This window comes from Crocuta crocuta, unplaced genomic scaffold, assembly GCF_008692635.1.
Source record: "Crocuta crocuta isolate KB4526 unplaced genomic scaffold, BGI_CrCroc_1.0 scaffold168, whole genome shotgun sequence".
NCBI lineage: Eukaryota > Metazoa > Chordata > Mammalia > Carnivora > Hyaenidae > Crocuta > Crocuta crocuta.
The window spans coordinates 4,234,716-4,378,894 of record NW_027532591.1 but is presented as its reverse complement, the minus strand read 5'-3'; the positions used below and the strand labels follow the sequence as shown (position 1 = coordinate 4,378,894).

Here is a 144,179-nt window from a genome sequence, read left to right as displayed (position 1 = left end):
GAGCCCCACATCGGGCTCTGTGCTGACACTGTGGAGCCTGCTTGGTATTTCTTCCTCTCTCTTTCTGCCCCTCCTCAGCTTGCTCTCTCTCTCTCTCTCAAAAAATAAACAAACATTTAAAAAAGCAATAGTAGTTAGCATTTGATAAGTGCTTATTATGCACCAGACACTGAATTATTTGAATTAACTCATTTAATTCTCACAAGAACTCCTTTGAGGTGGGTAATGCTGTTACCTTCATTTTAGAGATGAGAAAACTAAGACACAGAGCAGTTAAGTAACTTCCTCAAGATCACATAGCTAGCAAGTGGTGGAGCCAAGATTCAGACCCAGATACTATAGCTGTAGCGTCTGCACCCCACCAGTAAACCATACTGCCTAACAGTCTCAAATTGAATAGTTTTGAGTTTCAGTTAAGTTTAGTCTATGCACTGATGCAAATAACTGATGCAAAGGAGGAAGAAAAGGCAGAGCAGAGAGGGAAGGTTAAATACTGATCTAAGTGCTTTACATGCATTAATGTATTTAATTTTCATAACCTGTGAGGTTGGTTCAGACTGAAATAAGAGCTGTTGTTGTTATTGCATGGGAGAGGAATGGAGACACAGAATATTGAAAAATTTGTCAAATGATTACACAGGTAGTAATTGATAGAGTCAATACTTGAATGTTCTCTATAATACTATACTGGAGAGATGCAAAGACCCAGTATATCTACTTTATTTAAAAAATGTTTCAATGTTTATTTATTTTGAGAGAGAGAGAGAAAGAACAAGCACAAGCAGGGGAGGGTTAGAGAGAAAGAAAGAAGGAGAGAATCCCAAACAGGTTCTGTGCTGCCAGTGCAGAGCCTGATGTGGGGCTTGAACTCATGAACTGTGAGATCATGACCAGACCTGAAATTAAGAGTTGGACACTTAACCAGTTGAGCCACCTAGGCACTCCTGTGCATCTACTTTATACACATACATACTTGCACAGAAACTCTCACACTTCTGCACCTACAAAACTATAATTGACCCTTAAACAATGCTGGGATGTAGGCTTAGGGGTGCTGACCACCTACTTAGTCAAAATCTGCATATAACTTTTGACTCCCCAAAACTACTAGTTAACTACTAGTAACCTACTGTTGACGGGAATCCTCACTGATAACATAAACAGTCCATTAACACATATTTTGTATGTTACATGTAGTATATACTGTATTCTTATAACAAAGTAAGCTGGAGAAAAGAAAATGTTAAGAAAGTTATAAGGAAGAGAAAATACACTTATAGTACTGTGCTGTGAAAAATCTGCATTATAAGTGTACCTGTGCAATCCAAACCCCTGTTTTTCAAGGGTCAACTGTATAGTGCTTGCTTTTGCTGGAACAGATCCTATAGCTTAATGACTTTGAGTCTTACACATTCTGTAGAATAGGGTTGCCAGATTTAGCAAATAAAACTAAGGATGCCTCGTTCAATTTGAATTTCAGCTAAATAATAAGTAGTTTTAAATATGACCCATTCAATATTTGAGACACATTAAAAACATTTTATGTTGCTTATCTGAAATTCAAATTGGACTAGGCATCCTGTATATTATCAAGCAACCTTACCCCAGAGAAAAATTTATGTTAGTTTCTCAATTTCTTTTTTTTTTTTAATGTTTATTTATGTTGAGAAAGAGAGTATGAACAATGGAGTGGGGGGGCGGGGGGCTGGCAGAGAGAGAGGGAGATACAGAATCCGAAGCAGGTTCCAGGCTCTGACCTGTCAGCACAGAGCCCGACGCTGGGCTGGAACTCAGACTGGGGAGATCGTGAGCTGAGCCCAAGTCCCCCACTTTATGGACTGAGCCACCCAGGCCCCCCAGTTTTTCAAATTCTAAATCAAATGACTATGTCTAGATAAAGTCTTAAATGATTTTTTTGGGCAGTTTGTTTTTCTCTTTTATACTTTTATATTTCAACCACGTATTCTATCCATACTATTCCAAAGTATATCTTACTTTGCTTGTAAGGTGCTTTATTTTTCCCATTCAGACTTCTATGGGGAAACTGTTTTATGTTCATTTATGAATTACCAATCATGGAGAAGTTGAATGATTGAAATGGTTGTTGAGTAAACAGTTACTGAGAATCACTGAGTGTAAGGAAAGACAGGAACTAGCATTTGTGAATGGTCTGTGTATGGTAAATATAGTACTGATTGTTTTGCAGTGTTTAATGCTCCTTAGAGCCCTATTATAAACAGTTGGGCAGTCTTTGGCAGATCACATTCTCTTGAGGCCTATTTATAGGCCTACATACATAAATAACTGATGTCATTCTTGTTTCCCTCTTTTTCCTGAGAGCAGATCCTGAGTTTAGTTGGAGTAGATCTCATATTTCCATAGCAACAGTAAGTCCGTTTATGACTAGAGAGGGACAGGAAGTGCAATTTTCTCTTCCGGTTTGCGTCGGAGAGTTCAGCAACCCGGAAGTGACGCTGCCCGTTTGCACATGGCCGCGTCCTGTAAGGATGCCGCTCGTAGTGTTTTGCGGGCTTCCGTACAGCGGTAAGAGCCGGCGGGCGGAGGAGCTCCGTGGAGCGCTAGCGGTCGACGGCCGCGCGGTGTACGTGGTGGATGACGCGTTGGTGCTGGGTACGGAGGACGCGACGGTGTATGGTGATTCGGCCCGTGAGAAGGCCTTGCGCGGGGCCTTGCGAGCCGCAGTGGAGCGGCTCCTGAGTCGCCACGATGTGGTCATCCTCGACTCGCTTAACTACATCAAGGGCTTCCGCTATGAGCTCTATTGCCTGGCGCGGGCGGCGCGCACTCCGCTCTGCCTGGTATATTGCGTACGGCCGGGCGGTGTGAGCGGGGGACCTCCGGAAGCTGATGCGGTGGACCACCAAGGCCGGAACCCCAGCGTGAGTTGGAGGCCGCGCACTGAGGAGAGAGGGAGACCTCTGGCGGCGGCTAGCTGTGTCCTCAGGGAACCACAAGCTGTGGACTCCGTAGTAAGTGGGAGAACCCAAGCCGATATAGCTAAGGAGCTGGAACAGGAGGAAACCAGGGCGCCAGATCTTCCAGCTCCTGTGACTCCAGAATTTGATACAGGTGCTAAGCGTATGGCTAGTGCCTTTTACTCTCCTGAACTTATGGAGGCCTTAACGCAGCGTTTTGAGGCTCCCGACTCTCGAAACCGCTGGGATCGGCCCCTGTTCACCTTGGTGGGTTTAGAGGAGCCATTACCCCTGGCAGAGATACGGGCCGCCTTGTTTGAGAACCAGGCTCCCCCACCCCGTCAGTCTACACAGTCCCAGCCCCTTGCCTCCGGCAGTTTTCTGCACCAGTTGGATCAGGTCACCAACCAGGTGTTGGCGGGACTGATGGAGGCTCAGAAGAACGCGGTTCCTGGAGACTTGCTTAAGCTTCCTGGCACCACGGAGCACCTGCAGTTTACCCGGCCTTTGACCATGGCAGAACTGAGTCGTCTCCGTCGCCAGTTTATTTCCTATACCAAAATGCATCCCAACAATGAGAACCTGCCTCAACTGGCCAACATGTTTCTGCAGTATTTGAGCCAGAGCCTGCACTAAACAGAGGGGTGTGGGGGAAAAGCCCTGGCTCCTTGTCTAACCTCCACTGCTCTCTGTGTTTCTTGAGACAGTAATCCGAAGGTCTGCATAGCATGTTGGTATCTAGTACTACAGCTGTTGTGACTGATTTTACTCACATTTTCCTCTATCTGAATGCTTTTTAGTTACAGCATAAATTGAGACTAGAGAAAACGGAGAACTGGCTTGGAGAATTTTGGCAAATTTCTCTAGGGACAGAGCTCAGGTGGGCAGAGTTTGTTTAGATTGGGTTCTACATTTGGTGTCACACACCCAGGATTTTCCCCATCTGACTTGTAGAACAGACTGAATGGATGAATTGTTTTTAAACAATTATGAGTGGAAACTGAAGATGTCACAGTTCTGCATCTGCACTGGCCCTTCTTTCATACCACAGTTTTTCAAGTACTGTGCCTACTTTTTGCTAGTCTGTCCTGGGGCCAGGGATCTCCGATAAATCCACTGGTTTCTGTCCTTGGGAAGCTTTACTTCTAGTGGAAGCAAAAGACGTAACTATTAGAATTTATATCTAATAAAGTCTTTTAGAAGAAGAAAGTCTGCCGGAATCTCTTTCGCTTCATGTAACTTAATGTTCTGCATGTAATTTACTTAATGTAACATTTATAAAAACATTTATCACTGTTATGCCTTTGACCGAAATAGTTCTTTGACAGTGCTTATTGAGAGACTGGATGTTTGGCCTAACCTAGACTGATGATGACAACTTCCATAAGTGTTGTGCTTCATTCTGTATTTCAAGGCAAATATCACTTTAAGCTCTTTTCATTCCTTCATTAATTTTATTAAATAAAAATCAGTACTTGTGATTTTCAAAGAGGAATTAGATACTGTCGTTACGCTTGAAAAATTAATAGTTTGGTGAGAAATACAGACAAGTAAACATGATTATGGTATGAAAAGTGTTGGTGTTTACATGATGATAACACAATGGTTTGGGACCCCAGAGGAGGAAAGGACTAATTAGCTGTTGAGAGAAGATAGTTTTGGGAAGACTTCGCAGAGGGGTTAACATTTGGCCTGTCACAGTAGAACATGTGTCAGCAAAGGATCTAATAGTAAACGTTTTAGGCTTTGTGGGCCATAGGGTATCTGTTGTAGCTTATTAACTGTAGTGCATTTTAGCACAAAAGCAGCCATATACAGTAAGTATACAACTGAATATGAGTGTGTATGTGTTTTAAGTTTATTTAAGTAATCTCTATACCCAAGTGGGGCTCAAACTCATGACCCTGAGATCATGAATTGCATACTCTTCCAACTAAGCCAGCCAGACACCTCAGTATAAATGTGTTTTAATAAAACTACACTGAAATGTGAATTATATTTAATTTTAACGTATCATGAGGTACTATTTTTAGATTTGTTTTTCAGCCATTTAAAAATGAAAAAAAAAGTTTATATCTTACACCTCTATAGAAGCAGGCAGTGGACTGGATCAGGTCTGCAGAGTAGTTTCCTGATCTCTGCTCTAGAAGGATAAATAAAAGTTTACTAGGGAGGGAGGAGGGAACAAGGCATTCTAAACTGCTCTGTAAGTGCATGGAGCTATTAAAAGGATGGGCTACCCTGGTTGGTGATGGGTTTCTTGCTCACCAGGCAATTTGGACCACCTGTTGTTATATTGGATATATTATAGTTACATATGCTATATTAGATGATACATGTTAGAATTCTGTGTAAAATGGAAGTTTGGACTAGGCAACTTCTAATGCTTTTTCCAATCTCTGTTCTCTGATTCAAAGTTAGTTATTGGTTGTGGATTGCCATTCTAAATTGAAGTAGACAGTAATGGTCCTTGGTTTTGGAGTCAGACTTAATGAATTAGGTAGTGGGTGCAGAACCTAGGTTTTATGTGGCTAAATACTTAATCTCTGGGGAGTCTCAATTTTCTCATTTCTGTTATGAGAACATTAATAGTATATATATTAGGATTGTTATGAGGATTTAAATGAGATAATGCCTGTAAAGCACATAGCACAATGCATATGCTTAGTTAGATCCTACTTCTCACTTAAGTTTGCCCTGCTTACTTGGTTTTTACAAGTATTAAGAGTTATAAATTCATCCCAGATTTGTAGTAGGCCTCTAATGAGGTACTGAATAATTCACTTGACACTTAACTAAATTAATTAATTTATGTATATTTAGAATAGTGCTGGGTATATAGTAAATGCTATGCAAGTGTTTGCTATCAATAACATTCTATGTGCCACATGTAGGGCATGTAGAGAAAGCTGAGTTCTTTCCTTAAGGAAACTCCCAAGTGTATTGCAGGGAGATGGATAAGTAATAGAGTTTAATATAGTACATACAATGATCTGTTATGTAGTGTGCTAATAACGGTGATTGGATGATTCAGAAAGCCAATGGCTGCTTACGTAGGACTTTCTTACAAGTTGACATTTAAGCCTTGAGAGCTTAAGGACTTCATTTGGCCAAGACTGGTTCAGGTAGATGATATTGCTCATCATTTTAAAAAAGAAAAAGTTGTTTCCTCCCTGATTATAAAAATTACACTTAATTGTAGGAAAAAAATGGAAAATATAGAAAAAGTATAGTAAAATCCACAATCCCATTATCTAGGGATAACTATTATGTTTTGGTATATTTCATTTTATTTTAAGGTCTTTCCCCTATATATAGTTATACAATTAAATCCAAACTANTTTTTTTTTTTTTTTTTTTTTAAGTAAGCTCTACACCCAACATGGGGTTTAAATTCGTGACCCTGAGATCAGGAGTCATGTGATCCACTGACTGAGCCAGCCAAGTGCCCATTCTAGTTTAATTTGACATACCAATGAAAAATTTTATAAACATTTTCAATGGTTATGTAACCATAACATTTAGAAATATCATGATTTGATGTTCTTTTCTACAGCCTTTTCTACCTAGCTTTAAAACCCAAATTTTCAGAATTTATAGGAATGTCAGAACTTATACAATAATTTTATAATAATTTTATTATACTCTATTCTTGAATATTTAGGTTGTCTAAAAGTTTTCTTAAGATCATAATACTACATGAACTATCTTTGTCTTTATATATGATCACTTTATTAGGATAGACTTAAAGAAGTGGAATTATTAGATTATAATTTCTTTGTTTTCTTTTTAAGTGGCTTGCCCCTAATGGTGATCATCCATAAATCCTGGTGTGGAGCTTGCAAAGGTAAGTGCAAATAATCAAACCTCAAATGTGTTTTTAAGTACTAACATTTAATAAAAACCATTAGCACAGGGGTGCCTGAGGGGCTCAGTCAGTTAAGCATCTGACTTCAGCCCTCTCTCTCCCTGCCCCTCCCCAGCTCACACTCTGTCTCTGTCTCTCTCAAAAAAAAACATTTTTAAAAAATAAATTAAAAAAACAAACAAACATTAAATTGGCACAGACTTTGTCCCAGGAATGCTGATTGCTCTAAGGGATACCAAAGAAATATGTATGACATAGATTCCCTGCCCTCAAGAAGTTTGCAGTTATCTTTGCAAGGGATTAGAGAGTAAAGCAATTGAGATATAGTCAGAGTATAGTATTAAGTGCTATAGTAGTTGTATGGACAGTAAATATAGGAAGCTGAAATGTACAGAAACATGAGAAGTGATTACAGAAGTCTTCCTGGAGGAGGTGGGAACCAAATTTAGAACCCAGTATTATTTGTGGCTTGTAGTCTTTCTACTTTGCCACCTTACCACTTCTTAGTCAGGTTTTTTCTTTGATATGCTACACTCTACAGAAGTTGGAAAAGGAGTAGAAAATTAGTGCAAATAGTGTAATTTTATATACATATATATAAAATTATAGTGTAATTTTATATACATATATATAATAATATGTATATAAACATATATGTTACTCTTTTTTCTGTTATTTCAATAGAAGTTACTGACCTGTGACTGTAAAAAGCAAATAGAAATAATTTTTTCATTATATGCCATTATCTATGTTTTCAGAGAAATGAAGTCAGTCACTCCAGGTCACCTACCTGTGTGAATAAGTGGCAGAAACATGACCAGAATTCAGGTGTCCTGATTTCTGGTTCTTAGGAGTTTAAAAAAAAGAAAGAAGTTCAGTTATTTGAATCAACTCAGCAAATTAGGGTTTGCATGTGACAGTGATGTTTTCTTATATTCCAAAATCTTTTTTTCCCTCCTAGCTTTAAAGCCCAAATTTGCAGAATCTACAGAAATTTCAGAACTTTCCCATAATTTTGTTATGGTGAATCTTGAGGTGAGACTGGGGGGAAGGGTTCTCCTTTCTGCTATAATTTTAAGTCTTCGCTGTTTTAGAATTAACATCATCAATGATGTAAAGTCATATGTGGCAGAGCAGGCCTCCTGTATGTATGTATTTTCCTTTTGACTTCTCTAATAGTAAGGCTTGTGTTAGGTGTAGAAGGCCATCCAGCCTCCACTTGTGGGAGGAAGGTAAGGAGAGATTAGCTAAGAAGACTACATTTTAAGGTCCTTCAGTCTTAGTCTGTGGTTATGACATGTTTTACATCTTTGTATCGCTGAACTAAAGGTATAGTAACACATGCAGGACATAGATCCCTGCAAAATGTGATTCAGTTGAGCACCTTGTGCGTGCTGCCTTCCTGTTTCTTCATTAGGTATCCTTTATACCCTCATTGAAATTATATACAGGGAATTGAATATAGTGAGACAGACAAGTAAAATAAAATATGTCAGATGGTGGTAAATGCTATGGCTAAAAATGAAGGATGGAGGGGATACTTTGCAATTTTAAATAGACGGTTAGAAAAGAAGGTGACGGGCGTCTGGGGGGGCTCAGTTGGTCGAGCATCCGACTTTGGCTCAGGTCATGATCTCACAGTTTGTGGGTTCAAGCCCCGCGTCGGACTCTGTGCTGACAGCTAGCTCAGAGCCTGGAGCCTGCTTCAGATTCTGTATCTCCCTCTCTCTCTGACCTTCCCTTGCTCACACTGTGTCTCTTTCTCTCAGAAATAAATAAAACGTTAAAAAAAAAAAAAAAGAAAAGGTGACATTTGGGCAAAGATTCGAAACAAGGAAGTGAGCTATGTGGATCATGGAAAAAGTGTTTCCTGGCAGAGGTTAAGAGCAGTCACTCTCAAAGGGCTGAGTGACGTGCATGCCTGGCTTAATGTCAGCAACAACAAGCAGGCTAGTGTGGTTGGAAAAACTAAACAAGGGCGCCTGGGTGGCTCAGTCAGTTAGGCATCCAACTTCAGCTCAGGGCATGATCTCGTGGTCCATGGGTTCGAGCCCCACATTGGGCTCTCTGCTGACAGCTCAGAGCCTGGAGCCTGTTTCAGATTCTGTGTCTTCCTTTCTCTGCCCCTCCCCAGCTCGTGCTGTCTCTCTCTGTCTCAAAAATAAATAAACGTTAAAAAAATTTTTTTAAAGAAAAAAACTTAAGGGGTAGGAGGACATAAAGTTAGAGAAGTGCCCAGGTGACAGATTATGTAGAGCCTCTTAGGCCAATGCAAGGACTTGGGGTTTGACCCTGAGTGAAAGCAGAAGCCACTGAACGGTTTTAAAGAAAGAAAGAACATGATCTGACTTAAGGTTTATACTTAATAGGATGAAGAGGAGCCCAAGGATGAAGATTTCAGCCCTGATGGGGGTTATATTCCACGAATTCTTTTCCTGGGTAAGGTGAAAGACCTTAATCTGGGGACCTGTGATGTGGAAGGAAAGGTAAAAGAGTCAAGGCACCTACTCCATCTGGTGAAACTGTAGTAGGATGGCCAAACACAAAAACAAACAAAAACCAGTTTCGAGAAAGTACGGGAGTTCCGAATGCCAGAACTTCAAGTCTGAGAGAAATTTTTTTCTATTAACTGTTTTTGTGAGCAATGACAGAGTACTGATCATCCATTCATTCATTTGGGTATTAGCCACATGTCAAACACTGTGCTAGGCACTGCAGGGACAGAGAAGCCACAGTTCCTACCCTTGACTTATAGTGCAACTGAGGCAGTAGAATACTATAACCAGACAAATGTCTTTCTGCAAACAACTTATAAAAGATAATTAAATTTAATGACCATCTAATCTTTGCTCAGCATTCTGCTGGATTCTGTCAGGGAGACAAGTAGAAATGTAGGATCCCCACCCCCATCATCAAACAGAAGGGAAACATGCCAGGAAGAGAGAACAGCCATATGCCAAGGCATGGGAGCACCTGAGTTCAGGGAGCTGCAAGGAATTTGTTGTGATTATAGCATAAAACACAAAGGGTAGACTGGTGAGATAATGGGCTGCAAAGATGGGCAGGTCTCATTTCCTAGAAGGCCTTATTTACTATATAGCATTTGAAATACCTCCGTTTTAATTACTGCAATCCCTATGGCATTATGTCTACAATAGATCCCAGTGGCAAGGTGCATCCTGAAATCATCAATGAGAATGGAAACCCCAGCTACAAGTATTTCTACGTCAGTGCTGAACAAGGTATGTTATGTTGAGAGGAAGAGGATTGTTGCTAAATTTAACTAAACCCATGGTAGGAAACTTGATTCTACATGTTAGCTGAGCATCTCCTATGTGACCATTTTTTGGCTAGAACCTGTGTAGAATACAGGAGAAAGATGAGACTGAGCCCTGTCCCTAGCTACTTACAGTCTAGTTTGGAGCTAACCAAACCACAGGGAGCAGAAGAACTGAGGCTTACAGAGATAGTCATTTGCCTGTGGTCTCACAATTAAGTCATAGAGCCAGGGTTTCAGTCCAGAACTTAAGTTTTTTCCCCACAGCAGTACTAATGCTACTGTTCCTTTAAGAATTCAAAGGAGGAATGCTGTTAGCTGATCAAGTCTAAGAAGTTTCATAGATAGTAATCTCCAGTTGGATGTAGAAGGATAAGAATTTGTCTCTATGAACAGATATGAGGACATTTCAAGCTATGGAAGCAAGGGGTGGGAGGTATAGCCCAACATGGAGAGTACGTAAGGTTTGCTGGAGTACACAGTGACTGGACTGAATCCTGAAGAACGAGACCTAGCCAGCAGAAGAATGCAAAAAGTATGTTCCAGGCAAAGAGAACAGTGTCAGCACAAACAGGTGAAGGAAGGTTTAAATCATGTCAGTCATGCGTTCTTGTTCTCTAATCCTTGAGCATAATCATTCTGGAGGCAGAGATGGAATTCATGCTATGTACTGTCCCTGTTTCCCTTCCAAAGTTCCCCTGTGTCATCTATAAGAGGGGATTGTTTGCTAAGTTGCCATTTGTTCAGAACTGCTATGCTGTCGTCATTGGTCACTTTATGTTTTGAGTCCTTGGAACTCTTATTTCTCAGAATAGGGAGAAGAAAGAGATCTTGAGAGGTTATCTCCTTCCTATGGGTAAGGAGAATGTCATCTTCCTTATCCAAATGCAGATCATTAAAGGCTGGTATTAGAGGGAAATTTCCCACATGTGAAGGGCAGCTAGATTTTAGGTCCCCAATTTTTGACCATTAAGATTCAAATTCCCTGTAGAATTTCATCCAACTTACCATTGCCATCTCCACGCTGCCATCATCTTTTAACTCATTAGTCCAAATGTGGATACAGAGCCGTTGCCTGAATCCCCCATGGCTCAGCTGACATGAAACTGGAACATTCAAACTTGGCTTTACTAAAGGCTTAGGGAAAGCAAAAGGGAAATAACCAACTATTCTACTTGGCTCTTATGAAGTTACAGGCTTGCATTCTGAGATCTACAGACTCTGGTTCAGTCTAGTTCTTGGCCTGTCACTGTATTAGCCTGTACCAAAACAGCTGCCCTCCTTGAAGCTAAATCGACAAGAGAGATGTCCTAAGATAGAAGTTTCATCTCTCATCTATCTAGGGCCCTCCTTCCAGTCTACTCTTTCTTTGACTGAGAACTTGGCTTCTATGTGTAGGTGATACTAGAAATGACTACCTCCTTGAAGACTACACCTCCTCCTAGCACCTGCACACAAATGCCTGTAACTTCCACAGCACATGAAATAAACACAACATTCATCAAAAAGATATGATGGGGATGGTAGGAAAGTGTTTTCTACTCCCTTAATGTCAAGGGAACATCTGTAGCCTGTGACAGGGATTCACTCCTGATCCTGGATGGTAAGCCATAGTAACTAGTAATATTTTTGTAGTATTTCATAAGTTATAATGCTCTTTTATTGTTCATTTAAGTTTTATAATAATCCTGTGTGAAGTAAGTAGCATTAGCTGATTTTATAGACCAGCTATAAACAGATCCAAAGAGGTAAATGACTCTCCAGGACTAAAATCCAGAACTAGATCTCAAGTGCAGATGCTGGGCTTCTGTCAGATTTCTCCTATAACAAAAAAATCTGTGTTAGTTGTCAAATGTCAGATATTAAAAACCTACTTCATACTTTTCCCCCCCCAACCTTTATTTCACAGTTGTTCAGGGGATGAAGGAAGCTCAGGAAAGGCTGACGGGTGATGCCTTCAGAGAGAAACATCTTGAAGATGAGTTGTAACCTGAATGTATCCCTTCTTTTATCAAAGTTAGTGTTTTGGAAGGAAAGCAGCAGGGGAGGTAATCTTGAGGAATCACTCAGAACAAGTAAACCAACCAGGATCCCTTGCTCCTGCCTACATGGGAAGGAGCGCTGTCACTGTGGAAGACTTCTGCTAACAGAAACTGGTCTCCATGCTTGTGGATCCAGCAGTGTGGCAGACTTCTTGTCCCACACCCTCCTAGATGTCTGTTTGTCATTGAATGTAAAGGATGACAGCTTTTGACACAAAACTTGAGCCATTTGGAGTTTTATTCCTCACACTTCAGTATTTGAATCTTTTTCCATTTCCTCCAGCTTTATTCACGTTGGTGGTGAAAAGAGACCAGTAGCATATTTTCTACGATAGTAAAATTTCAGAAGTATCATTTAAAACAACGAACCTAAATGCAAATCAGTAATTTTACCCCCACCAAGGAGACCAGCCTGTTTCATCTTATTTTCTCCTGGGAATAATCTTGGGCTTCTTCCTGAATCCCGGCAACTTCCATCCTCTTCTACTGCTTGGGCTTCCCTGTTTGCACGCATGTGTGTGCAGGAATGGCTGTGTGCTTGGACTCAGCCCCAGCTGGAAGCATGCTTTCCCTGTTACTGTTGCAGAAACAGAAACCTTCAAGCCCTAGGTGGAGCCAATTTTGTCAAGTCATCAACTGTATTTTTGTACTGAAGTTAACAAAAAAATTAAAAGACATTAATCGTTCCATTAAACTTTAATAAAACTTTGAAAGGAAATGTGTTGTGATGGCCTTTTTGTTACTAGAGAATGGAGGGAGGTATGGAAATCACTTCAAGAAGAAAACTAGCCTTGAGGGCCCAGCCTAGGACTCTTCCCACTCCTGCTTCTCCCATGTTCACACGGGGCATCAGAGCTCATGTCTTCTGCCAGTTAAATAGCTGGATTCCCTCTCTCCTCACTGTCACTGTTTTTAGGCAGGGAGGCTTTTTCTACTTCCTAGACAATTTATTGTGCTAGCCTCTTAACTTGCCTACTTACCTCCACTGTTGTCTTCTAGAGTCCATCCTCCTTGCTTCCCCCAGTGATCTTTCCAAAATGCAAATGTGACAGTGTCATGCCCCTGCTTAAAGCCTTTCTTGCCACCTCAAGACAGTAGTGTTAAGGAAGTATCTGGGCCTCAGTATGTGCCATGCACTCTCCTAAGTACTATGTGTATATGTTATCCCAGTTCATGTGTTTATAGTCCTAACAGTCCCATGAGAGGTATAGGGGCACCTGGGTGGGTCAGTTGGTTGAGCATCCAGCTCCTGGTTTCAGCTCAGGTCATGACCTAACAGTTCATGGATTCAAGCCCCGCATTAGTGTAGAATCTGCTTAGGATTCTCTCTCTCTCTCTCTCTCTCTCTCTCTCTCTCCTCTCTCCCTCTCCCTCCCTCCCACTTTCTCTCTCTTTCTCTTTCCCTTTCTCCCTCCCTCTTCCCCTCCCCTGTTTGCTCACTCTCTCAAAATAAAAGAAAGGTATTTAACAATCCCCATTTTACAGAGGAATTTGAAGTATATAGTGAAGCCAAGGCACAGAAGAAAGTTCGAATCTTTACAGTGGCCTTTAAGAAGCTGCCTGCTAGCACTTCAACCACATTTGTTCCATTCATGTCTTTGCATTTTGTGTTGTGGCAATACCAAATTTCTTCAAATTTGTCTCACAATGTGCTTTTTTATGTTTTTGTGTCTTTCTTTGGCTTGCTTCCACTGCCTTCTCTTCCTGAGAATCTTTGCTCAACCTTCTCATGAGGATAAAGTGTCCTCGTATATCCCCCCCACCCCAAGCACATCTTTCCTGGCCCCACACTAAATTATAGTTCTCTATTTGCACATCTGTGGCTGTCACCAGTCACCAGGTGGTCCTGCTTCTCTAGGGCAGATACTCCTAAGCCTGTAGCCAGGTCTCCAAACAATGTATTTTCAAGTGAATTGTCAATGTCTATGGTAGATTCTTTTTATCCATTTTCTTTATAGTTCTATGGGACAGGCATTGTTAGCCTCATTTATGGAAAAGGAAACTATGGAGAGGGAAATGGCTTGCCCACAGTTCCTAGACTTAAGTAAATGCTGAATTCTCAATACGCTTATTCTCAACTTATGCTTTTTCTCACCACATATTGATTGCATTACCTCCTTTATGTTCCAAGATATGACTCAGAACAGGAGTTTTCAATCTGGGTTACATAAAGACTTTACAAGAGAGACATGAACACACAAACTTTAGTGAATTGATACCCAGATCTTCATTTTCTTGAAAGTGATTTCCCAGGAGTCCTCAAAACATTAAACAATTGCCATAAAATGCAATTCCACTTCTAGCCATCTACTCAGAAGAATTGAATGCAGGGACTTGAATAGATAATTTGCATACCCATGTTCATAGCATTTTTCACAATAATAAAAAGAAGCAATTCAAATGTCCGTTGATAATGGATAAACAAAATGCGACATATGCACACAATGGAATGTTACTCAGTCTTAAAAAAGGAAGGACTGATGCATGCTACAACATCAAGTGAACCTTGAAGACATTATGCTAAGTAAAACAACCCCTTCACAAAAGGATAAATATTATATGATTACACTCAAATGAGATACCAGTCAAATTCATAGTCAAGGCAGAATGTGGTTGCCAGAGGGGGAGTGGGGAGCCAGCATTTACAGTTTCAGCTGAGAAAGATCATAAAGATCTGGAGATGAATGTTGGTGATGGCTGCACAACAATGTCAATGTACTTAATGCCACAGAATTGTACAGTTAGAAGTGGTTTAAGTGGTAACTTTTAGGTATATATTTCATCATAATGTTTTATTTTTTAATTTTCTTAATGTTTTATTTATTTCTAGGAGAGAGAGAGAGAGACAGCGTGAGCAGGGGAGGGTCAGAGAGAGAGGTCAGAGAGAGTCACAGACTGAAACAGGCTCCAGGCTCTGAGCTGGCAGTCAGCACAAAGCCCGACGCGGGGCTCGAACCCACGAACCGCGAGATCATGACCTAAGCGAAAGTCGGACGCTTAACCGACTAAGCCACCCAGGCGCCCCTCATCATAATTTTTTTAAAAAAATTTCCCAGGAAATACTATCATTCCTACCTCCTTTTTCACTATTCACCTTTTCCCACTTGAGAGAAAAAAGCATACCTCTCACCTTAAATATTAATATGGTGCATTGCTCTGCTATGTAAAACCTCTGGAGTACTAAACAAAAGAAAACGGAAATAAGACTAGGTTTCCATCATTGAAGGCTTTTTGTCCTGCCCATAGTTCTGTCTTAAGCATAGTTCTGTTAGCAAAACTTGACATTAGAAATGGGCAGTTTGCACCATTTGGAGGTGTTTTGGGTTTTTTTGTTTGTTTTTTTACAAATAGTTTATTGTCAAGTTGGTTTCCATATAACACCCAGTGCTCATCCCCACAAGTGCCCTCCTCCTTGCCCATCTCCCCCCTCCCCCCCCCACACCCATCAGTCCTCAGTTTGTTCTCAGCATTTAAGAGTCAATTTGGAGGTGTTTTGAATTCAAAGTTGTATAGTGGAAGTGTTGAAAATTTGCTTCTTCCTATCCCCAGTTATTAAAGAAGGCATCTCTCCCAAGGGAGAATTCTAAGGGAGCATAGAAGAAAGTTTGAAGTCATCCAGATGACAAATTCAGGTTAAGTCTTCACCTCTTAGAATTCAGAATCTTAGGAGTGCCTGGGTGGCTCACTTGGTTAAGTATCCAACTCAGTTTCAGCTCAGGTCTTGATCTCAGGGTTGTGAGTTCAAACCCTGTAAAAAAAAAAAAATAAAGAATTCAGAATTAATCTTAGAATTTGGACGTAGGGTAGTTGTCATAGAGATTTCATGTTAACACATTTACTTGAATTGGAAAATAGAGTTACAATGTTGCATCTGAGCAAAGACTTAAATGGATACTTCAAAAAGAAGATACATGATTGGCCAATAAGCATATAAAAGTGTGTGATATTATTAGGCATCAGAGAAATGCAAATTAGAACTCGGAGATACATTTCCTACCTGCTGGAATTGCTAAAACTAAAGGATTGATGATACCAAGTGTTGAAGAAGATGCAGAGCAACTCTTATATATTGCTGGTGGGAATGTGAAATGGTAAAACCACTTTGGTAAACAGTTTTGTGTGTTTGTAAAGTTAAAAATGTACTTACTCTGTAACCAGCAATTCCAAGATTATGACTATATGGATTATATGAAACAGAGGTCTGCAAACAAAAACAAAAACTTGTACAAGGACGTTCATAACAACTTTATTCATAATATCCCAAACCTGAAAGCATCCTAAATGTCTATCAACAAATAAATGGATCAATTGTGGTATATTCATACAAAGGAGTACTTCTCAGAATAAAGAGTAAATTACTGGTACATGAAACAATATGGATGAATCTTAAAAACATGCTGTGTGAGGGGTGCCTTGGTGGCTCAGTAAGGTAAGAGTCCAGTTTTTGGTTTTGGCTCAGATCATGATCTTATGGTTTGTGAATTCGAGCCCCAAATCGGGCTTTATGGTCAACGCAGAGCCTGCTGGGGATTCTCTCTGTTTCTCTCTCTCTGCCTCTCCCTCACACATATGTGTATGCTCTCCCTCTCTCAAAATAAATAAAAATAAACTTTAAAAAATAGACCCAAAAAAGAGTACATTTATATGAAGTTTTGAAACAGGCAAAACTTACCTGTAGTCTAAGAAATCAAATAGTGGTTACCTGCAGTTGGGAGTGACAGGAGAGAGAATTGCAATGGCACAGGAGAGAATTTTATGTGGTGATGGAAGTGTTGATTGTGATGGTTACATAGGTGTATACATTTGTCAAAAGTCATTGTACTGTAAATGTACATTTTGATATGTAATTTATATGTCAATACATTTGATTTTAAAATATCAATCCCAGCTCTCCAAACTGAAGTCTCTGAAAGAGGTCTGATGTAGCTGATTGATATAACAGTAAAGACTGATGTGGCCAATTAGGTAATACATAAGATTTTTCCATAAATTGAAAGAAAGCCAAGTGTTGATTAAAACATACTTAAATTACATTATAAGATAAATACATTTCAACAAGATATATTGTGTTTTTTTAAGTTTTTATTTATAGTCCAGTTAACATACAGTGTCACAGTAGTTTCAGGTATACAATATAGTGATTCAACTATTCCGTATAACACCTGGTGCTCATCACAGCAAGTGCATTCCTTAATCGCCATCACCTATTTTACCCATCCCCTCAACCCACCTTCCTTCAAAGTATATTGTATTGGCAAAGATTTTCTTAGCCCTTTCTGATGAATTGGGTTATGCAGTATATCTCAAAGGCAAGGGGAAAAGTCTGAGATTTGGTTAATAAGTATTTGATAAGTCTTTGTGGTACATGTCCCAGAAATTGAGAAAGTGAATGATTAATAAATGGGCAATAAATTCTTTCATGAAGTAGATATTTTCTACTTTGCTTACAATGTGATTAAAAGATGACCTAATTGAATTATCAACTGATCTATCATTCTAAATTTTTGATGTTAGACCACTGTGATTTTGGAGTGTATAACTCAGTTAATAGTTGAAAGAATTTAATGCCATTGCAATAACAAAACTTCTATTCCCTTGTGTTTATTTATATGAACATTTCTTGGCATTTCTATCTCTAAAAATAATAACTAATAAAAATTGTGTGAAACTTTTAATGTTTTTGTAAAGCATTGTTGTTAACAAGCTTGCATAAAGGGTTATCTGAGTTTCTAAGAGAGTATTACTTAATTTGATTTACCATTTACTATTAATCAGGGTACAGACAATTTACAACTGTGTGAATTATATGTTAACTTAAAAAAAACTAATAAGATGATAATAATTTCTTTCCCAGGGAGAAAATAACCTTAAAACTGTTGGCTCTGATGCCTTTAGGTCATTAACCAGTTTTATATCTGATTTAGCAATCTTATTTCAGGATCCCTTTTTGTTACTGATGATAACGTACATTTCTTGTATCCTCTTTTGAATTAGTTTTGTCATCTTAAAATTTTTTTAATGTTTTTTATTTATTTCTAGGAAAGAGAGAGAGAGACAGCGTGAGCAGGGGAGGGTCAGAGAGAGAGAGGGAGTCACAGACTGAAACAGGCTCCAGGCTCTGAGCTGGCAGTCAGCACAGAGCCCGACGCGGGGCTCGAACCCACGAACCGCGAGATCATGACCTAAGCGAAAGTCGGACGCTTAACCGACTAAGCCACCCAGGCGCCCCGAATTAGTTTTGTCATCTTGATGGTCCTCATTAATTACTCAAATTTTTGTCATGTGCTCAGAAACTGAGAATTAAGTTTTTAACATTTTAAGAATTACTTTTGATGTAAAAAATAGCTGAATCCTGCTAGCCATAACTAACATTCTTCCCAAAGATACATGAACCATATTTTTAAAAAATTGTGTCACTAAAAGATGCACTTTCAATACAGTTTTGTCTTTATATTTAATAATTATCAGCATTTGTAATGTTTGTTGTTCTGATTGACATATTAATGATTCTTATAGTGATAACTGAATCTGGAAGAAAATTTTTAACTCATATGTTGTAGTTCAGATTCCCCTAAAAGCAGGGCCTGACATAAGGCCTTCTGTACAGATCATATATTTTAGGAAGAGATTCTAGGGTATAAGAGTGGGGAACTGGGGAGAGTGAAGCATAGGAGGGGTAGTCAAAATAGGGTTTATTATTGAGCTGTTATTCTTAATCAGTCAAGGATTGCCTCAGAAGAGTTAATTTCTTGAGAGATCATACACAAAGAAGTGACAGAGTGCCTTGAGGCAAGAGATAAGGGAATGCAGTTATAGGGATTGTTCTTAGGCTCCTAATGTAGCTGGTCACCACAGTGACAGCTGAAGGGGAAAAAAAGAGGTCAAAGATTGTCAAACAAGGCATGAAATTTATCTAACATAGCTTCCTACAGTCAAAAGAAATTTAAGCATTTTAATTCCAATGAAGTACATATTTTTACTATGGAGAAGTATGGTGTGATGATTAACAAAAGACTTTAAAGTGTATAAAAGCATAACATTTGGTTAAAACTTTCTAAGTACAATGAGAGAAATATATATTTAAGGAGAAATCATGATACAAAATTTTCAGCTGTTAAGAAGACCTTGTGCATGTATTATTTTTAAGTGGATAANAAGACTTTAAAGTGTATAAAAGCATAACATTTGGTTAAAACTTTCTAAGTACAATGAGAGAAATATATATTTAAGGAGAAATCATGATACAAAATTTTCAGCTGTTAAGACCTTGTGCATGTATTATTTTTAAGTGGATACGGTGGGTATAAAGTTTCTATGGTACTTAGATTCTAGTGGATACATTCTTAAAAATGACATGTTTTATTTTATTTATTGATTTGTTAGAGAGAGGGCGCAAGTGAACAAGGGGCAGAGAGAATCCAGGAGGGACAGAGAAAGAGAGAGAGAAGGGGGGTTCACCCAAAGTGAGGCTTGTCTCTTACCGGAAGAAGGGCTCCTGTTCACCTGAAGGAGGGCTTGAGTTCACCAGATGTGGGACTTGAACTCACGAACTATGAGATCATGACCTGAGCCAACCAGGTGCCCGTTTTATTTTTAAATTTTAATATTTACAGTATGCCAGAAATTATGTCCTTGGCAGTTATTTAAATAATGAAACTTGTAAATATCAGGTTAAAAATGTCATCTTAAAAGTACATAGTTTTCCAAAATTCTTTCAAGGATTATTCAACCTAAATTTGTCTCAAGGCTACTGATTTCAAACATTCCTCATGTGATAATGCACATATTTATACAGCACTTTGTGCCAAGAACTGTTCTAAACCTTCCAGTTACATTTATTCATTTGATCCTAATAAAAACCTGATGGATTTGGTTCTATTATCATCATTATCATCTTTGTTTTATAGATATGGAAACTGAAGCACAGAGCGAGTAAGTAACTTACCAAACTAGTAGGCATCAAAGCTGGGATTTGAATGTGGGCAGTTTGGCTGTGAATCCATGCTTTTAACCACTATACTATTTGATACAGTTTCTAGTCAACCATCTCAGAGAAGGCATCAATACCTTGTGCTGTGTAGCTGGTCTAAATTTTCAAGATAACAAATACAGTTACAAAAAAATAGGGAACATAATTGTAAATTCCAGTAATTCTTTCTCAAGCCCCCCCTTCTCATGAAACAGAGAAATCTTTTATATAGGCAGATCCAACTTTTTTCAGGTATTTGAGGTTTCAACTCTGTCAGCTTTTTAAAAAAATTTATTTCTGAGAGACAGAGAGAGACAGCGTGAGCNAAGACCTTGTGCATGTATTATTTTTAAGTGGATAAGGTGGGTATAAAGTTTCTATGGTACTTAGATTCTAGTGGATACATTCTTAAAAATGACATGTTTTATTTTATTTATTGATTTGTTAGAGAGAGGGCGCAAGTGAACAAGGGGCAGAGAGAATCCAGGAGGGACAGAGAAAGAGAGAGAGAAGGGGGGTTCACCCAAAGTGAGGCTTGTCTCTTACCGGAAGAAGGGCTCCTGTTCACCTGAAGGAGGGCTTGAGTTCACCAGATGTGGGACTTGAACTCACGAACTATGAGATCATGACCTGAGCCAACCAGGTGCCCGTTTTATTTTTAAATTTTAATATTTACAGTATGCCAGAAATTATGTCCTTGGCAGTTATTTAAATAATGAAACTTGTAAATATCAGGTTAAAAATGTCATCTTAAAAGTACATAGTTTTCCAAAATTCTTTCAAGGATTATTCAACCTAAATTTGTCTCAAGGCTACTGATTTCAAACATTCCTCATGTGATAATGCACATATTTATACAGCACTTTGTGCCAAGAACTGTTCTAAACCTTCCAGTTACATTTATTCATTTGATCCTAATAAAAACCTGATGGATTTGGTTCTATTATCATCATTATCATCTTTGTTTTATAGATATGGAAACTGAAGCACAGAGCGAGTAAGTAACTTACCAAACTAGTAGGCATCAAAGCTGGGATTTGAATGTGGGCAGTTTGGCTGTGAATCCATGCTTTTAACCACTATACTATTTGATACAGTTTCTAGTCAACCATCTCAGAGAAGGCATCAATACCTTGTGCTGTGTAGCTGGTCTAAATTTTCAAGATAACAAATACAGTTACAAAAAAATAGGGAACATAATTGTGCATTCCAGTAATTCTTTCTCAAGCCCCCCCTTCTCATGAAAACAGAGAAATCTTTTATATAGGCAGATCCAACTTTTTTCAGGTATTTGAGGTTTCAACTCTGTCACCTTTTTAAAAAAATTTATTTCTGAGAGACAGAGAGAGACAGCGTGAGCAGGGGAGGGTCAGAGAGAGAAGGAGACACAGAATCTGAAACAGGCTCCAGGCTCTGAGCTAGCTGTCAGCACAGAGCCCGATGCGGGGCTTGAACCCACAAACTGTGAGATCATGACCTGAGCCAAATTTGGATGCTTAACCAACTGAGCCACCCAGGCGCCCCGTTAACTCTGTCAGCTTTTTAAATTTTTATTTTATTCTCCCCTGCATGTGACATCTACATCTCAGAGAGTTATGCAGTATCATGACATCAGATAGTAGACATTGCCCATGCTGATATCTTCTGATGCCTGTTCCTGGCACATCTTCCTATGAAAGCATCTTCTGAGATGTCTATTTTCTTATCAGCTTCCAGTGGTCAGTCCACTCACTCTTTTTGTTCCTTTACCCTGTCAGCAAGACCCCCCTGGCACCATCAACTCCTCAGCACCACTTCTACTCCCTTCTGTGGGCAAGACAATTTGGCTGTCCTCCTGGGCCACTCAGAGCCACGAGAAGCAGTACAGCATCAGAGCTACTGCTCAGTAACGCTGCTTCTCCAATTCTGGCACTGTTGAGTAACCTGGCACTATTGAGTGTCCACCATGCCAGCAGCAGCAACCAACACTGAGGTTTCAACCAGGCACTGAATCAAAATCCATTTGATTATACTAGCTTCCTCCTATCATGGATGAAGCAGTGATTTGACTTTATCAGAAGAGAATCAATCTGGATTTCTCACCCATCAAGCTTCTGCTGTCACATCGCCCTCTGTGGATGTACAGACTGCTTTATTTATCATCATGCTACCTTGCTCAATATTGCCTTTGAGTAGTGAACTCACTTTACAGTGATGCTTGCATGTGAGACCTGAATTGGGAATTGTGGATGCAGGTATGATCATGGCTCTTTAGCTAACAGTTCTGGCAGCAGCTTCCTATTCCCAGGTTGTAACTATGACAGTGTATTCCAAAAGGGCAATGGCTTCCTTATTTCCAGATTGTGGCCAAGGTTGTATGATCCTGGAACCAGAACCTGGAAGGTACTAAATTCCTGATTCTCCACCTTTCCTATTGATGTGAAACTTTCTTGTCCTTTTCCAGGACAGTCTATGATGTTCTTGGAGTCATTCCTTGAGGCCCAGCCCATTACCTTTTCCTCTAGCTCTCAAACTGATTTTTTAGTACCTAATTCTCTGTATTAAATGCTTTCCTGGGGGCACCTGGGTGGCTCAGTTGGTTAAGCGTCTGACTTCGGCTCGGGTCATGATCTCACTGTTGGTAAGTCTGAGCCCCGCGTCAGGCTTTGTGCTGACAGCCAGCTCAGAGCCTAGAGCCTGTCTTCAGATTCTGTGTCTCACTCTCTCTCTGTCCATCCCCTGCTCATGCTGTCTCTCTGTCTCTCAAAAATAAATAAAGCATTAAAAATTTTTTAAAAAATGATAAATAAAATAAATGCTTTTCTGGGCACCTGAATGTCAGTCGGTTGAGTGTCTGACTCTTGATTACTCAGCTCAGGTAATGATCCCAGGATCATGGGATTGATCCCGACATTGGGCTCCATGCTGAGCGTGGAGTCCACTTAAGAATCTCTCTTTCTCTCCCTCTGTCCCTCCCCTCTCATGCTCTCTCTCTATCTAAAATAAAAAAATTAATCATTTAGAGATAAATAAATGCTTTTCTGATTAACATAGTTAGAATGGCTCCTATTAACTACAGCAGAACCTTGAAGTTATAGTGGTGAACTTTCTAATTCAGATATCCTATATACAGACTCCCAGGTCATTACTTAAAGGTTCTAGATTTGTAACTGGATGTAGTGAATGAAGAGACTTTGGGTTACACCGTCTATAATGAGTGAATAATTGCAACTTTGAGTTGCATTATGTTAACTGGGATTTTTCTGAAGCATAAATATGGGGGAAGGGAGGAAGGATATAGTTCATGGTGGGCAAATAAATTAGTGGATTATATGGACATTTAAAAATCCTTTCTACCCATTGCATTAAAATCCCATTCTTAGATTTAAGAAATCTTTCACCTTATAAATTTGGGAGAGAGGCAAAACCCCCTTTGTATTTTAGAAGTTGGAAATACCAGATAATTGCTTCCCTGGCCTCCTCTGCAGCTAGACTACAGGTGCATGACCTAAGCTCAGCCAAATATACCTTCTGCAGCTTTCTACAGCAGAAATTTGACAGTTCTTGGGGAATGGTGGTTGTAGTACCCATGGTGGTGTGCAGTGTTGGAAGCTAGTAGAGTTGGCAGTACAAGTTTAGTGCTTACTGGTGACAGCAGTAGTGTCTTTCCCAGCATCTGTAACATGTACGTCCAAACCTGGTTCTCCAGCCTCCCTGGGTATTTTGTGATCTATTCAATATTATATAATAAATTATTTTCTTCCATAAATAAGCTAGAGTAAATTTCTGTGGTTAGCCACTAACTGTGATTGATAAAATTGTCAATAACCATTGTTAAAGGTTATAGCAGCTCCATCCACATTGTTGCAAATACCAAGATTTCATTCTTTTTGATCGCTGAGTAATAGTCCATTGTGTGTGTGTGTATATATATATATATATACCACATCTTTTTTATCCGTTCATCAGCCGATGGATATTTGGGCTCTTTCAGGATTGCTGGAGGGGAATTGGGTGGGAGATGGGCTAAACAGATGATGTGCATTAAGGAGGCCACTTGTTGGGATGAACATTGGGTGTTCTATGTAAGTGATGAATCCCTAAATTCTACTCCTGAAACAATTACTACACTATATGTTAACTAACTTGGATTTCAATTTAAATGAATGAATGAATGAATAATAAAAGAGAAAAAAACAATTGGAAACAGCTTAAATATCTACAAAGAATTAGTTAAATAAAAGATAAGCAAAAATCTAAAAAAAAAAAAAAAGGTTATAGCAGCATCTTCAAAAGTATAGTTCATGGAACCATAGTCTCCCAGAAAAAGAGCCCATGGCTCAGTAAGTTTGGATAATTATGTATACCTTAGAATGATTCATAATTCAAAGGAATGTTTTAGAAATTTTGAGAGGGCTTACCAGAAAGATTTTTACTTGTTACCAGACTGACTGTGAAGCTGACGTATGAAAGGAGGAGGTATACTGAGGAAACTACAGTGAAACATGGTTGGAGCCAGGGGATTAAGTTAACTTTGGGTTCCACATTGTTTTTGGACTTTGAGATATGTGAGGTAACATCCCCTTATATTTAATACCATCAAAGCTCAGCTTCCCACTACTTGTCATGAAAAACTATGTAAAACATCATCTAATATCATGATCTCTCATTTATATCATAAAATATATATTTACTTGACTTTCTCATCACCAATGACCTCTGCTCTATCTCAGCCACTCACTCCAAAGGTCTCATCTGGTTATTCAAAACTGTTCTGCCTTTGAAATCTTAAACTGAGAAATTCTTTTGATCACAACCACCTATCTGTCCTTTCTTCCTAACTGATCAACATCTTTTATTACACTTTTATCTTATATAAATCTTCTGCTGAAACTTGCTCAACTTTCCACTGGTGAATGTATAGACTTTCCTAAATATGTCCCACCATCTCCTTCTTCCCTCTCGTTCAGTGGAGGAGATGGCTCCTACTTATCAGAGGCTAATCCTTCCATTGAGCTCTGGGGCCATCCTCTCTTTGTCCTTATATATTTTTTCTTCCATCATAAATGTTTCTTTTTTCCTCTTTTATATCATTTGTCTGTCTTCATTGGATCATTCCTATACACATTTAAACAAGAACTGTTTTTTTGTTTTTTTGTTTTTCATTTAAAAACAGACTATCTGGGGGCACCTAGCTGGCTCAGTTGGTAGAACATGCAGCTCTTGATCTCAGAGTCATGAGTTTGATCCCCACATTGGGGGCAGAGATTACATAAAAAATAATAACAAAATCTTAAAAATATATGAAATTAAAAAGAAAATTAAACCATCTATAGACTTTATGTGTCTATTCAACCTTTCATGAATGACCCATGCAGTCAATCTTTCTTCACCTCTTATTCTCTCTTCAGTGTTCTACCTGCCCCACTTTGCAACTCTATGGGAGAATATATTGAGAAATGAGTGAGGGGAGTTTGGCTGATTAAATTATTTTTCAAAGTTCTCTTTCTAATTCAGACTTGCATGGATAATGCTTGATCCACCCCCCTGTGCATATATGATGTTATATGCCAATAAATACCCCAATATGTTGCTGGTCAAACTTTTTTTTTTTTTTGTATGTTGCCTTAGGACTTCCAAATGGTCACAACTACTGAAAAAAGAGGAAATGGATCCCAGCGGGCCTAACAGTGAACATTCCTATAAAGTTCCTTATCAAAGTAAATAGCACAACGCTCCACTGTTATACATGTCAGAAAACTGACACCATTCTTGACATTTTCTTCTCCCTTACTCCTTAATCATCAATTACTGTTCATTCTTTCTCCTAAATATAATAACAAAATATTCATTCTTGTTATGGACTGAATTATGTCCCCCCTCCATTAATATATTGAAGTCCTAACACCCAGTATCTCAGAGTGTGACTGAATTTGGAGATGAGGTCTTTAAAGAGGTTATTAAATTAAAATGAGGTCATATTGAGTAGGACCTAATCCAATTTGACTGATATCCTCATAGGAAGAAATTAAGGTATAGACACACAGAGAGAAGACCATGTGAAGAATCAGGGAGAAGATGGCTATCTATAAGTTAAAAAGAGAGACCTTAAGAAACCAACCCACGGGGCACCTGGGTGGCTCAGGTCATGATCTCACGGTTTGTGGGCCTGAGCCCCATGTCGGGCTCTGTGCTGACAGCTAGCTCAGAGCTTGGAGCCTGCTTCAGATTCTGTGTGTGTCTCTCGCTCTGACCCTCCTCTGCTCAACGCTCTCTCTCTCTCTCTCTGTGTCTCTCTCTCTCTCTCAGAAATAAATAAAACATTTAAAAAAATTTTTAAAAAGAATCCAACCCTGATCTCAGACCTCTANGCTTATTTTTTTTTAAATGTTTATTTTGATAGAGAGAGAGAGAGAGCGAGAGCGAGAGCGAGAGAGAGCAGGGGAGGGGCAAAGAGAGAGGGNCCAACCCTGATCTCAGACCTCTAGCTTCCAGGACTGTGAGAAAACTAATTTTTTGTAATTTAAGCCACCCAATCTGTGGTACCTTGTTAAGGCAGGCTAAGCCAACTAATACATTTTCTTCGTCTCTATCCCCATCACCACAAGCATTTGTTGCCTAGATCTTTGCAGTGTAAGATCCATCAGGAAAGGGTTTTATCTATCTCATGTGCTGCTATATCCTTAAAGCCTAGGACAGAATCTGGCACATAGTAGGCATTTAATAAATATTAGTGAAACAGCTAAATAAATGAATAGCTATTTAGATGGTGTCCTTGCCCCTCTCTTCAACTGTTCTCCACAGAGACTACTCTCTTTATATAAAAATTCTGGTTATATCATTCTCCTGCTTGAAACTCTTTATTGTCTCTCTTCCATTATTCTCAGGATAAAGTCCAAAATCAATAATATTGTTTAAGTGGTTGGTATAATTTGGCCAACAGTCTCTTTCCATCTTTGATGCATATTATTCCCTCATTCTATCATGAGTATTCCAGCCATTGTTCAAAGTTCCTCATGGCCTTTATACATGCTATTCCCTCACTGGAGTAATACTCCCCAGATTTTTGCCTACCTCATTCTTCAAAAATCCCACCTAAATGTTACTTTGTGAAACCTTTTCTGATCATACCATCCAAATGGCCTTTTCTTTTACAACCCTCACTTCTTTTCCTTCAAAACAATTATCACAATGTTAATTAGTTATTGATGGGATTATTTGTTTAATGTCTGATTTCCTCATTAGAATGCAACCTCTGGAAGAACAGACTATATCTATTTTGCTCATTATTGTATTTCTAGTGTTCAAACTGCAGTCATATCTCTATACCATAAATGAGTAGTTGCTGAATAAAAGCATGGACAGTGTTAATTTCTTAGGGCTGAATGTTCTACTTTAGCTCTCATGTACCAACAGCAAGCCTAAGATCCAGTAGTACAAATGAGGGTGATTAAATTATCTCCAAGTAAGAAGGATAGGATGGATTGTAGGATGAGTAAGGAGTTTTCTAAATAAAGGAGGGGTATTGAGAAAGACACTCAAGGTAGAAAAGTAGAAAAGGCCTGTGCAAAACCACTGAGGCTTATTTTTTTTTAAATGTTTATTTTGATAGAGAGAGAGAGAGAGCGAGAGCGAGAGCGAGAGAGAGCAGGGGAGGGGCAAAGAGAGAGGGACACAGAATCTGAAGCAGGCTCCAGACTGAGATGTCAGCACAGAGCCCGACATAGGGCTTAAACTCACGAACTGTGAGATCATGACCTGAGCAGAAGTCGGAGCCACCCAGGCTTAAAAAAACCCTTAAACTGTGGGACTCTGTGCTGACAGCATGGGGCCTGGAGCCTACTTTGAGTTCTGTGTCTCCTTCTCTCTCTCCCTCTCTCCCAACTTGTACGCTGTTTCTCAAAAATAAATAAATGTTAAAAAAAATTTTTTTTTAAATGTTATTTCCCTTTCTTTCACCCCTATGATTTCAGCACCATGGCTTTTGGTCAGTCCTGAGAGAATGCAGTTCCCATTTAGAGCACAAGAGGGGGTATGAAACCCAACCTTTCCAGAGGGTCACAAGGCTGACTTAGCCTCGCTTAGCCAACCCTCTGAGAAAGATGAAATAGATGGTTTTTGTTTTTTTTTTCAAAATTGGAAAGACAACCCGACTACAACTGCCTTTAGTTTCCTGGACATGTGTTTGAAGGGGGAAACCATTGGCAAGCATGATGGATTTAGTTACAAGAGCCATCAGATCCCTTAAAACAGCTGGTATTTTTGAATATCCTATTATCACCACCTATTTTACATTATCACTTTTAATTTAACTCTCACCCCTTTTTATAGATAAGCAACCTGTGTGATCAAGAGAAAATTAATCACATAACTACAAATGGTGAAAGTTGGATTTGAACCTAGACCTTACGTGTTTTTTATTATCCCACACTGGTTTACCTTAGAAAGCCTTGGGTTTGTTTTAATTCAATTTCTTTATTTAACAGAAATGGTCCAGAAAAAGAACTGGTCAGGGGTGAGTAGTAATGGAGGAGACCAAGGAGGACTTTGTGTCCAGGCTGGGCTTGTGGACACGAAGACCCTGATCATGGACCACTGTGCTGTGCCCATGTTGCTGCTGTATAAACATCCTGCAAGATGGGAGGCTTTCAATTTAGTCATTTAGCTGTGGTCTCACTCTAGGAGAATCACCTGTCTTGTCTGGTCCTTAAGTTCCTCATCTCTAAAATGAGCTGACTCCTTCTTCTTCAATTGGTCTCAACTCAGATGTCACTTCCTCAGAGAGGCTTTCCCTATTTAATCATTTTAAAATAATCCCCTCCCGTAGTTACTTTTCATCCCATCATCTTGTTGGAATATTTCCTTAAAAGTGCTCATCACTAACTGAAATTATCTTATACATTTTGCTTACTTGTTAGTCTCCCTTCCTAGGATTCATAACCTCCCAGTGAGCAGGGTTCTGTCTGTTTAGTTAACTGTTTGTGTACTCTGTATCTGGAATACTGCTAAGTGATCAATAGCCTGTGTGGAATGAATGAATCAATGAATGAATGAATAAATGAATGACATAATGATGAAGAACCAGGACCAGAGGGTGAAAGCTACAAGCAGGCATACTTCAACAAAGAAGAGGACTTCCTAAAAATAAGTTGTTCAAAGACAAAGAAGTCTGCTCTGGAGGAGGTAATCTTCCATCCTGAGCATGCCAAGGCTTAGAGGAGGCTTCCATGTTGGGTTGGTGGGGAAGGGCTGATTTGAGGTTCCTTTGGCTCCTCAGTAAAGTCTTAATTAGGTTTTGAATTAAAACCCTGATAATAGAATGTGGTCTAGTCATTGTTGGTATTTAATTGTGAACTGGTACTTTCTCTAATAATTAAGGAAAGATTGGCCCAGAGGATAGGAGAGGCAGAGACAAGGAAGTGGCAATACTAGATCCTGCTTCTGGGCTGTGGCAGAGGCCTAAGGCACTGGTAGGCTTGCTTAAATTAGCATAAAATAAATGAAGATAATTATGAGTAATCATTTCCAGCTCAGCTACTGCTTTTACTACTGGTCTTATGTTCCCTTCTTCTGGACCCCACTTCCCCCTTGGATGTCTCTTCTGTTTCCTTTCTCATAGGGAATGCACCACCCATGTCAGAAAGCTTTCCTAATTGCCTCAATATTCTTTCTCCGCATCTAATCCAGTTACTAGCTCTTATACTTTCATCTTTTTAATGTCCAACTGCACCTCCTAGATCAGGTCTCATCTCTTTTGAAGTCACTGCACCAGTCTTCTCTCTGGTCTTCCTGTCCTTTGTCTCTTGCAGCCTCCAATCCATCTCCTGTTGTGCAGGCTGAGATCTTTGCAAAGCATGAATTTGGCCAAGTCTTTCCTCTGGATGAAGCCCTGTAACAGCTCCACGTTGCCCAGATCACTGAGTCTGTCATTCTTAGCATGCCCCTCCCCCGCCTCAGGCCCTAGCCAACCTCCAGCTCTGACTTACCTCCCACCTCACTCATCACCTCCACTGCACCTGTCATGTCTGTGGTTCCAGCAGCTCACAACCCCTGCAGTTCCCTGAAGACTTCAGACATCATTCCAACCCTTGGGCCTTTGCTCATGCTGCCCCATCTTCCTAGGTTGCTTCCCATGAGTTTAACTCCTACTTATCCTTGGGTTGCTTAGTCAGTTGGGTGTCAGACTTCAGTTCAGGTCATGATCTCACAGTTCGCAAGTTAGAGCCCCACATTGGGCTCTGTGTTGACAGTGCAGAGCCTGCTTGGGATTCTCTCTCTCTGCCTTTCCCCTACTTGTACTCTCTCTCTCAAAATAAATAAATAAACTTAAAAAAAAAAAACCCAAACTCCTACTTATCCTTGAAGGCTCAGCTTAAGTCTCAACTCTGCATCCCAGCATGGAGCCTAGCCTAACTCTCAGGCACCTCCCACAATGAGAATACAGTCCTGTCTTGTCAAATTCATTATCGTGGCTAATTTTAGTCCTGGCTTTCCCTACTCTCAGTAGCTAAGAGACCATGGCCTAGTTATTTCTTCCTCACATCTAAGATAGTATGAATTAGTTTCTATGGGTTTAATTGAAAGTTCAATGAGATGGTGGGTGGGACAAACCCTTTGTAAATATTTATATCCCTATTTTCCAGCAAATATCCCCTGATTCCTTCTAAGAATGATCCAGGAGGCACCTTGTTGGGTACTAGTATGGCCTTTGCCCTGTGGAACTCAGACTCATAGATCTTATAGCTTACTATGCTGCACCAGACACTGAGTATCTTTGGGGTCAGGGAATGCTTGTTATTCACCCTTGTATATAATAGGAACACAGGAGACATTTGCTGTGTGAGTGAGTGAATGAATAAATAAATGAATAGCATTCCCTGTAGAAGACACTGACACAAATTCATGGAGATGTTATGGAGCAGGTCACATTCAGGGAACAGTAGGAAGTTTAATGTTGGTACTTAGGATATGATGGGGGAGTTTTTAGGAATGAGGCTAGAGGATACATGACGCTAGACCACAGGTGGCCATATGTGCATATTAATAGATGGACTTTGGAGGAGGGCAGTGTGGTGGGGGGTTTTAAACTGGGTTTAGGGAGAGCCCTCTGCTGCAGCATGGAACTCAGACTATAGGGGAAGATTGGAGGTTATGGTGGCAGTAGGACAGTATGGCCCTGGAATGGAGAGGAAGGAACAGAATGGAGAGCTCTCAGGACGTAAAATGGATCAGCTTCCATGAAGGAAGAAGGAGGAGTGGTGGGTGGTACCTGTGTTCTGACTATTCACAACTTGAATGTTTCCCTGTGTGTCTCAGATTCCATTCCTGCTGACAGTGGTGTGCCCTGGTGATGGGGGCAGTGTCCTCAATGTATATTTTAACCAGTTTCACTTATTAACTTATACTAGTTGGGAGAATGCCCATGCACATTCATTTACTTTACAGTTGAAGAAACTGAAGCACAAAGGAGGAAGGAATGATTAGTGCATAAAGTGGCATTTGAGATACTCATCTAATCTATTTCCACTCCTGCGGTAGATTGGTTAAAGGCAATAGATTCCTCCCTTCCTCGTATCCATGCCCCTTTGCAATGTGACTTTGCTATTCTTTCCCATCAGAAGTTTATTTCTTCACTCCTTGAAATCTAGGCTGTTCTTCTGATTTGATTTGGCCAATAGAATAAAGTACATGTGATATTATGCAATTTCTGAGGCTAGCCCTTAAGAGATTGTATCTTCTGCATTTATCCTCTTGGAATGCTGCCTGGAGACCACTGTGTAAGCTGCTCTAGCCTACTTGTGGATTAGAACATGGAGAAGAACCATGGCGCTCAGCTCTCAGCCAGAACCAACTCCCAGACCTATTAGTGAGGCTGTCTTAGACCTCCTAGTCCAGTTAAACTTCCAGCTGAATGCTGCTCAGAGTGATCTCAAATAAAACCAGCAGACGAACCCATTCAGCCATCCATTGAACTGGGAAAAATCATACATTATTGCTTTCTTAAGCCATGAATTTTTGGGAGTGTTTTGTTATGCAGCAATAGGTAACTAAATCAGCTTCTGGGCTCCTGTTGTCAATAAATGGCTTCCTTGTCTACCTGGTTAGTTATGCCAGTTCCTTTTCCCTGATATCTCACATTTAATCCTTCCTAAATACATATCAAATCTTTCTACTCTTCATTTTCCCCACTGCTAGGATATGAGTTCTAGTACTCCTCTTCTCTCACCTGGATTATCAGAGCAATCTCTAATTGTATTTTCTGTTTACTGAATGCTGTCACCCCGCTCCCTACCCTTCCCATTCAATCTGTCATACCCACCACAGTCAGAGCACTCTTTATTTTTTTAAAATGTTTAGTTATTTATTTTGAGAGAGACCAAGTGAGTGGGGGAGGGAGGGGAGAGAGAGAGAGAGAGAGAGAGAGAGAGAGAGAGAGAGAATCCTAAGTAGGCTCTGTGCTGTCAGCACTGAGCCAGAGCAGGGCTCCATCTCATGGCTCTGAAATCATGACCTGAGAGGAAATTAGGAGTCAGATGCTCAACCAACTGAGCCATGCAGGTTCCCCAGAGCATTCTTTATTATATGTATATATAACTAGGTTGCTCCATTGCTTAAAGCCTTTTGTTTGTAAGGTAAATTCTCAAATCTTTGCCATGATTTATGAGGCCTTAAGATCACCTGGCCCCTGGGGCAGGTGGCTCAGTTGGTTGAGCGTCTGACCTTGACTAGGTGCAAGGCTCATGAGTTCAAGCCCCATATCGGGCTTGCTGCCGTCAGCACAGAGCCCACTTCAGATCCTTTGTCCCCCTCTCTCTGCTCCTCCCCCACTTGTGCTCTCTCAAAAATAAACATTAAAAAAAAAAAGATCACCTGGCCCCTGCCTCTTCCCAGTCCTGTCTTCCATCACTCCTCTGATTGAACCCTATGTTTCTAAAGCTGCTTCACAGGTTCTGGTGACCTTCTGACACCTGCTTAAGCTCTCTCATTGCATGAGGAAGCTCATGCAACCTGTTGAGGAGGTCAGATGAAAACACTTAACCTGTCAACACATCTAGGTTTCTAGGTTGGTCATGAGGGACTTGCACTGAGGTATGGATTTGAACCTTGTAAAAATTTGAACATTACAAATGATATCCACACTTATGATACTACCTTTTCTAAGTGATTGATTATTATTCAACAGAAAGCATCAACTTTATATTTCATGTAAAAATTAGGAGCTGGAAAAGGTTGATTACTTTGGAAGTTAGAAAAGATTTAAGGAAATTTTATTTGTAGGACTCTTAACCATGGTGTTGACCATTGAACAACCACAATTCTAGGGTCTAATAGAAAGGGTCTTAGACTTGGAATCAGAAAGACTTGTATTTGATTCTGCCATTTACCAGACATGTAACCTTGGCAAGCCACTGGAACTCTCTGAATTCTGTTTCCTCATTTATAAAAAGGGGATGACAATCCATATATGGCACGATTATACTGAGAACTAAATGAGATAAAAGATGTGAATGAGCCCATCACATATTAAGGTCTTAATGATTATAGCTATCAATCAACGTAATCAAAGACAAAAGGTAGACTTTTGGGGTAGAATAGGTCTTTCTTCCTGTTCTTTTCGAACTGGAAGAGAAGTGAAGATCTAGAAGCATTTGAATCTGGAAGTTAAGGCAGTTCAATATAATTTGAACTGGTGGTAACCTGCTAGTTAATAGGGAGATAGCTATTGGGGGGCATAATTGGTACAACCCAACTGCCAGAAATGGCCTCTCTGCCTCCTTAAGATCTAACTGCAATGGACTCGAACCTCAATTTTCACATTTTATAATCCTTACAAGTTCTAAGTCTTCCTGGAAAGTTTTGTAAGTTCTATGAGGGCTGTATTCTCTTAGTCTCTGCCCTGATTGTCCTAATCACCTTTTTCCTTTCCCCCTTCAAGTTCTCCTTATTGCCTCTTCCTTCTATTTTGCCAAGTGAATTCTAAATTCTCCTCCCTTTTCTACCCAGAACAATTTAGTGTTCCCCCTTCTCCTCCCACACTTACATATCTACACATCTCAAGGCCCTAAGTAGACAAAAGGATCTTTGTACATTAGGGTCTATCCTTCTTGGAAGGCAGTTATGGCTAAAAATAGCATTTTTTCTGATGTAATAATCACAGTGTTTCCTCTTTATTGAGTGCTTACTATGTGCCCAGCACTCTATCAAGTGCTTTCCAGTAGCTATCTCATTTTCTTATTTAATCTTCACAATGACCCTGAGAGGTAGCTCTCATTATTGCTATTAATACAAACGAGGATGAGGTGTGTGTATCAGAAAAATTATGTAATTTGCATAAGATCACACAGCAAGCAAGCGGTGGAACAAGGGTTGAAAACCAGATCTAGCTGGCCCCACATCTGTGCTCCATCCAGCTTACTACATGGCCTTCCAGGGGAAGCAGAAAGAGAAACTAATCAGAAGACCTGAAGCTACATAAACACAACACCATCTGTTCTCATATTGTTTCACAACTTTAAAAGGATGGTTTTGTATGTTAACTCATTCCTGTGGAGAATGAATAGTCATTATTATGATACCCATTTTGAAGTGAGTAAACTAGGGCCTTATGGGAGACAGGACCTGAGGGAGCAGGTAGTATAGGATATTTGATTTTGAGATCACAGAAGCACTAGTTCCGGATTAGTAAGAAGTTCAGGGTGTGCCATGGGAGACAGTGGCCAAAGTGATGTGAGGAGTAGACCAAGGACTGAAAGATCAAAAAATCACATGGCTACTGAAGTCAGAAAGTCAGGACAGGGGTTAATCGGTATAACCACAAGCCAGAGGTTGGGATTTCCAATGCATAAGGAGCAACTAGGGGTCAGTGATATTTGCAATGATGAGGAGTAGAAGGTGGTATGGTTGAAGAGCAAAGAAGAAGGAATTTTTTGTACAAGGGTAGATGTGGCAAGGCTGACTTAGTTTTTGGTATGTGGGGAGTGGGAAAGTGAGAAGTCTCCTCCAGAGGGCTACAAGAAGAATCCTGGAAGAAGGTCAAGTTTCAACAAATGCAAAGAAGAAAACTCTTTGAAGAAGCAAATGGTGTAGGAGAGTTTATTAAGAAAGGAACAGTGTTCTAAGAGGGCACAGTGGAAAGACCTGCCAGGGAAGTGGGCAGGGAGAAGGTGAGTGAAAGGGAGGAGGATGGAGAAACTCGAAATATATAATGATGAGTCAGAGAGAAGTTAGACAACCAGAGGCTATCAATTAGGTGGTTTCCCAGGTTGGGGAGACAAACTGTATGTAGGGTCATAACGGAACTTGGGGGGAAATGGTTTTGGCATCTGACTCAGACCTCTAAGATTTGGGATGGAGGAAGAGTGAAAAAAGACACTGATTCTAAATCAAAGCTGGCAGCTGATTGGTATGACATTGGGAATACTTAAAGTGAATTCCAGGTCAGGATGAGAGGCCAATTGCCTCCTATACCTGCCTCCTCTGACAGAACTGGGACTTGCTAATGACCGGGAAATAACATTTTCTCACTCCAAGCTACTGCTAGTAATGGGGAGCCATTGAAACTTTTTGTTTTGTTTTAACAAGGTTGACGGTAACATGGTGACATTTAGAACAATCACTCAAGGTATAGAGGATTAATTGGAAAGTCGAGGCAGGAAGTTCTATTGGGAGGCTGTTACATTAGGCTAGGCAAGAAGTGATAAGTCTGAACCATGGTGAGAGCAGTGGTGATGGAGAGGAAGGGCAGGGAGAGGGTATGTTAAGTGGGCGTTATCACCAGACTGATGGGATGAGCGCGTGAAGGAGTGCATAGGGTAGAGGACAATGCCCAGGTTTCTGACTTAGTTTTCTCTTTTAGTCAGTGGTCCAGGTTCTGCTTCTCTCCTTGCGCTTTTGTGAGAATGAAGCCATATGACAGGAGAGTGCTTTGGGAATGGCAAAGCTGGGTACCCATCATCATCTACATTATTATTAAAGCTCTCTGATCACCATAGTAGTAGGTTCAGTCTATGGAACGAAACGTGACAGTTAAGATAAATCACGGTAGTCACTCAGATATCCGTGAATTCGTGGGAAGGAGCCCGGGGAGCCCAAGACACACCACAGATTTCCTGCACCTGCAGGCATCGGGGGCCCGGGGAGGAGCTAACACCGACCACGCCCCTGGGCGGGGCGTGGGTGGGGCCTGGACGCTGCCGTAGCGGAGCCGAGCTGTAGCTACAGCCTCAGCCCGAAGTAGCTGCGGTGGGCGCCAGACCCGCACCGCGCCGCACCTCCCTGCTCTGGGAACCCGGCTGCACCTTCCGCCGCGTGCCGCTAGATCTCCAGTCCCATTACACTGCCAGGAGCGAGCCGCTCGTCCCGCACCCGGAGTCCCAGGTAAGGGGCGCGGCCCGGGCGCCCCGCCCGGGGAGGATGTGGGACTGACCCGGGCTCGCGGCGCTGGCGACACTCGGCGGGCGCTGAGGAGTGCAGGGCAGCGTAGGAGACACCAAGGAGAAGGGGCTGAGGGAGGCCGCTGAGGAGGGGGCACTACGGCCGGGAGGGAGGTGCGTAGCTTGCGGAGCGGCGCTGAGGTGGAGGAGTCTACCAGATTGTGAGGGCGGGGAGGGGAGCTCCTAGGGCAGGGGGCGACAGGCGGTAGGAAAGGACGAGCGGCTGCTGGAGCGCAGAGGGGGCTCGCTGGGGGTAAACGCGGGGCGTTGGGGGAGGGGAGATGTAAAGAGGGACTGAGAGGGGCAGTGCGGGAAGAGGGTGCCAGGCAGTCGAGGAGCATGAAGCAGGAGCTGAAGCGAGGGCTTTGAGGACAGTGAGGGCAAGGGGGTGGCGTGGAGGTGGAGAGCTAAGGGCGGGAGACGGGATCCGTGGGGGTCGTTGTGAGCTGGAGAGGAGTGAGGTGATGAGGGGAAGGGGCGCTGGGCAAAGGAGGGTGCTGGTCGGGGAGAGGGGAAGAGGACGAGGGGATGTGAATGGAGAGCTGGGAGCGAAAAGGATGCTGAGCCAGAGGCCAGCCTTGCGCGGGCCCGGGGGATAACCGTGAGTAGGGCCTGGGGGGTGGGGCTCGGAGGCGGGAATCCAGGAAGAATGGGAAGGTGGGAGGCAAGGCTAGATCTACCCCAACTGCAGAGGAAGGGGGCGGGGAGCCGGTAGAGGGACAGGGCAGTGGCCTTCGGTATGGGCAGTGGGCACCTGAGTTCTGGCTAGGGGTGGAGGGTGGAGAGGCAGTGGCATAGAGCAGGGGTCTGGGGCTGGGAGTGGAGGAACTGTTTGAGAGCTTGGAAAGGTGAGGGTAGTGGATGTGCTGGGTCAGGCTGGAGAGGAAGCCAGGTGTGGGTTGTAGCGTGAGGGTGGAAAGATAACATGGCCCATAGTGGAGCCCACAGGCACCCAGGTGCTAGCAGTGCCTTAGCTACCAAGAAGGCTGAAGGGGGGTGGGGGGGCGTCACTGGACTCTGTTACACCTGGGATCACAGACAAGAAGACAATTTTGGAAAGAAAAATTCATCCACTGGCTCCCTCTCTTCCAGAGTCCAAGGGTGGGAAGGGACTTTAGGGAGGGCAGGGTGGCACCCTCTGGAAGCTAAGAAAGGTGTGGAGGAGGGTATGAGAAAGACAGGACCCTCCATCCCAACTTTCTGGAATCCAGATGGAAAGGGGTGGGGGAGAGTAAAAGGAGTGTGTGTGTGTACAGGTGGATGCCCACCTGTTCTGTGCCTATAAAGGGAGAAAAATCATGGAATTCCATGAAAAGCCCTGACTATGGTAGTGGGGAAGTCCTGGCACTGTGTTAGCCAGAGGAGACATTTTGCCAGAAGACAATGGGTGAGGGAAGGCTTTCTGATAATGAACTATTTAGCTAGCAGTGGAGGACAATGTGTTCCTGTCAGAGGAAACACTATGGGAAAAGCCAGAACTCTAACATGATCTCCAGTCCACTAAGTGAATCTCCACAGTTTCTTAAGGAATATGATGTGAAAAGAGATACCAGTAACCTACAGAGGATGTTTTGAAGGATTTCCCCCCACCTAAGCTCAGAACTCCTTATGGTTCCTCTCCCTCTCCCCAGAGTACAGCACAGGGTGTGGTGCACAGTAGGTGTTCAGTGAATATTCATTCAGTGAACAATTGACCTGTGCTGATGCTCCTGCCTCAATTCACTCATCCACCCCCCCAAGAATTGTGAGAAGCAAATATGATAACATGGGTGAAAAGAGCTTCATAAACTATAAAGCACTGTACAAAAGAGAGAGGCCACTAATATGCAGTTGTGCCTACACTCTGTGCAAGATAGAATACACTGAAAGCACTTAGTGGAGTGCCTACTCTACTTGCGCATTTAGTAGGTGTGCAATAAATGGTAGCTATCATGATACTGGGTTTTTTTTTTTTGGCTCTGAAAGACCTGGAGAAACGGTGAGTATGTGGCCTAGGCTGGGCTGGTGGTGCTGCATTAGGGAATGGTCTACAGAAAGATTGAATTAGAAAAGTTAGTAGAGTTTGGCTTTAGGGAGGAGGCTGCATACAATAGGGTGAGGTCCACATTTGCCCAACTTCCTTCCTGTCCTCACTAAATAAATGTTCCCAGTGAGAAGATGGAGTCATATTTATTGAGCNTAGTAGAGTTTGGCTTTAGGGAGGAGGCTGCATACAATAGGGTGAGGTCCACATTTGCCCAACTTCCTGTCCTCACTAAATAAATGTTCCCAATGAGAAGATGGAGTCATATTTATTGAGGACTGGCTATATGTCATATATTATCTAGATACTTTACCAGCATTGACTATAATTTTCCCAATGATGCTTGTTTTACAAATGAAGAAACTGTCTTAGTCATGTAAAATTTCTTGCCAAGGTCCCACAGCTAATAAATGATAGACCTGGAAACCAAATCTAGTTTGTTTGATTTGGAAACCCAAGCTATTGCCACTACCTAAGACAAAAAAAAATTTTTTTTAAGGAGCTTATAAAGCACTCTCCCTTATAGTGGTTTTAATTCGTATAACAGTTTGCCAGGAAGTCTTTTATTAACTCATTTTATAGATGAGAAAACTGATCTGCCTAAGGTTTTACAAGTGCTGAGAGAGCCAGAGCTCAACTCAGGTCTCTTGGACAAAATCCTGTGCTCTTTCCATCAAAAGAGAAGTTCATCCGTTCACCTCTTCATTACATGTAACGAATTGATCTCTTGCTGGATTTTAGGGCTTTTGCCTCCTTTCTCCACTCTTTCCTAGCTGAAGTTACCTTCTTCCTTAGGTGCTTATTTTTGCTGCCTATCAGACTGAAAGCCTTGTTTTTCATACCAGTTCTCAGAGGGGCCATTCCTTCTTTCCCCCAGCTTGGGACTAGAGATGCCTTCCCAGATGGTCCCTGGGCCTTCATCTTTATTGCTTGTCATGGAGACAGTGAGCTACCCAGTTCTATCATTTATATGACTCTCACAAAAGACAGGAAGATCTGATTGATGCTTATCTTACAAATGCGTTCTGCACTCACCACTGTGCATGACCTGTCTGCTCATATCTGCCTCAGGCAGTTGCCTGCTGGGTTGCTTTTTGCCTTTCTTCTAACTGTCTGTGTAGCCTCTGCCACCTTCCTGAAAAGATCTCCTTGGGGCCTTCCATTTAAATGTGCTTTGCAACTGAACCTCTCTGCCCTCCGCCGCTCACTATTCTCACACCACCTACTGGGAAAGCTATGCTGTGTGCACATAAACAGATGCTGATAGTACAGTATGGCAAGCACTAGGAAAGAGCTGCTCAGGGTGCTGGAGATGCTTCTTTACTCATCCTAAAACTATTGAAGTTTTTAATTTCCCTAAGCCTCATCTAATCTGGGAGTCACTAACAGAAGGTCTAGTCATGATACTCCAGCTGACTTGTTGTGTGACCTTGGACAAATCACTTCTCTTTATGGAGCTTCAGGTTTTTTTTTAACCTGTACAATGAAGAGAAGTGGATCAGATCAGGAATTTAAACTAGTTTTTAGTCTTGCCTCACTCCTTGTGGCAGGCATAGCTCATAAAGGCAGGCACTTTTGCTGCTGATTCTCCAGGAGGCCACATGTGTTTTTCTCAACACAGTGTATGAAGCACATTTATATGCATTCTCTTATTTAAAATTCACAGCAGCTTTCTGAGGTAGGTAATATTTTCATATCATAGATGAGGACAATGAGGCTCAGAGTTTAAGTGACTTGCCCAAGTGCATACATTGAGTTATGGGAAAGCTAGGACCAGGAGTCAAGGTTTTTGTTATGGTAAAGCTGCCACACCCAAATCCCTTCTTATTCCAAAAAACCTAAGTGTGTAAACAGCTGCCATACCCAAATCCCTTCTTTTTTTTTCTTTTTTTTTATTATAAATATTTTTATTTATTTCTAGGAGAGAGAGAGAGACAGCGTGAGCAGGGGAGGGTCAGAGAGAGAGGGAGAGACAGACTCTGAAATAGGCTCCAGGCTCTGAGCTGGCAGTCAGCACAGAGCCCGACGCGGGGGTCGAACCCACAAACCGCGAGATCATGACCTAAGCGAAAGTCGGACGCTTAACCGACTAAGCCACCCAGGCGCCCCCCACCCCTCAAGTCCCTTCTTATTCCAGAAACCTAAGTGTGTAAACTCAGAAAAAATGAAAGCCAATAATATGACATTTGCATTAATAGCCTGGCACATGGCAAACGCTCAATAAATGTTTATTGAAAAGAGTAACATAGGGTGCCTGGGTGCCTGGATGGCTCAGTTGGTTAAACGTTCGACTTCAGCTCAGGTCATGATCTCGTGGAGGGTGAGTTCAAGTCCCACATTGGATTCTATGTTGCTGGCTCAGTGTCTGGAGCCTGCTTCAGAATCTATGTCTCCCTCTCCCTGACCCTCCTTTCTTGTGCTCTGTTTCTCTCTCAAAAATAAATAAACATTAATAATAATTATTATAATTATAAAAGAAAGGAGTAACATACCCTAAAGATTTGCTATAGGTCCAGTGTTAGCAGGGTGTAAGGATAAATAATACTCAGATGAATCCAGAAGAAGCAGCAGACAGCTAATTGTAAAACAAACTCCAATAATATAGCCCAGATTAGGGAAAAGGCATTTGAACAAGATCTGACTACAGAAGTGAATTAAAGGGACCAATGAAATAATGTTTATTGAGTACCTCTCATAGGCCAAGAAACCATGCTAGATTAATTACATATGGCAATTGTTCATTCTATATGTACCACAGAGTTGAACAATTCACAACTCTGTGAAGAGGAGGTATTTCCTCTCTTTTAAAGTAAAAATGCTGTGGCTTAGAGGGGTAGTATGACTTACTCAAAACTACAACTGAAGAATAAATAGAACAGGGATTTTGAACTTTCCTATAACAATGCACAGTACTAGGTCTAGTCTCAACTGTTAGTTGTAAGGCCTGGGCAAATCCTCAATTTCTGGTCTTCAATTTCTTTCTTGATTAAATATGAATTATAATCTCTGTTCTTCCAATTTTATCTCCCCAGTTTAGAGACTAAGATAGAGGACTTGAAATTGAGGTAAGGATCAGATCTGTGTTGCAGTAAAATTAGTCTTTGACCAGCTGTCCCATTTTTAGGGATCTTTCTTAAGGAAGTAATAGAAAACTGAAAACATATTTATGTAAAGACATGACCACTTTGATTTAAATTATAATCATTAAGAATAGAAAAGTAAAGGTACAATATTAAGAATTAGTCATATGACATATCCTTGGAATACAATGTAGTCCATTGAAATGATATTTTGAAGAGTTTTAAAGGTCTCAATTGTAAATAAACTATTGTGGCTGTTAGTTTTTGAAAAAAATGAAAAAATGGAAGTCTCAGAAAAATATTTTTGATATAATGTTAAGTGAAATATACATAGAAGATATAAACAAGGATATATGGTATACTATCATTTATATATAGATAAAAAGGATAAATGGACTTCTATGTATATTCAAAAACTATCTCTGAAGGGTGCATAAATTGGTAACATGTTTGCCTCCGAGGAGAGGACCAGAGACTGGAAGTTAGGGGTGGAAAGCACTATAAACCTTTACATATTACTTATTTTTTTAAGTAAAAATTAAGAAAAGAATGGCAACTACAGACGGTGATAAGATAATGCTTGCAAATAGTAAAAGTTTGAATTATTTTCAATGTATGTATTACCTTTTATTTATTTTTTTGTTTGTTTATTAAAGGAGATAGAAGTTTACTGAATACACTGCAAGGGAGAGGCAGGCAGGATAGCAAAGGAGAAGTTGTCTGCATGTATTACCTTTTAAATCAACAAATAATAAGATATAATTTAAAAACAGATGGTACTTTGTTGCATGAGAAAGTAATGAAAGAAAAAAAGGCAGGAACACCTGGGTGGCTTAGTCATTTAGTGTCTAATGCTTAATTTTGGCTCAGATCATGATCCAAGGGTTGTGGGATCCAGCCCTACGTTGGTCTGGGCTGAGTGTGAAGCCTGCTTAAAAAGTTTCCTGAGTGTGAAAGCCTTCTCTTTCTCTCTCTCTCTCTCTCCCTCCCTCCATGTTCTCTCCCCCACTCATGTGCTCTCTCTCTCTCTAAAAAAAAAAAGAAGAAAAAAAATAAGAGAGAGAATGCACTTAAATGTTAATAATGGCTGTTTCTGAATGGATGGGGTATCGTGTAATTTAAAATTTTCTTTTTTACATTTTTGTGTTCTTTTCTTTTCCTTTTTATTTATATATTTATTTATTTTGAGAGAGAGAATGAGAGTGAGCACATAAGCTGGGAAGGGGCAGAGAGAGAGGAAGAGAGAGAGAATCCTAAGCAGGCTCTATGCTGCAGGTACAGAGCCCAACTTGGGGCTCGAACTTAAGAATCATGAGATCATGACCTGAGCTGAAATCAAGAGTCAGATGTTTAACCAACTGGATCATTCAGGGACCCCTCTTGTGTTCTTTTCTAATTTCTTATAGTGAATTTATACTTTCAAAGCAAAAATTCTGTCTTGTAGACAAACAAAAATGACTGGCAGCAGAGTGGAGGATGGTGTGAAGTTGTTGTGGTTGCTTCTGTTGTTTTAGGTAGAAAAAAAGCATAATTCTTTTGAATTGCCAATTATTGAAATAGGCTCTGCATCTCATACCATGAAAAGCTGAAAAGCGAGGGCAATGAGAGTTTAAGCAAGCAATGGCATCCTCCCCTCCAATCTCACTTTCTTCTTCCATGTAAATGCTCCAGGTGTCCTGGGCATGTTCCACCAGTAGTGAGCGTTGTCCTGGGGCAGACTGATTATAGAAGTGGGGCCAAGGGTCTCAGATAAAGGCTTGAGAGCTGGGATCAAAGAGAAAGGAAGAACAGAGTCCATTGGAAGCTAGTGGTGGCACATTTAAGAAAGTATTATTAAAGGGCTGTTAATAATCCCATGTATTTGTCTGGCCTTTCTTTAAGGGACCTTTATTTTTTATGTTTTTTACAAGTAGTTTATTGTCAAGTTGGTTTCCATATAACACCCAGTGCTCATCCCCACAAACGCCCTCCTTCATGCCCATCTCCCCCCTCCCCCCCCAAACCCATCAGTCCTCAGTTTGTTCTCAGCATTCAAGAGTCCGCCCTCCTTCATGCCCATCTCCCCCCTCCCCCCCAAACCCATCAGTCCTCAGTTTGTTCTCAGCATTCAAGAGTCTCTCATGGTTTGCCTCCCTCCCTCTCCCCCACTATCTCCCCTCTTCTTCTCCCCCATGGTCCTCCGTTAAGTTCCTCCTAATCCTCCTATACGTGCAAACATATGGTATTTGTTTTTAAGGGACCTTTAAACCTTCTATGTTTGTCAGTTCCTTCTCCTTACAGCTAACCAAGAGGCCCAAAGAGCTAAATCCACCAGCCAACTCTTTCTTTTCCTTTTAAAAACAAAACCAGGAATTCCTAAAGAGAGTGACACCCTGGACATTATCTCACATTAGGGCTGTCCTCCTACCCTCCTTTGACTGCTTACATAGCCCAAGAACCCAGTGCTGAGCATAAGGAGTGATTGCAGGTGGAGAAGTAGGGTACTTGCCAGTCCAATAAGACTATGGGACCAAGTGCTGGCTTATGGGGTTCGAATCCAAAGTGTTCTGGAAAAGAGAGGATGGTGGCAGGTCTGAGGCAGCTGTGGTCTCAGGGAAAGCCTGGCACATAAATAAATACTTGCTGATGAGTATATGGATGAGTGAGAAAATGAACAAATAAATAAAGGATCTGGGCTTTAAAGGATTTGGAATAATAATGACTTATGTTCACAGCTACGTGGGCTTTACCAGTTCATTAAGGTCTTAGTGTTATCTTATTGGGCCCCACAACAGCCCTGTAGGAAAAGCAGGGCAGAAATTGTCCTCTCTATTTTCCAGATGATGAGATTGAGTCCCAGAGTAATGAGTGACTTTTATTAATCTAGCACACATTTACTGATTGCTGATTATGCATGAGTACTTGTGCTAGAAGCTAGAGATGCAGAAATGAAGTACATTAAGCCCAAGATGCTTGGTCTAAAGAAGGAGCTGGAATAGCAAACAGTTTCGAAATGGTACCAGTGTGGTTAGTGTGCTCTGGGGGCATAGAAGCAGGAGCGCGTGTCTCTGTCTTGCACAACAGAGGGTGAGATTTCATTTGGATCTATAAGGATGAATAGGAGTTTATTAAGAGTGTTGTAAACAGAAAGAATACATGTCTAAAGGGATAAAGCAAGAAATAACATGGCTTATTTAAAGTATATAATTTGGTGTAAAAGTGGGACTGGTTGGTAGGGAGAAGGCTTAGAAGAAGATCAACTTTATTTTTTAGTTAGTTGGTTCTTTGGGCTTGATTTTTAGGGCTGTGGGAAGCCATGAAATTTTTGAAACTGGGGAATGAGAGCCTTGTGCTGGACCTTTCCTGGAATATTCTTGTGTTTACTGTTTTGGCTTTTTCTTTTCAAAACTCAGCTCAGGAGCTGCCTCTTACAGGAGACTCTTCTTACCACCATGCCTCCCAGGTTGGGTTAGATGTTAGATGTTTCTTGTGGGCTTCCTGGGCCAAGGCTTCCCTCTGTTCTATCACTTATCTACTGCCTTGTTACCCTGTGTTTATGTGCTTTTTTTACTCTAATCTGTGGCCACTCAGAGGTTATAGCACCATGTCTGATTCATATTTGTATTCCCCATACCCAGCACTGGGCTTGACCCAGAGCAACGTGCTCAATAAATATTTGCTGAAAGAATGAATGGGAGGAATTTGGTTCCACCCCAATTCTGAGACAACATTTGGAGCAGGTGCAGTACTGGAGTGATTCTGTGGTGTGTGTGTTTCTTCAGTGATGCTTGGGTGGAGAGTGTGTATGTGAATGGTGGAGTGACCATTAAAGATTGGTGACACTGGAGGTATGTCTTGAGTGACCACTGGTCTTTCCTACAGATGGCATCAGTGACCGATGGTAAAGCTGGAGTCAAAGATGCTTCTGACCAGAATTTTGACTACATGTTTAAACTGCTCATCATTGGCAACAGCAGTGTTGGCAAAACCTCCTTCCTCTTCCGCTATGCCGATGACACCTTTACCCCAGCCTTCGTCAGCACTGTGGGCATCGACTTCAAGGTGAAGACAGTGTACCGCAATGAGAAGCGAGTGAAGCTGCAGATCTGGGTGAGTCCTGAGCATCTTGTGCAGGATTGTCTTGGGGGGTGACTGGTCTGCTAATATAAGACCAGGGGGGCAGGGCCAGTCTGGAACTTCTGGGTCTTATGGCAGCAGGCACCAGTGCTGTTGAAGGCCTGGCCCCTGGACTGCCCCTTGCTGCTTTTATAGAAGTTTTCTCTCTTCAGGGACCTCAGTTGCTTCTGCTGCATAACTTTCTAAGAGGCTTTATCCTCCCTATACAAATGAGTGATCAAGAGTCTGGGCTCTGGGGTTAGAAATTTGGATTCAACTTCCAGTTCTGCCACTTATTAGTTCAAGAGTTTTGACTATATTACTTAACCTCTCTAGGCCACCCTTTCCTCTTTGGGGATTATACTAGCATCTACATCATAGGGCTGCTGATGCTTAGCATACTTCTTGGAATGCAGTAAATGCACTGTGAATGTTAGCTCCTGTGTCCATAATCTATTACTGTGTAATAAATCACTTCAAAACTTGGTGGCTTCGAATAACAATAATTTATTATTACACAGTTTCTGTGGGTCAGACTTTGGGGGTGGCTTGGTTTCTGTCTTGTGTGGCCTCTTACGAGGTTGTAGCCAGGTATGGGCTTGGGTTGTAGTAGTCTGAAGGCTTGAATGGGGATAGAGGATCCCATTCCAAGGTGGCTTACTCACATATCAGGTATTGGCTATTAGCAGGAGACCTTAGTTCCTTCCCATGTGGTTCTCTCCGTGGAGTTGCTTAAGTGCCTTCATGGCATGGGGTCTGGCTTCTCCCAGGGGGAGAGATCCAAGAAACCAGAGAGGAAGTGACAATGTCTCTTATTACTTAGCCTTAGAGTAGTCTATTGGTCACTGATTCAGGGTAGGAGGAAATTACATAAGGGTATGAATCCTGGGAGGGGAGGATCATTGGGGACCATCTTAGAAGATGGCAGTCACAACTACTATTATTGGTATTTACCAGTGGTACTAATAAAATACATACATATTTGATATGATAGAGCGAAATGTAGATCATATGCTTTTCAATAATGAATTAGTACCAGGATTGGATATTTTGAAAATTAGTGATTTTAGTATTCAAAGCACGTGTTATTTATGATCTCTCCATTCAACTTAATGTATTGTGCATATATCTTATTGACTGTATACAGTACTTTTCTTTTTATAAATTATCTCCATATATTATTACCTTCCAATTAACCCCAAGGGGCAGATATTACTTTAATTCACTCTTATTTTATAGAAGAAAAAAATTCAGAGTCAGTAATTAACTTGCCTTAGGTCAACCACACAGTTTGCAAAGTAGGATTCCAACTCAGTCCTTCTGATTCCAAGTTTTGTGCTCTTTTCTCTATACTGTGCATGTTAGGTCTTATAGAGCCCTTATTTACATTTATGATAATATTAAGTATTAATTTATATAGAGATAAAAGTTTATTTTGTTCATTTAGTCTTTATCAAAATCACTGAGGAATTATGAGTTATTAGAAATATGAGAAGCTAAAAAGACCACTCAGTTAATTGGTTCTAGAAGTGTGGTCTCCAGGTCAGCAGCATCAGCATTACCTGGGAATTTATTAGAAATGCATATTCTCAGGCCCCTCCTCAGACCTACTGAATGAGAAACTTTGAGCTATGGCCTAACAATGTGTAGTATAATAAGCCTTCCAGGCTAAAATTGAAGAACCACTTTGGTTTAACTACCACTTGGTTTAACTGTCTTATGGTGAGAACAATAAGCATTTATTAAGTACCTATTACGTGCTGACTGCTTCCACTTGCGTAATCTGACGTCTTCTTGGCAGCCAATGTACAGATATTGCACAGACAATGCACAGGATATTGGAATGTGGTGAGCAATACAAGGGAACTGGAACAAGGCTGTGAAGAGCAGGGAGGGGTGCTGAGAGGGAAATTTGCTGGAGAGGCTGTCAGGCAGTGGCTTGAGGGTCAGGGAGACCTTGCACAGAAAATAGAAGTTTANGAACCGCGAGATCATGACCTAAGTGAAAGTCGGACGCTTAACTGACTAAGCCACCCAGGCGCCCCCATACCTGATGATTCTTTAGAGAGCTGAAGAAACTATTAGAGTTCTTTTTTAAGTCTATGAACATAAAATAAATGTTTACTCATATTTCCTATATGGATTGACCCAAATATCTTCATTGGATCTCCAAGTACGTATCCTACACTCAAAAAATCTTCAGGTAGGAGAAGATAGTCTGCCCTTCTAAGAGATTGTCAGTGGTGGCTCCCTCAGTCCTTCATTTATGTTCAGTGCATTGTTAGCTTTTGCAGTTTCTCTGTCCCTGGTTAAGTGGATTTATTGATCGTACTACCCAGTTTTAACTAAATAAACCCTCACAATGGATATGTGGCTTTAAAAGAGTCCTGCGAAGAAACCTCTGCCTGAAGACTATACTAATTATAGTGAGCCCAAGTGAGCACGGATAATGGCTGAACTGATGTTTCTTTGACTCCCAGCATAAGTTCATTGTCATCTATGTTTTGAGGTAAAATCAATGATGATCTAATTAGATCTGACATAGTCAATCACATTGCTTTTGCAAAAAGAAAAAATTAGCAACGAGATTTTGTGCATGTGTGCTTTTCTATAGCAGAGAAAAAGCTTTCTGTACTGTTCATAAATACATTAAAATGTGAACATTGAAATATTATTTGTCATTTTTATGAGTTTTAACATCTTTTGTGTACAAATAGATCTATATGTATGTGTAATCTAATATACAAATATTGTGCGTATGTGCTCACACGGCTTTACTTAAAGGGTATAAATTTGGAGACCATTACCAGACAGTGGGGAGCCATAGAAGGGTTTTAATAAAGTCAGATTTGCATTTTAGAAAAATCTCTTCTTTCAGTTTGGAGAATAGATGGAAATAAGGCAAAGAAACCAGTGGTTTGGGTAAGTTATAAGGGCCTGAGTTAAGTGTACTAATCTGCTTGGGCTGCCATAACAAAATACCACAGACTGGATGACTTAAACAACAGAAATTTATTTTCTCACAGTTCTGGAGGCTGGAAGTTCAAGATCAAGGTGCCAAGCAGGGTTGACGTTTGACAAGAGCTCTCCCCTTGTGTTGCAGATGGCTTCCTTCTAGCTGTGTGCTTACATGGCCTTTTCTTGGTGCTTATATATGGAGAGTGAGGGAGCTCTCTGGTGTCTCCTCTTACAAGGACACTAATCCTATCAGATCAGGACCCCACCCTTATGGCCTCAATCAGCCTTAATCACTAACTTAGAATCTTCATCTCCAAATATATCCACACTGGGGGATTAGGATGCTAATGTATGAGTTTTAGGAGATACAGATATTTGGAACATAGTATCAAGACAGTGACAAAGTAACCAAAGGGATGGAAATAAGGAGAGAGATTTAGACTAGAATTTACAGAATCTGATGATCAATTAATTGTTTAGGAAGAAGGAAGAACACATATCTGCTTATATATGTATACATATCTACTTACATATATTTACTTCTGTAAACAAAAGTTCTGTGGGGGTTTTTTAAGTGTTTTTTTTTAATGTCTTATTTATTTCTGAGAGAGAGAGAGAGACAGTGTGAGCAGGGGAGGGTCAGAGAGAGAGGGAGATGCAGAATCTGAAACAGGCTCCAGGCTCTGAGCTGTCAGCACAGAGCCCGATGCAGGGCTCGAACCCACAAACCATGAGATCATGACCTGAGCCACCCAGGCACCCCTCTGTGGGTTTTTTAAAAATATTTGTATTTATTTCTAGGAGAGAGAGACTGTCTGTATCTCTAGGAGATACAGACTCTGAAACAGGCTCCAGGCTCTGAGCTGGCTGTCGGCACAGAGCCCAATGCGGGGCTCAAACCCACGAACTGCGAGATCATGACCTAAGCGAAAGTCGGACGCTTAACTGACTAAGCCACCCAGGCGCCCCATGTGGGTTTTTTTTAAAGCTATGTAAGTTTTGATAAGTCACTCTATTTCTATGAATAGATAATATCCTCAACTGTAAAAGGCTCACAGGTTTGTTGATGGGGGAGAGGTACATGTGATAGCCTAGTCTTGTGCTTAGCACATATTAGGAACACAATAAATGTTAGATTCCTTTTTCCCTCTGCTCCTGATCCAGATGCAAAGTGTGACTGGGTTCTCCTTGCCAGGTTTTCCACCTGTGGTTCCAGGAGTGCTGAAACAGCACTAGCACTGTCTGAAATGTTCAATTAAATTTATCTGGTCAATTTGATCTCTTAGGGGATTTCAGAAAGGCATTGTCAGGGTGGAAGGAGGAGAGGGAAGAAGAGGAGATTATGAGCATTGCTGAGCAGGACCATTTGCAAAAAGAGTTTCTATCATCTCTGGAGGATGTTGGATGATGAAGGTATTGGTAGTGCTTTGTTCCCTGGGGTCCCTGGATACATAGGTCCCTAAGAGCCCCTTCTGTTTCATGAGAGGTTAATTATTATGGATCAGAGAAGAGAATCTTACTGGGGAAGTGGGGGTAGGGGAAAGTCTCATTAATAGGGAGTGAGAGTATGTACAGGTGTGAAGGGAGGGAGCCTTGGTAACTCCTCAGCAACAGACCTGACTAGAGGCCATTTACTGCTTGGTGCTAGTTGCCAAGCAACCACTGGAGGCCTGTGGGAAGAGATGAGCAGGAGAGGGCCTACCACTACTTCCATTTTGAGCCCATTGTAGGGACTGTTGGGTCTGGTGCTGGTTAAGAAAAGAATCTGGGGGTCTGTGGGAGGACTGAGCTGACCTAGGACTCTGCAGTCCTGGGTTCCAGTCCTGGCTCTGCCCTCCAGTCATGTGATCTGGAATGACCCTTTTCCTCCATGGGCCTCTTTCCCTAACTATCAAATGGAGAAAATAATCCTTGTTCTTCATGCCTCATGAGTTGTTATGAAGATCAAGTGAGGAAATGCAAAGGAGAGCCTAAAGAGAACTATGAAGCCTTGCGGAGATCAGAGGATTATAGATATTGTCAGCTATGTGAATTCTTCTTACGTGAATTCTTCTTACATGTGCTTTCAATCATTCTTTGTATCTTTCCCACCTCCCCTCTGACCCAGGGAGGTAGTGATCTCCTTAAAGAATTGGTGGTTAAGGTTAGAGACATGAAATTACTTGCGTGGAGACAAACTGTAAACTTCATTCTTTAATTCATTTGGTAGACATTTACCTGGTGCTCGCTCTGTGTCAGGCATTGTACTAGCTGTGGGAAAACACCCTTTCTGCCTGCTTGGAGTTTACCCTCTAGGAGGGGAGATAGACACTAAGTACATCAATAAAAAATACCTAATTGTATCTGTGGGAAGGACCCTGAAGGAAAAGAATAGACTTGTTTCAAACTCAGGCACTGTGACTTAGAACTCTAATCACTGAATTGTGACTCAACCCTGGGCTTGCAGCTGGAGTTTAGGGTCAAATTCTATTCACAATTTATATTTTTCTTAGTGTTTTATTTTTATTTTTGAGAGAGAGGGACAGACTGGTAGTGACATGGAGGGATGAGGGTGGGCAGAGAAAGGAGACACAGAATCTGAAGCAAGCTTCAGGCTCTGAGCTATGAGCACAGAGCCCGACATGGGTCCTGAACCTACAAACTGCAAGATCATGACCTGAGCCGAAGTTGGACGCCTAACCAACTGAGCCACCCAGGCACGTCTCTATTCACAATTTAAAAGGCTAGCTTAGTTGATGACCTTCACCACACCAGTTCACCTCAGGCCTGTCTCTATTAGGGAACATGGTGGCAGGGGTCTCCATTGTGGAAAGATGGTATACCCTGCCTACTCCCACCAGTGAGGCTTTGGGTGACCTGCCTTAAGAACTCTGTTTTGTGGAGGATTTATAGGTCACTATCCTTACTTCTGGGCCTCTTATGGTATTACTGTTTCCTATCATCTTTCTTTCTTTGCAAGTCATTCCTCTGAAGCCCTCAGTCACTGTGGCACTTGTGTGTACCTCCATTATTCTACTTGCTTTGCTGTGTTGGTCATGAAAAGATAAAGTATAGAAAGCACCAATATATTGCCTGGCATGGGGGAAGCACTCAACAAACAGTAGTTTTTATTAAGGTTCCAGGGTGATCAAGAAATCACATTCCTTTTCCTCCCCATTTAACTTTGGAACCAAGTGAGAGAGATGCAGGAGTCAGAAAGATGGGGAGTTATATGACAGCCTTATTTCTGATAAAAGCTAAGATGAAGCACATGGCCCAAATCTTCAGGGAAGTGGAGCTTGCTAATATTTCACTCTGGAGTCAGATAGATGTAGAAACCCAATCACAGGCCAGCATGGGTAGCTAGCTGTAATCTGTTCATGCAATGTACCCAATGTCAAAGTCCATGTTGCCCAGACTTACTGATGCCTCAGACCTAAAGCCTGCAGCCCAGGACTATAGTCGATGCCTCTATCTCCATGTTCAGTCTTCCTCATGGAGGAAAGGAAGGCCCCTCCCCCAACAGTTCTTTTTATAATGAAAGAAATATATGGAGGTAAGCATTTGCTCTAGAAGGAGGTTGAGCACAGTAATGAAAGCCAGGAAAAATAGGAGGAGTCTTAAGAGATTTCCTGGGAATCCTGAATTTCACAGTTACGTAATTAACTTTCTATGTAACCAGGAGCTGAGAACAGTAAGACCAGGTGAGTACAGGGCTGTTGGGAGTCAACTAGGTTTACTCACTAGCCAACTACCTTATTCCCACACAGCCACCTTAATGCAATTTAGGTTACCAAATGGTTTTGGAATCATTTATAAATATTAAAAGCAGTGAATATGAAATCTGGGAATGTCATATCTTAGAACCAGTAATATAAGATTACAGTAAATGCAATAGAGCTTAGGAATGTGGGGAAATATAATCATACCAGAGACCTAGGCTAAGAAGGATTGTGGCTCTTATGTAGTCTTTTAACAAATATTTACTGTGGCTTACATTGTAGATAGAGAAATTAATATGAGGAGACACATTCTCTGCTCTCCAGAAACTAGTGAGATTGGATTTACCTGTGAGCTCCAAAAGTGAAATAAAATGAATAGCATAATTCTCTTGTTCTGGTTAAGGGAAACAAATTAGGACATCAAGAGAGATTGGCTTTTTCTAAGAACTTAAGAATATATAATAATGGATTGTATGATATGGGGCAGCAGTTTCATGGACATCTGCATTCATTTCCTATTGCTGCTCTAACAAATTACCATAAATCTAGTGGCTTAAAACAACACAAATTTATTATCCTATAGTTATGGAGGCCAGAAAAAATTGGTGTTACTGGTCACTGGCTTAAAAATTGAAGTGTTGGGGGGGGTGCCTGGGTGACTCAGGTGGTTGGGCGTCTGACTCTTGATTTCCACCCAGGTCATGATCTTATTTATGGTTCATGAGATCGAGCCCCGCAGTGGGTTCTGTGCTGACAGTGTGGAGCCTGCTTGGATTCTCTCTTTCCCTCTCTCTGACCCCCCCACACCCAAAGAAGTATGTAAACTTAAAAAAAAATTGAAATATTGGCAGGTGTGCATTCCTTCTGGTGGCTCCAGGGAAGAATCCATTAATTTTCAGTTTTCAGCTTCTAGAGGTCACTTGCATTCCTTTGCTTGGGCACCCTTCCTCCATTTTCAAAGCCAGTGATGGACCATCTTTCAAGCCCCCCCCCCCCTTCCTGACCTTCCTGTTTTTCTCTTATAAGGAGGTTTATCATTATTTTGGGCTCACCTGAATAATCAGGATAATCTCCCATCTCAAAATCTTAATTTAATCCCATTATGAAGTTCCTTTTGCCGTAACAGGTAACATATTCACAGGTTCTGGGAATTAAGATGTAAGTATCTTTTGGGATGCTATTATTCTGACTACCACAGCATCTATTAATAACATGGAAAAGATCTATTGTACACCTGATACTAATATTACACTGTATGTTAACTAACTGAAATTTAAATAAAATCTAAACAAACCAATTCCAAAACCTAAAAAACCCCTTCACATCAAAAATCAATAGATAAATAAGTGAGAGAGGCAATAAAACAAAACAAAACATGGAAAAGATCTAATATAAATGCCCCCATCCTTTGAGGCTCTAACTTAAGTTCCCTCTCCTCTGATGTTAGTCCCTCTGCTAAGTGCCTGAAACAGGCACTGTTTGCATCTTAGGCTTACACTGCCCACTTAGAATGCCTGTCACATTGTTAGGTCCCAAAAAGCCTGTGAGCTCAGAGCTTATCACATCTTAGTCTCATTGTATTGTATTGTATTGTATTTTAATATTTTAAACACTTATTTACTATTAAGAAATGAGAGAGACAAAGCATGAGCAGAGGAGAGGCAGAGAGAGAGAGAGAGAGAGAGAGAGAGACAGAATCTGAAGCAGGCTCCAGGTTCTGAGCTGTCAGCACAGAGGAGCACAGAGCCCAACACGGGGCTCGAACCCACAAACTGTGAGATCATGACCTGAGCTGAAGTCAGACAGTTAACCGACTGAGCCACCCAGGTACCCCCTTAGTCTCTCATTTTAGACATGAAGCTAAGGTCCAGAGAGATACAGACTTTACTAAGGGCCCACAGCAAGGTTTCTTAACACATTTCAGTATTCTTCCTCCCACTTTGGGAAGGTGAAATCTGGCCACCTGAATATAAACTGGGGACCCACAGAGAGACTGATGGGCAGCATAGAAGAGGCTGGAGGCTGAACAGAACACTAGGGCTCTGACAGGTCCCTGTTGCTCCAGGAATCTGGAGACAGTTCTGAGTACAACATCTCATGCTTAGCTCTCATGATAATCAGAATTGATTTTTCTAGGCAGCAAGTTTCCTGGTGTGGCTGCAGAGACATGTTGACACTTTCATCTCCCCAAAGCCTGTAGGAACCAGCTGCTGGAGAGGTTTAATCTGATTTTTAAAATCACAACAAAGACTATGGGATGTCAAGCCAGAATTGCAGGCCTCAGCTGCCTTTGCAACTTGCAAATGAATTAACCAGAAGTCCTGATTGGCTATTCCAGGGGCATGTGTTCTTTAGGGCAACCCCCTCCCCCTTTACCTCCACCCAAATTGGTGTGGGAGAAGAGATAATACCTACAAGCAATTTGCATACTCATTCATTCAATAACCCTGTACCTATTACATGCCAGGCATGGTCATAAGAGGGCAAATAAACAGCTATGGCACAATATGAATGATGTAATAAAGGGATGAAGAATGTGCTCTAGGAAAGGGAAAGGAGCTGCTACCTCTGCCTGGGGAATTTTTATTTTAGGCTTCGCAGAGAAGTGGACACTGGAGGTGGGTCTTGGCAAATGAGTCAGAGTTTTTCAGGTTAATGCTGGAGAAGATCTTTACAAGCAAAAGGAAAGAAAGACATTTGTTTGCAAAAGCACGGTCACTTTTAAGGACCTCTTATATGCCTGGCTGTGGTAGGCTTTGCAGGGACTGGTGAGACAACATCCCTACCTCTAAGGGGCACCCAGTGCAGTAAGACAGTATAACATGCATGCAAATTCTCAATGGTGCTATAGACATGAATGAGGCCTTGAAAGGTACAGGAAGTTTTAAGGGAGTTCAGAGAGGGAGTGCTCCCTCTCAGCTTGACAGCATCAGGGAGGGGCTCATTGAGGAGGTGGCCTTATTGTAATGAAAGTCAGGTGTAGCAGATAATAACATCCTCAGAGGCAGAGCTGTCTGTCCCATTCATCTAGGTCTGTGATCCAGGTTGACCTCAGTTTTTGACTCAGAGGCAATGTTCTGACATTCCCTGAAATGATTTGCATGTTCAGGAAGCAGTGCAGCTTGTCCTTAGAAGCAGAGCCTTTGGAGTGAGCCAGATCCATGCTCCAAACCCATTTCTGCCACTGTTACCTTGTTTATGTCCGTTACTGCCCAGGGTTTCTCTTTCTTCTTTTTGAAATAAGGATAATTTTAGTAACAACTACATAGTGTTGTTGAGAGAATGAAATAAGATAATGCTTAGGATGTAGTAAGTGATCATTAGTTGGTAGTTTTTATTATTATTAACTCTGGTACTCTCAGAGATTGATTTGTGGCACCAGAAGTCTGGATGTTATCTGAGCTGGACTCTGCATCTTTTAGGACTTGATGAACATCTACCTGAATTCTTTCTCTGAGTCCTGAGCTAAGTCTGCAGTAGTTGGTGGCTGACCACCAGAGCTGTGTCCTGATGGCACAGCTGGGGGGATAAAACAATTTAGAAAACCATAATAAATTAAGATATGTGGTGCTGAGTAAATGTAATGGAAGTTTAAAGGAAAGAGTTCCGTAAGAGTGGGTAAGAAAGGCTTCTAGGAGGGAAGCAGTAGAGGGACCACTACAAAATGGGGAAAGAAGGAAGGCTGTGATGGAGAGATCCCAGGTAAGAGGATTGACATTAGAGGAGGGCATGAGTTGTAGTGTGCTTTGTGCAGTGGTTTTTTTCGGTGAGGTGACTGAACTTCTCCCATATGTACCAGTCACAGCTCCTGCCTCTGCCTCAATTGCCATATGGTGTAGACATTCCCTACTTAGAAAACATCTGTGTGCTTGTTCATTTATTTACTCATTCAGCAATATTTACATCGTACACATAAGCATAGTTCTAGGTGCTACAGATCCAGCAGTAAAAGTAACAGACAGAATCCCCTATCCCACATTCCCCTAGATATAAGTAAGGGGGAAGGCTGGCAGTAAACAAGATATACAGTGTATGCTATGATGATAAGTGTTCTGGGGAAAAATGTGACAGGAAAAGGGAGATAGGAAGTGGACTGTTATTTTTATTAATTTTTTAAATGTTTGTTTTTGAGGGAGACAGAGAGTGTGATCAGGGGAGGAGCAGAGAGAGGGAGACACAGATTCCGAAGCAGGCTCTAGGCTCTGAGCTGTCAGCACAGAGCTTGACTTGGGGTTTTCACTCACAAACTATGAGATCATGACCTGAGCCAAAGTCGAACGCTTAACTGACTGAGCCACCAGGTGCCCCTGAAGTGGAGGGTTATTTATTTATTTATTTATTTATAAATATAATTTATTGTCAAGTTAGCTAACATACATTGTATATAGTGTGCTCTTGGTTTTGGGGGTAGATTCCCATGATTCATCACTTACATCCAACACCCAGTGGTAATCCCAACAAGTGCCCTTCTCAATGCCCATCCCCTATTTTCCCCTCTCCCATACCACCCCCCCAACCCATCAGCCCTCAGTTTGTTCTCTGTATTTGAGTCTCTCATGGGTTTGCCTCCCTCTCTGTTTGAAACTATTTTTTCCTCTTCTCTTCTGCCATGGTCTACTGTCAAGTTTCTCAAGTTCCACATATGAATGAAAACATATGATATCTGTCTTTCTCTGACTGACTTATTTCACTCAGCATAATACTCTCCAGTTCCATCCACACTGTTGCAAATGGAAGGATTTCATTCTTTCTCATTGCCAAGTAGTATTCCATTGTATAATATATAAACCACATCTTCTTTATCCATTCATCAGTTTATGAACATTTGGGCTCTTTCCATGATTTGGCTATTGTTGAAAGTGCCGCTATAAACATTGGGGTACAAGTGCCCCTATGCATCAGCACTTCTGTATCCTTTGGATAAATTCCTAGTAGTATAACTGCTGGGTCATAGGATAGTTCTATTTTTAATTTTTTGAGGAACCTCCACACTGAGAAGTGGAGTGTTACTTAAAATTTAATCTTTCTCTCAAAATAAATAAACATTAAAAAAAAGAAAGTGAAAAAATTTTTATTTGACTATAACTGACCTTCAATGTTACATTAATTTCAGGTGTACAACATAGTGATTCAACATCTCTATACATTATGCTGTGCTCACCATAAGTATAGCTATTGTCTATATAATATCGCTGACCATATTCCCTATGTTGTGTTCTTTCTCCCATAACTTATTTATTTCATAACTGGACTTTGGAGGTTTTTTAAAAATTTATTTATTCTTAAGGTAGAGGGTGGGACAGAGACAAAGTGAGCAGAGGAGGGGCAGAAGGAGGGGAAAGAGAGAGAATCCCAAGCAGGCTCCGCACTGTGAGTGCAGAGCCCCATGGGGGGCTTGAACTCATGAACTGTGAGATCATGACCTGAGCCACAACCAAGAGTCAGGCAGTTGGGGCACCTGGGTGGCTAAGTCAGTTGAGTGTCCAACTTTGGCTCAGGTCATGATCTCATAGTTTGTGAGTTCAAGTCCTACATCAGGCTCACTGCTATTAGCACAGAGCCTGCTTCAGAACCTGTCTCCCTCTTTCTTGGCTCCTTCCCAAGCTTGTGCTCTCTGTCTCAAAAATAAATAAAACATTAAAAAAAAGAGTCAGATGCTTAAGCGATTGAACTACTCAGGTGCCTCTGGACTTTCCAGTTTAACAGCTTTATTGATGTATAATTGATACACAAAAAACTGTACATATTTAATGTATACCATTTGATTAATTTGGACAAATGCAAACATATGTGAAGGAATCACCATAATCAAGATGATAGACATATCCATCACATCTAAAAGTTTTCTTGTGTCCTCTTCCCCAAATCTTTTATTTTTTTTTTTTTGGTGAGAATTACCCTTTTAATAAATTTTTAAAAAAAATATTTTAAGGTTTATTTTGGAAGGAGAGAGAGACAATGAGTGAGTGGGGGAGCAACAGAGAGAGAGAGAGAGACAAAGAATCCAAAGCAGGCTTCAAGCTCTGAGCTGTCAGCACAGAGCCTGATGCTGGACCTGAACCCACAAACCGTAAGATCATGACCCGACCCGAAGTCAGATGCTCAACCTACTGAGCCACCCAGGCGCTCCACCCTTTTAATAAAATTTTAAGTGCATAATACAGTATTGTTAATTGTAGGCACTATGCTGTATAGCAGATCTCTAGAACTTATTCATCTCGTATCACTGAAACTATACCAATTAAACAATTCCCCATTTTCCCCTTGCCCTATCCCCTGGAAATCACTGTTCTATTATCTGCTGGTATGGATTTTACTACTTTAGATATGTTATATAAATAGAATCATGCAGTATTTGTCTTTCTGTGATTGGCATAATGGACTTATGGACTTAACATAATGTTCTCCAGTTTCATCTGTGTTATCGCAAATGGCAGAATTTCCTTTTTTTTTTAAGACTGAATAATATTCCATTGTATGTGTATACCACATTTTCTTTATCCATTCATCTATCAATAGATAGTTGTTAATTGTTATTTCCATATGTTGATTACTGTGAATAATGCTACAATGGACATGGGATTACAGATACCTCTGAGATTCTGATTTCAGTTCTTTGGGGTATATACCCAGAAGTGGTATTACTGGATTATATGGCAGTTCTATCAAAGAACTTGAAAAGACATTTCCCCAGAGAAGACCTACAAATGGGCCACTAGGTATCTGAAAAATGCTCAGCATTACTAATCATCAGGGAAACGCAAATCCAAAACACTAGATATTACCTCACATGTTAGGATAGCTATTTAAAACAAACAAACAAACAAACAAGTGTTGGCAAGAATGTGGGGAAATCAGAAGCGTTGTTTCACTTATTCAGTGTTCTAACCTTGTGTACTGTTGGTGAGAATGTAGGTGCAGCCACTATGGACCATATGAACATTCCTTAAAAAATTAAGGAAAGGCTTTGGGTTTTGCTCAGAATGAGATAGGAGGGTTTTGAACAGAGAAATCACATGATCTGACTAACATTTTTAAAATCAACCTTATATTTGGATAATTTTAGATTTATAGAAAATTTGCCATGAAAGTACAGAGAGTTCTCATATATCCTTCACCCAGTTTCCCTAGTATTAACATCTTAATAACCATGGTGTATTTGTCAAAACTAAGAAATTAAAATTGGTACGATATTATTAACTAAACTATAGACTTTATCTGGAGTTCACTAGTTTTCAAATAACGTCTTTTTACTGTTCCAGGATCCAATTTATGTTATATTTCATAATATATTTTAAAAATTGAGGTATAATTCATATCTCATAAAATGCACCTTTTTAAAGTATACAGTTCAATGATTTTTACTATTCCTAAAATTGTGCAACCACCACTACTACAGAATATTTTAGTGACTTACATTTCAATATTTAATATTGCTCTGAGGAAGGATTATGCCTATTTCAAGAATAAATTATAAACAGACAAAGGGCAGAAACAGGGAAAATAGTTAGGATTTGTAATAATCTAGGCCAGGAATAACAAGTCTGGAAGTTGAGTGCTAGCAGTGGTGGTAGTAAAAATGGTCAGATTCTGGGTATATGTTGAGAATATTTCTTTGCATGATTTGCTAATGAATTGGTAGTGGGGACAGAAGGAAGACAAGGAGTTAGGGATGATGCCAAGGGTTTGGGCTGAGTGACCAGAAGGTTGAAGATGCCTTTAACAGACAAGGGAAGACTGCAGGGAGAGTAGGACTTGGGGAAGACAATTGGGGCTGAGTTTTGGTTATGTCAAGTTTGAAAAGCCTGTTGGAAAACTGAATGGAGATATAGAATAAACTGTTGGAGGGGTACCTGGGGGGCTCGATCGGTTGAGCATCAGTCTCTTGGTTTCGGCTCAGGTCATGATCTCACAGTTCCTGAGATCAAGCCCTGTGCTGGGCTCTGTGCTGACAGCATGGAGCCTGCTTGGGATTCTCTCTCTCCCTCTCTCTCTTTGCCCCTGTCCCACTCAAGTGCACTCTCTCTCAAAATAAATAAATAGGGGCATCTGGGTGGCTCAGTTGGTTGAGCATCTGACTTTGGCTCAGGTCGTGATCTCATGGTTCATGGGTTCGAGCCCCAAGTTGGATTCTGTACAGGCAGCTCAGAGCATGGAGCATGTTTCAGATTCTGTGTCTCCCTCTTCTCTCGGCCCCTCCCCTACTCATGCTCTGTCTCTCTCTGTTTCAAAAATAAATTTAAAAACTATTAAAGATTTAAAAATAAATAAACATTTAAAAAAAGGAAAAAAGACTCAAATGAGTAGTGGTACCTGAAGGGGAAGGGAAGAGTGAGTCAGAAAAGGTTTTTGTTTTTTGTTTTTTAAGATGGTAGAAGTACCATATGTTTGTGTGCTGGTGGAACAATCCAATAGAGATCAACCAACCAAGCAACCAACAAAGAAAGAAAAACAGAAATCTGGTGCTATAGGAGAGGGAGGACAATTACTGGGATACTATCCTTGAATTGATGAGAGGAAGTGGCATCACAAGTACAGGGTGAGCCCTTGCTAAGAGCACAGACTGTGCATCCACATCAACAGGAGAGAGAACAGAGAGGCTGGGCACAGGTGTGGCCAGGGGCTACATGTGCTGGTGGGGGTTCTCCTGGATACAATTTTGGATGAAGTAGAAAGCAAGGTTGTCAGCTGTGAGTGAGGATGGGGAGCAGGCAGTGTGGAGATTCAAGGAGAATGTCATCTAGGAAGAGTGAATAGGGAAATGTAATTTGATTGCTCATTAGCATTAAGGCTCTACTTGAAAAAAGTGATCATAAATTTAAATTCATGAATTCGTGATTTTGAAGCATGGTTGTATGTTTCTGTCCAACCATGATTTGCCCTGTGGATACAGTCACAGAGTAGGTGGAGAGTTGACTTTAATGAAAGTATTGTTTTGCTGAGTATGGACAAAGCAATAGAAGGCCAGGGGAGTCGGGGGGGTGTGTTCAGGGAAGCCATTGTATGATTGGCCACAGGATTCAAGCTGGGCAGAGAGGGAGGTTATGACATAAGGGGAGTAGAGGACAGTGAAATGATCATAGGGGTTGAGGAGCTTGAAGGAATGAGCTAGAAAGTTCATAGAGGTCAGAAAATGGGAGACTAGAAATTACTATTGGCAATGACAAGGTGCAGGGTATGATGACGAGGGTGAGTGGATGGGCTGGGATTAGAAATGAACATTACTAGAGGAAAGAAGCTCAAGGAAATGAGAGTCCAAGATATTGGAAAGCTCATCTCTGTGGATATTGAAATCACCAAGAATTATGAGAGTAACAATGACAAATTGTAGACAAAATTATAGAATAAATAAATGGGTGGCACAGTCTTCATGATGTGAGATTCAAAGCTGAAGGTGTTTTTATTTGATTTTGGAAGGAGTGAAAGAAAATGATCTGAAAGCAGGGATGAAAAGCAGCAATATCTATCCCACCTCCTGGCCCAGAGATTCAAAGGTGGTAAGAGAGGAAGGCACTATCAATTTGGAGGTGTTAGGGGAAGGTGTGGCCTTAGGGAAAGCTGGTTTCAGTCACAGCAAGGGGGTGAAGAAAACATTCAGAGAAGAGGCTGAGGAAAAAGAGATTTCTGTGATGACTGACTGTGGGTTTCAGAAGGCAGAGGGAAAAGTGTCAGCAGGGAGGGGAGGGAGGAGGGTTGGAAAAGATAATGTGCAGAGCTGTATGGGACTCAGAGTCCAGAGATCAAGGATGGCTTGAGAGGCTTGCACAGCTTGCCATGACTGACATGAATAGAGGAATAAAAGGTCCAACATAAGAAATTAAAATGCAGACATATGGCACCAAGACAGACAGTGGTTGTAGGGAGAAGAGGGATAGGGCCTTGCTTCCTCTTGGTCCCTGCTTTTAGAGGTCAAGAGGCTGGTGGAGGTGCCATTCTTACTTGGACTGCCTCCCTCTTGATTTCACACATCAATAATTATTGTGGCAATAAACACCAACTACCATTTATGTAAAATATCCTCACCTGCACCATGGGGCTAATAATACCTCTCACAGGGCTGGCATAAGCTACCAGTGGCACTGGCTGATGGCCATCTGTGCTCAGTGCTAAAGACATTTTTAAAGTAATCTCTTCCCTCAATGTGGGGCTTGAACTCATGACCCTGAAATCAAGGCTCTGACTGAGCCAACCAGGTACCCCTATGCTCAGTGCTTTTGTCAACTCATTTCATCCTCACAAAACCCTATGAGCTAGGTGCTGTTATTGTCCCTATTTTACAGATAAGTAAACTGAGGTCCAGAGAAGTTAGGTAGCTTACTTAAATTCATACAAATAGCAAGTGACAGAGTCCAGATTTGAACTGAAGTTTTTTTTTTTTAAATGGTTTTTATTTATTTTTGAAACAGAGAGAGACAGAGCATGAGCAGGGGAAGGGAAGAGAGAGAGGGAGACACAGAACCTGAAACAGGCTCCAGGCTCTGAGCTGCCTGTACAGAACCCTATGCGGGGCTCAAACCCACGAACTGCGAGATCATGACCTGAGCCGAAGTCAGACACTTAACCGACTGAGACACCCAGGCGCCCCTGAAGTCTGTCTTTAAAACCTCCATATGTCCTGTGCCCTGTGCCCCTACTCTTCTTGCTATATCTTCACATGGGTAAGGGCCTGAGCGCTTACAAAGCACTCAATAGATGATAAAAATGTTGCTAAGAGTTATAATTTACTGGGAAGCAACTATATATTGTGCAAATGCTTTCCATGCATTTTTCAAAAAACGGTTACAGTTATGCCACACAGAACAAATGAGAAAGCTAAGACTCAGAAGTTAAGGAACTTGACTTAATCTTACTAAGATTGGTAAATGACACAGCAGAGATTCAAAATGAGAGCCGTCTGCTGTGGAGCCTGTATTCTTTTCACAGCTAGCTTCCCTCCCCACTCTTCCCACTGCCCTGTGATACCCCAGGGACCTCACAGGTGTCAATATCATGGCTGAAATTTGGAGCCTCCAAGCAAACACCCAGAAAGGGACGGGTTATGTTGTAAACTATCCCCTCTTAGCTTTTCATCTGCTCTCCTTCCCTTCCCTGACTCCACCCCGCTACAATTTCACAGGTGATTTTAATGGACATACAAAGTTGTACAACCCCGATAGAATGGTATATAGTAGTTGCTGCTGCACATTCTGGCAGATTCAAAGGAAGGATGGGGGACTGGGTTAGTTCATCTAAGAAAGAAGTAGAATGAAAACACGGCACCAGCAATATGATAAGTAATGATGTCTCTGCACCTGTTTCCTCAACTGTAAAATAGGAATAATATTAATGGCTACTTCTCAGTAGTGCAGTAAAGATTAAATAAGACAATAAAAGAAAAGGACCCAACATGGTGCCTGTAACATATTAGGTGTTCAGTAAACTTGCCCAATGCCACATAGTGATCGGTAGAGCCAGGATAAAATTCATGAGTGTTCTCTTGCATCATACTATTGTGACTGATCTTGGTTACTACCATTTCAAAGATTTGGGGTGCCTGGATGGCTCAGTTGGTTAAGTGTCCGACTTGATTTTGGCTCAGGTGTTGATCTTATGGTTCATGGGATCCAACCCCATGCTGTCAGCCTAGAGTCTGCTTGGGTCTCTCCCTTTCTCTCTTCCCCTTTCCCTTTCATGCTCATGGGTGTGCACGCTCTCACTCTCTCTCTCAAAATAAATAAACTTTAAAAACAAAAAAACAAAGATTGTGAGCTGTGGGGTTTACAGGATAGAGTCTATCAGCAGAAAAATTAGATATGAGTTGTGGACCCTTTACCCCTATTTTCAGTGGGAGATGGAGTGAACAGCAGTACTCTGCTCTCAAAGATGCCCAGTTGCCTTTGAAGACTTCAAAGATTCTCCTAGTTTGCTTGAGTATGGCCTGATGTGTTGTGAAGGGCAGGGGCAGGAGTGGGGGAGGCCATTCAACTGAGAATTTATAATTCTTTCTTTCTACAGACTTCCTCTTCCCCCGCACCATTGCCCAACACCATTGCCCCACACCTTGGGCTGCGAGATGACAGCTGGAAATTCTTATCCTCTCTGTACTCCTATGCTTCTCACTTTCCTCTGTGAAGTCTGTCAGCTCTGTGCTAATGACGCAGAGGCTCTGAGCTCAGGCTCCAGGGTGGAGGTGGAGGAGACAGGAAAAGGATGGGAGGTCAAGTCCAAGGGAATGTCTATACTCCCTTTCTTTTTGAGCCTCCACCTCAAAACTGAGGGTCTTCCTTTATTCCTCTCAGCTTTTGTCCTTGTCATCCAGTTGTTCATGAGAATTATCAATTCTATATCCCAAATTTCCCTCCTTGGTTCTGTTCTGTAAACATTTATCTAGGGTTAACTGTGAGACTCCATTCTGCCCCTTTCCTACCTCAGATTCCTCTTATTTTCCCCTTAGACTGTAGCAGCAGCCTAAAGGAATCTCCCTGCCCCCAGTCTTGCTCCCTTCATATGCTCTCTGGTCACTGTCCCTCCACTGTCTAAAACCCAGAAAGGGCTGTCCACTGATATCCAATAAATTCCTTTGCCTGGCATTCCAGCCCCTTTCTTGCCTTCCCAACTCCATCTTCAGTCACTCAGCCCTCAGACAGTGCACACTCCACCCACGTGTTCTCTAGACCCCAAATCCAAACACAGGATGCACTTACAAAAACAAAAAAACAAAAACACTTAAATTTTTAGAATAGTTTTAGGTTTATAGAAAAATTATAAAGATAGCACAGAGTTCTTATTTACCTCACACCCAATTTCCCCTATTATTATCATCTTACATTAATTAATATGGTACATTTGTTCTAATTAACCAATATTGATACCTTGTTATTAACCAAAGTGCATAGTTTATTCAGGTTTCCTTAGTTTTTACTTATTATCCCTTTTCTGTTCCAGGATCCTATCGAGGATACCATATTGCATTTAGTTGTCATGTCTGCTTACGTTGCTCATGGCTGTGAGAGTTAGGATGCACTTTTTTGTGTGTCTTGCTTTCTCTTTCCTTAGGGATTTCCCTCCCCTCCTTCCCCCCTCACCCCTGTCTCTCATTTTCCACCAGCAAACTTCCATTTGACTTTAAAGGCTCAGTGCAAATAAAGCCTTCTCTGGAAACCTTTCCTGACCCACCTCACCCCTAGCCTAGGTTAAGGGCCTTCCTTTACTTCCTACACTTACCAGCTGTACTGCAAGTGTTTCGGACTTGTCTGTCTTCCTCCCAGACTTGAAGTTCCCTGAGGGCAGGGACAGGTCTGATTCATGTCTACAGTTCCATTGCCCAGCAGGGCCTGGCAAAGGGCAAGCATTCAATGGAGTTTGGTAAAATGGAAGTCAGTGCTCAGGGTGTGGCTTTATACTTCCTAAAGTCAAGGCCAGCCATTCTTCCTGCACACAGCATGTCTGACCCTCCTTTGGCCCAGATTAAGTTTTGCCTCTCTCAGGAACCTCCTCTGGTCAATTCTGCCCCTCAGTGGCTGGGAGGTCTGAGGCTCTTCTTGGGTTAGCCTCTCTGTAGAATGGGCACACTGCTTTCTCATGTGCTTTTTCTCTCATGTGATCTAACACCAGTCCAGTTAGATCATCAGATACATCAGTGATCTCATTTGATCCTGAGAGGGGGTCTGGTCATCCTCATTGTACACATGAGGACATTGAGGACCAGAGAGGTGAAGTGTTTGTACTTTACCAGAGGTCACACAGCTGGTAAATGGGCTAAGTGAGACTTGAACCCAAGCTTTTGTGACTCACCTTTAAACCTGGGCTGGTCGCACTGGCTCACAGTTTCTGCATATGTTTCTGCATATAAAAAATGAGACCTAACTCCAAGCAGCCATTTAGTACTGTCTCAGAGCACTCTAGGACATCCCAGCCTCCCCTGCAGGAACTATTTTAAAGAGGGCTCCAGGCTGAACACTTCACTTTCCTCAGATAGGAATGGGGAGAAAGAGATGAGTGAGGGAGTGCCAGGATGGCTCAGTGGTTAAGTGTCCAACTTTGGCTCAGGTCATGATCTCATGTTTTGTGAGTTCAAGCCCCACACTGAGCTCTGTCAGCACAGAGCTGGATTCAGATCCTTGTCTCCCCTCCCCACCCCACCCCCTCTTTGCCCACTGATTCTCTCTCTCTCTCAAAATAAATAAACTTTGAGAAACAAAAGAGAGAGATGAGGGAGGTAAGAGAGAAGAGAAAGAGAATAAAGAGAGAAAAGAGAGAATAGAGAGAGAAAGAGAGAATAGAGGAAATCAGAGGTGATGTTAAGGTTGGACATTGTGTTCAGGCTCCTATGAGGAGTCATTTTGTGAGGAGAGAAAATGTTCTTTCAGGATACTGTCCTCCCCGACTGCTGTGTTGCTGCGTCAACTGATTGAGCCCAAAGGCTGGCCTGGAAATTTACCACCAGTGGAGGCATAATTACCCTTTTAATTTCCTTCCAGCGGCAGTTTGCTCAGGTAGTTACCAGCCCTGTTTTCTTGGGCTTCTCTCTCTTCGCACTTTCCTACACCTCCAGCTCTCCCGGAATCTGAGGCCTTCCCTGGATGTGACACCAGGGGAGGAACAGCAAATAATTGAGGGCACGTAAATTGAATGAACATGACTAATGTTTATACAGAGCTTTACAGCTGCCCAAGCACTGTCACAACAGTTATTTTATTCTCCTAGCAATACAGAGAGAAGGATATTATTTTCAACCCCAGTTTGCAGCTAATAAATCAACTCAGAAAGTCAGATAACTCGTCTGAGATTACACACCAAGAAGTGGCAGAGCTGGAATTTGAACTCAGATGTGTTCGACTCCCAAATCCGTGCTCTTACTGGTTCCCCTTACAGTACCCACACATTCAGGGCTTACGATGGTTAGTTAAATGATAAATTAAGTGCTGAAGGTACACTAAAATTAGAGGGGATGATGAGAATGAGAATTTTAAGAGGCTTTTTGGAGGAGATGATCCCACCCCTGAGATGGGAACAGAATTGAATACCAATATATAATATTTGAAAAAATATGTTTTTGTCTTGTTTCCACAGGGATTTAAAATGGCAGAGAAAGGTTAGACAGAATGAAGGACTTCATCTTTTTCTTTTTTCCAGTTTGGTTCTGACTCTAGCCTGATTTTTTCCCTTAGGTTTGCTGCTCCAAATTACCTCCTAGCAGTTTAGTCAATCCTAAAAAGTAAAAACCAGACCAAACAAAACTAAAAAGAGTTTGTGGTCTTGTGGATAAGACATCTTGGCAATTCATACAGTATTTCATTAGAGTGAGGGTAGAATAGGGATTAGGAAGGCTGTGGGGTCAGGCTATGTGGTTCAGACCTTTATCAGCTATGTGGCCTTAGGCAAACATTTGACCTCTGAGTCTCAGTTACCTCATCTGGTGAATGGGTATGGTAATGAGTCCTCTCCCAGAAAGTTGTAATAATGAATTAGCACAGTGCTTGGCAAATGACAACCAGTTATTACTTATGCCTGTGGGTTTTTGCAGGGGAGATTTGAACTGAATTCTGAATGGTTAAGTAGGGACTGGTTCAGCAGGGCAGAAGATCCGGCTATTCTAGGTAGAGGGAAGAGTATGAAGAAAACATAGAGACTTTGAGAAACACAATATTTGGGACCTGGAGAGTAGCTCAGAATGGTTAGAATTTGAGGAGAAAGAATGGGAGGGGTAACATGAGTATAATGCAGTAAAACTACTAGATTAGAAAACAAGGGACAAGTTTATCATCCTAGCATCCTGGAAAGAAGTATGGCATAGGGCTTAAACTACCTTCAGCATTTAGTAACTTGGCCAAGTAATTAACGTCTCTGTACCTTGGTTCCTTTGTCCTACCCACTCAGAGCTGGTTGTGAGGATTGTGAAGTAATGCATGAAAAATATTTGTCACAGTGCCTGACACTTAGTAAATACTCAATTTATGTTAATTCTTATAATTATTACTATTTATCCTGACTCCTTAGGAATAGAAGGGGCCCTAAAAATTATCTAGTCTAATGCCCCTGTTGTTTTTTAAAAGTATTTTTAATGTTTTTTTTTTTAATTTTTTTAAAAAATGTATTTTTGAGAGAGAGAGAGACAGAGCACAAGTAGGGGAGGGGCAGAGAAAGAGACACAGAATCTAAAGCACACTCCAGGCTCTGAGCTGTCAGCACAGAGCCCGATGTGGGGTTTGAACTCACAAACTGTGAGATCATGACCTGAGCCAAAGTTGGACGGTTAAACGACTAAGACACCCAGGTGCCCCTTTTAATGTTTATTTAATTTTTGTGAGATTCAGAGCGTGGGGGGGGGGAGGGGCAGAAAGGGAGACACAGAATCTGAAGCAGGCTTCGAGCTGTCAACACAGAGCCCAATGTGGGGCTTGAACCCATGAACTGCGAGATTGTGACCTGAGCTGAAGTCGAACACTTAACTGACTGAGCCACCCAGGCGCCCCTAATGTCCCTGTTTTAAATATGGAAAACCAAGGCCCAAAGTGGGGCATATTTATAACCCCACAAAGCAAGTTAGTGGTAGAATTAAATCATACCCAGGCCTCCTGACTCCCAGCCTGCACCACGTGGCTCCCTTACTATTGTCAGGCCACCTCTGACAGTTTTCCCTCCCTCTTCAGATAATTGTCTCCCCTCCTTTGTAAATAAATTTCAAGGCATTTACTTTGTGTTTGTCCTATTTTTAGAACACTCAGGCACCTGTATGCAAATGATCCTCAAAGGACTTTGTCTGCTATGGTGACTCCGGCCAGCTCCCCGAAGAAAGCAGCTATGAAACCAAGGGAAAGCACAGCTCAGGGTGGGGCAGAAATACTGGACTACCTTTCCAGCGAAGTCTTAGAAGTCTTGGGGAGTTCATTCTTTTTTCTTTTTTCTTTTTTTTTAGTTTAGTTTATTTTGAGAGAGAAAGAGACGGAGGGAGAGAGAATCCGAAGCAGGCTCTATGCTGTCAGCAAGGAGCCTGAGTTGGGGCTTGAACTCATGAACTGTGAGATCATGACCTGAGCCACAGTCAACAGTCCAACACTTAATTGACTCAGCACCTCCTGAGGAGTTCATTCTAATCTCTTATCTGCCATCTATATTTTAATTCTTTGTGTCTGTTTGGAAATGAGTTCATACGAAGGTCTCTGGCCAGGTTCCAAGCTGAGTTTTGGGGATTCAAATGTCATGTCAGAAGGTGCTGTGAAACCCAGGCCTGCGGACACTCACATCAGCTATTTAGCTGTGATGCGGGCTCACGTTCTGGAGAAATGATTCTTACTTTCAGGAAAATGGGAGTATCATGGGGGATTGGAGGAAAAGGGACAATTTTATCAGACAACCTAATGGTTCTGCCCTGCAGAGCTGAAGAGAATTGGAACTAATGAGATGATAGGAAGGATATCAGAGCAAGGCCACAAGCACTTGTCCCATAAAGGGCAATTTCCCAGGCCCTTGGCATAAGCAGCAGTGTCCCCATCCTCAGTGGCCTCACCATTTAGCACATACTTACTGAAAGTCTTCCAGGTGATAGGCCCAATGTTGGGCACCACAAACCCCTCAGTGGCTGCCTGTTCTCTTCAAGACAGTGTCCAAGCCCCTAGGCTGGCATTCAAGACCTTGATGATCTAGGTAGCTCCAGCATCACTTCCTAATTCCTCCCTCACCTTGTATTTTAACTACCGTGTTTCAGAGAATCTAAAATGCTATCAATTGTAAATTATGTTCTTATTTCAGAGATGCTAAAGTGTGAAAAAGTGGACATCTTAGAATCCTTCTGAGTAATTTATACTTCAGTAAAAATGGAACTGCTTGTACTCTCCCTGGACACCATGGTGTTTCAGGCTTTACTTTTTTTTTTCTTAAGCTGTTTATTACGGGAAATTTCAAACATGCAGTCAAATGGGGAGACTACCTATTACATGCATTGCATAATCCATCATCTACAACAGTTATCAACTTATGATTTATCCTCCATGTTTTCTCCATATTTTGTTTTCCCTGGACTATTAAAAGCAACTGCCACTGCTTACTATGGGCTTAATTTTTCTTAATTATAAAAGTGATATATGCCTATTTTAAAAAATAAGATTACATTCAAGCGTTAAGAAAAAAACATTATTGTTGTTTTGGTTGGTTTCTTTCCAGTTTCTTTTCTATTAGTTTTTATCATAATTGAAGTCACACTGTATATTCAATTTCATATCCTGTTTTTTAAAAATGTAACATTATAGCAAAAATATAGCTAATATTATTAGAAAGTCTTTATGAATTTGTTTTTAAAATTTTTAAATGCTTTTTTTTTAAATTCTGAGAACGAGAGAGAGACAGTGTGAGCAGGGGAGGGTCAGAGAGAGAGGGAGACACAGAATCTGAAGCAGGCTCGAGGCTCTGAGCTGGCTGTCAGCACAGAGCCCGACACGGGGCTCGAACCCACAAACCGTGAGATCATGACCTGAGCCAAAGTTGGACACTTAACCGAATGAGCCACCCAGGCACCCCATGAATTTGTTTTTAATGACTTCATTGTACATTGTAAGGAGGATGCACCAAGATCCACTTAATTCATGCGTTCAACAATATTTGTTGCACTTACATGTGCTGAGTACTCTAAACAGTGGTAAAAGGATGAGGCACAATCTCTGGTTTCTCAAAGTTTAGGTGTTCTCTATGGTTTGAATATTTCATTACTTTTCAGTTTGGGGCTGTTATGAATCATGTCACAGTGATCAGTGATAATCCTTGTGTGTAAAACTTTTCCTAGGTTTTAGATTATTTCCTTTAAATAGATTTACATTAGTGAAATTCCTATTTCACGCTATCTCTGCCAGCATGGAATATTATGTGTAACTTTAACTAATTCAATAGGTTAAAAATAGTATCTCGTCATTTCAAATTGCATTACATATTGAACAATCATCTATATATTTATTAATCATTTGTTTTCTGCAAATTGTTTGGCAAGGTTCCTATTTTTATCATTGGCAATGTCTCAGTACAAGGTCTGACTCTCATTTCCTTTTACTTGCTGTGGCCTGGGAATGTACTGAGTATAATCTTGTTCCAATCTTCTCTTTTTTCTCCTAGCCCTCTCCTACCCCACTTCTTCCCCCACCCCTTGCTATCCTGAAGGAGAGTTGGGTGAGTCACCTAAAGGATACAGGAAGTAAATTAAGTAAATTCCTCTGAGAGACTTCTGAGAATGCTCTGAATGGTGCTGATGTCAATTTGGAGGCAAAAAGGGTGAAGAGGAAATGGGTTGCCCACTCTGATGCTAAATTTGTCTGTGCCAAAGCACTGAGGTTTTATGGAAGATGTTCATTCAGCAGGTATCTTTAAAATACCTGCTACATGCTCAGATCTGTGCTAAGTGCTGATAAGAGCTTATGAGCTAGAGAAGACACAAATGAAATAGGTCATAGTTTTTTCCCTAAGGTTTATTTATTTTGAGAGCAGGAGAGAGAATGGTGCATGCACACATGTGCTTGAACAGGAGAGGGGAAGAGTGAGAGGGAGAAAGTATCCCAAGCAGGCTCCATGCTGCCAATGCAGAGCCTGATTTGGGGCTCGAGCCCATGAACCATGAGACCATGACCTGAGCTGAAACCAAGAGTTGGAAGCCCAACAAATGAGCCATCCAGGCGTCCCAGAAATAAGTCATAATTAATAGTCAACTATGTACATTTTAAAGGCATTCAGAGGGGCGCCTGGGTGGCTTAGTCGGTTAAGCGTCCGACTTTCGCTTAGGTCATGATCTCGCGGTTCGTGGGTTCGAGCCCCGCGTCAGGCTCTGTGCTGACTGCCAGCTCAGAGCCTGGAGCCTGTTTCAGTCTGTGACTCCCTCTCTCTCTGACCCTCCCCTGCTCACACTGTCTCTCTCTCTCTCCTAGAAATAAATAAAAACATTAAAAATAAATAAATAAATAAAAAATAAAGGCATTCAGACTAAGTGGAGAGGTTCAGCAAATAATTAGTAATTTCCACCTGAAACTTGGAAGTGAGAGGTCCAGGGGAGGATAAAGAGCTAGTGTAAAGACAGAGCAGGAACAAGGAGAGATAAAGAGAACATATTGGTGAAGCGAGGTGACGCTGAGGAAAGGCAGGGTTTCAAGAAGAGGAATGTGTGTGGGGGGGATGCCATCTTTGTTATTTAGGGCAACAGAGAGACCACATTATTATCTGCCCTTCTCTTATTCATTCATTTCTTTGTTCATTTAGTATTTTTGAATACTTGCCAGTTACCAGGTACTACTTTAGACATTGCAGAAGGTACAGAAATGAGAGACACAGCCCCTAAACCACAGTCTAAGTGAGGAGATACAGATGGGAGTGGAAACAAATCCCTGATACAGGTGCTATGAGCCATTCATTCAAAAATAAAAAAATTTATTGGAGCATCTGGGTGGCTCAGTTGAACATCTGACTCTTGGTTTTGGCTCAGGCATGATACCAGGGTTGTGGGATCCAGCCCTGCATTGGGCTCTGCCCTGAGTGCGTAACCTGCTTAAGATTCTCTCTCTTTCTCTCTCTCTCTGCCCCTGCTTGTGTGCTCTCTCTCTTTCTAAAATAAAATAAATATTTATTGAACACAAAGACATGCCAGATACATTGAGGAGCAATGAAAGGAAGTCCTATGATCTTTGGTTTATCTGCTTGAAGTAAAATGTGGAAATCGATAGTTATACCCTTGAGAGGTTTTGAGTTTTGAGTGTTTGAGGGTTTTGTGTAAGAGATTAGTGCCAAAAGTAAGAATCCAGGGCACCCATTTCTCTGGGCCTTGGCTTCTCATCTGCAAAATGAGGGAGTTGACCCTATATGTATCTATCATAGGATTTGTCACATATGAGGTAGCTTCCCACTAGACTGAGAATTCCCAGAGCAGGGATTACATGGGTCTTTGTCACTGACATAGTGAAATATTTGTGGTAAATTAGTAAATATTTGTGGAATTGATTATTCTTGTAAGGGTCTTCTAGCTCTAATGTTCTGTGCTCTACTGCCACTAAAATAAAGTCCCAAGTACATTCTGTGGCAGCCCAGAAGGAATGATGACACATTTTTTTTTTTTAAATGTAGGACNACCAGCATCTAGAGTTCTCTGATTTGCTTGATGACACATTTTGATGCTAGATCCCAAAGAACTTTCCGGAATAGGTGCCCTTTGACCTGGACCTCAAAGTTAGATAGGATTACAGCGAGCAGGGAAGTGCTTTATAATCCCTAGTGTTGGATTCTAGTGACCTCTTTCCTGCCCTGTGCCCTCAGGGATCTATCAGTTACTACCTATACGCCCTTAGACTTTAATTTTCTCACCTGTAAACCAGTAGTGACAATAATACATGGTATGTTGAAAAGAACATCATGTGGAGTCTGAATAGTTGGATTTGAGTCTTAGACTAGCCAAAAAGCAAGTAGGCATATGACTTTGGGAAAGTCACTGTACCTTTCTAGGTCTCAATTTCCCTACCTGCAAAATAAAGGAGTCAGACTGTATAAGCTAAGATTGATTTTTCTGGCTCTAAACATTCTGCATCCAAGGTCATTGTTAGGATCCAATGAGATGATGTAACAAAATGTTTATAAACTGTAAACACAGTTTACACTGCTCTACAGTGTGGTCTGTACTGCTGAGGACAGATGGGTGCAACACCAAGCCAGCTCTGAGGGATCACTTTTTCCATTCCTCAGTCCTCTGCTTCTCTCAGGCTCCATAGAATCTCTGAAAACCTCTCTGCCTCTGGTTTCCTCCCACTCCCATGGGACACAATGCCTTCGCTCTCTGCTGCTGCAAAATACAAAGGGCTTGGAGCTTGACAGGTGTGGGTCAGAATGTGGGGTGTGGGGAGAACCAACCCAGAAGCTCTCCTTACCGCCTCCCTGTGCTCATTATTTCTGTCTCCCAACAGGGCCCAGAGGAAGTGAATTGAATGGGAGGGAGGGAGGAGTCTGGCCTGGAGGAGAAGGTATACAACAGGGCAGTATCCAGGGATGGAGGCCCCATAAACAACCTCTTACTAGTTCTGTGACCTTCCAGGTTGTGTCACTGCTCTGGGCCTCCTGCTTATCTATATAACATGGAAAGGACCAGTAAGAGGATGTGGTTTGTATGATCTCATAGACCCTTTTCTAACCAATCTTGAGGTTAGCAATGAGTTTTCACGGTCAGCCCTTGAGTTTCATTCAGCATTCTTATTAAGTGCCTACCGTGTCCCAAGTGCTATAATCAAGGGCCTGGGATTTAGCTAAATATGTGATTGGGTTTCAAGATGCTCATAATCTGAAAGAGGAGAAAGAGAAAAAACCAGTAACTATAATAAATGTGATATGTCCAGGGACAAAATGCCAAACCATGAAAGGGCAGGAAGGGAAGTTACTTTGTCAGGGGATGAGAGGTCAGGAAAAGCTTCAGAGAGGATGTGACCTTTGAATGAAAGAGAAGGGGATTCCAGGCAAACATCTGCATATCAGCAAAAGGCCCACAGTAGTTAGGCAAAACGGGAACTCGGTGGGTTCAGTGGAGGTATGAAAAGGAAGGAACTGGAAGGGAAGACTGAGCTAGATCCTGAACACTCTGTATGTTCTACTGAGAAGTTTGGACCCTATGGTGTGTGCTGTGGGAGGCCAGAGAAGGGATTTACACCAACAGGGAAATGATGAGATTTGGATTTTAGAAAGACCCATCTGACATTTCAGTGTGCTTTATCGAAAATGTTGCAGACACCCAATAAATTCATCCTTTCAACAAGTATTTACTGGAAATCTCCCCCACCTTATGTGCTAGTGCTGTGCCAGGCACCGAGACACAATAGTAAGCAAAACCAGACATCCTGTTCTTGTGGCACTTGCAGTTTGGCAGGGGAGTCAGAATTTTAATCAAATAATTACACAAATAAGTACAGAATTAGAGTGGGGATGAGTGCTACAAAGGAGAAGTACATGGTGCCAGGACAGCAGTAATTGGAGGACTTGACTTTGCCAGAATGGTCAGGGAAGCTTCTCTGCTGAGCTGAGCTAAGCTCTAAAGGAAGAGTGTTGCCTCAAGGAAAAGCACTAGGAGGGCTTTACGGGAATAGCCTCTCCAGCTTCAGAATCCCATCCGACTCATGTTTACCTTCCAAAGCAATCTTCGAGCAAGTATTGTGTTGTACTCGTCCTTTGATCTTTAGGATCTAGTGGACACTAACCACAGAATCAGCACCTAGTGAAGATTTGAAAGAAAAGATATGTAAAAGAGGAAAACCTGTTAAGCACATTAGATATTTGAAGATAGCAGAAATAGATACCATTTCTTACAGTACTAAGTTGTTGTTCCATCCTGTAGTTGTTCCCCACGTGAAACAGTTTCAAGTTCCGGTCACTGTTCTGGTTATTCTGCTAATTGTCAAGGTCCCTGTGATAGGTGATTTAAAACAGATATGTAGCCTTGTGCAAAGAGCCATGGTCTCTTGGAGCCAAAAGAACTGGTTTTATTTAAGGCCCTTTCCATCATTCACTGTCTTTCATCTCTGCAAGTGTCAGCTGCCTCTGTTGTGAAATGGCAATTTGGTTCTTCTCTCATAGGATTTTTTTGGGAATTAACTGAGATCATAAGAACAAACTTTATAATCTCTAAATGCTAAACAAACATAGGATTTAAATTTTGGGAGGGCTGCCACATGAGTGAAAAATTAGATTTATTCTTTGTGTCTCCAGAAAACAGAATCAAATCAATGGATAGAAATTACCACTTACAGATTTCAGCTCAAGAGAAGGAAGAAATGTTCTAATAATCAAAACTGTCCATCAGTGGAATGTCTGCCTTTTAAGGTGGTGGGTATCCAACATTAGAAACACTCAATATGAGTATGCTGTGGAATGAATTCCTATTTTGAACGAGAGGGTAAGTTGAATAATATTTAAGGTTTACTTTTAACTTTAGAATTCAACAATCTGGTAGTCAAGACAAGTGGAGGGACTGGGAGAGGGCATATGTGGCAGAGAGTAGCATGAACAGAAATATGGAGCAGAAATGAGTATGGCATGTGTGGGCGACCATGAGGAAACTCCAGAAAGAAATGAAGAGTCTGTGTGGTTTGATGATTCAGTGGGAGCTAAAGAAGATAACTAATATTGGTTGAGCACCTGTGCGCCAGACACATGTGATTCCATTTAAGCTCTGTGGGTAATTTCCAGCCTTACCCTCTGGTGGAGGGGAGATTGTTCACCCCAGGAAGCCTTAGAAGACCTCCTCTCTGGGGGCAGTGGTGTGGGGGGACTGCAGAGTAGGTTGGTTCTGTCCTAGGAGGCAGAAGGGGATCAAGAATACATGGTCTATGTGGAAACTAATTTGACAATAAACTAGTTGAAAAAAAAAAAAAAAGAATACATGGTCTGGTTGAGCTATAGGTTGTGTTGAAAATGCACGGGCTGTGGTCAAAAGACAGGATTTGAATCCTGACTCTGACCCCTTATAGCTTGTAACTCTAGCAATTTACTTAACTTCTGTGATCCTCAGTTAATTTATGTATAAAGTGGAGACTCAAATTTGTCCTGCTTTAGCCTGCTGTAACAATTAAGAGAAATGATGTAGAATAAAGGGAATCCTGGGAAAGGCAGAGGCCTTGGAATCAGACAGACCTAGGTTTGAATCTCAGTCTGGCACGAACTGGTTGCAAGATCTTAGGCAAATTATTTAACTTTTTTCTCATCTGCTAATAGAGATAACAGTGTTTCAAGGTTATTTGGTAATTAAGTAAAATAGGAAAAATGCTTAGTATGGTGCCTGGCCTATAATAATTCTCAACTAACAGTCTTATTTTGTTACTATAAATAATAAGTGAGATCCCACATATAAAACATTTACCAAAATGCTGGGCACAGAGTAGGTGTTCGGTTGATGTTAGCTTCTTTCCCCTTTACCTATATGTCTGTCTGCCACATGGGGCTTCTAGAGGTCAGGGTGGCAGCTTGCTCACCCTTGTGTCCACTCTGGCATAATGCTCTGCTCATATAAAGAGCTCAATGAATGCCTGCTTCATAGAAGTAAATTGATTGCTCTTGATGACATTGTCTCCTTCCTCAAGTAGCCAGTGAGTCATGCCTCTTTCTCCTCCTTCCTGTCTCCTCTTTGGTTCTATTTCTGACTCTCACCAGTGGGAGGGGAATCAATGTTTGTTGAAGTGATTTTTAAAAATAAAAGAGAGAGGAAGAGAGAGAGAGGTTCAGGAACAGTTCTCTGGGCTACTTTCCATTAAGCACAGCATAGTGAGGGCTGGATTGTTGTTTCCAACCTTGCTTCTCTTCAAGGGAAATGACAATAACAACAATATCAACAGTAATATCAGGAACTACTATGGACTTTATTGGACACCTACTATGTGCCTGGCACTCAGCCAGGCTCTACAAATAGCTTATCTGTACTCCTTAACACAACCACTTTAAGGTTGGTATTATCATCACTTTACAAATGAGAAAACTAAGGCTTAGAAGGGTTAAGTAATAATGAAAATGATATGTACTCCCATATTTGAGTACCTATTATGAGCTAGACATTTAAAAAAAATCTTATTTAATTGCAAACAACCTACAAAGTAGGCATTAATATTTCTTTTTTTTTTTAAACTAGTTTATTGTCAAGTTGGTTTCCATATAACACCCAGTGCTCATCCCCACAAGTGCCCTCCTCCATGCCCATCACCCCCCTATTATTCTACTCCAGATGTGAGGAAACTGAATCTCAGAGAGATGAAAAAACCAAACTTTCCAAAAGCACACAATTGATGAATGGCAGAGCTGGGAGTCAGACCAAGACCTGCTCAACTTTTACACTCATCCATTCCCTTTCTATCAGGCCATTTGCTACTCTTTGAGGGAAACATCATATTGAGACTCTGGCTGGAGGGAGCCCTCAGCAGGATTGAATGAGTGGGAAGTGTCACATAGCATGAAACTCGTCTACTCCAGCTGGCCAGACTCTGGGAAGCTGGCCTGGTTCCTGGGGCTAACTCTGGAAGTGCAAAAATAGTAACTGACGCTTTTATGGAACTCACTATGTACTAGGAACTTTTCTAAGCATTTTAGGTATAATAACTTTCTTAATGTTCACAATAACTTTGTGAAGTAGATATTGTTGTTATTCCCACTTTATAGATGAAGAGACTAAGGCTCAACAAGGCAAATTGCCCAAGGTAAAGATTACACAAGAACATACATACCAGGAGACAGTGATCATGAGGAGGCATTTAAAAGCCTGCCTCCCATAGTAACATAGTAAGTGGTAGAACAATGACTCACACCCAGAAGTCTAACTCCAGAGACCACCCTAAGTCTCAAGACTATGTAGCCTTTCGTTTAGCAAGTGATGGTTGAATCCCTGCTGTGTGCACAGCCCTGTGCTAGGCACTAGGAGCACAGGGATGAAACTGGTTCTATGTCCAGGCCATTTATTATTCCATACTAGGATTTATTTTATTTTATCTTATCTTATCTTATTTTATTTTATTTTATTTTATTTTATTTTATTTTATTTTATTTTATGTAACCTCTACACTCAATGTGGGGCTCAAATTCATGACCCCAAGATCAAGAGTTGCATGTTCTACTTACTGAACACCCCCAATACCAAGATTTCTAATTAATTGGGCATCAATTGAGTGACAGGACTCACCTGTCAAAGAGCTGGGGCACAGGGCCAGGCTCCAGTCAGAGATGGGGGACTCAAAACTCTCACAGGAAAGTGATACAACATAGAGTGAGTAGAGCTGAGACCTGCTAGCAGTGCAGCTGCTCAGAAATCCTGCCTGAGCCTTTAAATCACTAGTCTAGATGGGTGACTTAATTCTAAAACCTATAGCACAAGATTTGGGGCCTGGTGTGCAGATGGGTAGGAGGAGTCTCATCTGTAGTATAGGAGCTCAGGAAGCAGACACAAGGAGGGTGGCGTGGATCAAATACTGTTGACGTATTTCATAGGTATACAAGCTGATTTTCTCTCAGTAGTGCCTAAAATTCCCAGTGTTATGTGTTCACTTACTCATCCATCTCTTCAGTCATTCATTCATCTACTCACTCATTTATGAACTGGAGAACTTTTAGAAAGAACTTCTGCCAGAACTCTTAGGAAGAAGTATTGTATGTGGTCAGAAAGGATACTCTGATAAGCTGCTTGAGGTGAAGAGTAAGACACCCAAAGACCATGCTCAACAAGGAAGAGATGGAGATTTATATGCTCCCCAAAGATGTTGGGTATAGTAAGTACAGATTTTATTTTGCTGAGTAAGGTTGTGCAAGTCTAGGCCAGAGCTGAATTGCTGAGGACATGGAGAAAATGAGCCTTGCCAGAAACATAACTGTTATCTTTGATTTCTTATCACGTCACCTCTAATTCATCACCATACCCTATAATTCATCTCTTAAATACCTCATGAATCTGTTCTGACTGCATTCTATTGCTACCACTCTAAGTTTAAATCCTTATTTGGACTCACTTGAACTACTGCAAAGATCTTCTAACTAGCCTTCCTGCTTCCCATCTCTTCTTCCAGTCCATTCCCCATATCACAGCCAGAGTAATCTTTCTAAATAAAGTTCATATCTAATTATGTTAATCCCCTGCCTCAAAATCTTTTATTTTAAAAGATAAAGTCCAAGCGTACCTGGGTGGCTCAGCAGATTAAGCCTCTGCCTTCAGCTCAGGTCATATCTCATGGTTCATGAGTTTGAGCCCTGCATCTTACTCTCTGCTATCAGTTTTTTGGAGTACTCAATGGCAAAAACTCTTATTCTGCCAAAATAGTTTTCCTTCCCTTCACTTCTTGGAAAATCCTTCTTTAGAAAAGTCCCTGATGGGGTGCCTGGGTGGCTCAGTTGGTTAGGTGTCCAACGCTTGATTTCAGCTCAGGTCATGATCACATGATTATGGGACTGAGCATTGGGCTCTGTATTGAGCATGGGAGCTTGCTTAGGATTCATTCTCTGTCTCTCTCTCCCTCATCTTCTCCCTCTCTCTCTCTCTCTCTCCCCCCCTTGTGTCCCTCTCCCCTGCTTGCTCACTCACTTGCTCTCTCTCTCTCTCAAATAAAAAAAGAAAGAAAGAAAGAAAAGTCCCTGTTATCCTCCTACTATTGTCAAATAAGCACATCTTCAGGCCAATGCTTCTGGACTTGGTACAAATTCCATTAGTGGGAGTACGCTGTCTACCACATTTATGATTCTCCTTGTGGGCATATTATAAGATTGCATTTTTTTTTTTTTTTTTTTTTTTTTGGATGTGGGTGTGTGACTTGCTTTGGCTAGCGAAATGGGAGAAGTGGAAGTTTTAAGAGCCAACACATGACTCACACACACTTTCCCCCTTCTGGTAGCTGCTCTGTCAATCTTTTTCTTGGAATATGGAAGACAAAAAGCAGAGCACCCAGCCAACTGTTAATAGATAGGTAGCAATAGTGAAAAACAAAACCTCATTTAAGCTGCTGAGATTTGGGGATTGCTTTGTTACTGAATAACTCAGTATATCCTATCTGATACACTATCTCTGCTTTGACATCTTCTATAATTACCCCAAACCACCATGTTTCTTAGCTGACTTGTGTCTTGTGTGACACATTTTCTTTTTTGTTTGTTTGTTTATTTATTTTGAGAGAGAGAGAGAGAGAGATCATGTGTGCACAAGGTGGGAGGGGCAAGGAGAGAGGGAGAGAGAGAATCTGAAGCAGGGTCTGCATTGTGAGCCCTGAGCCTGACATTGGGCTTAAATTCACAAACTATGAGATCATGACCTGAGCTGAAACCAAGAGTCAGACCCTTAACTGACTGAACTACCCAGGTGCTCCATTGTGTGACACATTTTCTTTATACTGCTTATCTGTAACTAATGACATATTGCCACATATTGCTAGTTATCAGTATAATGCTCCTCATTAGCATTAGCTACTTCTACACTTTTACTGAGACTTCCTCAGGTCAGGGATAGTGTCTTGTCCATTTTTATATCACACAAAGTATGGTTCATGGCTAAGGTGTAAGTTGTAATGAGTGTAGGAGTCAGATAGACTTATTTTTTTAATGTTTACTTGTTTTTGAGAGAGCGCAAGTGGGGAGGGGTAGGGAGAGGGGGACAGAGGACCCAAAGGAGGCTATACTCTGACATCAGTGAGCCTTCTATGGGGCTCAAACTCACAAATCGCGAGATCATGACTTGAGCTGAAGTTGGACGCTCAACTGACTGAGCCACCCAGGTGCCCCTCAGATACACTTATTTTGAGTTCCAATTTTGACACTTACTGGCAATCTTCCTAGGCCTCAGTCTCCTTATCTGGAGTAAAATAGAGTAATCATACATATCCTATAGGGTTTTTCTGAAGTGTGTGGATAACAGATGCAGCATATACACAAATAATGGCATGCTGGAGTTCAGTAAAAACTTGTGGATCAATCCTTAATTGATTGAGGTTTAGTGGTATCAGAGGTCCTGGATTTAAGGCATAGCTTTTGTCTCCAGCTTTGTGACCTTGGGAAAGCCACTTACCCTGGCTGCATTTTTGCATTCTCAACTATAAAATGTAAATGCTAGTGAATAGACACTTCTCCAAAGAAGACATCCAGATGACTAACAGACACATGAAAAAATGCTCATCATCAGGGAAATACAAATCAAAACTGCAGTGAGATACCACCACACACCAGTCAGAAAGGCTAAAATAAAACTCAGGCAACAACAGATGTTGGCAAGGATATGGAGAGAATCTCTTTTGCACTCCTGGTGGGAATGCAAACTGGTGCAGCCACTCTAGAAAACAGTATGGAGTTTCCTCAAAAAATTAAAACTAGAACTACTCTACAACCCAGCAAATGCACTACTAGGTATTTATCCAAGGGATACAGGTGTGCTGCTTCAAAGGGGCACATGCACCCCAGTGTTCATAGCAGCACTATTGACAATAGCCAAAGTACAGAAAGAACCCAAATGTCCATCGATGGATGAATGGATAAATAAGGAGTGGTAAATATATATAATGGAGTATTGCTCAACAATAAAAAAAGAATGAAATCTTGCCATTTGCAACTACGTGGCTGGAACTAGAGGATATTATGCTAAGTGAAATTAGTCAGAGAAAAATGAATATCATATGACTTAACTCATATGTGGAATTTAAGATACAAAACAGATGAACATAAGGGAAGGGAAGCAAAAATAATATAAAAACAGGGAGGGAGACAAAATATAAGAGACTCTTAAATACAGAGAACAAACTGAGTGTTGCTGGAGGAGTTGTGGGGGAGGATAGGCTAAATGGGTAAGGGGCATTAAGGAAGACACTTGTGGGGGAGTGCTGAGTGTTATACATGGGGGATGAATCACTAGAATCTACTCCTGAAGTCATTATTGCACTATATGCTAACTAACTTGGATGTAAATTAAAAAATTAAAAATATATATAATTTAAATTAGCTAGTATATGAGGAAATGTTTTATATATGCTCAAGTATCATGCATTCTAAAACTGTAATGAAATAGAGAAGATTGGCTGGCCCTTCATATAAGGACTATGTGGACATTTGTGAAGTATCTCAGTTTGCTCCAATAACCCTTTGCTATTGGTCTTATTTTTGTTTGCTGGCTCACATGTCTGTCTTTCCAACTAGACTGTGATCTGCTTGAGATAAAGAATTGTGTTGGTTGGGGCACCTAGGTCGCTCAGTCAGTTAAACATCAAACTCTTGATCTTGGCTCAGGTCATGATTTTACAGTTTGTGAGTTTGAGCTCTGCATTGGGCTCCCTGCTGATAGAGTAGAGCCTGCTTGGGATTCTCTCTCTCTCTCTCTCTCTCTCTCTCTCTCTTTCTCTGCCCCTCCCCACTCCCTCCCTCTCTCTCTCAATAAATGAACTTTTAAAAATTATTAAAAAAGAATTTTGTTGGTTGCTTTTTAAACAAAAATATTTGTATCTCCTTATATAAGAGCAATATGTGCTTATTGTAGAGAAAATAAAAGTACAAAAAAAAATTAAAATCCCTGTAATTCTTGACTCTTATACAGAGATTATTACTATTAATCTTTTGAGGTACTTCTTTCCAGTTTTCTTCTTTGCATATATAGTTACAAAACTGATATTATATCACAGATACAAGCACTTTCCCATGAGTCTTAACAATTATATTTTGTGCATAGGTCTGATTTTCTAATTTTGTAGTAAAGTTTTTAGAAGGAAAATTTCTGGGACAAAAGCGCAAATATTTTTAATGGAGTTGAGACTTCCAAACTGATTTTGAGAAAGACTGAGTCAAGTTTCCATGAAAAAGGTGTGAGGTTACTCATCTCACTATATCCTCATCTATAATGGAAATTATAATTAAAAATAATTAAAATCTTTTTATATAATAATTATTCATTTGCCTTTCTTCTGTGAAGTTTTGTTCTTCTTGCCCAATTTTCTGTTGAAATTTCAATTATTTTCTTTTTACATTTTTTTATTATTTAAAAAAACTTTTTGGGGCGCCTGGGTGGCTTAGTCGGTTAAGCGTCCGACTTTCGCTTAGGTCATGATCTCCCGGTTCGTGGGTTCGAGCCCCGCGTCGGGCTCTGTGCTGACTGCCAGCTCGGAGCCTGGAGCCTGTTTCAGAGTCTGTGACTCCCTCTCTCTCTGACCCTCCCCTGTTCACGCTGTCTCTCTCTCTCCTAGAAATTAAAAAAAAAAAAAAAAACCTAAAAAAAAAAAAACTTTTTAAGTACCCTCTACACCTAACATAGGGCCTCAGACTCATGACCCTGAGATCAAGAGTCACATGCTACACTGGACCAGATGGGCTTAACAGATATATTCAGAACATTTCATCCTACAGTAGCAGAATACACATTTTTCTCTAGTGCACATGGAACATTCTCCAGAATAGATCACATACTGGGATACAAATCAGCTTCATCAAATACAAAAAGATTAAGATCATACTTTACACATCGCTTCTCAGCCTTTTGGCTAAGATCAAGTAAAGATCATACTTTACATATTTTCAGAACACGATGCTATGAAACTCAAAATCAATCACAAGAAAACATTTGGAAAAATCAGGACTATTTGGAAATTAAAGAACATTCTACTAAAGAATGAATGGATTAACCAAGAAATTAAAGAGGAAATTAAAGTACATGGAAACCAATGAAAATTATAACACCTCAGCCCAAAACCTCCAGGATGCAGCAAAGGTAGTCATAAGAGGAAAGTATATAGTAATTCAGGGCTTCCTAAAGAAGGAAAAGTCTCAAATACAAAACCTAACCTTACACCTAAGAGAGCTGGAAAAAGACCAGCAAATAAACCCAAAACCAGCAGAAGAAGGGAAATAATAAAGATCAGAAAAGAAATCAATGGTATTGAAAAAAAAAAAAAACAGTAGAACAGATCAATGAAACCAGGAGCTGGTTCTTTGAAGGAATTTACAAACATTGATAAACCCCTAGCCAGTGTGATCAAAAAGAAAAAGGAAAGGACCCAAATAGATAAAATTACGAATGAAAGAGGAGAGATCACAACCAACACAGCAGAAATACAAACAATAATAAGAGAATATTATGAGCATTTATATGCCAACAAATTGGGCTATCATGAAGAAATGGATGAATTCCTAGAAACATATAAACTACCAAAACTGAGATAGGAAGAAATTGAAAATCTGAACAGACCTATCACCAGTAAAGAAATTTAATCAGTAATCAAAAATCTCCCAACAAGCAAGAGTCCAGAGCCGGATGGCTTTCCAGGAGAATTCTACCCGATAGTTAAAGAGGAGTTAACACTGATTCTTTTGAAACTGTTCTAAAAAAATAGAAATGGAAGAAAACTTCCAAACTTCTTCTACAAGGCCAGCATTACCTTGATTCCAAAACCAGACAAATACCCCACTAAAAAGAGAACTACAGAGCAATTTCCCTGGTGAACATGGATGCAAAAATTCTCAACAAGATACTAACAAACCAGACTTAACAACATATTAAAAGGATTATTTACCGTGATCAAGTGGAATTTATTCCTGGGATGCAGGACTGGTTCACTATCTGCAAATCAATCAATGTGACACATCACATTAAAAAAAGAAAGGATAAGAAACACATAATCCTCTCAATAGATGCAGAGAAATCATTTGACAAAATACAGCAGCTTTTCTTGATAAAAACGCTCAAGAAAGTAGGGATAGAAGAATCATGCCTCAAGATCATAAAAGCCATATACAAAAGACCCACCACTACTATCATTCTCAATGGGAAAAAACTGAGAGCTTCCCCCCTAAGGTCAGGAACATGACAGGGGTGTCCACTCTCACCACTTTAAAACAGTGTTGAAAGTCCTAGCCTCAGCAATCAGACAACACAAAGAAATAAAAAGCATCCAAATCGGCAAGGAGGAAGTCAAACTTTCACTCTTCAAAGATGACATGATACACTATATACAACACCCAAAAGACTCCACCAAGAAACTGCTAGAAATGATACAGGAATTCAGCAAAGTCACAGTATACAAAATCAATATACAGAAATCAAGGAATATATAGAGAGGGAAATCAAGGAATCAACCCCATTTACAATTGTACCAAAAATTATAAAATACTTATGAATAAACCTAATGAAAGAGGTAAAACTTACACACTGAAAACTATAGGAAGCTTATGAAAGAAATTGAAGAAGACACAAAAAAATGGAAAGACATGCTCATGGATTGGAAGAACAAATATTATTTAAATGTTGATACTACCCAAAGCAATCTACATGTTCAATGCGATCCCTAGCAAAATAATACCAGCATTCTTCACTTAGCTAGAACAAACAATTCTAAAATTTGTATGGAACCAGAAAGACCCTGAATAGCCAAAGCAGTCCTGAAAAAGAAAACCAAAGCTGGAGGCCTCACAATCCAGACTTTAGGCTGTATTACAAAGCTGCAATCATCAAGACAGTATGGTACTGGCACAAGAACAGACACACAGATCAATGGAACAGAACAGAGAACCCAGAAATGGACCCACAAATGTATGACTAACTAATCTTTGACAACGCAGGAAAGAATATCTTATGGAAAAAAGTCTTTTCAGCAAATGGTGTTGGGAAAACTGGACAGCGACATTCAGAAGAATGAACCTGGACCACTTTCTTACATCATACACAAAAATAAACTCAAAATGGATGAAAGACCTAAATGTAAGACAGGAAGCCATCAAAATCCTAGACGAGAAAACAGACAATGAACCCTTTGACCTCAGCTGCAGCAACTTTTTATTCAATATGTCTCTGGAGGCAAGGGAAACCAAATAAAAAATGAACTATTGGGACCTCATCAAGGTAAAAATCTGCACAGCAAAGGAAACAATCAGCACAACTAAAAGGCAACCAATGGTATGGGAGAAGATATTTGCAAATGACATATCAGATAAAGAGTTAATATTCAAAATCTATAAAGAACTTATCAAACTCAACACCCAAAAAACGAATAATACAGTGAAGGAGTGGACAGAAGACATGAATAGACACTTTTCCAAAGAAGCCATCCAGATGGCTAACAGACACATGAAAAAATCCTCAACATTGCTCATCATCAGGAAATTACAAGTCAAAGCCACAATGAGATACCACCTCACACCTCTCAGAATGGCTAACATTAACAATTCAGGCAATAACTGATGTTGGCAAGGATGCAGAGAAAGAGGATTTCTTTTGCACTGCTGGTGGGAATGCAAACTGGTGCAACCACTCTAGAAAACAGTATGGAGGTGCCTCAAAAAATTAAAAATAGAAATTGCCTATGGCCCAGCAATTGCTCTAGTATTTATCCAAAAGATATTGGAGTGCTGTTTTGAAGGGACACATGCACCCCAATGTTTATTGCAGTGCTATTGACAAAAGCCAAAGTATGGAAAGAGCCAAGATGTCCATTTACTGATGAATGGATAAAGAAGATCTGGTATATATGTACAAAAAAAGAATTATTCGGCAATCAAAAAGAATGATATCTTGCCATTTGCAACAACATGGATGGAACTAGAATATATTACGCTATGCAAAATTTGTCAGAGAAAGACAAATATCATATGACTTCACTCATTTGTGGAATTTAAGATAAAAAACAGATGAACATAATGAAAGCAAAAATAAAAAGAGAGAGGGAGATAAACCATAAGAGACTCTTAAATATAGAGAATAACCTGAGGGTTGCTGGAGAGGTACTGGGTGGGGATGGGCTAAATGGACAAGAGGCATTAAGGAAAACACTTGTTGAGATGAGCAATGGCTGTTATATGTAAGTGATGAATCACTAAATTCTATTCTTTAAATCATTATTATACTATATGTTAATTGACTTAGTTTTATTTTTTTTTAAAGTCACATGCTTTACTGACTAAATCAGCCAGGAACCCCTCTTTTTTTTTTTTTTTAAGTAAACTCTGCCCTCAATGTGGGGCTCAAGCTCATGACTCCGAGATCAATAGTTGCCTGCTCTACTGACTGAGCCAGTCAGGCACCCCTCAATTATTTTCTTATTAATTTTTATGAGGTTTTAAAAAACTTATTCTACTCGCCACATACAATATAAGACACATAATAGGTAATCCTTGGGGTGCCTGGGTGGCTTAGTCGGTTAAGCGTCCGACTTTCGCTTAGGTCATGATCTCGCGGTTCGTGGGTTCGAGCCCCGCGTCGGGCTCTGTGCTGACAGCCAGCTCAGAGCCTGGAGCCTGTTTCAGTCTGTGACTCCCTCTCTCTCTGACCCTCCCCTGCTCACGCTGTCTCTCTCTCTGTCTCCTAGAAATAAATAAAACATTAAAAAAAAAATTTGTTTTAAAACTGGTAATCCTTAAATATTCTTTGGGCTATTTGTTAATTGTTCCTGAGGACTTCTTTTTTTTTAACTTTTGTTTTTTGTTTTTTGAGAGAGAGACAGACAGACAGACAGAGTGTGAGCAGGGGAGGGGCAGAGAGAGAGGGAAACACAGAATCTGAAGCAAGCTCCAGACTCTGAGCTGTCAGCACAGAGCCTGATATGGGGCTTGAACTCACAAACTGTGAGGTCATGACCTAAGCTGAAGTCAGACACTCAACCAACTGAGCCACCCAGGTGCCCCTGTTCCTGGGGACTTTTTAGGAAAAAAGCAGACTTTCTAGGATGCTAACTCTCCTTTTCCTACCCAGGACACAGCTGGGCAAGAGCGGTACCGGACCATCACTACGGCCTATTATCGTGGGGCCATGGGCTTCATTCTGATGTATGACATCACCAACGAGGAGTCCTTCAATGCTGTACAAGATTGGTATGAGATTAATTCATTCACCTCATTCATTTATTCACTTCAGTCATTCATTATTCATTAGGCCACATTTGCTGGCCTAATGTGTGCTAGGCCTTGTGCTGTATGCTAGGGAAATATGGGTGAATCAGACATGGCTCCTGTCCTCAAAGAACTCACAGATGAGAGGAAGATCAGTAAAGAAGCAGTGAGAATATCATGTACATGTGCAGCAATAAAGAGAAGCACCAGTGCTGTTGGGAACCCAACAGAAGGCTCTGACCCACCTTGGGGAGCCAAGAAAGGGATCTTGGAGTTTCTGACACAGATGCTACATTTTGTAAGATGAACAGGAGTGAGCCAGGGGATGAATAGATAAGAATATTCCAGGAAAAGAATACAGATGTCCAAAGTGAGAAGGTAAGTGAGCGGTATAGGAAGAGCAGAGGTCATGAAGAATTTTGTGTGTTGGGGTAAGAAATTTGGAGTTTATTCCCTAGGTGATAGCATTTGAACAGGAAACCGACAGGTTCAGATTAATGTTTTGGAAAGATCATCCTGGTCATACTGAGTGAGTCCACATATGACTTCCCCATAAGGTTTATCCCCAGGCTAGAGGTCAAGAGCACATCTAGTCCAAGTTTGTAAAGATTCAATATACAGTGGAAATCAGCACAGCTCCACACGTACAACCTCTGAATGACTAACAGCTTTCTTTATGAAGTATAACTCACAGGGAGGGGGAAGGTCAGATAAGAGGGAGGGCCCAGGACACTGTGCCCCTAATCAGTGGAAAGGATGGGGATGGGAGAAGAGGGAACATCTGTGCCATGGTCTTCTTCAGAATCAGAGAGGCTGAGGAGGCTAGCAATACAGCAGTAGTGCTGGCCAATGCCAAGCTTTTCTCCCACTTCGCTTTTCCCAATAGTCATCCTTCAAGGACTTCCCTTCTCCAAAGGAACAGTTGCCATGACTATGTGAAGCACTGTTGAAGCCTTGTAGCCTTGAGTTGCGAGTGACTTTGCAGGCTATCCAGGGTGCCATTCATGTGTCTGTCATTCATGGTGGTCTTGGTTCTCCTTCTCAGCCTAGTGGTCATACTCCCCTTCCTCCTTTTTCTCTTTTCCCTTTTAACAAGTCCCCTCCATCTTCCTTTTCTCTTTACTAGTCTTTTTTTCCTCTTCCCTTTTCTCTCCCTTTCCCCCCTTCTCATTCCCTCTTTTCCCTTCAGTCATGATTTGTCTCCCCTCCTCCTCTTTCTCTCTTTCTCCATCTTTCCCGCCACCTCCTACCATGGAGTTATTAGCTCTTTCTTTCAGTGTCTCTACACTGCTAATTTCCCATTGGCCTTGACCTCCTTCCCTTTTGCCATCAGTCCCTGTTCATTCTGTCTCAGGAACACAGTGACTTTAACACCTGGTGACAATTCCTCCAAGAATAACCTGAGTTGCTAATCTGGGAGCTGAGAGTGGATGGGGGTGGGAAGAGGGATGAAGATGACAGGAAGAATAGTATGAGGAGACATGAAGAGATGGCTCCAGAGACCTGCCTTGGGGCTAAAGATTGAGTGTCTATTTCTCCTAAGCCCTGGCCTTTCAGTTTTGCCTCTGAGCAACTTGGTCCTAGCCTAGCACCCCACCCCAGGGCCCAGCACAGAACCTGGCTCTTTGTCAGCCCACAACCAATGTGGCTGGGTGAATTTCATACCTTGAAGGAATGGCTTCTCATCCTTAAAGAGAAGATTGGTGGTGGGATCAGCTTTAGAAACAGGGTTGGTATGTAAACTGGTACAGCCCCTCTGGAAAACAGTGTGGAGGTTCCTCAGGAAACTAACAATAGAAAGCCCCTACGACCCAGCAATAGCACTGCTAGGAATTTACCCAAGGGATACAGGAGTGCTGAGGCATAGGGGCACATGTACCCCAATGTTCATAGCAGCACTCTCCACAATAGCTAAAACATGGGAAGAGCCTAAGTGTCCATCAACGGACAAATGGATCAAGAAGATGTGGTTTATCTATACCATGGAATACTACATGGCAATGAGAAACAATGAAATGGCCATGTGTAGCAACATGGATGGACCTTGAGGGTGTTATGCTGAGCAAAATAAGTCAGGCAGAGAAGGACAAATACCATATGTTTGCACGTATAGGAGGATTAGGAGGAACTTGACGGAGGACCAAGGGGGAGAAGAAGGGGGGAAATGGTGGGGGAAAGGGAGAGAAGCAAACCATGAGAGACTCTTGAATGCTGACAAAAACTGAGGACTGATGGATGTGGGGGGGAGGAGGGAAGGGCATGGAGGAGGACACTTGTGGGGATGAGCACTGAGTGTTATGTGGAAACTAATTTGACAATAAACTATTAGAAGAAAAAAAAAAAAAAGAAACAGGGTTGGTAATAGATTCCAGATTGCAGTTAGGGTTGAGTTAGATTGAATGTCAAATTGAAGATTTGCTTCAGGATTAACCATTTGCTAGTTTATTCATTCACCAGAAATTTGCTGACATCTCTACTTTGTGCTCTGTGCTGGGGACCAGCACCCCAAAGATCAATGAGATTGTCTTTGCCTAAAAGGAGAGACGGATAAACTTAGCTAAATGTAACAGGTGCCATGGTAAAGGTGTAGGGGACCAAAAGGAGATTCTATTTCTGTCTGATGGGGTGGTTAGAGACAGAGTTAGGCCCATCCTGACACAGAGATATGTCCACAATCTAAGGGCCCTATTTTATTCCTTATGTTACAATTTTGTTTCTTATTATGTAAGTAGTAATACTCACTTTTGAACATTTGAAAATCACATAAAGTATTTTTTAAAAGTTTCATAACCATCCTATATGAGGGAAACCACTGCTTACAATTTGGTTTCTACAAATATTCATCATCTGAGGCCTCAGTGAATGTTTACAAGTCACAGAGGAAGAGGGAGAGGCTAGCTGGGCCTGAGAAGGCTTCCCGCAAGGAATTGTGGGATCAGCCCTGGGCCTTGGGGGATGAGTTAGTGTGGGGAAGGACTCCCAGTATAGGCAAAGGCACAAGCCATGAAGAGCATTTGGGGATAGGTGGGAAGTGTGAGGCAGTGTGATGAATCTGGAGAGACAGGATATGAATGTTCTTGAACACCTGAGAGATCTAGACTTCATCACATAGCTAGTCGGTGGAGGGGGGTGGGGCATAGAAGAATCCTTTCAGGAAAAGATCAGATAGAAATTTTAGAAAGAACTCTCTGCCTGGTGAGGAGATGGATGGGCAGATGTATTAGAGGAGTGCTCCTAAGAGCTGAGTGAGGTTTGCAATCAGGGCTTAGGGGTCAGCACGTGTGACAGCCATCAGGGGCAGGTAGCTGTCTGTCCTCAACTGAGTTAATTGACATAACTTGGGTGTAGCCTCCCCTCTGGAAGGGAAACCATGTCTTAGAGTTTTTCAGGGGCCTTGCCACCAGAGCACAATGTCATTAACACAGTCTTCTCTCTGCCTCTCTTTAGGGCTACTCAGATCAAGACCTACTCCTGGGACAATGCACAGGTTATCTTGGTGGGGAACAAGTGTGACATGGAGGAAGAGAGAGTTGTTCCCACTGAGAAGGGCCGTCTCCTTGCAGAGCAGCTTGGTATGTGGACAGTGTGTGTGTGTGTATGTGTGTGTGTGTGTGCATGTTTACATTAAGTGTGACATTAACGGTATATTGTGTTTGTGAATTTTTTAATCGGTGCCTTCCACAAAGGCTTTGAGGTATTGAGGTCTTATAAGAATCATCATAAAAGGGGCACCTGGGTGACTCAGTTCATTAGGCATCTGACTTTGGCTCAGGTCATGATCTCGTGGTCTGTGAGTTCAAGCCCCACGTCAAGCCCTGTGTTGACAGCTCAGAGCCTGAAACCTGCTTTGGATTCTATGTCTCCTCTCTCCGCCCCTTCTCTACTCGTGCCCTCTCTTGTTCTCCCCAAAATAAATGAACATTAAAAAAATTTTAATCATCATAATACATCAAAAAAATTAGAAAATTAAAGTAAAGGGAAAGCAAAGGTAGGAGGAAAATAAGAGGAAGCTAGAGGCGAGATTAAGTATGTATGTTTTAAGTTCCCAGGCATGTGTAAGAGTTGGGTCAAAAATACTGGCTTTGAGCTTTCTACCAGCCATGCAAAGAGAAACATAATCAATTATGTCATCTCAAGATGGTCCTTAAAATAAAAACAACCCCTCCAAAATAAAATAAAAACAAACCCATTATTCTCTTCACTGGCCACTGTGGAGCACACTCTATATGCTGGATGTGACAATGTCCTTAATATCAAACATCCTTATAGCAACCACAACCCTGTGTCTTAGTGTTTGTCTCCATGTAAACTGATGCTTCTTCACCAAAACACAGTTCACAACAAAAGTAATTGTTTGAAGGAATGAAACAGTGTGGTTTAAGTATGCAGCTCAGTGATGCTCTGACTTTTTCCAAAGTACTTTTGTCTTTGTGTTCCACTGAGACCTAGGTACCTCAGGTGTGTCTCAATAGCCCCACAGCAGAACTCCTACCTATACTTGCTTAAAGGAGCAGCCTCTTTCTTTCCATTCCCTTCCCCTTTCCGTTTCCTTTTCCTTTTCCTTATCCTTTCCTTTCCTTACTTTTCCTTTCTGTATTGGAGTTCAATGTAGGATCGCCTCGGCGAAAACTTACTCTAAAGAAAGGATATATTTCTTAATATAGCCAGCCTCCCTAAATATGTCTCACAACCTAGGTATTGTAAGTGTTGAGGAGTAGGAAGTTTAAAGTTATTTTCCCTCATAGTCTCCAGAGTATTGGTATTTGGGCTTGTAGGTGGGAAAATTGTATAACATACAAATGTGAGTTGTGTGTGGCATATATTTATATTATGTATATTATGAGTATACGTATGTGGGTGTCTTAAACATCTTTCTTCCCTCCTCTGTTCCCAAGGGTGGCCTAGAATAGAAATTAACAAACTGTAGGTGTTTAATAAATAGGGAGGTCAGGTTATCTTGGATTTTGCTGTTCTTACTCCATCACAGAAGTTCACAGGGTCCAGAAAGTGCCTCTACCCATCCCCCTGGTTCACAGAACAGTAAGCATGTGGTCAAGCATATGTTTGGGTGACCTTAGGCTATCACTTTATGCCTTCAACCTGCTGTCCCCGGGGAGGCCCCCAGCACTTACCCTGGACTGACTATCCCCCATCTGTTCAGAATGCTCTCTTCTACTCCACATGCCCTACTGTCATCCAGCCGGTAAATCTAAACTCACTTTTCAAAACAGCTCAAGCTTCACATCTTCTCTGAAGCCTCTCCTGGCCCCTAGAGCTCTTTTCTTCTTGCCCCCACTTAATGTGCCTCAGGCACACAGCAGTCACAGTCCCTACCACACTTGGGTGCACTTGTTTACTTGTCCATCTCCCTAAAGTTCTGTGAAGACAGGAAATGAGTCTAGTTTATTTTTGTGCCCACTGTGCCTACTATATGGCCTGGCTCTGTATGGATACTGCAAAAGTATGTTTTGATTAAATTTTATTATATTACGTATTTGGCTACTTCATTTTACTTCAGTCCAATTAAGACATTCTGAGCGCCTACTCTATGCCAGGTACTATGCTATGAAATAGGATATGCATTCCCTGGTCTGAAGGACAGAAATAGTGATACCCCAAGTGATCAGTGTTGTGATAGAGGAGTATGCTGGGGGTTGAGGGGGCACAGAGGAGGTACCTAACTCAGTGGGGCTCAGAGAACATGATGCCCAAGCTGAGTCTTGAAGACAAGTGGGAGCAGCCAAGTGAGGAGGAGAAGCAAGGACATTTCAGGGGAGCAACACTGGCAAAGACAAAGAACAGCACTGTGTGTTAAGGGAACTATAAATCATTGGCTGTGTGAGTTTAGCATTTCCCAAAGAGACTTACGCCATTAGAAGTGTGCAAGATGATTTTATGTATATACTTTGATATGTATTAGAAAAAAAATATAGAGGTGCCTGGGTGGCTTAGTTGGGCAAACATATGACTCTTGATCTCAGCTCAGGTCTTAATCTCAGGGTCATGAGTTCAAGTCCCATGCTGGGCTCCTTGCTGGGCATGAAGCCTATTTAATAAAAAGAAAAGAAAAGAAAAAATATATAATCAGTACATTAGGCCCTTAGACTAAGTTTTAAAAGGTGAGGTAGTTTTGTATTTGGAAAAAATATAACAAGCATGCCAAGTGCTTATGACTAAGATTTTTAAAACACAAGTTGGTTAAATATTTATTAGATGTTTACCATGTGCCAGGCACTATTATAAGTGTTTTAAAGTATTACTCACTTAATTTAATCACCCTAGAACTCTCTGACATATGTACTTCTCTTATCTCTAAGTTATGTTTTGTTTGTTTGTTTATTTGTTTTAAACAGATGAGAAAACTAAGGCACAGAGATATTGAGTAACTTGCTTAAGGTCACACAGCTAGTAACAGGTTGAGTCAGACTTTGAACCCAAGCAGTAGTTTGACTCCATAGTCTGTGCTCCTAACTACTTAACCTCACTATACAATAAATTTGCTAATAATAGGTGATATATATTGATCCAGGCATTATATGAAATGCTGTATAGTAATTAATTCATTTAATTTTCATTATAACCCTTGAAAGTAGGTACTATAGGGTATATCCAATACTCTGAAAAATGAAGTTCAGAGGGGGTAAGTAATTTGCTCAAGTTTATGCAGTTAAGAGATTAGTTTACATCCATCAAATTTATGTAGTAAAATAGATGAAAGTAATATTAATTCTTAGGGTGTATGGAGGCATTAAAGAGAGTCTTAGTGAATTACTCATATTTGGACATGTAAAGTTAAACCATGTCTGTCCTATAGAATTTCCCAAGTTTTCCTCTATTACTTACCAGTATTTGCATATTTGGACATCTACTTCTCTTGCTAGACCTTGAGAGCAGCCAGGTTATGTCTAATTTGGTTCATTATCCTAAGCACCCAGCATAGGCTAGATATTCATTCATTCATTCATTCATATATTCATTTATTCATTGAGCACTTCCTCTGAGCTGGGTTCTATCTTAGCATTTGGCATATAATAGTGAACAAAACAGCTATGATCCCTTATTGTCATGGACCTAATGGAAAGGTGACAATAAACAAATAATTCTACAAATAAATATATAATTTAAAATGTTGTAAATAGACAAATTGAATGGTATGTGAATTATATCTCAATAAAGCTGTTAAAAATTGTGATAATTTCTGCATGAGTTAAGACTCTTGTTACACCAAGTGATAAAAATCCCAAATCAACTTTAATTTTAAAAAATGGAGTTAACTAGCTCACGTAGCTGCAAAGTCCACTAGAACCAGGATTCAACTGCACTCGCCATTTCTCAACTTTGTTTATCCCTTCAGCCTCCCTCCTTCTCCCGGCAAACTCTGCGTGGGGAGTAAAATGGGTGATGGCAGCTCCAGATTCATATCTTCTCAACTCCTGGGGAAAAAAAAAAAAAAAGGCCTTCTCTTTCCCTTCCCTTCAATATTAGGGAAGACTATGATTGGCCACTTGTGAGTCACATGCCTGTTCCAATGGCTGGGAGAGGTGGGTATTATGACGTATAGACCACCACAACTGTTTAAAATAGTGGTTCCCTAAAAGAAGGAATGGTGGGCAGATAAAAGTAACATAAGTTACAAGTGTTATGAAGAAAGTGAAAAAGAGAAACCTAATTTTAGACTGGAGAGTCAAGATCTTCTGAGAAAGTAACACTGAAGCTGAGAACTAAAAGACGAGAAAAAGTTAGGCAGGCAAAGAGTGGGTGTGAGTATATGTGTGTGGTGGGGGGTGGAGGCAAAGGACCATGTTCCAGATCAAGAATAGTCCTAATGTGGGGTAAAGCTTGAAGCACCTATGATATTGAAAGAAGGCCATACTGCAGGGACTAAACAATCAAGGGGAGCGTAGTGTGGGGTGAGAGTGGAGAAGTAGGCAGGGGCCAAGTCATGAAGGATCTTGTGAACCATGTTAAGAATTTTGCAAGGATGTGATCATATTTGGGAACAGTGAAGGTGGATGCTCAGCCTTCCTCATTCCCACAGCAGTCCTGTCCTCTGCTATACCAGCAATTAAGTACATATCAGTGGTCTGTTTGCCACTGTAGTAGTGCCACTCTGCTTGATGGGATTCCTCTTCAGGACTCCCTTTCCTTTAGCTTTTCTCAGCCCACTAGGCCAAGTCTAGTGATATGGCCAGCTGCTAGCTTTTATTAAAGCTGTGAGTAGCAGTAGGCTGTCAATACCCTCAAAGTTCCTGGGACATGAGCGAGACTGTGGCAAGTGGATCTTTGGGAGTGTGGAGGAGTTTCTGGGGCTCCTATTGTGAGAAGCATAGCATTTTAGGGCCTCTGCCCGCCTGTGCCCCACAGAAAGGGCCGTCTTGTCCCTTCCCTGGATCTGAATGCAAATGGGTCTGGCCAGAGCCCAGAGAGGATAGCAAAAGAGAAATGCACTTCTGCTTGCAAGGGAAGGAGAGACTCATTTACAATGTGGTCTTGGAACACACACATACATTCACTCCAGCAAAGTGTAGTGGGGAAAGTACCAGAATAGGAGGTTGGAGGCTGAGGGTGTTATCTTGTTTCTGCCACTAGTTTGCAATGTGATCTTGAGCATCTTGTCTCCTGTCTCTGGGTCTCAGTTTACCCATCTGAAAAACAGGCTCCATCCCTCCTCTTTGATTCCATGATTTCAATTCACACAATACCTATTTATCACTCAGACCTCACAGACCCTTGTACATTGCCTTGCTTATTTTAGGTGCCTGTTAAATGGGTTTGTTTGTTTGTTTGTTTTTGAATGGGAATGAACAATTGAAACCTGCATCACAGGGGCGCCTGGGTGGCTCAGTCGATTAAGCGTCTGACTTCGGCTCAGGTCATGATCTCATGGTTCGTGGATTTGAGCCCCGCATTGGGCTCTGTGCTGACAGCTAGCTCAGAGCCTGGAGCCTGTTTCAGATTCTGTGTCTCCCTCTCTCTCTGACCCTCCCTTGCTCACGCTGTCTCTCTCTCTCTCTCTCTCTCTGTCTCTCTCTCAGAAATAAATAAAACATTAAAAAAATTGTAATTAAAAAAAAAAAAAGAAACCTGTATCACAAAGCTTAGTAGCGGAGAAAGCCCTGACATTGATAGTAACTAACTTTGGTACAGGGACTTATAGTTTACAAGTTGCTTTCACAACAATTTTCTGTGACCCTCATCTTCACTCTGAGCCTGGAAAATGCCATTTTCATCAGCTCCATTATACTTATGAAGAAGCTGAATCCAGACTTGTGTTTTCTTGCACACAATGAGCTGTGCCACACACTTCTGTGTGTTTATTTTTTCGTTTAAAGATTATGTAACTTTTCCAAGCCAGATAGTTATCAGGTAGTAGGCCCAGTACACAAACTCAGGCTTTGGACTCAAAATTCTGATGTTCCCATTATATCATCATCCAATGGTGTTTTCCCAAAAGCTTGCCATTGTTTCTCTTCAAATGTCTACGCTTAGTCATAGTGTTAGTGAGATTTCTTTAGATTCTGTTGGGGTAACACATAACTAGAGTCAGGAGCCTAGATAATAAAGGTTTATTTCTCACATATGCTAGCTGCAAGTCAGCTGTGACTCTGTTCCATGTGTTTTCTTACTCTGGGATCTAATCTGGGATGGCTAGACCACGCAAAGGCTCTTAAATCTTCTGTTGGGACTTGGGATGCCCACATCTGTTGGCCAAAGTCAATTTCATGATCAAATTTTATATCAATGAAACAGGGAGATATATTCCTCCCACAAGGAGGTACTGCAGAGCACTTGCCAATGGGTGGAGATGCCAGATCCTCTACAGAGAGGGCAGTGAATAATCTGCCACAATAGTCTAACACATGATGGACCCTGGGGACACAGAGGCAAATGGGTTCCCTGCCTTCAAGATGCTCATTGACTGTGGAAACAAAATAGTAGAGAGATAATGTCAATATCCTTTGGGTAGATGGCTCTGTCAGTCCTTAGCCTGTTTGCTATCATTCTTCACTCTTCTACTCTTTCTCCTGCGAACACCCCTGTCCCCTGCTCCATCCCAGGGGGTTGACATTTGCAGGCTGTGTTTCCCAGGCTTCTGTGACAGTGGCTTTTGGCTGCATTTAGCCAAGGAGAGACACAGGCAGGTGATTAGGGATGGGGAAAAGGGAAACCTGTACATTCCTTCTCCCCACCTTGGGTGACTCCTCAAGTAGAGGCTTCTCTTCTCTGGCTCCTGCCTTCCTGTTCTAGCTTCCTTTGGTCTTAGTAGTAGGTTTGCTTTGTTTGTTGTTAATAATGTCTGATTTCCTCACTATTCTATTGGCCTCTTTGTTCTTTTATCTCCTATATAACCAATTTCCTCTAGTTTAAATGTTAAGAATAGTTTCTATTTTGCTGTTGGAATCTGATGGAAACAATTGTGAAAGGTGCTTGGGAGAACAGGGGAGAAGTACATTGTATATCCTAAGTGTTGGAGGTGGGGTGAGAAATAAAAAGGGAAGGTTCTTTGGAATTAGTGGTTCCACAGTTGAATAGTGAAGGTGACTAGGAGTAGCAGCTAGAGAGTAATAGCATGAGCAATGGCACCCAATAAGAAAATGTCAACGTCTCTGGAGCATGGTGTGAGCCAAGAAGATGGGGCCAGGGAAGTACATAGAGGCCAAGCCATGAAAGATCTTGGGTGTTAAGCCAATGAGTCTGGGTACTACATTAATTAGGCCTCTTTCAGTCCCACTTACAGAAATAGGAATCAAAATAGGACAGAAGCATAGCTGAGCATTATGAAAGGGAAGGTCACCGTAAATGAGATGATTGAGAAATTGAGGGTGTTGGATAAATTGTCCACATGAAACTCAAAAGTTCCTGAGAATGAGAACAACACAGTGAGTCACTTGCCAAATTATCAATGACCAGTAGGTCATGAATTGAAGATTGATACATGACAGAGATGGGAGGTATCAGAGGGAGGTGGAGAAGGGATTTGAACATAAAAGTGGAGAAGTGTTCTAGGACAGTGTCGAGATGAGGAGAGGTGAGTTCAGTTGGTTAGGAGTTTTTGAATAGACTTCTGGGGTCAAATTCAGAAGCAGACAGTATGGACAAACTGTAGAGTCTGGGTCTATGACAGCTGCCTTTGGACAGAATAGGTAAACATGATCCTGGAGGGATGTGGATTATCTCAGATTCAGCTAAGAATTGGGCCTTATTAAAGATAGAAGAAATATTGTTGTGAAGCCAATTAGAGGGAAGAAAGGACTGAGGGCCAGTCTGATTAATTGGTTGTCATCTTCCTGACCTCAGTAGGTTCTCAGCTCCTGAGAATCCTTCCTAATGAATCTGAGGGAAAGGTTACCATCTAGGCCTGCTAATGAAGAGCCTTCCAGAAGCTGACAGTAATTGGATGGATGTGCATTTGGAGTGGCCCTGCTAGGAAAAGAGACCCATGAGCTGGCTAAGGTCATGAGCTGGTTACTTGAATCAGAGTTTCCATACCTTGGGTACCTTTAAGATGACAGTGACAACATCTCCTTAGCATAACATATGAGCCTTCCATGAGTCTGCATGAGACTTACTGTCTCATCTCTCATCACTTTTAGCGTTCTGCTCTAATGATAACAAACTACTATGGTCATTCTAACATATACCAAGGCTGTTTTTTGCCCCATTATCTGTGCTTGTGCTGCTTCCCCTGCCTGGTGTACTACACATGCATATGCTCACACATACACTCACAATCACCTGTCTTTATCTAGCTGATATCTGTATAGGAATCAGTTTCTCCAAGAAGCCTTCCCTGCCCCTCATAACAAATGCTTCCTCTTGTGCCCTGCTAATCCTCATACTTCCCACCATTCCAGCATTTATCACTGTAATATTGTCCGTGTGTCTATCTCTCACACTAGACTAGGAGCTCCTCAAGGGTAAGAACTACCTTTTCAAGTCAGTGTCATCATGCATGTTGAAGCTGAGCTTTTAGGACCCCTACTATCCACATCCTCTCAAGCACACCCTCCATGCTCATTCCCCCCTCCTTCCTTCATCTCTTCATCAACCAGCACTCACCAACCACCTATACCTTTGGCCACTTCTGGGGCTCAGATGAATGGCATAGTCCCTGCTCAGGGATCTCCTTGTCAAATGGACTTCTACCATGCAAGGTAACATGTGCTGTAGCACAGGGAAGCACAGACGAGAATGAAGAGGCTGTATCTAAGCTGAGTCCTGAAAGAATGAAAAGTTAGTCAGGTGAAGAGTTTTGCTCAGTTCTAGCCTCAAAGACTCCTCTTTCCAGTAATTTCTGGAGGCCTCCTCCTGCTCTCTTCCCATGCCACTCTCTCCCTCCACTGCATTCCTGCACAGCCTCTGGTTTGCTCTACTTGGGTTAGAAATGTTATAGTGTATTCAGTCACTATTCAAACTGAGAGCGAGACAAAGGGGCATGAGGGATAAGAGCCCTGGCTTATGCACCATTTCCCAGTCTAGGTTTTCCTATCTGTAAATTGCAAGTAATAACCCCTGCCTTGCTCTCCCTGACCACCTGCTCACAAGGTTGTTTTAAAATTGTATTTGTGGGGCACCTGGGTGGCTCAGTCAGTTGAGCATCTGACTCTTGATTTTGGCTCAAGTCATGATCTTGTGATATTGAGCCCTATGTCGGGCTCTGTGCTCACAGTGTGGAGCCTACTTGGAATATGCTCGCCTGCCCTCTCTCTCTCTCTCTCAAATTAAAAAAAAAAAAAACATAAAAAATAAAAATAAATGAAACTGTACTTGTGAACTGTTATAGACTATGTGTATGTGAGGGGTCTGATTAATGTATCTTTTCAACAATTAGATTCTGTCTTCCTTTGTCTCTGGCTCTCAACATAAGACCTGGCACAAGTCAATGTTCAGTAAAGACTCAGTTTATTGATTGACCCTGAATGATTAGGAAAAAGAAGATTTCCCTAAAGGCTCTGGGTGCAAGGAAGCTGGGACTAAATTTAACTAGGAATATAAGGAAAAGGGAATTAACATGTATTCCACATGCCAATAATTTCACATACTCTTGTGCATTTAATTCTTATTACCACCTTATGAGGTAGGTAATATTCACCCCATTCTACAGGTAGAGAAATAGAGGCTGAGAGAGGTTGGGCAACTTGCCCAAGGTCACACAGCCAGTAGCTGACAGAGACTATAATCAAATACAGGCTATATGACTCCTGGGCCTTTTCTCACTGCCCAACTGTACAACATGACATGTCCTCCCCTCAGTGCCAGTTCCTCAAAAGGGATTTGTGCGGTGGCCTTGACCTGCATTCTCATCTTCATCCAAACTGATAGTTAAAGCCTCCTTACTTCTTTAATTTGCTCCTTTCCTAGGCAAGCAATACACTCCCTCCTCTTCTCCAAATACTGTCACGTGTGATAAGCCAGTCAAAGGCCAGAGAGTCAATTTTTATGATATTAATTAAGGAAAAGCTACATGCTGGAGGGTCTCTGAAGTTGACTGGGTTTCTGTGGCCTGAAAATAATGAGCCAGCAGCTGACTCCTTCTTTATCACAAGTCGGTGGTTAGCGCATACTCCTGCTGCTTGCCTTTCTCAGGCTGGAAAAAGGGCCACAGAGAGGCTGTCAACCAGAGGAGGCCTGGAAGGAGCCAGGAGTGCCTTCAAGCTGAGATGGTGGAGGAAGAGGAGTCTTGTTTGTACCTTCAGTCCACAGTGGGATAATAAGGAGTAGGAGTGAGGAGGAAAAAGAGCCCCTCCTTTGTGGGAAAAGGCAATAAAAGAGGGAGAACAGAATGAAGAGGAGGTAAGAGGAGCAAATGAAAGTAGGGAGAATGAAACTGTATTCTAACAGGCAACTTCCCACAGTGGTGTATCTGTCCTTTCACTTGATTATCCCAGCTGTTCTCACCAGGAACACACTGTGGCTATTCCTATTTGATCATCGAGGAGCCTGAGACTCAGAGAGGCCAAGTGATTCACAGAGATAAAGTGACTTGCCCAGATGCAGATGGGGTGGTAGTCAGATAAAGGCAAAGGCCAAAGAGGCTTGTAAACAAGAGAAAGATATAGTCAGAAAGACAGAAGGGGAGTGGGGGAAGGAAAGGAAAGCTGGCCAGGCTGAGGTGATTGAAAGGCAGGGGAAAGTGGAGGAAAAGCCCTAGTCAAAAAGTTCAAAGCCTGGGCTTCTCCAACTTGTGCCTCTACTTATCTTGGGCAAGTCAGCTTATTTCTCTAAGCCAGAGTGAAATGGAGAAGGTCTGCCCAAATACTCCTTCTCCCAGGGGTGACATGAGGATCAGATAAAATAATTGATGTATTAAACACATTGGAAGACTGTGAAGTGCTGTGTACACATATTGAAGTATTCACTCTTTCAGAAAACACTGAGTGACCCCCCACTGTGTGTTAGGCACAGGGCTATACACTTTACATGCATTATCTTGTTCAATGAGGTAGGTAAAATTATCACTATTTACAAACCAGGGACTTGATTTATAAAGAGAATAGGTGACTTGCTGGTGATAAAATAGCTGCCCAGTGGTAGAACCAGGATCTGACTGTAAAACCAGTGCAGGTCATGCCTGCCCTGTACCATTTCTTTAAAGCAGAATCCCCTGCCATGGAATTAGACCTCCTTGCTTCATTCCTTAGCACAAGCTGTGTTCATTGAGAGTGTTCTGGCTAGGAAACATAGAAAGGAAGGGAAAAATCCTTAATATTATCTCTCTTCTCTTCTTAGGATTTGACTTCTTTGAAGCCAGCGCCAAGGAGAACATCAGTGTGAGGCAGGCCTTCGAGCGCCTGGTAGATGCCATTTGTGACAAGATGTCTGATTCGCTGGACACAGACCCCTCTGTGTTGGGCACCTCCAAGACCACCCGTCTCTCAGACACCCCACCACTGCTGCAGCAGAACTGCTCATGTTAGGCAAGGCCCACCCCACTGATCTCCCCTTCTTGTGACCCCACCCACTCTGCTTCCCCTATTACACTCTGTCCACCCCCAGCCCCAAGCAAGCTGAGTTGCTGCTGTTGTTTGCCTGCAGTGGAGATGGAAGCATGCCCCTCGAATTCTCTGCAGATGACCCCACTTGCAGACACTCAGCCCCAGAAGAACAGCCAGGTCATGGCATGGGTAAAGGTTCACTTTACAAAAGAAGACTCGATCTTACAAAGGGGATTCACTTCAGGGACCTGGAGAGCGAGTCTCCTTTCTTCCTTTAAAATAAGATTTCCTCCTTTGACCAAAACTTGACACATGCACACTTTTCAGGGCCTGGCCAACTGGGTAAGTGAGGCCGACCTGCACAGCTAATCCTATTAAAGAAAATCTCATACACAACATGCTTGTTTCATATCAGGCTCCCTGTGGGGGCTTCCTCTCAAAGCCCTATGGCTTTGGCTCTCAAAGCCTTATGCCTATTACCATGGATGCCCACAGGGCCTGGGCAGTTGCTGTGGTGACAGGCCAGAGCTAATCTCCAGAGAGCTCAGACTCTCTAATGATGCTGAAGGAGCAAAGGCTAAGTCAGAAATACATTTAAAAGAAAAGATTATTCCCTGCAAAATGTCAAAGGTTCATGCTATATTAAAGAGCAGATGAGTGAGTTTGAGAAAGAGAAAGAAAAGAGAATCACAGGCAAGATAAAGGAACAGGTCATGACTTTCTGATTATGCTGCTTTCCAGGTGGTTCTTAACTCTCCATGAAATTAGTCTTTGGTTTTTAGACTCCTGGAATTTGAAATATTTGGACTTACCTGGTCTGACTAGTCAATTCCAGTCTTCACATCTCTGATAAGTGGCTGTCAGGCCTCACAACCAAATTTCTTTCTTCTAAAGCATACCTTCTAGGCAAGGATGGGCATACCTTCTTTGGGCAGCTCTCATAATCAAAAGTTTTCCTTTCTTTAAGTTGAAATTTGTGCCCTGGCAATTCCTCTTCCTCTTCTTACCCCATTTGTACCATCTCTGCTGTCAGAGACCTCAGAGTCTCTGCCCCCACCCCTTGACACCTTCAGATGATTTGAAAACAAAAATTATGACTTTTGCCTTTTCTCCTAGTCAAATAGTTCTGCTGTTCTTCATGGTGTCTTCCCTCCAATTCGCCCTTTCCTCCAACCCATCTTTCAATCACTGCTGAGTAGTCCAACTGGGAAATGTAATTCAAGGCAAAATAAATCTAAGTGGGCATGACCCTGAAAAAAATGAGAAAACTGAATTCAAAGGTCCCAATCCCAAACTCACTCTCCTAGGAGTGAAATCTTAGTATCTACTGAAGAGAAGATGTGAAACCACTCCTCATGGAAGCTGCTTAATTAAACACCTGAAGGAAAAACCCACACCAAAATCAAAACCACAAAAAAAAAAAAAAACCTTTGATACCATAAACAAATGGAGTGTGTTCTAGCTTGTTTAGACATGGCACATGTTTGGTTTTTAGCTGAAATAATGACATAGAACTAGCACTGATTCCTAAAAACCTTTCCTCCCAGCCCTGGCCTAAATCCCCATTTCCCCCTGCACTAACATACCATCTGAGAAGTTGGTGGGGAAAGGGGGAGAGTATCTCCCAATTTTTTTGTCCATTCCAAAGCAGTTCATTATCCTAGGAAAGTGCATTGACTAGCATAGGCCCAATGACTACGTAAGAGGGCCCCCCGCCCCCCTGCCAGAGTCCCACACTGTAGAGATGTTGCTTTCTTTGATGCGATTCAGAGGATAGAGCTTTTGGACTTGGACTTGGAATCAGGAGACCTGGACTCTGCCCATAAATCAAGTGTGACTCTGGACCAATCACTCCATCTCTGAGTCTTGATTTTCCACCTATAAAATGAGGAGGTTATTTGGGTAATCTTTAAGGCCTCTTCTAGCACTATAATTCTGTGACTCCTTTTTTTCACCTTCATCATTTCAGTCGGTCTGCAAAATGAACCTGAGAGATGAAGACTATCACCCCAATGTCATTGTAGCTAACACTGAGGTCATGCTTACTCTATACTAGGCACTGTTCCAAGCACTGTGCATATATTAAATTATTTATCTTCTCAATATCTTTGTGAGGGATGCACTATAATCAACCTCCTTTAAAGATGAAGTAAGTAAGGTACAAAAGTTCTCTAGCTTGCCTAAGGTCACATAATGAGTAAATAGTAGAGCTGGGGTTCAAATCCAGGCAGTAAGCTCCAAGGTATGTGCTCTTTACCACATTCTATATGATATTTTTTATAGATAAACTATGACCCAAAAAGATTAAGAGACTTGACCAAAATGATACAGCTAGCAAGTATTAGAACCTTGTTAGGATTCAATCCCAAGGCCATCAGATTCTGAGTCCACTGGAGAAAAGACTTTTGTCTCTAATTGTTAACAAATTACTCAGCTATTCAGACAAATTCAAGATGATGGATATCTAATGCTTCTGGAAAGGAGTCAGTCTCTGAAGCAATCAGGTCCCAAGAGCCTGAGCAAAAATTGTCCAGTGTTTTTCAGGACCAAGTCCCTGTATCTGCCTCTGTCAGGAAATTCTTACCTAACACTCAAGCAATGCTTTAAGCATCCTCCAGCAATGGGGCATTTTGCAGGAGTGACTTGGTTAACTTCTCCGACCATGGACAAATGAGATCCCTTCACAGGCAGTGATTCTTGATGTACTTTTTACACTCCCAAGTCAATACAGGTCAGGGATAATTACTATTTTTCTGGGCAGGAATACCCATCTACCCTAGTCCTAGGATTTCAGACTGAGCTCCTAATAACATTTCACTATTTTAGTACATATACCCAATAATCTTTTCTCTCATACTGGGTATCCAGGCAAATATTGAACTTTCTACTTAAAAACTGTTAAACTCAGGAACCAGTTTGAGAGCAATCATCTTTCATAACAGATAGAATCAAGAGTTAAATATGATGGTGGCAAACTCTTCTACTGGGCAACAGACCAACAGAGCTGCTTGCTAGATGTAGTCCCCCAGCCCTGCTCTGTGACCTTGTTTCTGCTGCATGGAAGGCAGGAGCTTCCAGCTGATTACAGTGCAATGTTTATCAATCACAGTAATAGTGCAATTAGCCACCAAGGTTCAAGCTGCATAATATGTGTTAGTGGCAACTTGTCCTGGTTTTTTCATCTTGCTTAACAATCCAAATAAAAGAAGACAAAAACAAAACAAAACAAAACAAAAACAAAAAAACCTCTTGACCTCAAAAGAGGCAAAAGTAGGCCAAATGTGCAATACAGTATTGTAGCTATTCACAGAATCTGTTTTAAATGCATGTGTATCTGTAAATACAAAGTGATTCATGACTTATTATTGTCTCCTAAGTCTGTAGCATTAATTAACTTTGGGAGTAGCAATGGGGTAGACTGTACTGAATGGCCACAGACTCAAATGTTAGATTTGGAAAGAGCTTAGAGACAAGCTTGTCCAGGCTCCCCATTATACAAAGAGGAAGGTTGAGGTCCCAGGAGGAAAAGGAAATTTCCTAAGGTCACTCTGCAAGTGTATTAGTGATAGAGTCAGGACTAGATCTTGGATCATCTCTAGGTAGAAATTTATCTATTCTGTATCTACTGTGAGCCTGACACTATTAAACACTAGATAAATATATATGAAAACAAATTATCCCTATCTGGAAGGTGCATATAGTCTAACAGAAGTGTTGTTTCTAAGAGATACTATCCCAATTTGGCAGTCAAGGAAACAGCCTCGGGAAAGTTAACATGTTTAAATCAGTAGTATCATTTGAATCCACCTCTGGCTGACTCGTGTTCATTCAATATTTCTCTTCAGGTTGTGTCTCAGATGAAGGGTATATGGGGTTGTGGTAGTGACAGACTCCAATGTCCCAATTGAGATTGTTTAATTAACTCTGACAATCCTTTGCTCTCACAATTACTTTTTGAGTGCAGCCTTGTAATGTCCACAGAATGATATGAATATTCTCCAGACCTGACTTTCCCATTCACATCACCTGCTGCTCCAAAGCTTTTTGCTGGAGTATCAAGTTTTCCAGAGTGTCTTGAGGAATGTTTGCCTGAGTTTGTTTACCAATAGTTTGGGGTAAGAAGGAATTACAGTAACCAGTATCCTGGGATCTCATTGATTTCAGATTCTGCATCTCTACTACCCCTGATTACCTGCCACAGTTGGAGGCTCAGCCTATGCCTGGGAGTGCATGCAAGAGACAGGCTCATGAGACATGAATATTGTTAAGTGATGTTTTTGAAGGCCTAGGTCCCTTATATGAAGGAGGCAAAACTCAAATTTATTCATTCATATTTACTCATTCAATAAATTAGTGTGTAGTATGTGCCAGGATATAATCAATGGCAAATTAAATACAATCCTTGCCTTCATGAAGCTTATAGTCTAGTAGCTTGTGGTTTAGTCTAGACATTGTAAAACACCCAAATATAATCATAAAGTGCTCTGAAGGAAAGGTACACCATTCTATGAGAACACAACTGGAAAACTTGAATTATATTTGTGGAGCTGTTTTAGGAATCCTAGGAAGACTCCACTGACCATTGCTTTACATTCCTCAAGCTTTCATCTTTCAGTTCAAACTTTTGATGCCTGATCAAACACAAATCCTCCAAAAGAGTAATGATGAGAGAAAGGATACCTGTACTTGTGAAATGTCTTTAGACTGCCTGGTTCAGAGTTAATTATTGTCTTCTGAGGAACATAACAAACCACTACAAAACTTAGTGACTTGAAACAACAAATATTTATTATTGTTCATGATTCTCTGGGTTGGCTGGGTGATTCTCCTGGCTGAGGCTGGATGGCCTAGAATGACTTCATTCACATGGCTAGGGTCCCAGCTGAGATGACTAGGGTGGTTGAGATATCTCTGCATGTGTTTTCATCTTCCAGAAAGCTCCTCAGACTTGTTCACGTGGTGGCAGAAGTTTTTCCATCACCATGAGAAGGCAAACTCCTGTGCAGAAGTACTTTTCAAGCCTCTGTTTGTATCATGTTTGCTAATGTCCCACTGACTAATCCAAGTCACATATAAGGGGTGGAGAAATAGATGCCATCTCTTGATAGGAAGAGCTGCAAAATATTTTCACCATTTTTTTCAACCCACCAAAGGAAACAACACTAAGTCTTCTGAAACCAAGTCTGGTAAATTTCCGTGGGTCTTAAAACCTGCTATCCCCAAAGAGAAATGTCAAAATGGTTTACAGCAGGACAGTCTTACCATCTGTTTAGTTGTCCAAAGGGTCTACTCTGGAGGAATGACAACAATCTGCATGGGATTTTGAAGCATATTTTACCGTTCATTTGGTTACTTCTTAGCTGCTCCCTGAGGGATGAATCTGGCTTCTCATTCTGTGGGATTAACCATAATAATGGTTGTGATTCCCACCTGAGATTTCTGGCTGGAAGCGCAGCAGAAGGATTCGTTATATGCATAAAGGATAGCTTGAAGAACAGTTGAGGGGCACCTGGCTGGCTCAGTTAGTAGAACATGCAACTCTTGATCTCGGGGTTGTAAATTTGAGCCCTATGCTGGGTGAAGAGATTACATAAAAGTAAAATCTTAAAAAAAAAAAAGAACAGTTGGGTCCTCTGCTGTAGCTATACTATCTTTCTTGAAGACCTCATCAAGTTCTGCAGCTTTAGATGCCAAGTCTTTGGTAATGACATGTGTACATAAGTGCCCATTAGACATCTCCATAGCTCAAACTTAAAGTGTCCACACTGGGGGCACCTGGGTGGCTCAGTCAGTTAAGTGTCCGACTTCAACTCAGGTCATGATCTCACGGTTCGTGGTTTTGAGCCCACGTGGGGCTGTGCACTGACTGCCAGCTCAGAGCCTAGGGTCTGTTTCAGATTCTGTATCTCCCTCTCTCTCTAACCCTTCCTTGCTCACGCTCTCTCTCTCTCTCTCTCTCTCAGAAATAAATAAGACATTAAAAAAAAATATCCACACTGGAACTCTTAATTCTGCTTCAAATTTATTTCAACCCTAGTCTTCACAGAAACCTTGATATTCTTAATTCCTTATCTTTCTTTTTCTTACTGTCCACATCCAGCAACAAGTCCTATGATTCTACTTCTAAAATATATTTCAAGTGCCCACTTTTCTCCATTTCCATTACCATGATGTTGGTCCAAGCCATTTCTCTCTTAGACAGCTACCACAAAGCTTCTAACCAGTTTCCCTAATCCACATTTGCTCCCCTATAGTCCATCCTCCACAAACACAAATATTTTAAAAATATAAATAAATGTGACAGTTCAAAGCACTGAGGTTTACTTCAAACCACACATAAAAATAATCCAGAAACTTCAATTATTATTAATTATTTAAAAATTTTTTTCTTAACATTTATTTTTGAGAGAGAGAGAGAGAGGCAGAGTGTGACTGGGGGAGGGTCAGAGAGAAAGGGAGAGACAGAATCCTAAACAGGTTCCAGGCTCTGAGCTGTCAGTACAGAGCCCAACACGGGCTCGAACCCATGAACCATGAGATAATGACCTGAGCCAAAGTTGGATGCTTAATCAACTGAGCCACCCAGGTGCCCCATTAATGGTTATTTTATCAATTCTCTTTCTAGCCCCGAGTCTGCCCCTAACTTACTGTTGGACCCCTGGTAAATCATTTCTTGTAATAGCCAGATATCAATTCTCCCCAGGATTTCTTCTGGAAAAGCAATCTCTTCTTTTGTGGTACTACTGCTCTTTCATCCAAACCAGGTGATTCTAGTGAAGACTACCAGTAAAGGGGGCTTGTGATCAAGTAAGGCCAAGCAGAATTCTTCCCTAGGATTTAAAAAGAAAAAATTGGAGCTATTTTCTTCCAAATATTCCAAATATTTTTTTCTGACAAATATTATGAGGATGTGTGCTCTAACACTGTGATGACCTATTCCCAACCCATGTGTAGAATGCTGATCTATGGTAGGAGAAAACAAGGTCATCATGCAGACAGAACCATAGTCATAGGATGAGAAAGTGTGCCCTGTGGCTTTCCCAGCCCTGCTTCTGGCTTCTTGAGGTTTGGCATGTCACATCTTCCTTTGATTCTATTAGACAACTCAGTATGTGTTCCTAATAAAGCCCCCATTTGGTTTTGCTCATTGGAGTTAAGTTCCTAACACTTAATGGCCAAAAATACATTGTTCTCTTTTTGGTTCTCAGTTTTCTCCTTTATACATATTCCCAGCTCCAAGTGCAATAATTCTATTTTTTTAAACACTGGATCTTTCAGAAAAACCTCACTTCTGAGGGCTTTCTGATAAAGACTTTGTATAATCTCAAACTAAAACCTACTCTCTTCACCACTTTCTCTTCATGTATCTGAATGTAAAAGGAAGAGGGATTTCTCATGGTGAGAAGTAGTTTTCTACAAACACTGATGACAGCACAAAATTTCCTGTAGTTAGGTCACTGTCCACAGAGTCTGACTTTCCAGGGACTCAGAAGCTAGACAAAACAGTGAGCACCACTGCTGCTCTTTCTCCACATCTGTTCCTATGTCTGCCAACTCAGTGATACCCACCTTCTTGACAGAATACCATTGACTGGACTGAGTTGTGTGACATTTGTTTTGCCTGCTTCTCTTCTATCATTTTAAAGTGGCCAAAAAGCAAATACTCAAATAGGAAATCTCTGGGAGACTTGAGTAAGAGTTTTATTTTACTTGGTACAAAATCATGCCATAGAAATACTAATGTCTGGCAAAGTAGATCAGCAAGTCCCTGAGGGGTGTGATTAGGATTCCCAGCTCCCTTCAGATTCTGATGCATCTCTTCATGGTTTTTGCCAATAGACTGGGATAAAGCCAATAGGCTGTGTAACCTTGATTAAGTCACTCTCTATTTCTAGGCTTCATAAGTTTAGATCGGATGGTTTCTGTAAGCTCTTGGCACTAATGCTCTGTGATTTTAGAGCCATTTTCTGTCAGAGCTGCAAGTGGCAAACTGGATTTTGGCAAGAATCCTTTCATTATGAAAGCCTTTTTTTCTTCTTGGGTACAATGAAAATAGCCAAGACTGTGGGACGCCCCTCATCTCAGGCTTGTGACCTTGGCTTCTGAGGCTTCCAGAAAGCATCTTAGCAATTAAATGCATCTGGATGGTCCATGCCTACCTGTTTCAGGCCAGAGTTTCCTAAAGTTCAACAAGAGGAAGAAGAACAACAAGTCTCTCTGATGAAACTTGTTGAGAATGGAGCACAGACATATGTGTTTGAGAAGCGACACCAGACAGCCATATTTAAGAGCCAGAAATGCATTCCACTTCAAAGGGGAATTAATCTATCAAACACCAAACGTGTGCCAGGCTGACCTGGGCAAGATCTTTCTGAGGACAATTTCTGTCATACAGCTGGAAGCCTGGAAACTAAAGGGCTGAGAAATTCGCATCTATCTTCCAGTCCCCCCAAATGTCAAGTTCCAGGATCAGGACTGAGAAAGTAGTAGCATGGTGGAGTGGTTAGGAACTTAAGATTTGTAGTCCAGCAGATCTGGGTTCAGTCCTTGGATCTTCAGCACTAAATAGTTGTGTGACATGACTTTAAGAAAATTATGCGTGAAGCTTCAATTACTTCATATGCAAATGGAATAATATCTACCTCGAGAGGTTGTTGAAAGATTAAATGTAGGAATGGGTGTAAAGTCCTTAGTGTGGTGCCTGATACTCATAGTAGGTGCTGAGCATCTAGTGTCCACTACTGTACTACACAAGGTCATTCCAATCAGGTAGTGTTTTCTGGAGCTTTTGTCAAAAGATGTCCCATCAAGGATTACCTGGCTGGCTCAGTTGGTAAAGCATGTGACTCTTGATCTTAGGGTCATGAGTTTGAGCTTTACATTGGGGATANTATTGCAACATACTAGCTGTGTAACCTTGGACAAAGATATTTTCATCTATAAAATGAGATTAATAATCTTGCCCATTTTACAAAATAGTTGTGAGAGTCAAATAAAGGTTGATTTTTAGAAACTGAAATGTTGTGGACATATAAGATAGAGCCACTCACTGTAAGGGGGTGGGAGTAAGCAGCATTCATCCCAGAATGAAACTGAGCTTATCCCATCCAGAGCCATTTCCAAGGGTCTCTTCCACCTCTACCAACTTCCTCCTCTCCCCCCATATTTTGGTCCTAGGAAGCTAACCTCACATAGAAATATTAGATTCAACATGCCTTACACCTAGAGTTTGGGTTGGCTGTAGAGAAAGTTCTAGACGTTAACATCAGTCAAAGAGAATCATCCAGTGCAGGCTGAGATTAGATGAACAGAGCAGTGATCTGTGTATGGGGTTGGAGCTCTGGAGGGGCAGACCGTAGAGTCCATTTTTATTATGATCAGTATATTATAACGGAAATCATCAATTGTGTGTTCAGCACTTTACAGTTCTCAAAACACTTTCCCTTTGAAGCTTCTATGGTCTTTGACACACCCTGTGGTATGGGTTTTATTATTCCCAGTACTCAGATAAGGAAAACTGAGGCCTGCATCAGTGAAGCAACCTGCTCAAGACTACACAAAGAAGGCAACAAATGGCTTAAGAGTTGGTCTCAGAACAAGGTAGAGTCTGCCCCAAGGAGTAGGCAGTCCTGATCCTGAATCCTTCCTATTTTTATCAATTGTATCTACATCTGGCTTCCTCTCTGCTTGTGGAAGAGAAGGAAGGAGAGGACACACACTCTTCTCACCACCCCCACACCCTTAATACAATGAAAACTTACAGCAGAGGCTTTCCTCATATCATGGGGGGAGAGACTGATGGTCTTGGCAGTCACACAGAGAAATGTCATCTTACTTAATTTGCACACCAGCTTCAACTCCCCCAGTTGTTCTTTCTAATTTATTCAACCAGGGACTGGGCTGGTCTCATGCCAGCCTAGGAGATGTGCCATAATAGGCTGAGCAGAATTCCTCAGGAGGAGCAATTAGCAAAAATTGGAGTCCTCCCTCTATAGGACTGAGCAGAAAAAGGAATAGTAACTCTCATAACTCTCCCTGTAAGATTCTAGGTAAAAAGATGTTTTTATGCTTTTTATTCTTCCTATATTATGTATACTGACACCTATTCTCAGTGGTATATGAAATATATATAATGTTAGTGGTATTGTGAGTTTGTACAAATGTGAAAACACACACATGTACACAGTAACAAAAAGGAAGATCCCGCTTACAAATATCTGTGCTGCCTCCCTGTTCTGTGTTGATATGTTTCATTGATACAAACTGGCTTATTTTAATGTATCTCCTATCCTTATTGTAATGGCAGTGATGTTATGTGCATTAAAGTTCATCTGAACTATACATCATTTGTGGAGTGACTCTTCCCTGGGTTTGTGTTAAGAACTTTGGGGGTAGACTTCTGAGATCTCGGAATGGAATTGGGAAAACAGGTCCAGCATCAGTGCAATGAAAGTCACAATACAAGGCAGTATTCTTTTTTTTTTTAATCTTTTTTTTTTAAATATTTTTATTTATTTCCAGGAGAGAGAGAGAGACAGCGTGAGCAGGGGAGGGTCAGAGAGAGGGGGAGATACAGACTCTGAAACAGGCTCCAGGCTCTGAGCTGGCGGTCAGCACAGAGCCCGACGCGGGGCTCGAACCCACAAACCGCGAGATCGTGACCTAAGCGAAAGTCGGACGCTTAACCGACTAAGCCACCCAGACGCCCCTACAAGGCAGTATTCTTGATGAACTCAGGATAGGGGGAAATCAGGATGGGCTATAACTGTCAAGGAAGACTTCAAGGTGGAAGGGCTGGCACTGCAAGAGGTCAAGGACAGCCAATCAGCTTGTACTTCTGGAGATCATGTGGGTCCTGGCTCTATACTGGCTGATGTAGAGGATGCAGAGAATCAAGGAGCAGTGTGGACCCCCAAGAAAGGATTAAGCTATACTGCTGGACAGCATGTGGAAACAAGGCTACTGAGCTGGAGAGAAAGTAGTGAGCCCACAAGAAAAGTAAACAAAATGCAGACAATTGACAGCTCCATAAAGCAGCAGAACCCAGTCCCCATCTGCCAACCCCCCAAAACTATAACAAGTCTAAGAAGGCTGCAAATGCAGTCCAGTTCTTCACCCATTCTCACTACAGTGTGGTAGGAAGCCCTTTCCCTTTCTTTGGCCTGGTTAGTTCCTACTCATCTGTCAGGACACAGGCACAGAGACCCTGGGGCCAGAAAGGATGCAGAGCTGTGGAAATGGAGATCAGGGGTGACAAAGTGTCAGATGCTGCATTCAGTCAAGATTCTTTTGATTATAAGTGATATATCCCCATTTTAAGTAATCACAAGGCAAAAAAGAGGTCATGGTAGAAGGAGAATTTGTTAGCTCATGTTACTATAAAGTCCAGTGGTATATTTAGCTTCAGGCCCATCTGGAACTGGGTGATTAAATTATATTATCAGGATTCTCTGGGTTGGCTTCATTCTCAGTCAGCTCCAGGCTTACCCTACCAATATAGCCATCCAGACAGAGAGTCTTTGCTTTAATAGTTTTGGCAAAAGTTCTGGGATCAATTATGCCAGGAAGTGAGATGTTCTGATTGGCTAAGCCTAGATCTTGTCCAACTCCATCTGTGGAGTTGGAGACAGGGGTCAGTACTACTCAAACAAGATGAACTCAAATCGGGAGAGGAATGGTTGCTACAAAAGAAAAGTAAGGTGCTTTTTCCAGAAGAGAAGAGAATGGAGGCAAAAATACCAGCTATTCATAGGAGATACAGAATCAGATCATTGCACAAGAGACATTTAAAAAAAAATGGACAGAGGAGAACAAAAAATGGGTTCTACCTCTAGGATATGGGAATAGAAGGAGTAAAGTGGGCACGGATGGGGGTGCAGACCCAAGGCAGCCAGCTGAGTGCAGAGCAGTCAGGGTCAGTATATATGACTCGATAGGGTGTCATGTCAAGGAGGGCAGCAGGGGCTAAATAGGATTTTGCTGGCAGCCACCAGAAGCTTAGAAGAGAAGCACAACACAGATTCTGCCTCAAAGCCTTCGGATGAAACCAACCCTCCCAACACCTTGATTTTGGACTTCCAGCTTCCAGAGCTGTAAAAAAGAATACACTTCTGCTGTTTTAAGCACCCCCAGTTTGTGGTACTTTGTTACAGCATCCTTTGGAAACTAATACAGGTACTACATGATCTAGCAGCCACCTTGAGAAAAAGGTTTTCTTCCACCCTTGTGTTCTGGTAGAAGATACGGACAACTGAGGTGCTTAGGAGATCCCAGCAGAAATATCTGGGCCTCCTCATGGATACCACCACCAAAGAGTATCCTGGAAGTGCCTGTTACCTTCACCTCCACACAGAGAATAAACATTAATTTCAAGTGTTAGTAGTTCATAGAGTGAGGGCTGCCAATAAAATGAGAGGCCACCTCTCCCTGATTTGAGAAGAGGATGGGGGCACACTTTATATTTGAGCCTCTGCGTATGCAGCTCTCTCTACTCCTGGCTCCCAAACTGAGTTAGGTATCTCCTCTAAGAAACCACATCCCCCTTTGTTTTCCTTTGCCATAAATCTACTGTGCTGTACTGTAATTTCCCAGTTACTTGTGGGAGTAGATTGTCACATGTTTCTGTGAAATAAGTATATTTTTCTGTGAAATAAACCAGGCAAACAGTAGGCAAAGGTGTATAAGGAGTCTGGAGATGTACTTACACAAAGGAAATGAAACTCCAATAGTTTCATTAATAATATTCAGAGTTCTTGAAATGTGAAATGTGAGGTAAACCAGGGTGGTTTGAACACAGGCCAGTGACAGGGAAGGGCAATGAGTCCCTACGATGTCATTCTTCAGAGAAGTATAACCCAACACTATCATACCCCTTCATCTTGTTTTATTTTCATCATTGCTTTAGTCACAATGAAATTATATTACTTGCTTAACCAAAGTTTCATGATAGCAGGGACCTTGCCTGTTTTGTTCACTGCATGTACCCTCAGAGCCTTTAGCAAGTTACTTCTATTTTACTTAAAACCTCCGTTATAAACCTCTAATTTGTAAAATGTACCAACCTCATAGGGTTATTGTGAGGATTAAAGGCATTAGTATGAGAGCTTACATTGGTACCTGGTACATAGGTGATAGTCAATACTAGCTAGCACTTATATTGTGCTTACTCTATTCTAAGCCCTTTCCATATACATCAAGTTAATCTTCACAACTTTATTAGATAGGTTTCCTTTTTTAAGATTTTATTTTCTTTTATTAAGTTTATTTTGAGAGACAGCATGAATAGGGGAGGGGACGAGAGGAAAGGAGAGAGAGAAACTCAAGCAGGCTCCGACCTATCAGTGCAGAGCCAGACGCAGGGCTTGAACTCTCAAAACCAACAGATCATGACCTGAGCCAAAACCAAGAGTTGGGCTCTTAACTGACTGAGCCACCCAGGCACCCCAAGATTTTATTCTTAAGTAATCTCTACACCCACCATGGAGGCTTGAACTTAACAACCCCAAGCTCAAGAGTCTCACACTCCACCAGCAGAACCAGCCAAGGTAAACCTGCCCCTAGATAGGTTTCATTAGTATCTTTATAAAGTAGATACTATTATCATCCCCATTTTATAGATGAGGAAATAGAGAGGATATTTAATTTTCCTAAAGCTACACAATTATGCAGAGCAGGGATTGAAACCCCAGAGTCCTTGCCCTTGACCACAATGCTATGTTGTCTCCTAATATAAATCTTTTTTGAATGAATAAAATCACCAAGATAATGGAAAGAGATAGAGCCACTAGTCTGACTCAAAAATCAAAACAGCATTGAAGAGGGGTAATAGTTTAGGGTCTGTGAGGCAGTGATACTGAAATTTACATCTAATTTGTCCTCCTGTGGGCAAGCTTGTGCCTGAGGAAATGGCTATGAGGGTCTATTTATAAAGTAGAAAAAGGAACAAGGTAACTCTTGGCTGAGTATAGCTCTGGGATGGGGTGTTGTCTTCCTTTACATCCTGAAGAGCTTCTGAAGCCTGGTCAAGGAGTCACACTAGTGGCAAGCACAGGTGGAGATGCTGGAGACCCAGCTCCCATCACATCACATGGGATAAACCCAAAGCAACACCCTTCAGTGATAACAGAAGCAGAAGAAAGAATTTCTCTCAACTGCTTATGTTTCAGATACCTCTGGCTTTGTCAGTTGCAGGTGATTTATGGAACACTACTGGGGCATTCTTTAAGAAATAAACTTGTTCTGGGGCCCAGCCAATTTCTCTTTGTCATCACTAAAGAGTGAGCTCCTGGAGGTCAGGGAAGAGGGCTTTATTTCTCTCTCAATCCCCTGATTCCCACAGGTGCCAGCTCGTTAAGTGTGTCCAATGGCCATTTGTTAAATGAAGGGAATTGGATGCTCATTCTGAACAGATGGATGATTCCTGGACAAGGCAGTTGCTGATATCTTGGATTTTTAGCTGAAGGGTGGGTGGTGGTGATGGTATTTTGGAAGGGTGTTGGGAGCATGGAGAAATCAGCAGCCAAGCTAGTTCTAGAGGGGACCAGACAAAGGAAATGTTCATTTAGGTGGTCACAAGTTTAAAGTCCTTCATGGCCAAAGGTCTTATTTAAATCCTTTCCTAATACTACTACCATCTGCTTAAGTTAGAGAAACCTTTTTCCCTGTTTTCCTTCAAGGATAAGTGGGCTCTAATATCCAGAGTCCACTATCAGGCACCTATGGAGAGCTGTGTTTCCAAGCTTCCGGCTTTTGCAAGAACTGCCTGGATTACAATTGTGCCTATTGAAAGGGAAGCCTCTATGCCTTCCTTAATGGTGTCTTCTTGCCCATCATGGTGGATATAGATGAGGCCTGTGAATCAACTGGTAATTGTCTAAGTTAAATACTTGGGTTGTCTATGCATGACTCAATTAACTGACTTTAAAAGAACAGCTCTAAAAATAAGAGTAGCTATTTTTCAACATCTATCTATATAAAACATTATGTATATATATATATATTCACATAAGCAGATTTCTTTGCATGTATTGAAAATATGGTTCTAGAAATACTTCTGCTCCATACACTTGCTCATCCTGGCAGATTAGATCTGCATAAATATTCCTTAGCTACTAGGATCAGGCTCACCCCTTTGTAACTTCCTTCATCTGCTTCCCATTGCAAAGGGCACATTTCAGGTAATCAGAGTCTTCATGCTGCCTTAGATCCTGTTCTGTCTTACTCTCACTTACATTAAAGTGACCACACTCTCAGATCCTGATAGATACTAATAAACCATTCTCCTGTTGAGATGATGTGAAGAATCTTGGATTAATATATAATTTATCTAGAAGAGCTAATAAATAAGTCTTCAGGAGCTGAAATCCCTAAGAATAGACTCTCAGGCACTGTGTCAGGCTATCAAAATAAACAGAAAATCCAGGAAAAAACTAATACATATATTGAAGTAAAAAATTTATCACAGAAAGCATTCAGAGCCAGTTAGAAAGAAATGGACTATTCAATAATTGGTTATCTGTATGGAAAAAATTAAATCTGACTCCAACCTTACACCATACACAAGTGTCAGTTTCAGGTAGATTTAAGACTTACACATGGGGGCGCCTAGGTAGCTCATTTGGTTAAGTGTCCAACTCCACTTGGGCTCTGGACTGGGCCTGGCCTGCTTTCAATTCTCTCTCTCTTCCTCTCTTTCTGTTCCTCCCTCTCTCTCTCTCTCTCAAAAAAAAAAATAACTATGAAAGACTTAAAGCTTATAGTATAATGTAAAACAATGGACCTTTCAGACAGAATAGGAAATACCTTTATGACCTCAGTGTAGGGAAGGATTTCTTAAAGGGTAGCCAAAGATTTTACATGAAGGGAAAAAAGTATAAGTTCAACTATGTTAAAATTAACAACTGTGCACTGAAAGATACAATATTATGAGTGAAAAAACAAGGCACTAATGGGGACATTGATATTCATAACACATACAACTGACAAATGAGCAAAAGAAAAAAATGATCATATATGTGGCTGGTAAGCATGTAAAAAGATGTTCAAGTTTGTTGGAAACAAGGAAATGAAAATTAGAACTACAAGAAGATAGTATTTCCCACCTATCACACTGACAAAAATTAACAAGTGTGGTAATAATAGTATTGGTGAGATGTTGGAGTGACAGGAACCTTAATTTAATGCTAGTGAGTGTTAATTACTATGACTTTGGAAAATAGTTTGGTATTATCTATTAAAGCTTAACTTGTACACATCCTATTACCCTGAAATTCTATATGCATATATGCATTCTTGCATCTGTACACCAAAAGATACACATAGGAATATCTACAGCCACTTTGTTTGTGAAAACAAACAGCTGGAAGCAATTCAAACACCCACCATCTGTAGAATGGATAAATATATTGTAGAAGATTCATACCAAGGGAAATTACACAGAACTGAATATGAATGCACTATATCTACACACTTGAACTCTCTAATGTATAAACAGAAAGGGCAAGTCACGAAAAAATACATACTGTATGACTCCATTTAGATAAAATTAAAAAAGCAAAATAAGCAACATATTTAGGCTGACTATCTTCAGTTTGCCCCTCTAGATTCACTTTCCACACTTCTATTTCTAGGAGGCTAAGTTGCACAGACTGGATCAAAGGGCTTTTTTGACTTCTGGTTTCTGTTTAGGTTTGGCTGATGGTAGGCATCAGTAGGAGATTGGAGAACTGGACGAGACTGAGGTCAGGTATTTATTTTCTGGTACTCTCACTGTGGGTTTTTGTGAGCTGGTTGGATTCTCTCCTTTCAAAGTCACAGCTCCTATCAAGTGGTCCTTTTGACACAGCCCACTATTTCTTACTTTTGGTAGCTCCTCTCTCCTCTCTCCCTTCAATCATAGGGTGGTAAAGAGCACTGTTACTAGCCTCCAGATAGTATCCTACAGTATTCTTACAATATCCTGCCTCCTTATATCCTAATTTGAGTGTGTCGTATGTTTTCTGGCAGGAACCTGACTGATACAATCATGTTTAAGGATGTACAGATGGTGTGAGAAAACTTACAAAGAGAAGCAAAGAAATTATTAACACAAAATTCAGGATAGTAATTACTTCTGTGTGTATTGCAGGAGAGAAACATGATATAAAAAAGCCAGATGAGGAACTCATTATGTACTGGTAGTATTCTATTTCTTAAGCTGGGCTGTTTGTAGATGTGTATTTGTTTTATGATTATTCTTTAATATGATCCCATGTGTTGTGGATAACCTTTTGTATGTATATCTTATAACAAAAATAAAATATAATAAACTCCTTCTAGGATGAAAGGTTGGGAGGTCAGATTTTCGTCTTGTTTCTTTGCTAGAATGGTATTGACACATAAAGTACTAAATAAGAATGTGTTAAATACTGACCCAATGGATATCTAACTTTAGTACAGGATACCCCCACCCATGATAGAGTCAAGAAATCTCCACTCAGACTTTTTTTTAAAACTCTAAATTCCAGGACACCTGGGTGGCTTAGTTGGTTAAGTGGTTAAGTGATCAACTCTTGGTTTTGGCTCAGGTCATGATCTCACCGTTCATGAATTCAAGCCCTGCATCTGGCTCTGTGCTGACCCCACAGAACCTGCTTGGGATTCTCTCTCTTTCTCTCTCTCTCAAAATAAATAAATAAACTTAAAAAAAAGAAACCCTCTAAATCCCATTGCACAAGTCAGAAAAGGCTTTGTTTATTCTGCCTTCCTTGCTACAAGCATCACAGACTCTGTCTCCTTTTCTCTCTTCTAGGTGGTTCCCACCACACTCTGTGTTTGGAGTATTCTGCCACCCTTCCACCTCATTCTTTTCTCAATTGAGCTACAGAATCAAATATACTCTGTCTTCATCTTTCTTCTTTTTTAGGCTGCAAGCTCAAAGAGTCATTTTTTTTGTAAAGGATTTTATTACCAACAATTTTAGGGAAATACAAAAGGAATAAAAAATAAGAAGTATTTACAAAGGTCTTGGTTGCCAGTGTAGTTTGACTTCCTTGTCAAAAATCAGGTTAGATTTTAGCCCTTCCCTTTTAACTATTCTTTCTTTGAGTTTGATCATTACCACTTCTTACTCTGGGTTGGTCACGAAGGAACAAACTTGGCAGACCTCCATGGAGGGTCATTCCCCATTCCAGGAATAATTCATTTGAAGCAGACCCATACTCCCTTCTCCAAGGTTCTTGAACATCTGTCTAGATCCTGATGGTGGGCAGTGGGACAGTTAAGAACAAGCCAATCAGGATAAGAAAAACAAAACTAAAATAAGTGTTTTCTTTTTTTTTAAGATTTTATTTTTAAGTAATTTCTCCACTCAACATGTGGCTCAAACTCACAACCCTGAGATCAAGAGTTGCATGTTTCATGGACCGAGCCAGCCAGTTTCCCCAAAACTACAAATAAGTATTTTCCAAATTGTTTCCCACAAAATACTGGTCTTGTAAGACTACTATCTGCCCCCTCTCTTCTCAAAAAAAGGTGTTTCTAGAGTCAGGCAAGTTTGGAAATGCTACATGCTATTTTGTCCTCTTGGAGAATCAGAATATATGTTAGCAAATTAAAGATCCTGAAAATCAGCTTTAATTTGTTCAACCCTATGTTTCTCAAGTTTATTTGACTATTGAACAACCTCTTTTCTAGACCGCCATTAATACCCTGCTGAAGTTCTTTCTACTGAATACACTTTGAGGGAAAATTTTGCTCTCATTAGAAAGTAGAATAAGGTCTGGGACATCTGGGTGGCTCAGTCGGCTAAGGGTCCGACTTCAGCTCAGGTGTTGATCTCGCAGTCTGTGAGTCCGAGCCCCTCTTTGGGCTCTGTGCTGACAGCTCAGAGCCTAGAGCCTACTTCAGATTCTGTCTCCTTCTCTCTCTGCCCCTCCCCCACTCGCACTCTGTCTCTCTCTCTCTCTCTCTCAAAAGTAAATAAACATTAAAAAAATTTTTTTTAAAAAGCAAGCAGAATAAGGTCTACTTTAGTCTGCTAGGGCTGCTATAACAAACTACAACAAACTGGGTGGCTTAAACAGAAATTTATTTTCTTATTTTCTATAGGCTATAAGTCCAAGATCAAGTGTGAGCATGTTTAGTTTTTCCTGAGGCCTCTCTCTGTGGCTTGCAGATGGCCAATTTCTCATTGTATCCTCACATGGTCTTTTCTCTGTTACATGTATCCCTTGGAGTCTGTCTTTCCTTATAAGGATATCAGTCATATTGGATTAGGGCCCCACTCTTATGACCTCAGTTAACTTTAACTCCTTCCTGAAAGGCCCTGTCTCTAAATACACTCACCCTGGGAGTTAGGGCTTTAACATATGAATTCTGGATGGACACACTTCAGTACATAACAGGGCATACCTTTATACTTTCTCTTTCATCTCATATTTAAACAATTGATCATGTAAGTAAATCATACTCTCTAGACCTTAGTGTTTATCTAGTGGGGCAACAAAATCAAGAACTTGGATCAGCAGGCCATGATTTCACTGTACACATACTGAGTACCTACTTGGTGCAAAATATTTTGCTAGGTACTGCAGGGGGTTACAAAGATGTTGGTGATAAAGTCCAGGTCTGACTTTCTGGAACTAGGACCTTCACAAAGACCCCTCCTTTAACAGATTGTTTTGTCTACCACCATACTTTTCTTATTCTTTAACAGAAATTCTGAGCTTTAATAAACTTAGATTATCATATTAGTTTTTAGTGTAAATATCACATAGGCTCGTTAGTTTCATGGAGACCAGATGCTGACAACATGGTGCAGCTTTGGAATCAGTTACAAGTTTTGTGAACTCAACTCTCTTGGTTCACTAATATAAGATGAATACCCTCCTGGAAAATAAACATGGAAAGACTTTATTTTTCACAGGAATCATTCTATTTATTCTTAAATCAATGCTTGAAGGAAGCACAGGTGGACAAGCAAGGAATGAAGGAGAAAGAGGTACAAGTAAGATACCCAAGGAGAGCTTCTGAGGAGGTACATGTGATGGGGCCAGGAGCAGGAGTAGTGTGAGCCAAATCTTCATGGACATTTTGAATAGAAAAGTCTGAAAAGAAAGCATTTCAGACTAAGGAACTAGCAGAAGTAAGGTGATGGAAATTAGCATGATGTTGGGGGCAGTAATCATTGAGGAATTGTCTGGCAGGAGCAGACAATGTTATACATTGGCTCTGCAGAAGATCAGGAGAGACTGAAATTTGGAGCTAACTTGTGTCAATGCAGAAGCAGGAAAAGTTCAGTGCCAAGCCAGAGACTAGTAGCAATATCAAGCCAATTTCAGTTATCAAGCTGATCTGTTCAGGACCTAGTACAGTGTTCCTCAAAATGTGGGGCCTCAGAATCTGCATTTCTGACATTTAAACTATCTCCCTAGTTATTTCTTAAGTCCTATAAAGTTTGAGACTTACTCATTTGCCTAGGGTTGAGGAGGCTGGACTCAGAGTAATGCCCTGTATACTAGGCTTCACATACTGCCTTAAACAAAGAAGAAGAAGAAGAAGAAGAAGAAGAAGAAGAAGAAGAAGAAGAAGAAGAAGAAGAAGGAGAAGGAGAAGGAGAAGGAGAAGGAGAAGGAGAAGGAGAAGGAGAAGAAGACGGCTCCAAGTTATCTCCCTTCCCTTGGCACTATATGGATAACATTTGTTATCCCCTTACTATGAGCCAGCCAGCATGATCTCATTGAGCTCTCACAATTCTTTTATGTCCATGAGATAAGTTCTGTTATCCTCCATTACACATTAGGAAATTGAAGCTCATTGAGAACATGTAACTTGCTCCATATCTCACAGCATTAGAGCCTTGATTTGAATCCAGCTAATCTGACTTTACCACCTCTGCTGTGCTAGGCTGCCAGTTTACTGTAATTACTTGATGTTAGTTCATCTATTTAATAGATATTTACTAAGCAACTAGTGTGTCAATAAACAAGAAAAGTAATAAAGTAGCAGAGTAATTTTTTTTTATCTTCATGATATCAGGAAAGTCAAATTGAGATAAAACTCAGGAAATAATTTCCTGGGAGTACTGAGTTACTTATTCATCCAGTCAGTATTAGTGAGCACTTACTATAGGCTACAAGTTATGGTAGTAACTAAAGCTAAGGATATGAATCAGGATTCTACAACTCTGTCCCTGACTGCTGGAGCTTCATAGGGGAGAGAGACATATGAACCACTAAACCTAACAGCAGATACAGTTAAAAACATGCCATAAAGATGCTATAGATAACCAAAGTACTGTGGATAACTGAAGGAAAGAAACGTCCAACTGTGTTGCAAATAGCAGGATTTCCTTCTTTTTTATGGTTGAATAATGTTCCACTGTGTGTCTGTGTGTATGTATACCACATTTTCTTTCTTTATTTATCCATCAGTGGACACTTAGATCGTTTCCACGTCATGGCTATTGTAAATAATGCTGCAATTAATGTAGGGGGACAGATGTCTTTTCAAGTGAGTGTTTTAATTTCCATCAGGTTAATATACAGAAGTGGAGTTGCTGAATCATCATTTCTCTGTGTAATTTTTTGAGGACCCTCCATACTGTTTCATAGTGGCTATACCAATTTACATTCCCACCAACAGTGCAAAAGGATTCCCTTTACTCCACCAACATTTCTCATTTCTTATTTGCTTGTTTATTTTGGATACTAGCCATTCTAACAGATGTGAGGTGATATCTCATTGAAGTTTTGATTTGCATTTCCTGGATGATTAGTGATTTGGACACCTTTCCACATAACTGATAGCTATATGCACGTCTTTTTCAGAAAAATGTCTGTTCAGGTCCCCTGCCCATTTCTTTTTCTTTTTTCTTTTTTTAAATATTTTTATTTATTTGTAGGAGAGGGAGAGACAGCATGAGCAGGGGAGGGTCAGAGAGAGAGGGAGATGCAGACTCTGAAACAGGCTCCAGGGTCTGAGCTGGCAGTCAGCACAGAGCCGGACGCGGGGCTCGAACCCACGAACCACGAGATCATGACCTAAGCGAAAGTCGGACGCTTAACCGACTAAGCCACCCAGGCTCCCCTTCCCCTGCCCATTTTTAAATTGGATTATTTGTTTAATTGTTGCTATTAAGTTGTATGAGTTCTTGATATATTTTGGATATTAATCAATTATCAGCTATATGATTTGCAAATATTTTCTCTCATTCCATAGTTGCCTTTTCATTTTGTTGAAGGTTTCCTTTGCTGTGCAAAAGCTTTTTAGTTTCTTCCTGAAATGCTAAGATGGACTTCTAGGAGTCCTATTTTCATGAGGACCCAGTGGGCTTCTTGGGAGAAAGGGTAAGTATGCCCTTTTGACCAAAGAGTATAGACAAAAACAGCCTCTTGCCTCTGGAATGAGGAAGAAAATTAGTGTAAATATTTTCTCTTATAACTGTACAGTCATCTCTTCTGGAACAGATACCACATTTTCTCCAGATGGAATTAAAATTCACATTATTTTTAAAAAATGTTTTATTTATTTTTGAGAGACAGAGTACAAGTAGGGGAGGGGCAGAGAAAGAGGAGGACACAGAATCCAGGCTCTGAGCTATCAGCATAGAGCCCATCATGGGGCTCAAACCCACCAACAGTGAGATCTTGACCCGAGCTAAAGTTGTACACCCAACCAACCCAGATGCCCCCAAATTCACATTATTAAAGAATGTCTGTTGAACGCCCCATTGTCTATCTCTCTCTGAAAAAGAAAAAACAAACAAAAATTCCTCCATGATGGAGGAATTTGTGTGATGGCTTAAAGGCAGTTAGACTCAGATGGAATACTCTTTTTACCCCTCTAAGATAAAAATTCCTGATAAACAAGACGTACATTCCTGTGTCTCTACCTCCACCTTGTGGTTGATAAAAAAATCACCCATTCCAGAATCAATTTGTGAATTTGGTAAAGAAGCTGTCAGGATCTGTATACTTGTCAACAGCTCTTAAGCACATACTTTGGGCCAGGCTCTGTCATAAGTGCTCTTCAAGAATTATGGCATTTAATTCTTACGGCAACTCTATAAATAATTTATAGATCAGAAAACCAAGGTAAAGATCATTTACCAGAGTTCAGGATTTGTCCACGATCATATAAGTGGCAGAGTCAGGAATTGATCCAGCCTCTTCTAAACCTTTCCTTTCTTTTACAACTGTCTTACTTAGACACTAATGCATACATCTATCACATACATTTTTCCCTTTACAACATATGTATACAGCCATCGTCTTATTTAATCAGCTACTGGAGGAATTTGTATTAATCTTCCACAAGGATTTACATTTGCAAGGCAGTTCATAAAAAGTGAATGATGGGTAAGAACAGATTGATGTTTAAGTCACAGGCATTAAATTAAGGCATTAGGCCCTTGGAGGAGCTATTCTTGGTGAAAAATGATATAATGGAAAAGCTCTGATCTTTGCAAAGGACTGGTTTGAATTCCTACTCTGCCACTTACTAGGTGTGTATCCTTGACCAAGTTACTTAATGTCACTGGTCTCAATTTCTTTATTTACTGAATTAAGAAGCAGTGGACTCAAAGAATATTAATTTTTATAAATCAAACTCCAGCTCATTGTTTATAAAAAATTATTTCTATAAATTAATAATGTATTAGTAAATGAAGCATCCTGTTAGAATCTGATGATTGATATTTAGTAGATGGAAGAATACTCATATCATAACTTAGGATGTTAAAGTGCTCAGGGAATTTTGGGGAAGTAATACTTTGAAGAATGTACACATGATAAGCAGAATAGTGGCCCCCAAGATGTCCATGTCTTAATTTCTGGAATCTGTGAATATGTTAGGATATATAGCATATATATATAGCAGATGAGTGAATAGGTTAGGATATATAGCAGAGGAATTAAGGTTATAGAAGGTATTAAGGTTGCTAATCATCTGACCCTAAAATAGGGTGATTATCTTGGATTATCTGGGTAGGTCCAACTTAATCACAGGGTTTTTATAAAGGGAAGAGAGAGGGGAAGATGTAATTATAAACAAGAGCAAAAGGAGATGCACTGTTGCTTGCTTTGAAGATGGAGAAAGGGTAACATGAGCCAAAGAACATGACCAACATCAAGAAGTTGGATGGGCAAGGAAATGGGTTCTCTTCTAGAGTCTTTAGAAAGGAATAAAACCCTGCTGACTCCTTAATTTTAGCCTAGTGAGACCTTTGTTAGATTTCTATTTTACAGAATTATAAGCTAATGTATTTGTGTTGTGTAAGCCACTAAATATATGATAACTTGTTACAGCAGCAATAGAAAATTAATACAATACCTATGACCATCAAGATATCCAGACTTGTTACCTGTTTTCTATGCAAAAACTCTGGACTTGGAATCTGAAGACCAAGTTTGGCATCCCAATTCTGCTATTAAGTGACTCTGACTTCCAGGGAATCAGCTTTTCTCTGAGCATGTTTATCACGGCATGTGAGGTGGCAGCACCTACCTCACAGAGTTATGTAGAAAAACATGAGATAATGGAAGTGTAGGTGCTGCATAGAATGTAAAGCATTCTATATATGTGAGGAATTACTATTTACAATGCCTGATACACAGTGAGGATGCAAGGAATTATTCTTTAACAGTCCTTGGAATGTGGAAATGCGATTTCAAAACATATGCTAGGTACTGTAACTATAGAGTTGTCAAATCACTATGCTGTCCACCTGATACTAATGTGATGTTGTGTGTCAACTATACTTCAATAAAAAACAAAGCAACAAACATATGCCAGGTACCCTGGGAAGAAAAGGAGATCATATATGGTGTCTACTCCTAAGTTGATTACAACTTAGAATTAGGAAGATGAGATATTCAAGAAAAGATTTAAACAAGAACTCAAAAATTATGTATGATAATAGTATAAGAGAAGTAATAAGGTCATATATGATTAAGTGCCAAGGAAGTAATGCAACAAATATGTATCCTGAGTTCTGGTTTGGAATGGATGATGAGTGTAGGCTGGAAGATTCAAAGAAGGCTTCCAGGAGGAGGCAGGTTTCTATCAGGATCTTGAAGAATGTGGTTAGATGGAGAATAATTGCCATTATTAAGCCCACAAAACAACGTTTTCTATCCACAATTCCAGGAATCACATTTTCCATTTCAGACATTGACATTGACATTTTACATTTAAAATATAAGGTATTCTTTTGGACTCCCTTACTAATATTTTTTCCTTTTTTAATTTAAAAGATTTCAAACTTACAGGAAGGTTATAAGAACAGTACAAAAATTTTTTTTAAATTTCTAAATCTTTGAGAGTAAGTTGCCCATATGATTCTTCACCATCCATAAATTATCAAAATCAGTCAATTAACATTGATGTATTACTATAATCTAATCCACAGACTCCACTCAAGTTTAGTCAATTGCCCTCATAATAGCCTTTTGGTGATGCATTTAATTATCATACCTCATTAGTCTTTAATCAAAATAGTTCCATAGTCTTTCTTTGATTTTCATTACCTTGCTACTTTAAAAGATTATAGGTGAGTTTTTTATAGAATGTTCCTCAGTTTGGGTTAGTCTGATGTCTCCTCTCAATTAGACTCAGGTTACACGTTTTTAGCAACCATAGCACAGAGTGATGCTGTTTGTTTTCCTCGTTGCATACCATTAGGTAGTAACAGTTTCAAATTTCCTATTACTGATGCTGACTGTTCACAGATTAAGTGCTATTTGCCAGACCGTTTTCATAAAGTTGTTCTTTTCCCCTTCTTAATAAGTATTCTGTAGGGAGGTACTTTGAGGCTATATATATATATCCCATACCTCATCAAATGTTCACCAAGTGGCTTAGCATACATAAATGCTTCTTGGTTTAATTATTACTAGTATGGTTGCCAAATGATAATATTTTTAATTCCATCACCTTTCTACATTCACTGTTAGCATTCCATTTTAACAAAAAGCTTTCTTCTATGCCTTTTGGTTTATTTGTATCAGTTTAGATGCATGGATAACTATTTTATACAATGGGTTATAATCTGTCGCTATTGTTATTTATTTTGATTCTCAAATTGTCCCATTCTGGTCCTGTGGGGACCCCTTCAAGCTGTCCTCTGTGTCCTTTTGACATGTTCTCATAATTTTTTTCTTGACATGTTCTCATAATTCTTTGAATACTTCCTTACTTTCTGGCATATAAGACGTTGCAGGTTCATGTTGTACCTTCGCTACCCTAGCCTTGGAATCAGCTATTTCTCCAAGAAGCCACAATTCTTTTTAGAGGAAAATGGCCTTTTAGTGGAGAACAGCATTTAGAAATGAAGATGGAGATATTAAGTATGCTTATTGCTGTTGGGGTGTCACTGCTCTCAGTCGACAAACATGGCTTGAAAATAGGGGCGCCTGGGTTGCTCAGTTGGTTAAGCGTCCGACTTTGGCTCAGGTCATGATCCCACGGTTTGTGGGTTCGAGCCCCGCGTCAGGCTCTGTGCTGACAGCCAGCTCAGAGCCTGGAGACTGTTTCAGATTCTGTGTCTCCCTCTCTCTCTGACCATCCCCTGCTCACATTCTCTCTCTCTCTCTCTCTCTCTCTCTCTGTCAGAACTAAATAAAACATTAAAAAGTTTAAAAAAAAAGAAAATATACATTATGTATATATATATATATGCTCACATAAGCATCTACGCACATCTATATTTACTTCCATATCTACCTATTGAAAATCTTGAGTTCACACTGATACCTACAATTCAGTTGAACACCACAGAGTTTACTCTAATTTCTGCTTTTCCATATTTGTAACTACCTTCTCTCATCACTCTTCAGTAAGAAAACCAACTCCCATTATCTTCAATACATTTATTTGTTTGATAAATCACCTCTGTATGTAACCAATCTCCATCGCCACTGCTGCCATCACCCTCACCCTCCTTCCTTTGCTTGGACTCTGACATCCTGCACCATCAGCCCACATATTCACCCTTCTCACATTGCTCATGTTCCAATACCTCTCATCAGGCAGCTTTTCCATACCCTGAGTGTAGGGCCTACTTTGCTTAGCCCCACCTAAGCAAATGACTTTTAGATATAATCATTCAGAAAGGAAGGAAGGAAGCTGACGGAAAGCCATATACTTTCTTAATGATAGTTATGAACTGTTCTTTCAGCAATGTAAGTTACATTTGTGATGTTGCATATTACATTTAAAAACTGGACTGGGGGTTGACCAGGCAATATCATATAATCAAATTAATGAATTAGAAGTCTGTTTATTCTAGGTATTTGACAGGCAGGATGTAAGGGACAAATAAATAAAATCTTTGGAATTTTAATAATACTACTTTCCTGTCATGTGATTTTGTGCAGGTTGTTTAAACTCTCTGAATCTCAGTTTCTTGATCTGTAAGCTGGTGAATAGCAGACTCAGGTTGTTATGAGGACTGAATGCATTAATGTAAATAAAATGCTTTGCACAAAGTATTGTAACTCAGGAAATGAAAACTACCAACTGGGCTTGGCTTCAAGATGTGTAAATTTTAGGGGTGCCTGGGTGGTTCAGTTGGTTAAACGTCCGACTCTTGATTTCGGCTCAGGTCATGATCTCATGGTTGTGGAACCCAGCCCAAAGGTTTGAGATTCTCTCTCTCCCTCTTTCTCTGCCCTAACACCTTGCTTGCACGCATATGTATACTCTCTCTCTCTCAAAATAAACTTTTAAAAAATAGGTGAAATTTAAACAAACAAAAAAAGCAAATATCTTACTGATTCCCATGGAAGCAGGACCTATCACTACCTATCCTCTCATTCCCAGAATTGACTTTAAATGACATTTCAAAAAGAAAGTGAGGGCATTTATTTATTTAGAAAGTGGGGGGTTTTAAATTTCTACCCCTTCTTTCCTCCTAATAACATTTAAAATCTTTGCTGCTTCTGTACCTATCTGTGAGTCTTTCCCTCTGTGACCAATGGAAAAGGTGTTCCTTTCTATTTTAAGGCTAATCTCTCTCTTCTGCCTCCCTAGGGACCTTGTAACTTCAATGGTCCCCTCTTTTTCCTGTATCATGCTTTCATTAATGCAACAAGTATTTATTGAATACCCATTATTTGCCTGACACTATTTTCAATGCTGGGGATATGGTAGAATTTATAGGCAAATAACATGATTTCAGATAATGAGGACTATTTTAGGTAGAATGGTAAGAGAAGGCCTCTTTTAAGAGGTCATATTTGAGCTGACATATGAGTGGCAAAGAGGAGCCAATGATGCAAAATCTAAAGGAAGAACAGTCCAGGCATTGGAGCAGATACAATGGCCCTAAGGCAAGAACTACTCTAGTGTGTTGAAAGACATTAAGAAAACCAGTGTGAATGGAGCAAAGGGTAGAACAGTAGATGAGACTGTGAACATAGAGGAAGTATAGAAATCATAAGTAGGCCTTATAGGCTATGGCAAGCAGCTAGACTTTATTCAAAGTGCAAAGAGAAGCCACTGGTGGGTTTTAAAAAGGGAAATAATATGATCTGATTTCTGATTTATATATTTTAAATATCATTTTGTGCCTTCACATTCCCTCTTTCAGGCAGTCTCAAAATTTGTATCTTTAGATCAGAGATGAGAGTCCTTAGCTGGATTTGTGATAGAATAATCTTTCATTTGACATAAAGGCTTTTTTATAGTGACTTTTAATTTATTTTGAAGTTTGAATACCAAATTCTTCCTAGAACTGTGTTAATAGTACAGGAAAAAATTATTTTCGAAGATTTTATTATTTTTAAAGTAATCTTTATGCCCAATGTGGGGCTTAATCTTACAACCTGAGATCAAGAATCACATGTTGTACTGACTGAGCCAGGCATGTGCCCCTCAAAAATGATTTTTATGGTCACATAAATTTCTTGGTATATTGTATACACACTGGTCTCCTAAGAGAAGACTGCATAAGAACATGCCTACTTCTTGACCTAGACACAAAGCTACCAAATATGGAGAGCAATCAGTGGACAGGACACTTAATAACTAGAGCTCCAGAGACATAATTGCTTAGAGTGTGGGCCCAGGACAAAATTTTAAACTAAATAATATTTCTCTTATTACCTACGTACTCTTTCTGTGCCTTTCTTCCCATGTTTAGCAATCTCTTCACCCACCCCAGGTTCATGGTGATCTCAAATTTCCCACAGTGTGTTTCAAAAACTGGGAGATAAATCAAATTCATTCACAAAACGGTGGTAGTTCTTCCATTCCTTTCAAGGTTATTATTGGCATTTAAAAGGAGTTCTAAAGAGAATAATGAACCACTAATGGAGGAATTTTAGATGCAAAGTAAATTAGATACTTTTGGGCTTGAGCTTTAGTGGGCTCACAGCATACTACCAATCTATTCAACCTAGAATTAATATTTTATATCTCTGATTTATCATGAATCTCAAAGATAAAGGCAGTAATGGGGTTAATAAAATAATTTACCTTTGAATTTTTAGGAGTAGGGCTCAGATTTATCCCTCTGGGATGTAGACAGCCATTGCACTGAGTAAAATAACTTTGAGAGGTAAACACCAAATACACAAATGAGATGATTTTAATTTTCATAATTTCTGATCTCTCTTCAGGGAGGGAGGAGTCATCAAACCTAATGGGAGGGAAATCCTTGAGGCAAAAATGGGAAGGAGTATAGGGTGGCTGAAGATAGAAGAAAGCATCTAAATACTCTGAGAAGTCCTGTGTAAATGAGGCTAAAAATTATGATCTGTGCACTTCAACTTTCTTTATCTTTCTTTCCCTCTTCCTTTCTTCCTTTTTTCCCTCCTTCCTTTAAAAAAATGTTTATTTATTTTGAGACAGAGAGAGAGCTTGTGCATGTGCAAACAGGACAGGGGCACAGTCAGCACAGAGCCCGACTGGGCTTGATCTCATAAACTACAAGATCATGATCTGAGTCAAAATCAAGTGTCAGACCCTTAACCGACTGATCCACTCAGGCGCCCCTCTTTCCTTTTTTCTTTTTAACTATTTTATTTTTTTGAGTAATCTCTACAACCAACATGGGGCTTGAATATAGCCCTGAGATAAAAAGTTGCATGCCCCACTGACTGAGCAATTCAGGTATCCCTGTGATCTTTCTTTCTTTCTCTCTTTCTTTCTTTCTTTACAGAAAAAATAGTGTAATTATTTTTACTCATATTCTTTAATAAATCTTCAACTTTCTTGAGGATCTCAAGCTGTAAAAAAATTTCCAATATTTCTATTTCCTATAAAATGGTAATAACTTATCAGTTTTCTCTAAGGAATACTTTACAATGATTATGAATATTTAAATGAGGAATGGCAAATTTCTAAACCACAGTTGACCCTTGAACAACATGGTTTGAATTGTTTGGGTTCACTTATGCAGGGTTTGTTTGCTAACTACAGTATACTGTAAATAGATTTTCTATACTGTAAATGTATTTTCTCTTATGCTTTTCTAAATAACTCTTTTCTTGAGCGTACTTTAAGAATATAATTTGTGGGGCGCCTGAGTGGCTCAGTCGGTTAAGCGTCCGACTTCGGCTCATGTCATGATCTCATGGTTTGTGGGTTCGGGCCGCATGTCAGGCTCTGTGCTGACAGCTAGCTCAGAGCCTGTTTCAGATTCTGTGTCTCCCTCTCTCTCTGACCCTCCCCTTCTCATGCTGTCTCTCTCTCAGAAATAAATAAAACATTAAAAAAAAAAGAATATAATTTGTAATACATATATCATACAAGATATGTTAATTGACGGTTTTTGTTATTGGTAAGCCTTCTGGTCAGTAACAGTAGGCCATCAGTAGTTAAGTTTTGGGGGAGTCAAAAGTTATATGCAAGCTTTTGATTGCACAGGGAGGGAGGGTTTGGTGTCCTTAACCTCTGCATGTTCAAGGGTTAGTATTTTATTATTTTTTTTTTAAAGTTTATTTATTTTGAGAGAGGGAGGTAGTAGGAGAGGGGAAGAGAGAGGGAGGGTGAGAGAATCCCAAGCAGGCTTAGTGCTATCAGTACAGAGTCCTACCTGGGGCTCCATCTTGCAAACTGTGAGATTATGACCTGAGCCAAAACTAAGAGTCTGATGCCTAACTGATGGAGCCACCCTGGTGCCCCAGGTTAGCTGTATTTTAAATGGGAAAACAATACTTCTGGTTTGGAAGTTCTGGCTGTGCCACAGGTTGCTTATGAATGTCACTTCTCTGGGTAAGTATTTCTCTTTATATCTGAAGAGACCAGATTAAAGTACTTCTGTGATACTCTGCTAGTTCTCATCTATTATGACACTTTGACATTTGCTATCGGGTCAGAATTGTATTGGGCCAAGCATCAAAGAGGTATTTTTCCTGGAATATTACATTCTTCTGGTCTTCTTACCATTCAGGTAGCTCCTTCTGTCACTTTGGGGAATTCTTCATTTGCTAAAAGCTCCTCAAAGCTTGAGGAGCTTTTCTCTTTTCATTTTGGAGTCTCAGTGTGGGTGATCTTATTCAATAGGATTTGGTTACCACCTATAAGCTGATAAACTTCAAATTGGCATTTCAAATTAAAGCCTCTTTTCTGAGCTGTAGACCTAATCTTTCTTTCTTTTGAATGGGACACAAATGACTAAAACTTAATATATCCAAAACTGAGCTTATGCTTTTCTCCTTCAAAACCTGTCCCTCTTTCAGAATTTGTTCACTGAGATATGGCACCATTATCTATCTTGGGCTCTCTAAACAATAGAAATAGATAGGAGGCCACAGGGAATTTTAGGCAAGGCTTTACTGTGGCTTATGCTTGACAGAAAGGAGACAGCACAAAGGAAAAAATCCTCAGGTTGACTCCATGAGGAGAGGTCAGGGAGAGTTATTTTAAAGAGACTTGGGTGGGAAAAGGGTGATGTCTAAGCCTGCAGAGGCTAGGATTTATTAGCACCTGTACATTAAAGGTCATGTTTCTTCATGTGTCCCATATCTAACTGACATGTTAAATCTCCACCACCAGCACGATTTTTATTATTCTACTGAGAGAAAACGTCAGTGAAAGTTCAGCACTGGGATCCATTTTTGGCACAGACTGGTTTGGTCCAGTCTTCATCAGTCTCTGTAGTAAGCATCCTCATTTTATGTAAGCATCCTCCCTCTGCTTTCCTGAAAGATATGCTACTCAAGAGGCATAGAATTTTTGCTTTGTTTTTCTTCCCCCCGGCTTATGGAGGAAGCCAAAGAACACTAGATTTTGCAGTCAAGATTGAGGGGACCTGAGTCCAGTCCCTGGTCTGTTTCATACTCATGCAGAAAATAAGACACCAGGGAGTTATACTTGACACTTCTTTCTTATTCTACCACATCAAATCCATTACTATCCCAAACCAGTCAATTCCACCTTCTAAATATTTTTTTTTTATTTTAAAAAATTTTTTAATTTATTTATTTTTATTTCTAGGAGAGAGAGAGAGAGAGACAGCGTGAGCAGGGGAGGGTCAGAGAGAGAGGGAGTCACAGACTGAAACAGGCTCCAGGCTCTGAGCCGGCAGTCAGCACAGAGCCCGACGCGGGGCTCAAACCCACGAACCGCGAGATCATGACCTAAGCGAAAGTCGGACGCTTAACCGACTAAGCTACCCAGGCGCCCCTCCACCATCTAAATATTTGACGTACCTGTGTACATCTCTCCATCTCTACCATCAATCCTAAAATCCAAATTATCATTTTCTAGTGCCTATATTATTTTAATACCCTCCTAGCTGATTTCTCTCTTCTTACTTTTAGTCTTGCCCTCACCTCCACCATCCAAACAATTTTCCACATATCAACCAGAGTGATTTACTTGGAAAACACTTGTGATCCTGTTTTCCTGTTTGATTTGTTCAACCACTATTTAGTGGGTATTTAAAAAAATTTTTTAAAGTAATCTCTACACAGAAAACCATGAGACACTCTTGAATGATGAGAACAAATGAGGACTGATGGGCGTGGGGGGGGAGGGGGGAGAGGGGCAAGGAGGAGGGCACTTGTGGGGATGAGCACTGGGTGTTATATGGAAACCAACTTGACAATAAACTATTTGTAAAAAAAGAAAAATAATCTCTACACTCAACATGGGGCTCAGATTCATGAACTCCAGATCAAGAGTTATATGCTCTACCAAAAGAGCCAGCCAGGTGCCCCTAGTGACTATCTTTAATGTGCCAGACATTATTCTAGAAGCTAGGAATACAGTGATACACAAAATAGATAATGCAATTACTTCTTTTTATTCTTATAAAAGTTCTGTATTATTTTGGCTACTGACTTACTTCCCCTGTGCTCTTTGATTATGACAGGTTAGCCATATTAACTTGCTTTCTCAGAGCTTTTGAACAAGTCTATTCCTATAAATTTCTGTACCAATTCCTACACATTTTTCAAATTTAAGTTTAAATGTCTATTGTTTAGAGAAACTCTCTGACTATTCTAGGTCCCTCTGTATTTTTCCTTTTAGAGCTATTCACAATGATAAATTTAGAAACTTGTGTGCTTATTTATTAACTATTTACCCAAAGGATAAAAAAATACAAATTCAATGCAGTACATGCACCCCAACGTTTATAGCAGCATTATCAACAACAGCCAAAATATGGAGAGAGCCCAAATGTCTACTGACTGATGAATGGATAGAAGAGATGTGGTTTGGGGCGCCTGGGTGGCTCAGTTGGTTAAGCGTCCGACTTTGGCTCAGGTTATGATCTCGCGGTTTGTGGGTTCGTGCCCCACATCGGGCTCTGTGCTGACAGCTCAGGGCCTGGAGCCTGTTTTGGATTCTGTGTCTCCTTCTCTCTCTGACCCTCTCCTGCTCACGCTGCCTCTCTCTCAGAAATAAAACATTAAAAAAAAAAAAAAAGAAGAGATGTGGTTTATATATACAATGGAATATTACTCAGCTATCAAAAAAAAAAGAGATCTTGCCATTTGCAATGATGTGGATGGAGCTAGAATGTATTATGCTAAGGGAAATAAATCAATCAGGGAAAGACAAATATCCTATGATTTTACTCATATGTGGAATTTAAGAAACAGTTGAACATATGGGAATGCGGGGGAGGGGAGGAAGAGAAGAAAAGGAAACAAACCAGAAGAGACTCTTAACGATACAGAATAAATTGAGGATTGGTGGAGGGAGGTGAATGGGAGATGGGCTAGCTGGATGATGGGTATTAAGGAAGACACTTGTGATGAGCACTGGGTATTATAAGTGATGAATCACTGAAACCAATATTGCACTGTATATTAACTGACTAAAATATAAATAAAGGAAAGAAAAACATTGTATGCCGTCTCTCCCACTAGTTCTCTTGTAATTTCCAGTATCTTTATTCTCAGTACCTGCCTGGCACATATTAGGAACTCAATTTGTTGGTTGAATGAACAACTTTATATGTAAATATAAAGTATTACTGTATCTCTACAGTCAGGTCAACTGTAAGATTCAGAGGGCTCTTTTTAAAGGGAAAAACTAACAGGTCACACTTTATTATTATTTTTTAAGATTTTATTTTTAAATCTCTACACCCAACATGGGACTCAAACTCACAATCTCAAGATCAAGAGTCTATGTTCCACTGACTGAGCCAGCTAGGCACCCCCAGGTCACACTTTAGATATGGCCTCTCTTTGTTCCCAGTTACAAAATTCTAATTACTGGCTGAATTGAAGATTCCTTATTTATGAAGTTACAGCTTTGGTCAGTAAAAACAAACAAAACACCCTCAAAATAGACATGTCACTTCAAGTATTCAACAACAAACATTACTGATTTCTTTACAATGTACTGACTGGGAAGCTAAGCAGGGGGCTGGGTATACAAGAAAAACCATTTCCCTGAAGGAGGGAAGAAGTCCAGAGGAGTTCCTTGCTTAAAAACTGATAGATGATCTTCCTGAAAAGATGTATGAAAATAAACTGGGATATTTGAACAATATTTTTTTCAGTTTTATCTCATCTGCTGCCCTAGTTCAGGTTTTCATCACTCCTGGCAATGAACTTACCCGATTCCTTATTTGCCTACCCTGCATTATTTGTCTCAGAGCAATCATTGTTTTAAAAATGTGTCATTGAGTGGCGCCTGGTTGGCTCCCGTCGGTTAAGCATCTAACTTAAGTTCAGGTCCTGATCTCATGTTTAGTAGGTTTGAGCCCCACATCGGGCTCTGTGCTGACTGCTCAGAGCCTGGAGCCTGCTTCAGATTCTGTCTCCCTCTCTCTCTGCCCCTCCCCGGTTCCACCGCTGTCTCTCTCCTCCCTCTCAAAAATAAATAAATATGAAAAAATAAAAAAAAATCATTGATTTTATTGCCTGTCTCCTCCCCCTCCCCCCATTACCGTTAGAATGCAAACCCCAGGGGCATCTGGCTGGCTTAGCTGGGAGAGCATGTCACTCCAGATTTCAGAGTCCTGAGTTGGAGCCCCACCTTACAGGTAGAGTTTACTTTAAAAAAAAAAAAAGAAAGAAATAAAAAAAAAGAAAGAAAGAAAGAAAAGAAAAGAATGCAGGCTCATAGAGAAAATGATTTTTGTTTGCTCCAGATTGCATTCCCTGTCTGGAGCTCAGGCAGCCTAGAGAAATTTAAATACCTTTAACAGCCACGAATCCCTCCCTCTGCTTGGTCTTTCTCCATTCATTATACGTATTTATTCCCTTTATGTGTGAGGATCTTTTTGCCTCACGGTGTCAATAAATTGTACCTCATAAACATGTCAGTTAATGATGTTTAGATGATGGCCCACCAAAGGCAATTACATGCAGAAAAAACTTTGGATAAAGGTACTTGGGGGCAGCAGTCAGAGAAGCTGTGGCTACTTAATAAAAGCTGAACTTAACGCTCTGGGCTCTAGGGTGTGGGGGAGCTAATGTTTTCGTATGGAAAAATGAGCACATGTACACTGGTCTTTCAAGCACTTTCTTGGGCTCTGAGGGCAAATAGCACTAAGGATTGCCAAGCGATAAAGCGAAAAACCACAACGGCTATCTCTGGCATTCAGTTTAGCTTCACTCTCTCGCAGCTCCCATCCGGCAGCGAAAAATACTTCCGGCGTTCCGATTATATGCTGAGTCACGCCCTAAGGCTACGCTCCGGGTGTGAAGGGCAGAATACACAAAATATATGATCGGGAGAAAAAACCTGGGAATTCATTTTCTTCACTCGTTTCTCGGTTTTCCCATCAGGGGAATATTTTTCTCAAAGCCGCGGAACATTACTCAGCCGCTTCTTCAAAACTACCTCCCGGAAACGTCATAAACGCGGCGCAAGCACTTCCTTCCCGTCGTCCTCCGCGCTACTCTCTCCGCCTCTACTTCCTCGCCCCGCCCACCCTAGGTTTCCAGGTGCTCCGAAAATCCGGCCGGGTCGCTTTGGTTCCTTTTATTCCCTGCTCCCATTGGTTGTTTGGATGCGCGTGACCTCTCTTCTTGCCTACTGATTGGCTAGAATCAGTAGCGTCATCGGAGACCGGGAGGGCGGGGGGTTGAGGGAAGTTGGCGTGAGGCAGACCGGATTGGGGGAGGGGTTAAGGCCTGTCCTCCCCAGCGGCTGCGGCAGCACCAGCGCCGGCCGCCGCCGCCTCTGGAAAGCGGAGGAGGAGGAGCGGCTGGAGGAGTAGGAGGAGGAGGTTGGCCCTGGCGAGCGGGATGCCCATCGTTCTGGTTTGGTGGTGAATGCTGAGGAGAGTCACGGTTGCTGCAGTCTGTGCCACCAGGAGGAAGTTGTGTGAGGCCGGGTGGGAGCTCGCGGTGCTGTGGAGAATCCGAGCGCGGGGTCGGTGCGAAAACTCGGCTGCTGCCAGACCCTTTCCTACTCTAACCATGCCTGGAAGGAACAAGGCGAAGTCTACCTGCAGCTGTCCTGACCTCCAGTCCAACGGACAGGATTTGGGCGAGAGCGGCCGTGTTGCCCGTCTAGGAGCTGATGAATCTGAGGAGGAGGGACGAAGGGGGTCTATTAATAATGCAGGAGACCCTGAGATCGTCAAGTCTCCCAGCGACCCCAAGCAGTACCGGTGAGGGAGGAGGCCGGGATCCGGGAGGAGAGCCGGGTGGGGGGGCTTCTCTCCGGCGTCGTCAGGGACTGTTTCTGCCTCCCCCGAAAGAGCAACAGGGGCACATTTCCCATCCCAGGTGCTTCCTTGGATGGAGGGCAGTTAGGGGCTTCCATGTGTTGTCAGCTGGACAAGTGGGAAATCTTGAGTTCCCGAGGAATTAGGATTTCAGAATGGGAAGGGCTGTTCGAGTTATTTTGACATTCGCTAAAGCAAGAACGGAGGGTTCTCTGAGGAAGGCAAGCTGGATGGTGAGGGAGTTCTTGGTATTAGGTTATGAGGAAAGGTTGAAGGAGTTGGGAGTTTTCATTTTGGAGAAGATATTTAAGGGGCATATTATCACTATCCATAAATGTTTTAGGTGCCCTTGGTTGAAAGGGTTGAAATGAGTGGAAGTTATTAGAGCATAGAGTGGTTTCAGTAAAAGAACTTGGGCATCATAGTTGGCCTTCGATGAAGTGGCTTGTTTCTGTGGGTTGTTCCTCATTACTAGATTGTTTGGGTGACCTCTTCAAGGTGTACCAGAGAGGACGTCGGTCTGAGTTGGATGAGTCAGAAAAGACTTTTGAGGTTTCATCTAATCCTGAAATTGTCTGCTTTTTGTTTTATGCCGGAATGTGCTAAACATCTCTAATAACTGGTGGCCCGTTCCCTACCTGAATATTTCTTTCTGAGGTAGCCTTTCTTTCTTTCTTTTTAAAGCTTTAATGTTTTATTTATTTCTGAGAGAGACAGCGTGAGCAGGGGAGAGTCAGAGAGAGAGGGAGACACAGAATCTGAAACAGGCTCCAGGCTCTGAGCTAGCTGTTAGCACAGAGCCCGATGCGGGGCTCGAACCCACAAACCGTGAGATCATGACCTGATCCAAAGTCCGACGCTTAACAGACTGAGCTACCCAGGTGCCCCGAGATAGCTTATTTCATAGAATTTTGTGACTATGATGTATTTTAAAGAGAGATCATATTTTCCAACAACTTCATTTTCCAGGTTGAGGAAATTGAGATCCAGAGAGTTGGCTTGTTGCTTAGAATTACACAGCAAACTAACAATTAATTAGAAACCTTGCCCATTTGACACCAAATCCAGTACACCATTTACTGATTTTTATTAAGTTCTTCCTCCTGTTGAGTTGAAAGGTGAAGGATTATGGGTCCCAATTTGTTAGAAGCCTCTACAGTGTTAGAACTGGAAAGAACCTTGGAGGTAATCTTTTACACTCTCCATCACTCCCATTTGAAAGATGACTGAAACTGAGGTGATTTAGCCTCTAGTTTAAGACTGGCCGAATTTCTCCTTTAGCTTCAAGTCTAGAGAGATTAACAGTACACAACTCTTTGAACTATTTTTTCCAGGCTGCAAGGTCAACAGATCTTTATGGATGGGCTAAATTTTCTCATTTTCTCATCAAAGATGTGTTTACGTTAGTAAATATGTGAATGAGCGAATTGAAACCTTGATTAAAAGTGCTTAGTTTCCAGATTAAATGTTTAGTAATAGCTTCAGGTTTTTTTCAGCCTACATAAAATTACATATTAACAGCTAATGTTTAAAGAATATGTACTATGTGTCAAATACTATTCTAATTGCTTTAGATATGTTATTTCATTTAATGACCTGTTTTGGCAAATTTATTTGACAAATACTAAAGTCCTTTGTGCCATACACTGAGCTATCTTAAATCTTTTCTAAAACTTGATCGGATATAACTTAATTTTATTCTTGGTGGTGGGCATACAAAAAAATGATTAAGGCAGCCCCTGCATTCAGGGAGCTTCCAGTGTAGAAGAGGAACACACAAACACGTTAAAAAAAAAAAAAAGGTAAAGTTAGGGCTCTAAAATTTTACAGAAGCCATAATGTAAGTATATGCTAGATATATTGGGGAATAATATAAGGAGTTATAAACTGCATTTAGGGAGAAAATTAGGAAAGATTTACAAAAAAAGGTAATATTTAAGAAGAATTCTTTGAATATATCATTGCCTTTCTATCTCCATGTGGTCCTTTGTCAAATCATTTTTCTTCTTACTGTCTTGTTTTCTTATTTTAAAATGAATGGGGGTTGATTAGAATAAGTATTTTCCAGTGACTTTCTCCTTTCTAAAGAGCAAGTCCGCTTTTATCTCTTATATACTGAGAGTTTCAATTAGACTTCTAAAAAAAAAGGTGTTGTTACTTAAAAAAAAAAAGGTGGAAAACCTCAATGCTAGATGATCTTTAAAGACTTATCCAACCTAAAGTGAAATTCTATGAATTTTTGTAGCCAGAAACAGACATGAGGCATCTGCAGCTCAGAGAGCTGAATTATCCTTCTAGGACCCTCTCAGATGTTTTCTCTGTGAAGTTTTTATATGTAGAACCAATCCCCCCTTTAAATGTATTTCAGTAGGATTTTGTACATCATCTATTACAGTACATATCCATCTTATTATAATTATATATCTTTTGAATATGTGAATAAGCACCAGAGGCAGACATGATTAAATGATTATTAGGGTGAAATAATGCCTAGAAAGATTTGCTTACCAGTCGGCATTTATAAAGTAATAGAGTAATAGCCTCTGGAATTTTACTTATGTATTTGTGTAATTTGTATTCAGCTTTTGTGAAATGTTAAACATACCTCCAGGACATCTATTTTGTTTTTCTTTAGGGATCTGTATAAGTGTTTAGTAAATGTTGATTTCCTTCTTATCTGGAAGAATTAAGGGACTTCAGATTGGGAACTACTGTTCCAATCTTTATTGGTGTAAAGTGGACATTCTAGATGGGCAGAATTAGTACAATCTAAATAGTAAATTATTTGAATAGTAGTAAATTATTTGAATAATAAAGAGCACTTAGGAAGTTTGGAGTGACTTAAATAAGAATAAAACACTGGGGCACCGTACTAATATGACTTTAATAAAAGTATCTTTGTTATATCTTTCCTTAGACTGATTTCTTCAGTCAGTGGGCTGATGGGCTGGTAAGAATAGGAAGAACATTCTTTAGAAACAATTTTTTTTAATGTTTATTTATTTTTGAGAGAGAGAGACAGACAGAGTGCAAGCAGGGGAGGAGCAGACAGAGGGAGACACAGAATCAGAAGCAGGCTCCAGGCTTCGAGCTGTCAGCACAGATCCCAACTGGGGCTCGAACTAAAATGTTTCTTTTGGGGGGCACCTGGGTGGCTCAGTCAATTGAGCGCCCAACTTCAGCTCAGGTCATGATCTCAAGGTTTGTGAGTTGGAGCCCTATGTCAGGCTCACTGCTGTGAAGAGCCTGCTTTAGATCATCTGTACCCCTCTCACTGCCCCCCTCTTTCTACTCTCCCCCATAAAAAAATTAAAATGTTTCTTTTGGAACTAAACCGACTGAGTCACCCAGGTTCCCCGATAACTGATAACAATCTTGTGGAGACCCAAGAAATTATTTGTACCTGGTGAAACCAGTTTTAAAGGAATGGTAGGGAGGCAGAAGCTAGACTTCACTGAGTCACAAAGTGAGAAGTTTTAGATTGTGAGATAGACATTTTAAAAGAAGTTTGGTTTTAAAGGGGAAGGGGTGAGAGGA

General features: G+C 40.9%; 4 protein-coding genes across 6 annotated transcripts in view; all 4 read left to right on the top strand.

The window, feature by feature from the left end:
• Positions 1 to 12,841, top strand: part of TXNDC12 (thioredoxin domain containing 12) — a 26,246-nt gene extending 13,405 nt beyond the window's left edge. The window contains exons 3-7 of the mRNA XM_077779709.1: positions 6,731 to 6,783; positions 7,766 to 7,839; positions 9,174 to 9,243; positions 9,963 to 10,046; positions 11,991 to 12,841. Of these exons, the coding sequence (XP_077635835.1) occupies positions 6,731 to 6,783; positions 7,766 to 7,839; positions 9,174 to 9,243; positions 9,963 to 10,046; positions 11,991 to 12,070 (361 nt within the window). The 3' untranslated portion in view covers positions 12,071 to 12,841. The remainder of the gene's footprint in view (positions 1 to 6,730; positions 6,784 to 7,765; positions 7,840 to 9,173; positions 9,244 to 9,962; positions 10,047 to 11,990) is intronic.
• KTI12 (KTI12 chromatin associated homolog) lies at positions 2,508 to 4,425 on the top strand. Its single transcript, XM_077779708.1, has one exon. It carries the CDS (start codon positions 2,508 to 2,510, stop codon positions 3,570 to 3,572), a length of 1,065 nt encoding a protein of 354 aa, XP_077635834.1. The 3' UTR covers positions 3,573 to 4,425.
• A 23,472-nt stretch (positions 12,842 to 36,313) lies between the features above and the next one.
• RAB3B (RAB3B, member RAS oncogene family) lies at positions 36,314 to 106,941 on the top strand. The gene is made up of 5 exons (XM_077779802.1): positions 36,314 to 36,448; positions 45,469 to 45,696; positions 88,507 to 88,625; positions 92,091 to 92,215; positions 103,374 to 106,941. Exons 2-5 carry the CDS (start codon positions 45,469 to 45,471, stop codon positions 103,559 to 103,561), a joined length of 660 nt encoding a protein of 219 aa, XP_077635928.1. The 5' UTR covers positions 36,314 to 36,448; the 3' UTR covers positions 103,562 to 106,941.
• Positions 106,942 to 140,088: 33,147 nt separating this feature from the next.
• Positions 140,089 to 144,179, top strand: part of NRDC (nardilysin convertase) — a 117,616-nt gene continuing 113,525 nt past the window's right edge. The window contains exon 1 of one of the 3 annotated variants that reach the window (XR_013338937.1): positions 140,089 to 140,585. Coding sequence is in view for 2 of the 3 variants with exons in the window: in XM_077779678.1 (XP_077635804.1) it covers positions 140,245 to 140,585 (341 nt within the window). In the remaining variant the exon portion in view is untranslated. The remainder of the gene's footprint in view (positions 140,586 to 144,179) is intronic. The other 2 variants (XM_077779678.1, XM_077779679.1) reach the window with 2 other exon arrangements.

Coding starts and splice junctions, on each gene's coding strand:
- KTI12 (XM_077779708.1), top strand. CDS start 2,508: ATGCCGCTCGTAGTGTTTTGCGGGCTTCCGTACAGCGGTAAGAGCCGG.
- RAB3B (XM_077779802.1), top strand. CDS start 45,469: ATGGCATCAGTGACCGATGGTAAAGCTGGAGTCAAAGATGCTTCTGAC. Junction 88,626..92,090: donor TTCAATGCTGTACAAGATTG/GTATGAGATTAA, acceptor GCCTCTCTTTAG/GGCTACTCAGATCAAGACCT. Junction 92,216..103,373: donor TCTCCTTGCAGAGCAGCTTG/GTATGTGGACAG, acceptor TTCTCTTCTTAG/GATTTGACTTCTTTGAAGCC.